This window comes from Carassius gibelio, chromosome A6, assembly GCF_023724105.1.
Source record: "Carassius gibelio isolate Cgi1373 ecotype wild population from Czech Republic chromosome A6, carGib1.2-hapl.c, whole genome shotgun sequence".
In the NCBI taxonomy this organism is placed as follows: Eukaryota; Metazoa; Chordata; class Actinopteri; order Cypriniformes; family Cyprinidae; genus Carassius; species Carassius gibelio.
In genome coordinates this window covers 4,623,163-4,730,622 of record NC_068376.1, presented here as the reverse complement: position 1 = coordinate 4,730,622, position 107,460 = coordinate 4,623,163, and the positions used below count along the sequence as shown (strand labels likewise).

The 107,460-nt window shown below is 43.9% G+C and overlaps 6 protein-coding genes across 14 annotated transcripts; 2 read left to right on the top strand and 4 right to left on the bottom strand.

Annotated features, from left to right (window-relative positions):
* Positions 1-12,386: 12,386 nt before the first annotated feature.
* sowahcb (sosondowah ankyrin repeat domain family Cb) lies at positions 12,387-15,052 on the bottom strand. The gene has a single exon (XM_052599069.1). The coding sequence runs from the start codon at positions 14,883-14,885 to the stop codon at positions 13,314-13,316; it is 1,572 nt and encodes a 523-aa protein (XP_052455029.1). The 5' UTR covers positions 14,886-15,052; the 3' UTR covers positions 12,387-13,313.
* A 1,714-nt stretch (positions 15,053-16,766) lies between these two features.
* On the bottom strand, positions 16,767-44,901 carry LOC128015329 (methyl-CpG-binding domain protein 5). The gene is made up of 10 exons (XM_052599067.1): positions 44,613-44,901; positions 41,675-42,254; positions 40,759-40,861; positions 39,008-39,188; positions 36,009-37,952; positions 32,454-32,674; positions 31,287-32,357; positions 30,895-30,968; positions 19,803-19,878; positions 16,767-19,713 (listed from the first exon to the last, which is right to left on the bottom strand). Exons 2-10 carry the CDS (start codon positions 41,779-41,781, stop codon positions 19,654-19,656), a joined length of 3,837 nt encoding a protein of 1,278 aa, XP_052455027.1. The 5' UTR covers positions 41,782-42,254; positions 44,613-44,901; the 3' UTR covers positions 16,767-19,653.
* Positions 44,902-50,640: 5,739 nt separating this feature from the next.
* Positions 50,641-56,325, top strand: LOC128015130 (bMERB domain-containing protein 1-like). 2 transcript variants are annotated; one of them, XM_052598815.1, is made up of 6 exons: positions 50,641-50,848; positions 54,209-54,329; positions 54,449-54,522; positions 54,867-54,981; positions 55,064-55,125; positions 55,576-56,325. In XM_052598815.1, the coding sequence occupies exons 1-6, from the start codon at positions 50,761-50,763 to the stop codon at positions 55,686-55,688; spliced, it is 573 nt and encodes a 190-aa protein (XP_052454775.1). In that variant the 5' UTR covers positions 50,641-50,760; the 3' UTR covers positions 55,689-56,325. The 2 variants fall into 2 exon arrangements, with proteins under 2 accessions (XP_052454775.1, XP_052454776.1); XM_052598816.1 differs by having other exon boundaries at positions 50,717-50,848; positions 54,214-54,329.
* Positions 56,326-59,828: 3,503 nt separating this feature from the next.
* On the bottom strand, positions 59,829-73,070 carry LOC128015327 (meiosis regulator and mRNA stability factor 1). Of its 7 annotated transcripts, XM_052599061.1 has the most exons (25): positions 72,988-73,069; positions 72,026-72,478; positions 71,729-71,864; positions 71,439-71,644; positions 71,241-71,358; positions 70,526-70,698; positions 69,802-70,239; positions 69,424-69,524; positions 67,676-67,789; positions 67,405-67,591; positions 67,114-67,292; positions 66,967-67,047; positions 66,640-66,873; positions 66,394-66,513; positions 66,074-66,255; positions 65,681-65,901; positions 65,416-65,558; positions 65,204-65,337; positions 63,862-64,064; positions 63,559-63,786; positions 63,241-63,474; positions 62,947-63,171; positions 62,800-62,860; positions 61,901-61,978; positions 59,829-61,828 (listed from the first exon to the last, which is right to left on the bottom strand). In XM_052599061.1, exons 2-25 carry the CDS (start codon positions 72,467-72,469, stop codon positions 61,497-61,499), a joined length of 4,572 nt encoding a protein of 1,523 aa, XP_052455021.1. In that variant the 5' UTR covers positions 72,470-72,478; positions 72,988-73,069; the 3' UTR covers positions 59,829-61,496. The 7 variants fall into 7 exon arrangements, with proteins under 7 accessions (XP_052455021.1, XP_052455018.1, XP_052455022.1 ...); XM_052599058.1 differs by having other exon boundaries at positions 71,439-71,864; positions 72,988-73,070; XM_052599062.1 differs by having other exon boundaries at positions 71,439-71,864; positions 72,341-72,478; positions 72,988-73,070.
* Positions 73,071-73,258: 188 nt separating this feature from the next.
* LOC128015328 (zinc finger protein 239) lies at positions 73,259-80,516 on the bottom strand. The gene is made up of 3 exons (XM_052599066.1): positions 80,354-80,516; positions 80,017-80,185; positions 73,259-75,141 (listed from the first exon to the last, which is right to left on the bottom strand). The coding sequence occupies exons 1-3, from the start codon at positions 80,399-80,401 to the stop codon at positions 74,264-74,266; spliced, it is 1,095 nt and encodes a 364-aa protein (XP_052455026.1). The 5' UTR covers positions 80,402-80,516; the 3' UTR covers positions 73,259-74,263.
* Positions 80,517-82,513: 1,997 nt separating this feature from the next.
* On the top strand, positions 82,514-106,986 carry LOC128015324 (transcription activator BRG1). 2 transcript variants are annotated; one of them, XM_052599053.1, is made up of 34 exons: positions 82,514-82,630; positions 83,419-83,651; positions 83,725-83,842; positions 84,055-84,438; positions 84,898-84,996; positions 85,096-85,363; positions 85,791-85,917; positions 86,026-86,199; positions 86,688-86,861; positions 87,133-87,354; positions 87,504-87,634; positions 87,718-87,772; positions 87,858-87,976; positions 91,158-91,305; positions 91,388-91,551; positions 91,629-91,695; positions 92,536-92,646; positions 92,727-92,969; positions 95,746-95,859; positions 95,933-96,040; positions 96,229-96,315; positions 96,405-96,451; positions 96,528-96,694; positions 96,993-97,156; positions 97,232-97,459; positions 98,660-98,701; positions 99,048-99,125; positions 99,221-99,439; positions 99,507-99,763; positions 100,134-100,239; positions 100,332-100,433; positions 105,143-105,269; positions 105,433-105,569; positions 105,678-106,986. In XM_052599053.1, the coding sequence occupies exons 2-34, from the start codon at positions 83,433-83,435 to the stop codon at positions 105,714-105,716; spliced, it is 4,845 nt and encodes a 1,614-aa protein (XP_052455013.1). In that variant the 5' UTR covers positions 82,514-82,630; positions 83,419-83,432; the 3' UTR covers positions 105,717-106,986. The 2 variants fall into 2 exon arrangements, with proteins under 2 accessions (XP_052455013.1, XP_052455014.1); XM_052599054.1 differs by lacking the exon at positions 98,660-98,701.
* The last annotated feature ends 474 nt before the right edge of the window (positions 106,987-107,460 follow it).

Below are 107,460 nucleotides of genomic sequence, written 5' to 3'. Positions count from 1 at the left end.
TACTTTTCCAAATCTAACCCTAACCCTAACCCTAATCTAACCCTAACCCTAACCCTAACTCTAAGAAATCCTAACTCTAACTCTAGAGGTTAGGGTTAGGGTTAGGGTTAGGGTTAGAGTTAGGGTAAGGGTTAGGGTTAGAGTTAGGGTAAGGGTTAGGGTTATGTTAGGTTAGGGTTAGGGTTAGGGTTAGGGTTAGGTTTTAGTTAAGCTTACCATATAGTCTTCAATAGTAATTGTATTAAAGATTAGTTGAGTAATATTAACATTATTACGCTAACATAAGCCATCTAAAATTACCAACGGAACATTAAGGCAACAAGGATCAGAAAACCGGGTTTAAACTATTAAAAATACACTTATATCCCCAGAAATGTAATTGGACTTGGAATCCGTATTTTGAATTAGCTATCAAGAATGCTGATTTCAAACATTAAATATAGCTGTTTATTAGTGAACAATTCATGAGAAACTATATAATCTTGTCTTACATATTTGGAGAAGCACAAGATGATTTTAATCTTTAAAATAACTTAATTTACCATCATGTGAAACTTCTAGGAGGGAGGTTTGGTAGAAGTGTGATGCCCCACATTTTTCTTTCCTGCTACCTCAAATCATCTAGATTAAGGGAAATGTTCAAGACAACCTCTTCAGTAGTGTACCTACGAATCATAGAGTCTTTCGGCAATAAAAACTGTACACCCTCATGCTGAGGCCAGCTCTCTTGGATGATCAACCCCAAGCGTGTGTCTTGTAAACAATTGCTAATCGAGCTTGACCAGATCCACAATTGCATGGTTGCGCTCTGCGTTGAGTTTTAATATTAATTTGAGTTTTCAACTTACACCAGTCATTAGTAAAGAGGTTGATTAGATTCTATTGATAGGAATTTACCTGCTCTTATCATCTGATCGTGGTTGTATTTCTCTATGAGAGCTATCGTATTGCTTGGTGGGAAAGTAAACAATCCTACAGAAAAGCATTAAAAACTGCAAGATTCAATTACTTTTCTTCTCTTTTAGAAAAATACAAACATAACCCCAGGTATTTATTCAATAGAGTGGCTACATTAACGAAAAATAAAGCCTCAACAAGTGTTGGCATTTCCCAAAACCACAGCAGTAATGACTTTATGAACTACTTTACCTCTAAAATCGATACTATCAGAGATAAAATTGTAACCATTCAGCCGTCAGCTACAGTATCGCATCAGAGAGTGCACTATAGACCCCTGAGGAACAGCTCCACTCATTCTCTACTATAGGAGAGGAAGAATTGTATAAACTTGTTAAATAATCTAAACCAACAACAAGTATGTTAGACCCTATACCATCTAATCTCCAAAAAGACGTGCTTCCAGAAGTCATAGATCCTCTTCTGACTATTATTAATTCCTCATTGTCATTGGGATATGTCCCCAAAACCTTCAAACTGGCTGTTATTAAGCCTCTAATCAAAAAAACCCACAACTCTTCCCCAAAGAACTAGTTCATTGTAGACCGATCTCGAATCTCCCTTTTCTGTCCAAGATACTAGAACAGGTAGTATCCTCACAATTATATTCTGTCTTAGTTGAAAATGGTATCTGTGAGGATTTCCAGTCAGGATTTAGACCCTATCATAGTACTAAGACTGCTCTCCTTAGAGTTACAAATCACCTGCTCTTATCATCTGATTGTATCACAAGTGCAGTATGGAGTACCTCAAAGCTCAGTACTAGGGCCGCTACTCTTCACGCTTTATATGTTACCCTTGGGAGATATCATCAGGAAACATGAGGTTAGCTTTCACTGTTATGCTGATAATACTCAGCTCTACCCTAACAGAGGTGTTAACTATAGGACCTAAAAACTCTGCATGTAATAACCTAAAACACTGTCTAAGATTTGATGGCTGCTCTGTCAATTCTTCGTCATCAGTTAGGAACCTAGGTGTTCTATTTGATAGCAATCTTTCCTTAGAAAGCCACGTTTCTATCATTTGTAAAATTGCATTTTTCCATCTCAAAAATATATCTAAATTACAGCCTATGCGCTCAATGTCAACTTGAAGAAATGTTCATCCATGCATTTGTGACCTCAAGGATTTATTATTGTGCTGCTTCATTGGGCGGTTGTTGTGCACCCTTAGTTATCCAACTACAGCTAGTCCAAAATGCAGCTGCAAAAGTTCTTACTAGAAGCAGGAAGTATGACCATATTAGCCCGGTCCTGTCAACACTGCGCTTGCTCCCAAACATCATATAGATTTTAAAATATTGCTTATTACTTATTAGCCCTGAATGGTTTAGCACCTCAGTATTTGAATGAGCTCCTGTTACATTATAATTCTTCACGTTCGCTGCATTCTCAAAACTCAGGCAATTTGATAATACCTAGAATATCAAAATCAACTGCGGGGAGCAGGTCCTTTTCCTATTTGGCACCTAAACTCTGGAATAATCTACCTAACATTGTTCGGGAGGCAGACATGTAATACTCCTGTAAAGGATGATATTAAATGAATGGGCGTTCAAGCGATGTTTCTTCACCGATGCTTTATCATGAATAAACAATATCGCGAGAACTCCCGCACTCAGTGGCGCGCACCTTTTCATTCAACCAATCACACACATCCATCTCCAGCTGATAATATGCATATTAAATCGGAACGATAACTCTTATGAAAAATCCCGAAATAGTTATAACATGCATTTTGATTAACACAGCATTTATAATATGATAAAAAATTATAGAAATCAAAAGTGGCCTAATGGTTAGAGGGTTGGACTCCCAATCGAAGGGTTGTGAGTTCTAGTCTCTGGCCGGACGGAATTGTGGGTGTGGGTGTGGGTGGGGGTGGGGGGGGGGGGGGGTGCATGAACAGTTCTCTCTCCACCTTCAATACCACGACTTAGGTGCCCTTGAGCAAGGCATCGAACCCCCAACTGCTCCCCGGGCGCCGCAGCATAAATGGCTGCCCACTGCTCCGGGTGTGTGCTCACAGTGTGTGTGTTTGTGTTCACTGCTCTGTGTGTGTGCATTTCGGATGGGTTAAATGCAGAGCACAAATTCTGAGTATGGGTCACCATACTTGGCTGAATGTCACTTCACTCACTAACTCACTATATATAAATAGAAATCAAATAAAATAAATGGATATTGCTAATTTTGCATCATGCCACATGAAATATACACAAGAATAAACTGATAATAATTATAATTATGACAATTATTCAGAATACCGCAGATACACTCTTTCAGTTTAAATCTAGATTAAAGACCCATCTCTTTAACCTGGTTTACACATAACACACTAATATGCTTCGAATATCCAAATACGTTAAAGGATTTTTAGGCTGCATTAATTAGGTAAACCTGATCCAGGAACACTTCCCATAACACCGATGTATTTGCTACATCATTAGAAGAATGGCATCTACTCTAATATTAGTCTGTTTCTCCCTTATTCCGAGGTCACCGTAACCACCAGATTACACTTTAAATATTTTCAATATTTTAATATATGTTTGATTCTGTAAAGCTGCTTTGTCACAATGTGTATTGTTAAAAATGCTATCCAAATAAAGGTGACAAAAAAAAGTCAAAATAGTCACACTATCAGGATGCAACGGTTCTCTCGAAGCTCGTATTAAAGTGACAAAAATATTTTAAAAGTTAGAACAAAAGAACATAAGGATTAATATCAGTCTTATTTGCATCAACCCACCAATAAGCTTCAATACCACACATCCAAAAATGACTTGTTTAAAATTGCATTAAAGAAATCAAATGGCCACAAGTAATCTGTAAATGTTAATATTGATAAATAAGTTCACAACATCAGTGTTTGTTTTTCCCCATGTTTTATTAAGAGACATATTACAAATGTCTAGACGCCACGAGGGGGTCTTGAAGTTCATGCCAACTGGAGGCTGAGTCACCTGAAGATTGGACAGGCTGCCGAAGTCCTGAGAGAGAGAAACAGCATTAGCGAGGAGAGAACGAACAACTGACAAGTTAGAGCCGCTCAGTGTTTAAGCCTATAAAAACAGTACTCAAAAGAACTGCTCACACTGCTGGCCAAAAAAACAAGTCAGTGCAGTCCAGTGTTTGCTTAAAGTTCAGTTTATATAAATAGGTGTCCAGCCCTGTTTCTGGAGATTTAGCTTCCTCAACCTTGTTGAAACACAGGATCATCAGGAGTGCTTCATAATTACAGACAGCAGTGTTTGATCAGGGCTGCAGCTGAACTCTGCAGGACACGTGTCCAAATGCCTAGGCAGCAGACTTCTGAGGCAATGACTTTGCAGGCAGCATTTCTGCATAAAGGCACCTCATGAAACTGATTTTGTAGAATCTTCTGCGGCAGCGTAACGGTTTCATGATTTACAACAAAATAGCCAACGAGCTTTGGTGAAAACTAAATTAATATTTAATTACCATAATACTGATTTCTCACAAGAAGTTACATTAAAAGTGCAAAAACTTAGAAATATACAGGTGCATCTCAAATAAAGAATGTTATGGAAAAGTTCAGAAATTCAACTCAAGTTGTGAAACTTGTTTTATATTCATTGCACACTAGTGTTGGACGATATGGTCATTTTTAAAATCGTCATATAGTCAGCCCATGAGATCGATGATACATGATATTAGCATGCATGGGTGGAGCAAGAGAGAGAGAGTCTCTTTGTTGTTGTCATAGCATAACTATTTGGTGTTTTAAACCGCAAAGGTGTGCAAGAGAGAGCCTATGGAATCACCAATAACCTAAAAAAAAACTTTCAAATAGGGATACAACGATAACATTTTTTCAGAACTGATCCCGAAAATTCTGAGGATCTGCAGATATCGATCCGATCCCGGCAGTTTTTTTTTTTTTATTCAATATAGAATTTCTATACTTCTGTGATGACCTGATCATCAGTCGTGTTAAATCACAATCTACTACATATACACAACTTGGTTGGTAATTCATCAGAAAAAGATACTCTAGATTCTACAAAAATCACAGAAGCACAATAATTTTATAAAATTTATTGAAATATTTTATTTACAAAAAAAAGTGAATAAGTCTCAAATCTGGTAAAATGTTACACATTAGCTTAATATATCATAAATGTCTCTTATTGAAATATGTAATAGAAAACCCATGAAAAATGTATGTAAAATAAAACAGCTTTATACATATTTTCGTCTATAGGGGCCGCCTTTATTCTGGTGACGTAAAATGGTTGCACTCGATGAGCTACTGCCGCTATCTGTTTTTACCTCAACACAAGTCAGAATAGACAACTGGGAAAATAAAATACTGATATGATGACTACAGCTACTGAAAGAGCTTACAGGTGGTGATGGATATAAATACAGGCTTAAACTAGGGCTGAACGATTAATCGCATGTGATTGTCATGCGTGTCTTGCTGTTTGAACGCAGTTTCAGTATCTGAGGTCCACTAGGGCTGAAGTGGAGAGAAAAAAGTTGATATTTGGAGTAAAATTGAATTGATGCATCAGTCATACAGTGCTCCGGACTGCATGCCTCATGACGAGCTCGATGCACCACCACAGAAATAAGAGTGAGATGCATTCTAACATCAAATTCTAGGTACTGATGCTTGCCTACAAGACGACCACTGGCACGGCACCAACTTACCTAAACTCACTGGTTAAATCCTATGTGCCCTCCAGAAGTTTGCGCTCTGCAAGTGAACGACGTCTTGTGGTGCCATCCCAAAGAAATTCAAAATCACTTTCACGGACCTTTTCCTGGACTGTGCCCAGCTGGTGGAATGACCTCCTAATCTCAATTCGTACAGCTGAGTCTTTACTCATTTTCAAGAAACATCTAAAGACTCATCTTTTTCGCCTGCACTTAACCTACTAACACCAGTACTTTTCCTTTTATTGTCTTTTTCTTTTAATAATAAAAAAAAAAAAAAAATTATATATATACCTGGCTATGCGTTCTATACTAGACTAACTGAGACTTGTCATGGCACTTGTATTCTGTTGTTGTTAGCTTGTACACCTGACTGCTTCTATTGTTCTCATTTGTAAGTCGCTTTGGATAAAAGCGTCTGCTAAATGATTAAATGTAAATGTAAATGTAACATAACTGTGGCATTAACCCTCAAGTTGTTCCAAACCTGTATGAGTTTCTTTCTTCTACCGATCACAAAGAAGATCTTTTGAAGAATGTTAGTAACTGAATAGTTGATGGTAGCCATTGACTTTATAGCTGAATCAAATTTCTTTCATAACTGCTTAATTTTGTGACATTAACACTGTTTTTATTTGAAAAACAAGGAAACAAACTGAGCTAAATAATGAAACTATTGTCTTTTGTGGAGCTTTTCTACAGCTGAAATCGAAATTGTCTCATAATTGATTAACTATAAAATTTTATATAATTTTTATTTTCATATTTCCCACTCTGAATCTGCTGTGAAACAATGTACATTGTATAAAGTGCAATGTAATAATTTTTTTTTTTTTAATGTAGTTCGTCGTCAGAAATGTGATATGACACTGAATGCAATATGATTAATGACCATAAGTGGAGATCAGCCTTATTCAAACGTCAAATAAATGTTTGTGTCAAACTTGTGGGATAAACTATCAGCTGCTTTTTGATTTTGACTTAAAAGTTCAACAGGCGTAAGTGAATTATGAAAGATTCATCAGGGTGTATCTGCACATTTTTCTTACTCCGGAATACCAGGCTGTGTGGCTTCTTAACATAGGTGTATAAGGTATTACACAAACAAAGAAACTGTGTTGTGTAAAACAGGAAAATCTGCTGGATTACTGTCTGTGTCCTGGTTATGGAGTACATGGCGTGCCTGTACTAATCATCATTCTTTTCTGGTCTGACAAGGTAAAGCTATCATTCTGCGGCCATTAACTAACCTATCACTTGGCATTCTGCAATGGAACATTTCTAAAATTCAGAGCTCTGGATTAGAAAGTCTTAAATTATGATCAGTAAAATCATCTCATCAATATATTATAACCTAGAAAACTTCCTCAAATGTTTTGTCTAATATTTACAGTGGTGTCAAAAGTATTGGCATTCATTACTCAAGTAGAAGTATAGATACTAGGGTTTAAAAAGACTTTTGTAGAAATTGAAGTATCAACTCAAGCTTTTTACTCAAGTAAAAGTGTAAAAGTACTGGCTTAAAAAACTACTTAAAGTATAAAAGTAAAAATAATGTAAGGGGAAAAAAATGCCATTAAGAACAAAAGCTTAGGCTGCGCCACAGGGGCATATTGTGCACTACCCCACCTCCTCAAAAAAACATTTTTCTAAAAGCCATAATGACTATAATGTTATATTAAAATGTTCATGTTGAAAAATTTGGGATGCACTAGGCTACCTGTTTCAGCCGCATATATGCCCATTGAAAATGAATGCACTTTAGTACAATGCAAATACATTAAAGAACTAGAGATATGATGACTAGTTGCCAATAAGTATTGTTATGGTGCAAAAAGTCAAACTTCAGAGGCATGTCACCAATAACCTTTAATGAAATGTAAATGTACATCCAAGCTTAGCTGCAGGAATCTGCGAGGGCAATGGACAAGAGCATAGGTGTACCCAGAGCAGGCTTAGTAACAATTACCCTTGTATGGTTTTATATTTACAATAAACATTATAGTGCTGTCAAAATGAATGATTAATCCAAGTGATTAATCAAAAACTAAAAATGAAAAATAACTCATAATCCTGATACCTTCTTGATTGATAGCTTCCTGTATTCGCTACATACGTCTGCTATGTCCAGTATTCGAGGGGTAATGAGTTACGAAGTTGGTATAGCCTACTTACCACAACATTGTCAATCGCGTCATCAATCGCAAACAAATAATTTATTAAAACTTCTCACTACCGAACTACCTACAGTAGCTTAATTTGTGGAGGAGGAAGAGAAAGCACCCATTTGGTAAATGAGACAGTGAGAAATAATAACTTTTAAGTAGGGTCCAGTGCTATTTTGATACTTTTAAAACGATACCGGTGCCTGAACCGATTTTTAAAAAAAAAGTCTGTTTGTGTTTAAGTGCACATGCGCTGCTCCGCCGTGGTCTGCGGTTTGAAGAGCACTGAAAGACGGAGAGGAGACCAGTCTGGCGCTGGTTTCATGTGAAATTTAAGGGGACTGACTCTGAGGCGATCGGATACCGGTTCCATACCCAATCCTACTTTTAAGAAATATATTTTTTGATAAACGAACCCAAAACTGGCTATGTCCTTGCTGGAGTGTGATGTGATTTGTGTCATGAGCAGGTGCGATGGATCACGTACAAACCAATAGGGTGTCGGAATGGTAAATGTTTATACTTCCCATCCAACCACAATCAAATTCACTCCATCCGGATGGCACGATTTATCTGGATAGGTTATTTTTTTATTTTTTTTTAGGGTTAGGGTTAGGGTTAAAATGATTACAAGCCGGAATGAAAACAAGCCGGACTGAAATAGCAGTAACAAAACTATTTTTAAAAAGTGAAAGTGAAAAATGACAGTGGGGGCAAATTATTTTGAGAGAGGGATGAGGATGAGGATGGCGAACGATAGGCCAGTGTTAAAGGCTACGCAGTTAAGTTTTCATTTTAACAGTTGTAAGATTGTACTTTTTTGTTACAGAATAGTACCAAAACCTTACAGTTGTAAGTTTATTAGTAGTATGCAAAATAATTTACGTTGCAGTAAGAGATTGCACTTTGCAAATCCTGTAAAACAGCATTTGTATATTTGTGTGTATATTTTATTTGTATTCATTTTTACAGAAGTTGTTGAATATTCCTTTTGTAAAGCTAGAGAACTTGTTTGACTCAATGTTTTGTAAGTTTGAGCCATGTGTTAATTAAGGTCTGAAATAAAACAGAATGAGAACTTAAATATTATGTGATTCAGTATGCTTGCTTTATCATAGGAAGTCATAAGAAATTACTCTTTACAGTAAGGTAGTGAGAACAGGGTGTTGGGGGGGGGGTCACCTTTTTTCTCTTTTTCATCAAACCGCAGTTTTTGAAAGTTCCCGCAATTTCATCGCATAAGATTGCAAAAATATCACGCATATTCCATCGCATTTTTTAAGAAAACCCGCCGCAAAATCAAGGATTTTTGCCCGCAACAATCACAAAAATTATCCGCGTTTTTCTGGAGGGACTGATTTAATAAGGAAACACCATCCTGTGTGTTGCTCAGAGATGCTAAACAGCACTGTGATCTTTGTTTGGAACTATTTTTGTTGGCAAAAATTTTCTAAAAAGTAACCCACTTTATACTAACATTATAAAATCAATTTAGAATGCCTTGAATTTTGATAATTCTGAATGTGTTTTAACAGACTAATTCACATACTTGCACTCTCTTGGTGTTTTTGTGATATACTCAGTAATGTCACATCACACATCGTTAAAACAACACTTACTGGACCTTAATATCTTCCTGACGATGAGGAATGGAATGAGGCTATATATAGAATTCATGGATCTTCTATTTGTGCTAGACATAGCCTTTTTCAGTTTAAAGTGGCACATTGACTTCATAAACATTCAGACTTTCTAAAGCCAAACTGGCAAAGATGTATCTCTCCGTTGACACACATGTACAAGATGTAAGCAATCCCCTACATTAGCCCATGTGTTTTGGCTATGTCTTTGTCTGTCTGTTTTTGGTCATATCAATTTATTTTATTTTTTTCTTACTCTGCAATATCTTTCCTTTAACTGCCATTTTTGGTCTTGTATGTGAAAATAATAGGCCCAGATGTGGGCCAGATCTGGGCCAACACTATATTGCTGTCTGGGAATGTTAATTTTTCATATTATTACCTTGTATATTACTATGATCGCAATTATTCATTTTGTAACATGCTTTAATGTAGACACAAACTACACCAGTAAAGTACATTAAACTGAATTGAAAATCAGACTTAAAATCCACACATGCAACTGTGCAATAAAAAACGTATTACATTGGTTTTTCTATTTATATTTGTAAAGAACAAATCAACCAATAAAAAGTGAGTGTATAAAGTATACAGTATATAAGAGAAATGTAACAGATAGACACATGTAACTTAATCATAATAATTTATTACAGATGTTACAAAGAGCAGTACCACAATAGTCCAAATGATGATGCATTGCAGTTGCAGTCCACTCTGGCAGAATATAATAGTAGTGTGAGGAGCTGGGCATAATTTAAGTTGTTAATCACTGAAATTACTTTCCCGATCCACTCCCTCAAGGCGCGCGTTTCTCATTCAAAACATGCATCACCGGAAACACGACATGTCGCAATCTCTGACGAAACCAACGAGAGACAATGAGCATTTGAAACCGCTGCCGTAAAACTTGTTGTAAAACTTCTTAAAGGCACATTTTTAAATAGTTACTATAGCTACAGAGGAAGGAGATACATATCGCCAATGAATGCGGTTTGAATTTGGATCTGTTCCTCACACCAAGCATCACACAGATACAGGATTTAAATAAAAATAAAATACTTTCATGATCATTTTATTTACCCATAGTAAACCAAATAAATATTAATAAATAAACATGATAACGATTAAATACTCTCTCTCTTTATTTTCATGCGAGGATTCTAGGATTATTTGCACCAAGAATAATAATATAAAATTTAGTAAAATCATAATTAAGTAGTTTAATGTACTTGACTGATTTGCTTAATTTTGAAATGATGATGTATCATTCTGTTTTGACTTGCCATTTAAAAGACATTTAACAATACTACACTTCATTAAAATGTATGTGTTTAATGATCATTTAACAATTATCATGCAATATTGTATTTATCTTGTTTATCATGGGTCACATAATGCTGCCAGATCTTAGCCTGAGCTAATATCACTGGACTGATCTGGGCCACACTCCTCCCACCAACTATCGGCCCTCATGTTGTTTGCCGGATCCCCGCCGTGTGGTCATAGCCACACATGGTCCAGCTCTGGCTGAAAGAGTATGCCATTGCCGACAAGAGGCCAGCAAGTCCACCTTGAGGCCACATGTGGGCCAAGTCCATTTGCTATGTGGGATGCACTTAGATCGTTAAAATTGGGCCCTTAATTAAAAAAGTTCCGGGTCTAAGTTCATGTCTGTATACATGTTATAAATCTGCAGACACAAAAACTATTACTGTATTATCACAGACGCTAGAATGATGCTATATGTAAATTTTTTTCTCGAAATGAGTAGAAAATGAAATCATCTGCATTTGTGCGAGCACTTGTTTGTATATGCGCAAAATTGTTGTTTTAGGAGTTCATCGCCAGACCACTAATTCGTCAAACCTGCTTTCTTGCCATCTGTGTTCTTGCAACTTTATTTAGTAGTAACAAATGTGCTTCGGGGACATATTTCGGAGTAAAATTTATTACTTTAATTTAATTAGTAAATGAATGAAATAAAAAACAAAGTTTAAAGAAGTATATTGAAAGGGACAATTTGAAAAACAGCATTTTGTGTTTCTAATATAAGAAGCATGTATGAATTGTGTTATGTGTTAATCTGTAATTTATCTGTAATTTGCTCTGTATCTTATGTCTGTATGTATTGTAACTGGATATAGTGAATGCTTGTGTTGAAAAGGCCCTTCTCAGACACTGTAGTGATCAGGTGGGCTACATCAGCTTAATTAGATGGCAGGAGGACATGAATGGGAGACGTTGATTGTGTGAGCCTAAAGTTACATTATTTTAATGTGGATTTTTTTTGCATTGCATCAATTTGAAATGAATTTCACAGACATCTGAGGATGATGAAAGGATTATCACATTCAAATTGCATTCCTTGGTGAGCGTAGCGATGTATGTTGATTATTATTAAAGAAATACATGTATGAAGAAATGTTTGCAATGTAATGTACCGATTGTGATGCTAATTTATGCAATTTAAAATGTGTAGGAGTCTACGTTTAAATAATTAATTTTTCTCATTTGTGTATGTCAGTATAGTTTTCACGTGCTGTGAGTCGCTTAAAGGTGTACAGAATAAAAACGCTGCTTGAACACATTACGTTGTCATGTCTTTTTGAACCTCACACATCAGTTGAAACGCTCGAATACTTAAGTACTGTAACAAAGTATCAGGCCTATTACTTACACCACTGCTTTTGATGACTGAATTATTCTTATGCAAAGAACTTTGAATTACCATTGTGAATAAAATGTGGTATATAAAAAGCCCCGCCTGGCCATGAGTTTAAATAAATCAACAATTAAAACTTAAGAGAAAGAACGTGTCCTATATATATGAATAACCCTTCGTAGCAGCTTTTCATTTGTGGGAGTTCTGAAATATACAGTAATTATAGTACAATATAACACAATATCTCAAAAAAGATCATGAAAAACTTGAATCGTCATGTTATGAACCCTTTAATTGAACATTATACAAACAATTAAACAGTAAATAAATAAACATTTTCCACAAGCCTTGAATATCATATCTTAAAATGGTTGTGAATGCAGTACATCCAGTATTAAAGTTTCCCTCATTATATTTAAATGAATTTGGCAAAGGTGTCACTAATCATAGTATTATTCTGTGAAATAAAGTCTGCAACTGCTGACAGTAGTGAAGATTTACATATATCACAAATAAATATGGGGAAAGCTCCAGATAACCCATATACAAGATAAAAAGATATGGAAAGGATATGTGGGAATATAAGTTTGGTCTCGCTCTCCTCTGGTCGACGTGTGTCTGCGGGTGTGCTTTTCAGAGAGAAATGCTCATTTAAGGAGTTCCACCATCGTCTACGTTATTAGATCCACGATCGGAAAAAAAAACAGTCGAAACTTGTATCAACCCGGAAGTAAGATTTTCAGCACAGAAATTCTGTAATCCGTCCAAATTATTATTATTTTTTACTTTGGCCATGCTTAGCATGAGAATCCATCTCTTGAACACTGTGAACAACTCTGAATACACAAACACCTTTTTACTCCCCTTTAACAAAATAAAACCAGTAATTTACAAGTGACAGGACGAAAATTAACTGTTTCTTCTAAGCTAAAGTTACAGTCATTATTATTCAGGATCCATAAAACATTACAGTCTCTCTTAAAAGAAAGGTTTTATATATTGTATGTTGTGTTCTGTTATTACCTGCTCAACACCTAAAGGAAGAGAAATAATATCATATCATCATGAATGTTTGGAAGGCTACTTTAAAATTAAATGTCACAATACATATTGTGCAAAGCAAGAGAAAAAAAGCCCTCAGTGATCAACAGCAGCAAATGTACAAATGTAGCTGTATATACTGTATAATTGGTGTATTTCTTCATCCAAAGAGGTTCGATTTGGGTCTTAATAAGTTTGGAGACTCTTCTGTTGTATCTTTCTCAAATCTATCAAAGAGTGACGTGCTGTGAACTATCTGCGACCTCATGCGTATTTTATTAAGATTGGGTTTCATTTTAGAAAAGGAAGATTTCCTGCGGAGAGACTTCTGTTTAGTCAAGCCGCTGCCGTCCTCTTCGCTGCTGTTATGGTTTTGAGTTTTCAGAGGTCTGAAGTTGGACTGAATGACTCTTGACAATCTCCAGCGACTCGCGTCTCCAACATCCATGCTGTCTGCGTCACACTCCACGCACGCGCCCACGATGTCCAGAATGTTTTGCCCAATATCACTCTTCAGATACTGACACGCCTTTCTCCCGTTAAAATCTCGCGCCTCCACATCGGCGTCAAACGCTCCGACTAACAGTTTGACGACCTCCAGATGATCGTGCATCGCAGCTAAATGCAGAGGCGTGTAACCCGCGCTGGAACGCGCGTTGATGTTCACAGTGACGTGATGTTCTTTGGCAAAGTTGACGAGCATTACCATCAGTTCGTGTTTCCCGAGCTTTGCAGCCCAGTGCAGGCATGTGAATCCTGTCACAAAGTCTTTCCTGGTCAGGAGGCTGGGCTCTCTGTCCAGCAGCCGGTGGAGACTCTCCCAGTGTCCGTCAGACGCGCACATCATCCACTCGTGCTCCAGCGGCTCGAGCGTCACTGTGGCGGACTCATAGTCGCTGTCGCCCCGCGGAAAGTCTTTACATCTGCCCGAGAGATAAACACTGCGACGAACCTGAGGTGAACTGCTGGTCAAAGCCTCGACCAAATGTTTGCGGCTGTTTTTCGGAGTGTCGTTGATGGAGTCCGGCGGATCTTCTTCGGTCAGTTTATTGCTCTGCCGAATTCTCACACGCTGAGGTCTGTTTTCTTTTCCAGCCTCATCCTGTGATTCGTCTTTTGATTCATCAGTGTGTGTTTCATTTCTCTGTAAACATGTCCCGTCGGAGTCTCGCACTGATATCTCGGGTCTCGGACCTTTCTCTGCCGCCTGTGGTTGACTTATTTTCACACTTAAAGCAGGTTTGTCCTCCGCCGTGCCGCTGCTCGAGTTCCCCATGAGTTCAGAATCTGTGCTGCTGTTCACACCCTGTGGAAACTTGACTGAAATATCCGGCTCAGATTGTGCTCCTCCCGCATTACCAGTTGCGCAACCTGAGCCAGGTAACATCCCCAATTCTTTTCCTCCACTTTTGCTTTCAGAGGCCTGTAAGGACACGTGCCTTCTTTCTCCACGGGATTTGCGACCATCAGCTGGACTATTTCTGTCACTCTCGATTGAACCCGTTGATTTCCTAAATTTATTCTTAAGGCAAACGTATTTCTCGCCATTTTCCTCTTTAAAGTAAGCTACGCTGTCTACATAGCGTTTAAACGCTTCCTTTGCCACTGGATTTAATGCAGGATCTTTAGGCAATGTCGCACCAAAATGATCCGTTAAATCCACGGTTTTCACGCGTCCTCCTCTCTCCTTTATGAAATATAAAACCGCTTCTTGGTTGCATTCGGTCGCCATCGGATGTATTCGTTAAGCTTACTAAATAGCCTACTATCTGTAAATCAATAATCACCGAATAGGTAACAGAAATCTTCCCAGTTAATAGCGATGTAAACAGACAATGCTGCGGCTGTCGTTTCTCCACCGTTAATCAGCTCGATGCGCCTCCATCCCCCGCCCGTGTCTCTCCGGGAGCCGCAGTGCTCGGCTTGACCTGCAGGTGGAGCTCTGCGCGTGTCTGCTCAAGAGTGAAACCAACAGATTTAACAATGGAACCCTACACAACACCGTGTCCGGATGTTTAATGTCCAAAGTCCAGAAAGAAGCTTTAACGAGCACTGAGGTGACACGTTCCGTTACAGTGATTCAAGTAAAAGATCATATCTGTTTTCCGAGTGATAATAGTTGTTTCGAGTCAGTTTGGTAAATATTTACTGACTCCGTTATTTAACAGTTCTTCTTAAAAACTAAGTTAAATAATAATCTTTTAAACAATGGTTATGTGCAAACGGGCAAGCATTTATAGTTGCAAGAACACTCAAAGATGATCCTTGTAGTTTGTGCATGATGATATGATAAAGTGAGATCTGAGCAAATATGCTGGCCAACCTCTGGAATGAACATCTGCAGTCATTCCAAGTGACTGATGAAAAGCTACAGAACAGTCTTTCTCAGACCTTTTTCTGAACTTGGATTTTTTTCTCACAGATCAATCTGGATGACAAACCATTATTTTCAACAGTAGGCAAGCCACACAAAACTCTCTGCTGTCAGTCATTGAGACTCCTGCATCCTCAATAAACAAGCTACAGGTAGTCCAAAAGAGAGTTCTTACCAGGTGAAGAAAATGATCGTATCACCCAAGTATTATCATCTTACTTTTGGCTACTTGTGTTCTATATTGATAATAAATAACCATTCTACATAAACCCCTGAATGGTCTGGTTTCATTGCATTTAAAAGTACAGCATTTCAGTCAAACCCTCTACATGATGTCGGTCAATGAATGCTTCAAATCATATGTCAATAAGTCTATTGTTTTTTTCCAATTTGTCTGCAGCATATGGATCCACTAATTACCTTCCAAGGGAGGAAAAAATATATAAACCGATGGATTGCGGCAGACAGAAGAGAATTACATTTACAGTCACACTTCACTGCTGCTGATTGAAAACAAAAATTTCCTAGGGTCATTTTAGCACGAAATATAATGTTACAAAGAGAGATTACATTAATATAATTATTATTTTTAAATTAAAAGGTTGCTAGATTTATGAAATTATGGCAGAAATGCATCATCTTACCATTAATGAATAAAGAAGCAGTTTCTGCTTTAGCACTTCTCTTATTAATGATTCATGAACATGTTTGTGATCAAGTACAAATGCCTACAGGATCTCAGCTAAATGTAAGTTTTTCATAGATTCTGAAACATGAATTTGTATTGATCTCAGTCTATCTTTTTCCTACATCTTATGAGAGATTGCAGTAATTATAGAAGAAACTTCAGGCCATAATAAACTTTTGAGAGGACTGGAAATTTTGAGGGAAAATGACCTGAAAATTGACTTGCTTCTAGTAGCTTGTTTTATTGGTCACCTCTGCTTAGCGGTGATAAAGCACAGCTTTGCATGAAGGCAACCTAAAATTCAAAGGAATTTATATAAAGTGAAAAAATGGCAGTTCACTCATTTCCAATATTGAAACAAATAATTCATGAATACATTTGTCAATTGAATGAAAACTAAAAGTTAACCCAAAAAAAAAAACACTGCTGAAACTAAATTAAACCGAAATCTACAGTAAATATGGAAATAGTTTGAGCAAAGCAAACATACTTTAATTTCTGATGATCCATCTTTTAAAGCTAGAGTAAAAACACCAGTTTAATGACCAAGATTTAGTGACCAGGTTTTAATTGAAACATTGGTGCAACATCATTTCAATGTCACATCACAGCATGACCTGTAATGTTCACAATATTTACAAAACTGCTGTTTAGGACATCTTTAAAAAAAAATCTAATTAAACAATAAGAAATTATGGACTTTAACAAACTAACCCTAACAGCCACATCAAAGCTATCAGAAACAAACATAATCAAGTGCACAACATACTTTACAAAGTCGACTGCTGTAAAGTACATACTGGTGAGAAAATATATACTCAGATATGTATTGAAAAAAAATATTGACATCAGAATGGTTTGTAATACCAGTCAGATACCAATCATAAAATAGCAAGCAAAGAGAATAAAATAAAAATGTCCACACACACACACACAAAGAGAGAGAGAGGAAATGAAAGAAAAGGACTCAAGAATTTAAATGGAAAATGTTTTGGGCAACACTGACCACATGAACACAAAATGTTTTTGACCTTGAACAGTAAGAGTTTGAACACAGAGCGCAGCACTGCACTGACAACAGAGTCGACTTCACCAGCAGAGACACGAGTCGATCGAATCTGTTCAGGCTTGAACCATTTCTCCTCTGAAACACCATTACAATGATATTTGTGCCGATATAGTTCTCAGTTCCACTGAATGGAAATATTGCACTTAATTATGTAGTGAGATTTCTGTAAAGATCAACAAGGAGAAAAAACTGCCAATATCTGGTATTTAATCTGCCCTGTTTTAGAGTTTCAAACGGATGCAAACTGATGAGTGTGTGTTTCACACAGCAATGTGCTGCGAATCCAACACATACTTCTAGAGTTTACAGACAAAAATAATTCAATCAGCTGTTCATATTAAGTTAGTGTTACTGGCAGATATCCATAAGACACTGTTTACTCCACTGATTCTGAGCTCAATCCTGACCTCTGACCTGTTCCAACTCCCAGTCTACGACCCCTAAACCACTCGGTGATAAAGCCATGTTCTAACCCTTCTGATGGTATATTCACGAAAGTAGAACAGACACCAAGACAAAAACAAACTCCTCTCACCTAAGTGGCGTTTCCCATGAACTCCTTTTAGAACATGAGTCTTAATGGTAGCAGGACTTTCCCGGAGTCTGTATGAGATTCAACAAACCTACAGTTCATCTGTGTCTTTCCATAATGCAGAATCAAACACACCACCACATTACTACACCAAGATTGGGTCACGTTGAGATACACTCAGTGACGTCTCAGTTTATGTGTTCCTGTTCTCGGCCTGATTCCGACCCCTGACGTAAGGATGATGCAGCACCAAAGACTGACAGCATTTTTCCATGCCACATTACTGAGATAAAGTGATCCTGACCGTCTTCATGTAGAGTAAATCTAACTTTAGTACATTACCGATAAGACTGGAGGCTTTCATCATTATGTGGACAAGGAAATTATATTTTTCCAAAAGTACTGTTGATTTCTTGATGAATGAAACTTTAACAGAGAAAATACTAAGTGTATTATGAAGGCAAAGGAACACTGTGTTAACTGAATAATACTGAAATGTGTGTGTGTGTGTGAGAGAACATAAGTATAAGGCTTTAGTGAGTATCTGCACAGGGCCGTATTATTGCCAAGTTTACTGAACATGTCAAATAAACAGGGAGTCCATACATCATTTATAACACCCATTATAAGGCCCCTAGTTTTCCTTTTTGTTGGCCATTACAGTATGAACGACTCCAATGCAGCCTCACTAACCAGTGCTGTCTAACTCAAATACAACAAATCCACAAAGGAAAGACCAACACAACCATATAAAGTCAACAAAAAATAAAAGAAACGCAGCAAAATGTCACGGGACAATTATAAACATATTCGTGTATTAGTGTTTAGTGCTGGAAGACCTAAACTCACTCACTCACTCACTCACTCTCACTCTCTCACTCACTCACTCACTCACTCTCTCTCTCTCTCTCTCTCTCTCTCTCTCTCTCTCTCTCTCTCTCTCTCTCTCTCTCTCTCTCTCTCTCTCTCTCTCTCTCTCTCTCTCTCTCTCTCTCTCTCTCTCTCTCTCTCTCTCTCTCTCTCTCTCTCTCTCTCTCTCTCTCTCTCTCTCTCTCTCTCTCTCTCTCTCTCTCTCTCTCTCTCTATATATATATATATATATATATATATATATATATATATATATATATATATATATATATATATATATATATATATATATATATATATAGAAGCCCACAAGCTCGAGTCACACCCATCTACCTCATTTAGCTGGTGAAGTCCACTCCGAGACAGACAGACAGACAGACAGACAGACAGACAGACAGACACACACACACACACACACACACACACACACACACACACACACACACACACACACACACACACACACACACACACACACACACACACTCAAAATACAACTCAAACTGAAGCTCAGAAGAGTCTCAGATTGACTCTTATTCATTGTAATGTCGCTGGGCCTTATGGACCGATGAGACATTTCTGTTTTGTGTTTTGTACAGCTGAAGATAAAGTGTGCATTGAGTTGGCTTGTACATGTCATTATCCTACAGTATTTACACTTCTTCCCATGTTTTTACCATGACATTTCTGTATTGTATATATACACATTGAAAACATATCAGAAATATTTGGACTGTCTGTGTTCTTAAATGCAGTAATTATTTTTACTTTTTTTTTTTTGCATTTTTATATTTTTCCTTGTACGCTAGAAAAAAATAGTTCTTCAGCAAGTTGTTTTTGCTGCCTTTACTAATTGGCTGATCCAGCACCTGTCAGTCATTGGATGAGGGCGGAGCCACAATGAGCCTTCTGCTAGAGTGTAGCACCACGATCAAAGAGAGAGAGACATTGATGCCTGATGCTGCTGTTATCTGGAGATCTTCCTCCTCTTGGGTTTGGGCAGTTTGACTTGATGATCCTGGTGAACCTGCAGATGGACAGACAACAGCTTCACTGTATCATCCCTTCATCCAGTCAGAGCCAGTGTTATGAGATGTTTGTGTATGTGAAACTCACAGTTCCAGACATCTTGTCCAACTCACTCATGGCCTCATGAATCGCAGCTTCTAGATGATGATTCAGTTTTCCCGCCCTGAGAGAGAGAGGCACGAGATGCATTAATAGTATACCTTTAAAAACAATTCAAAGTCTCATAAAAATGGTTGCAGGAATCTAATTTTTCATGGTATCTTCTTCAGATTTGAAGTAGAAACTCATGAGACATGTGACATTCAACCCATTACTTTTTTTAAATTGCACCTCCATTCTCCCCAATCAGCTCGCTCTAACCAACTGCGTAGACACCCACCATTTAAAAAAAAAAAGTGGGAGAGTGGGATCATGGCATCTACAGGTTCAGATCAACAGTTAGGCAAATTAGAACTTAAGAAAAACGTTATGTACCGTAAGCTTCGGAACGACAGACAATGATCCAAAAAGGTAATTTGCAAGAGCTGCGTCACAATGCAAGAATTAATGTTCAAGAGCTCCCTTATCGGTTCTGATTTTGGTACTGGAGAATAAAAGATACATTCTTAGTACATGAATGTTATCTTACACATTTTATCTCTCCATTTATAATGCATGTTCGCTATTCCCAATTCAGAAGACCGCACACAGCCTTCGTCTCTGAATGCTTGTCATACTCGCTCCTATCTTACCCACACGGAGCGAATCCTGTACCACCGTTCACACTCGCCACATTCACACAGCCGGTTTCGTAAAGCTCTGTTATATTCTCGTGCGGCCTTGCACCGCAAAGCTTCTCAAGCGCATCTGGCAGTATGGATGAGGTTTGACACACGCGCCAACCTGCGTCAACTCGTGCCTGGCTCCGCGTTTAAAACTAATGTAAATTCAGTCTAGCTGCTTGCTAATATCACTTGAATGAAATGAAACATTCAGCACATTTTCCACTTGTTCTTAAAATCTCGAATACAATGTAACATACACTCATCTAAAGAATTATTAGGAACACCATACTAATACTGTGTTTGACCCCCTTTCGTCTTCAGAACTGCCTTAATTCTACGTGGCATTGATTCAACAAGGTGCTGAAAGCATTCTTTAGAAATGTTGGCCCATATTGATAGGATCGCATCTTGCACTTGATGGAGATTTGTGGGATGCACATCCAGGGCACGAAGCTCCTGTTCCACCACATCCCAAAGATGCTCTATTGGGTTGAGATCTGGTGACTGTGGAGGGCATTTTATTTCAGTGAACTCATTGTCATGTTCAAGAAACCAATTTAAAATGATTCAAGCTTTGTGACATGGTGCATTATCCTGCTTGAAGTAGCCATCAGAGGATGGGTACACGGTGATCATAAAGCGATGGACATGGTCAGAAACAATGCTCAGGTAGGCCGTGGCATTTAAACGATGCCCAAATGGCACTAAGGGACCTAAAGTGTGCGAAGAAAACATCCCCCACACCATTACACCACCACCACCACCACCAGCCTGCACAGTGGTAACAAGTCATGATGGGTCCATGTTCTCATTCTGTTTACGCCAAATTCTGACTCTACCATCTGAATGTCTCAACAGAAATCGAGTCTCATCAGACCTGGAAACATTTTTCAAATCTTCAACTGTCCAATTTTGGTGAGCTCGTGCAAATTGTAGCCTCTTTTTCCTATTTGTAGTGGAGATGAGTGGTACCTGGTGGGGTCTTCTGCTGTTGTAGCCCATCCGCCTCAAGGTTGTGCGTGTTGTGGCTTCACAAATGCTTTGCTGCATACCTCAGTTGTAACGAGTGGTTATTTCAAAGTTGCTCTTCTATCAGCTTGAATCAGTCGGCCCATTCTCCTCTGACCTCTAGCATCAACAAGGCATTTTCACCCACAGGACTGCCACATACTGGATGTTTTTCCCTTTTCACACCATTCTTTGTAAATCCTAGAAATGGTTGTATGTGAAAATCCCAGTAACTGAGCAGATTGTGAAATACTCAACCATGCCACACTCAAAATTGCTTAAATGACCTTTCTTTCCCATTCTGACATTCAGTTTGGAGTTCAGGAGATTGTCTTGACCAGGACCACACCCATAAATGCATTGAGGAAACTGCCATGTGATTGGTTGATTATATAATTGCCTTAATGAGAAATTGAACAGGTGTTCCTAATAATCATTTAGGTGAGTGTATGTAATACTTTAATAATAGACTAAAGAAATAGTCCTTATTTTTAAAAAAAATTATAATCAAATAATTCAGTAATTAAGTTAATTCTGTAAAAGAAGTTACATATTTATAATCTTGCCGGCTGAAAAAAAAAATTAACATGGAAACTGAACATTATTGACAATACTGAGCTGAAGCTTGACTTTGCAAATTTAAATTAAAATCACAAATCAAATCGCAATATGTCAAAAAAAAAAAAATCTGAATTAGATATTTTCCCCAAATCGCACAGGCCTAATGCAAGCCCGTCTGACAACAGATTCATTCTTGAACTCCCTTACTTCATATTGAGACACTTTGGTAGCACTCACTATGAGGTTTGGGCATTTTAGGCCTCCTTAAGACACTGGGTACAGAAGAAGTTGTTACATTGTGGATCCCACATGGCACAAATTCTCACCAAACTACCTCCAGAGTTGCGGTCATCCTTCAGAAGACACATGAGTTATCAACTAGGTATAGTGTACACAGTTCTTGACTTTGCTAAATTGCTAAGGTTTATTTACACCGTCTGCCATTACTACATTTACCTGAACCAGCGTATGTCCTTCCAGGCTCTTTCTAAAGACCAAGTGACTGACTGGATAAAGATGAACAATAGATGTTGGAAGTGTGGATGTTCCCATTGAAGTATAAAGTGCACTTTAAAGAAGCTGTTTGTGCACTTGCAAAACCTCCATCAGGAAGGCACCTGCCTTGTCTGCTCTACCAGCACTCCACTGTATATGGATTGGCCTGAAGTGTCCAGTCAAGACCTTCTCAAGGTCATTACAGTGATCATGTAACACAACGGTAAGAGCTTAGATACATATGCCATTCTAGATTACAGTTCTGAGTGCACAATCATTCTGTAATCTGCAGCTCAAAGACTAGGTCTCCCAGGACAGTCACAAAGCTCCATGGTACAGCAGTTTCTTTCAAGATCTCAACCTTATAAAAGCTATCTTATTGAGAGAGATTTTACAGCGTAACCCTTGAGCCTGGCAGAACATTTATATCCTGTTGCTGCCCTTCAAAAGAAATTCAGCCACTTGGGAGGTTTACCACTTCTTCCCATTCATAAAGCCAGCCCATTGCTGTGGATCAGAGAAGACCATCCTAACATAATAACCCCCAGAGAACCAGTCCACCAGGGACCCTGCAGCCACACGTGGGTTGGACTCTACAAGGTCAAGTATGAGTCCCTGAAGATAAACTGAAACTAGAGGTCAAGTTCAACTTGCCTTGATCATGTCCAGGTCTAAAGTAGATCTTAAATGGTGACATATCATCCCTCGATGGCAGTTATGTGCAGCCCTGAATGGAGCTCAGCTAGCCAAACTTCTTGAGACTGAGCTTTCTCTGGCAATCAGCAGAGTAGTCCTGTGAACAGATTCCACGACAGTACTCTCCTGGATAAAATCTGAATCATACAGATTCAAAGTATTTGTTAGTTGACGGACTAACAGCACTGGCAGGACACAAATTACAAAGCTGTATCTGAGGCAGGAATAAGATTACATTGAAGAAGGGACTCAAGATCCACTAGGGCAGGAAAAGTGCCCGAAAAAGCTTACCAAGGGACCCCGCAAGGCACCCTAACATGTCTGATGAAGGGCTTGGACCTGAAACGTTACACGTGGTGAGCAATCATTAAAATTGCTAAGGAGCATTTTCTGGTGTGCGGACTCATTGTTTACCTTTGCAACTACTTGTTTGCCCAGCACCCAGTTTTAAGGTTTAGGATGTGCGTGCTGTACCTTTAAGTTCTAGGATACTCACCACAGCCCACAGGGTATCAGCACCCCAGACAAGGCTTTGTCAGACACAGCTCCACCAATGGACATGTGCCTAGATCCCATACAGTCACAGCAAGCATTAGAGAAGAAAATGGATGGACGAAAGCCTCAAATTCTTGTGGGGAAGTGGGGAACCATTGACACAGACCTCGTCCATCTCCTAGAAGGTCTAAAAGGGAGTGTCAAAAGAAAATTGGAGAAGATAGGAGAGATCATCTACAGCTACGGCACAGAGAGATTTGGAGTGAAACGCAAGGACTACAGTACTCCGAAGCAACCTTCAGCCCATCTTAAGTCCAGGAGACAGCAAAAGATTGAGCGACTTGTGAAAGAGAGAAGATGCCTAAGAAGACAGTGGAAGAAGGCAACAGAAGCGGAAAGGGAAGGAATATAGGTGTTACAGGGTGATAGCAAGCAGCGCCTTGCAACACTGCGAAAAGCTGAATGCTTGAGAAAACAACATAAGAAAACTTTGGCTGAACATAAGAAAAAGCAAACAGCAACTGCCTTCTATAGAGATCCCTACAAGTTCACCAAAGACCTCTTTGCCAAGGAGAAAACTGGGACTCTCAAAGTGCCTGTAAGGGAACTGGAGGAGCACCTGAGAAAGACCTACTCCGACAATCAGAGGAAGGTGCCAGCCACCATCCCCGATGACATGCCATGAAGATAGGCATAATGGCAGGCTGCACGTTCTCCCCACTGGCCTTCACCATGGCAATGGAGTTAATAATTTGGGCATCTCGATGGGTGGTTGGAGGGAAACGCCTGAAGAGCGGGCTGCGGCTTCCTCCAATCAGGGCGTATATGGATGACATGACGACCATAACAATGACTAACGCATGCACCAAATGCCTGCTGTACATCTCCAAGAAAACATCAGATGTGCACGAATGAAGATCAAACCCAGCAAATCCCGCAGTATCTCCATTGTGAAGGGTCAGATCATAAATGAGATTTACCACATCAATGACGAGCTGATACCAACTATCCTGGAGAAGCCAATCAAAAGCCTTGGTTGGTGGTACAACACAGATCTCAAAGACACTGAACAGGTGGAACAACTGAAGCAGGATACTACCCAGATGCCTCAGCAGTATAGGCCTGTATGGCAAGGAAGCCCTTTCTCTGCCAATCTCAAGCCTGGTGGAGGAGTACAAATGCTCTAAAGCAAGGCTCGAAATGACCCTCACAGAATCCCGGGATCCCTTTGTCAGAAGGGCTGCTCCCGCATTAGCCACAGGAAGGAAGTGGAGGCCAGGGGTAGCAGGGGCACTAGCAAAATCTGCTCTGAGACACTGGGACATAGTGGGCCAAGTCCAACAAGGCAGAGGGGGCCTAGGGTTGGGAGCAACAACACCCACATGGCAGAAAGCCATTCCAGCTGAACGGCAGCACCTGGTGGTTGATGAGGTGCGTCATCAGGAGGAAGCGGACAGGTGTTGGTTGTGCCACCAACCAACCTACCTCTCTGGTTTGGAGAGGATCCAACCTGCCTCGAGTGTCCTGCCCCAGCAACCCTGAAACACATCCTGGTGGGCTGCAAAACCAGCCTTATGAAAGGCAGATACACCTGGCGCCACAACCAAGTGATGAAGTGCCTGGATGCTACCCTAGAGAGTAAGAGGGTAACTGTTAACGCCTTGCACCTGGAAGCTCACACTACTTTTCAGCAACCAACAACCTTCATCAGGGAAGGGGAGAAACGGTTGACCAATCGTTCGCTGCCAGACGAACACAGCCCGGGACTGGGAAATGCGGGTAGACTTAAGTCAGAGTCTCACCTTCCCATCCGAAATTGCAGCGACCAACCCGAAAGAAGCAGTCACTTACTTTGGCTGAAGATCCCCCCAATCCAACCTTTGGTCTGTATTAAATTTATCTATATGTTAAAATGAAAATAAAAAAGGCAAATTTATATAATATTTCGTTTCATTGTAATGGCTGAATATACACATATCCCTGAATAAGTACAGTTCTGCAGCTGTTTATGAAAAAATGAAATTATGTTTAAATGAAAAGAAAGGAGGCAGTGGTATTTGATATCCTATTTCGTTTTATTGTAAATATACAGAGGTAAATTGCAGTAGCCATGGTCAGCTAACTGAAGTTATCAAGTATGCTGCTTTTTGCAGAATTACCGGATTTGCGTCGTCGCGGACATCACACTCCCGAGTAGAATGAGCAAAGTTTGAACTACCGATGGTGCACGTCCAAAATCAGCGTACTTTGTATTGATAAACGCGCACAGACCTACGTCACCAGTCTATTTGCCTAATCTTCCCAGTACTTTAGACCGCGGTGGAAATGCAGAAAGCAACAGGTCTGGGGAGAAAAAAAGTTCCTGGTACAAATGTTCCTGGTAATTTCGGTGGAAATGCGCATTACATAATAAGACTGATTGACTGCAATGGTTTGAGCTAAAAATCTCAGTTTGTGTTCTACTGAAGAAACAAAGTCACCTCAATCTTAAATATCCTGGGGTTAAACAAATTAACATCACAATTTAATTTTTGGGTGAATTATACCTTTAATAACTACGGATGTAACAATATTGACGATATCGCGGTGGTAAACGTGTCTCGATATCGTCGTCGTTGGGTTACAATATTAAAAGGACAGGTGTCGGTCAAAAAGCAAGAGGAATAAACACAGTCCCGTGGAACAAATCATTGTTAACGACATAGACAATGATCCTTTGCGCTGTGTCATCACAACAACTGTTGTTAACCCAATAGGATTGCACGCTGTCCACACAAGCTCACAGCAAGCCAGCATAAATGACAGCTATACTTGTAAGGATGAAAACAACAAAACCGGAGTTGAGATTGTGCCAGCCCCTGCAGCTTTTAAATCAGATGTCTGGAAACATTTTGGTTTCGCCGTGTCAAAAAATGCAAAAGGAGAGAAGGTGGTGGACGGATAATGGACTATGTGCAAGCACTGGCACAGTAAACTGCGATACAACACAGGAAACACAAGCAACATGCGAAGTCATCTGACGACCCATCATCCCGAAAAGTTTGCAGATTCTCTCACAAAGAAAGTCCTGTCCGGTCAAAAAACCCTGAAGGAGGCATTTTCAACAACTATACCACACAACAGCGCAAGGGCTCAAGAAATCACGAGGTACATCGTGGAATACATAGCGTGTGATTTACGTCCCTTTTCTGCAGTAGATTGCAAAGGATTTAAAAGGTTAGTGGCCAAGCTTGAGCCGAAGTATCAAATGCCGTCGCGGGCTCATTTTAGTCAAACTGTGTTCCCTGCTCTTTACCGTGAGACAAAAGAACGTGTCATGTTGAACAGTCTGAGTGCATTGCTATTACCACTGATGGGTGGACTTCCAGAGCGACTCACAGTTACATCACTATTACCGCACATGTTTTGACGAGTGAATGGGAAATGCAGAGTTACGTTTTACAAACTAGACAGCTTAGTGAATCACACACTGGCGTAAACATAGCCGAAGTCCTTAAATCTGCAGTCAAAGAGTGGGGGCTGGACAAGATTGGAACAAGGAACGCTGTTGTTACAGACAACGCAAGCAACATGGGAGTAGCAGTAAATGAAGCCGAACTGTCCCCTCACATACGGTGCTTTGAGCACACACTAAACCTGGCCTCCCAAGCAGGTTTAAAAGGTCAACGCAGTGAGCCGCCTCCTAGGTAGAGTCAGACGTGTAGCACGTTTTTTTCACCGCAGTTCTACAGCCGTGCTGACCACCAAACAAAAACTACTCAATCTCCCTGTACATAAACACATTATTGATGTAGTGACAAGATGGAATAGCTCTCTGGACATGGTGGAGCGCTACCTTGAACAGCAACAAGCTGTTGCTGCAGCCCTACTGAGTGATGAACTGAGACACAAGTCACGTGAAATTGACACTTTGGACACATCTGACATTGCAAATGCAGAGGATCTTGTGAAGATTCTTTTACCAATAAAAAAGGCCTCAAATGTTCTCTGTGATGAGTTGCAACCAACAATATCTCCTTTCACCACTAAAACAAATGATTCAAGACAGCATGGCCACAGATAATCACGACTCAAATGGCATTGCTCAGATGAAGGTAGCCATTCTGAAGGATCTTACTGACAGATACCAAGGAGAGGATGAAAAGTTCATGCAGGAGAGCAGTGCTTTGGATCCACGCTTTCGGACCTTGCAACATCTAGGCAGTGGAGAGAGAGAGGATGTCTTTGAAAGAATAAAGTTCAAAGCATCACAGATGCAACAACAGGTAAAAAATTTTAACGCTGTGCCATAGAGAAAATGGAGAGAACTACAATAAAATGTAACAAAATGCTTATATGATGTCTTTTTATCATTTATGAACCAGGACCAAGATGTGCTGCCCAGGAGCCCACATCGAGCAGATCTGGACGACAGCAACGCGAGCTTTGTGCCTCCTCTTAAGAAGCATGCTCTTGAGGACCTCCTTGGCTCTTCGTTTAGCAGTATTCAAGTCACAGGTGGAATACAGGAAGAAATTGACTCTTACTGCAAAGAAGCATTAGTTTCTCTGTCTGCTTGCCCTCTTAAGTGGTGGAGAGACAATGCAGGGCGGTATCCTATTCTGTCTTCATTAGCAAAGACCTACCTGTGTATACCCACTACCTCGGTGCCCAGTGAAAGAGTATTTTCAACAGCAGGGGATATTGTAAATGCCCAGAGGTCTCTTCTTCTCCCTTGCAATGTAGATATTTTGATCTTTCTGATGAAAAACGTGAACATAAGCTAAATGATAGGTCAGTGTTTTTTTTAAAGGCTTTTGACTGACTATTTTATTTAAGTTTAAGTTATGTTCCTAAATACCAGTTTTAAAAGGCTGCTTTTATTTGCCTTGCACATTTAAACTGACTTAACTTGATCTTTGTTTGCACTTAAAAGGAATTCCCTATTGTTTACAATTGTTCTAGTTGCTTCTTAACTTGAACATTGCCCAGAAGAATCAGTTATGCAACCAAATATTACTATACAGAATATTGATGTTCCTGACTACAACTAGCACTTTAAATGCACTATGTGATCAGCGTTTTATGTTGTCATGGATCCATAAATACAACAATAAATTGCCTGTTGACTGGCAAAAGCAGAATAAATGTCAGTATTACAAACAAACTGTGAGCTTTTCCACAATATCGCAATAAATATCGTACCGTGAGGTCAATATCGAAATTGTATCGTACTGTGAGATTTTGATATTGTTAGATCCCAAGAACGCAGTAAAATATAATGACCTTTCACTTAATTCTACTTGAGCTTCATTGTTCACCTAGAGGCTCTACATAGTATGATATAATTTCGGTACAGGTTAAAGGGATACTCCAAAATTTTGTCCATCACTTATGCCCATATAATTCCAAACTTGAAAGATTTTGTCAGAATAGTCCATATACCTTTAGTAGTTTAACTGTAGTGCCATTTTGGAGAATATCTGCTGAACGCAAGCAGCTTACGCTCTCCTGTGTCAGCCGCGGTTAAACCACTGATGGCAGATGGACTATTCTGACGATATATTTTCTACTTATCTGAACCTTGACAGTGTATTTTACTCTATTGGACCGTCACAAGCCTCCTGATTTTCATTCAAAAAAGTTGTGTTCCAAAGACAAACAAAGCTTTTACAAGTTTAGAATGACATGGGGGTAGGTGATTAATGACAAAATTTTCATTTTGGGTTAGAGTATCCCTTTAAATACTTGAAGATTACTTCTTACTGATTACGATGAGTTATTGTTATTACGGCCTAATCATTCTATTTTAATGGATCAAAGTATTTTAAAGAGACAAATAGTATTGTAGCAATGAAGAAAAAAAGAGAAAAAAGGTGCTAAATGCAACAAATATCAAAATAAGTAAATATCAATATAAAATAATATTAGATTTTCCTTTCAATATTTGATCAATTTATCATTATTCCTGACATAACATTTTTTCAAAATCATACATTAGAGAACTTTGAGTTAAATTAATTTCCCTGCTCAAATAACCTTGTCACTGAAACATGCATTTTCTATAAGGCTGGTTTGAAACTATATGTATTGTGAAAAGCACTTAAATGTGAACTTAAAACTGTTATCCTGTCACTTGAAATTGGGCGGAAGGTCACTTTGAGGTATAAATGAACAAATACAGAGTACTGATACTATTATCCAGTTTTCTGTGTTTGCTGATGGTAGAATCAAAAAGTCTGGGAGCATCTTAAAGATGAGCTTGTGTGAGTCTAGCGGGACACAGAAGCTTGAACAGGATGGTTGTGTGATGGTCTTATCGTGGAAACATCAACTTACTACTTTACTTTAGGGATGGTCTCAATAAAAAATGTTGAGCTTCGAAGCTTCGGTAGTAATCAACACTGAATATTCCAGCTTCGGAGGGAGCGGCTGAGAATATTCTTCTCTCTAATAAAAGGCAGGAATCTCTGTTTGTCTGTCTCTGTTAGCATTTTTATTATGTCGAGAACCGTCCATGCAATCGACTTCACGCGTGGCGGGTGTGTTGACGTGGACCCAGAGGAGTGCAGTGTCACATTTTGATGCAATATGGACAAGCGACACGTTCAGAATTATTTTAACACCAAAAATAAACTATAGGCATACTACTTGCAGAACTCAATGTGCTGTTGTGGTAGACCAGTTTCATTTCACATATTTGGCACACTGCCTTTGTCTTGTGCTGAGAATTCCAGGCTGAGAATGATTTGTATTCGTGCCGCAACGTACCAGGCTCACAGGAAATACAACTGTAACCGTACCTGACATTCCTTACAACTGTGTGGCCCTATGGTAAAAAGGGCTATATTCAAGCATGAATGAAGACCGTTATTTGTATCTCAAGACTGAAAATCTAATGCCAACCCACCGACCATTGAATATTCTGACCCAGCCCTACTTTACTTTCCCTCAAACAGCATGTACAAACTCAGACACACAATGAAACATTCTCACTTGTAGATGTTTTTTTTTTCTAGAGTGTTGCACCTTTTTTCAGTTGAGATTAATTTTATATCTTAACACCAGGTAACACCTCCTGTTCAGCTTGTTTGAGCATCCCCTTTTAACCTTATGTTCACTTGTAGATGTTTCTTTACACTTTTAGGCTTTTAGGATCCCTGTGTTACAGAGAAACTTACTTCCTGTTTTTTTTGCTGGTTCTGTCCAGCACCTGAAGGTCTTGTGTTAGTGTTTTCAGCTTCTCTGGTTCCACCTAAAGAGAGTTCAAACAGCAGATCTGTTACCACAACAGCAGAACCCAGGAAACCTATTATCTGATCTATATACTACTGCAGTTGAACATTTTAAATAGGACTTGAATATTTGATCTAAAAGCCCTCTTAATCTAGACAAACAGAGACAAAACCACTGAGACAAATCTCACTGAAATGTTTGGGCTGCTGCACTAACCACTGCTCTACGGCAAAAATGACGTATGAAGTTTCTGTAACATTTTCACGTTGTATAATAATTTACTTTTGGGTAAGGCACCTTCAATGGCATTTAGACAGGACAAGGCAGCGTCTCTTACCTTGGCCTGTTCTGACAGCTGCATGTTGGCATTGCGCCCATGCTCTTCTCCCATCAGTTTGTTCGGCCAGGGCGGGAAGCCTTTGATCGGCCAGACCAGCTCGCCCACATTGAAGGCCCTGGGCCTGTAGTGTAGCAGCTCGGCCGAAGGAGAGTCGGGGTGCCGCAGCTCCTCCTCGCTGCTGAGACTCTTGGTGTCCGAGGGGCTGGGCACACAGTGTCCGTTAAAGTGCCCGTTGAAGTGAGTGTAGTCTTTGAGCAGTGGCCCTTCCAAGCTGGTGGAGGAGCCGGGTGACTGGTCGTCTCCGGTCAGTGGCTCTCCGTATCCTCCGCGATGCAGCGCTCCATTGAGAGGAGCACAGCGCTCCATCGGCTCCAGTCGATCTCTCACACGGTGGTTAAACCGCAGGCTAGCGCTGTCATCTGTCCGAGCGTCGGAGGGCTCGCGGGTCTCCTGCAGACACTCCATGACTCCGGTCTTCCTCTCTCTTCTGCTGCTGCATGGACTGCTGTGCACCTGGGTGGAGCACTCCAGAAACTCCTCACCTCTCCAGTGAGCGTGGTTGGGCTCGTCCCACTGCGGGCGGGGTGTGGTGGCGCTAGGTGAGCGGAAATACTCGTGTGTGTCTGCACCATCAGGCGTGTTCTTGCCATGCTCTGAGCTTCTGCGCGTGTGGTTGGGCAGCTGCATTCGGCCACGCTGAGGCTGCGACGGCAGCTCCGTCCCCTCCGAGCCACGCGGCGCGTGTATGACCGCATTAACGGCGTGAGGTAGGCTGAGCGGCTGGCCGATGGAGGCGGTGAAGGCACTCATGGCACTGAGCGCGGGGACGGGGCTCGCCTGCGTACTGCCGCTCACGCCGGTGGTGATGGTCACATGCATGCCTTTACCGGCAGCGTCCACCACCGCTCTGTAGATTGCATCAACAGACTCCACTGAACTGTGGCCTCCAGACGCTCCCGCCATAGAAACGTTCCCCTGACCCTGCAGCTTCTGTGGAGCCTCTCGGTACAGGCCTGCGTCTCCAGAATGAGAACTCATAGCAGGCTGGCCACCGTCAGACATGCAGCCCTGAACACACAGCAAAAACCACACAAACAAAGTATGTCACTTACAGCAGGCTAGCTACAGTCAAAGAAAGGACTTTTATTGGACTGAGTGAGTCACCTGATAATCCTGGTATAGGCAAGGCAAGCTGTTGGAGTTGGGAACATTACTGTCTGTAAAAGGAGCCGTTGCGAAGGAATGCCCCTGACCCGGATAAGCGGAGACCCCCTGCAGTGCCGGGCGCAGCTGCTGCTGATGGTGGTACATGTGCCCCGCGGCCGGCATCATGCTGCCCATCTGAGGAGTGTTAGCCATGCTGCAGCTCAGAGACGCCGCCTCGCCTGATAGCAACACAGAAGCGTCACCAGTCACATCTCCAAATGTGGAAAAGAATGCAAGCAGGATGTTTAAAAAGTACAAACACAAGATGTAAAACAATATTATACGTTTAGCATAAGACTAGTCTGATTTGATTACTAATCTTGTAACTTTAAATGTCAAAATTACAATTGCAGATATTTCATTACATAATTACTTGAAGTCTCTTAAAATGTGTGAAATACTTCAATATCCCTCGAGATTCACTGTCCTTCAGGTGAGCTCCAACCCTGATCAAGATAATCACCAGGAAGGCACAGGTGAGAGATCAGGCTGGACTCCAGAGCGGGAACAAGTAGCTTTAGTTTATAAAAGCCAGGATGTTTATTGTGAGCGTGTGTAGTTTGCGGAGCTACAGATCAGTGTGTAACATCCTCCGCTGGATGATAAACAGTGTGTGGTGGCACAATGACTGCTAACACATGATGTGCGTTCAGTGTGTAATCGAGCTTAAACCTCACACTGAATTCACACACATCCACTGAAGTGAAACACATGTGCGCCAGCAGCCGTGTCGTGTTGTATATTGAATGCTGTGTGTCACAGAACAACGGCCGCCACTGCGTGTGTGTGTGTGTGTGTGTGATCTACTGCTGCCAGCGGCTGCCATGGAGACAGCAGTGAGATGACTGGTAGTGCTTTCCGAGGTATGATTCTCACACACACACACACACACACACACACAGATGACTGAACAGGTCAGGAAAGATGGGTGTGCACAGGGTATAAGACAGGTTTTTAACCATGTGAGTGCAAGTCCTCTGGTCAAGAACATGGAAACCGGCCCGAAGCAGAACATGTTCAATAGGACACAACCTCTTTTTTCCTTTTTTAACCTCCTTTTCTTACAGTCTAACATATTACTGAATTTGGATTTTAAGTGTGATTATGACAAGTATTACTATTATGACACATTATGGTGAGCTGACAGCAGGCAATCTTTTCTCCAATGTAATTAACTTTGATAGATTGACTTAATGACCGAGGTTTGAACACTGGCTTCAAGTGACTCTCATTAACCACTTTCCACCGAAATCACCGGGAACAACTGAACCAGAAACACAACCCCACAAACAGTATTGCCTCTTTTATTTTCATTTTAGTATATTAACAAGAATTATTGTAAAGTACTACCTAAATAAATTTAATTAGAGCTCTCACTTGAGCCTGGTTCAGATCCGTGTTCCTGCGGTGGAAACACAACGAGTACCAGCCCAAAGAACCTAGTTTCTGGGTAATGTTCAGAGGTGGCTATAATGATCAAAAGATGCTGCACACATCAGCAGAACCCGCTTACAGGAACAGGTGATGATACGACTCGTCACTTCAGATCAGATCAGAAAATCCCTCTTATTGTTTAAGCAAATTAAAAGAAATCATGGAAAAGGCAGTTTTTTCCCAGAGGATTAAACCATTTTTACCCCTGATTAAGCGCATTATAAGAACTGACTTGATGGCGTTACGAATCTAGCTGCTAATTGAACTGCCCCCCCATAATGCAGAGTTCACTCCTAAACTCTTCAGATCGCCGTTGTTTTCACACGCCGTGACTCTCTGGGGAAGCATTCAGTTGCTGCGGTGTTCACGATGTACGATGGACAGCACGACTTCACAAGAAGAAGAATCGCTGACCGCTCTGTCTGCTCCACAGACAACACGTGATGAGGAAATAACGCGAGAGGGAGATGCAGGGAACAGGGATTAGTGTTCTTATGCTGATGTTGTGGCTGGTCAAGCAAATGATTATGCTTGTTTCTATATGATTCAATTCTTCATATATCTATTAAAATCCTTATATTCTGGTCTATAACTCCTCCCAACTTCTCTCTGCCCTGTATCTTGGTCTCTCATTGGCTCTAGGTCATCGCCGATGTACAAATCATTATGCAACATATCAATAGGATTTCGATACAATAAAGATTCATATTTTTGATTGTCTTGTGTTTCACATTTCAGGTAACTGGGATTAATCTCAGACTGGTTTAGTTTGCCAGGTCTTCTTAGGTCAATGGAAACCCTACTTAAAGAGGTTGTTCCACATTATTAAGCAATTCACAGTTCTCATGAAATATGGTGAGGAAGAAAGATCTTGAAGATGAAAAGTATGAAACAATGCAATGTCTTGCAAAAGGCATCAACACACAATATTTAGCAAAAATCACATAGAGATTATTGAACCGTTAAAAGAGTGACTTAGAGCACATAAGATCTTGGTCAGATGAAGATTTATTAAGGAAAGTTTCTATCAAACAGCTGCTGAGGAACAGACAGGTGTTTAAAGCTCCTGGAGTCTCAAGATCTTCTCCATGCTCTCCGTGTTTCAGTCGCTGCTAAGAGAAACCTGCACAGTGACCGTAGAAACACATGAAGACTTGTTTTTAAATAGGGTTATTCACTTAAGAAAGGCTTCAGGATAAATGGATTTCTGATTGAATGAATGGCCGTCCTATTCCAGCGAGACTGCAACATCAGCGAGGAGGCGCTGGGTGATGATTTGGGTTGGAGTATTGGGTAGTGAGAGTCATTTTAGGGTGTCAAAATGACTTCTGCAAGATATGTGGAGTTCATAACTGACCATTTTCTGCTGTGGATTTTCATGCAGGATAACACACTATCCCATGAAAGATCTTTCTTCCTCACCATATTTCATGAGAACTGTGACTTGCTTGATAATGTGGAACAACCTCTTTAAGTAGGGTTTCCATTGACCTAAGAAGACCTGGCAAACTATTGACCAAACCAGTCTGAGATTGATCCCAGTTACCTGAAATGGATGTGAAAAACAACACAAACAAAAATATGAATCTTTATTGTACTGAAATCCTATTGATGTTGCATAATGATTTAGAACACGGTGTAGTTTTTAGTAGAAATCATTGCACACAGCGTCTCTGTGAATCTCCAACAGCTCCAGATATTTAGCATACCAAATATTTTGTGGGCGTTGGCGACGTGTTGGTGATTTCCTCAGATTGAGTCTTTGATAATGACGCACCGGTTTTCCCCGATTTCGGCCATTGTCTATGAAAATCCGACAATCCAAATTTGGTTGCAAAACCTGTCAGTGAGTGGAAAATTGGGCTAAAATTGTGCAGTGTGAACTAGGCATACGCTTAATAAAACCTAAAATCATGCAAGCTGGGGAATCACCTTACAAGTAATTATTTTCTGTATAATCATATTTATATTTGAAATAAGGGTGCCATGATGCCAACATTAGAGTGGTAGTGAAATTCTCAATACCAATTTGGTTTAACGATCATCAACACAGACTCAAGCACTGGATATTCTCCTCACCTCGATCGGTCAGGGGCTGTGAGCAGCCAGCATCAGTGCCACTGGGCAGCATACAGCTGACGTTCGGCTGGACTCGCTGCTGAAAGTGACCGCTGGCGTGTCCCAGCACATGGTTTCTGACAGGTACCGGTCCACTTTGGTTCACGGGTCCACAGTTTCCCATCGCTGTGGCCTGCATCTGGTTCATCATGCCCGGATACTGGCCCTGGGCTGCGTGTGCCGCTGACTCGGCTCCGGGGACGAGCATGACCTCCGTCTGACCGTGCAGCCGCTGCTGGACCTGTGCGCCGGACACACCTGGGTTTCTGCCTCGGCTCATGTGGGAGCTGTGGTTGCTCAGAGACTGGAGTAACTGGGCCATTGACGTGTTGGAGGACAGTCGCGAGGTTTTTCTCATATGCTCTGCGGAAGGACAGGGCGTCCTCATGCTGGACATGTTGAAGAAGCTGTTCTCGTGGTTGGCAGCGTTTGGAGGAAGCTTGCGCTTGCGGAGAGGGTCACGCTGCTGCGCCATGAGCTTGTCTCGAAGCGCCGCCCGTCCGCTCTGGCCCTCGCCGCTGGGCATGATCATGGAAGGGTTGGGTGGTAACATGGTATTTAGAGTACTGTGGCCTTCGACAGCCCTGCTAGCATCAGACGCCGCCGCGCTCGCCACACCTCCCACACAAGCACCGCCGCCTCCCCCGAGCTTGTTTTGATTTGCTAGCTGTGCTTTGGCGGCCGCAGAGAGGAGACTGCTGGCAGGGAAAGAGGCAGCATTGTGTTGGTTAAGGATCTGGTTCAGTGGCATTCCCAAAAGGCCCGGGTGCTCTTTCTGCGGGGCGGGTGGATACATGGGGTTGTGCTGACCGCTCATCCCGGCCAGCAGCTGGCTGGGTATTTCTTTGTACTGGTGAAGACTGTCCGGCTTGCCAGATGGGCTGGAAGGTAAAGCGGGTCGGGGCGAGCTCATGGAGGACCTGGGCGAGCGCGGCGGGATCTTCATACTGCTGCAGGGGGGAACGGCGAAGCTGCCCTGCTCCGAGGAGGTGGAGGAGGAACGGGAGCGCTGCGGAGATGCCTCCATGCGGCCCAAGGCCGGCCCAGACATGTGCACGGGCGAGGTGACGGGCGACGGGGAGATGGAGGCGGTGTGTGGAGTCCTCTGCATGTGACCCACCGGCCCCGGCTTCACTGTGGGCAGAGGCAGATTGCTCGGGAGCGGGACGATGGCGGGGGGGATGTTTACATTCATCATTGGTACCTGAGAGTGGGCATTAGGGTGGAAAGTGGAGGGGTTGGGTTTACTGGGGATTGGATCCAGGATGCCAAGAGGGTCCTTCTCGGAGCACAGCGGTTTGTTCTGCAGGGCACAGGGAGGGGGCAGCGGGGGGCCGGGAGCAGACGGGGCCTTGTGATGAAACACAGTCCTGCTCGAGTCCATGCTGGCCGGGTAGTTGCACAGGGGCTTCTTCATGATCGGGCTCTTGTTGGAGACTGGGGGGGACAGAGGCATGTTAATCCTTCCAGCCATGACACAGGACGACTGGGAGGCGGGAGAGCCGTGGATCATGGCTCCAGGAGAAGACAGAGGGATGCGGCTGCTGCTGTGCATGGCCCCAGGACTGCCGGTCCCCTGGAAGCCGCAGGGGGTGTTGCGCACAAACCCTTCAGGACTGCCGAGAGCATCTGTTCGTGGGGACAGAGATCCGTCCCCGAAGGCTTGCGAGGGAGGGCTCAGCAGGGCCACATGCCCGCTACGGTCACCGCTGGCCAGTCTCTGCCGGGAATACACAGGGAAAACCTCCTGCTTCTGCATGCCACACGGATCCGGAGAGAAGCGCCGCTGCCCCGCCGCCATCATCGCCTTGAACGGGTTCTTACATTCTGGCTGACCCTCGTGGGTTTTATTCCTTATTGCTCGCGGCTGTGCGGCAGGGGTCACGGAGGTCACGGAGGTCACACCTACAGGAAGAGAGAGTCGCTGTCAGTGATTTCAGGAGCAGAAACTGATGCGATTGCTCAGGGTTTCCTCGCGAGGGCATACGAGCCGCTAGGGGGTTTGAGTCATATTCTGGATTCAGTTTTTTTTTTTTCAGTTTTAATTTTTCTGTACTCCTTTTTAATCGTTAAATAAAAATTGTATTAATCTAGAAGCATTTCTAATTTATTAAAATCATGAAAAATACAATTTCAAATCAATTTATTAAAAGTTTAACAAACATGTTTTATTGTTATCCAATTCTGTCTTTAGGCATACGTAATTTATTCAAACTTATTCTTAAAATAGCCTTATGAAATGTTTTGTGTTGTGTATTTAAAATAATATATAACGTTGATTTAATTTATCTTTACATTACTGAAAATTACGCAAACTTAATTTCTTGGCAAACAAAGGGGATTTACAATTAAGATTAAAACATGGAGGAAATGTTGTGTGATTATACCCTTAAAAAAGTAATGCTTCATTCTAGTAGTGGTAGTATGTGCAATCTACTGAACAACAGTAATATATTTTTGGTACAAATGTACAGTTCTGTGTATGTGATATGATGCTAGTTTTACTCAAATCAAACGGTCTAAAGCTCATGAAGTGAGTCTCAGAGCAGTTCTGGAGATGTTGTTCACGTGTTAATGTCCTCATTTAGTGAGAAGACAGACGCTGAGATCACTGCGAGCGTCACACGCTTCATATGTGTGTAGTAAGTGAAACCGTTCCGTTGCCATTCACACACACAGGATTCCTATTTAAATCAACTTTTGTGGTTTAATATTTACAGATACTAGTCCATAGAAATCATAGGGCCCTAGTAATGTTATTTGCCATAAAAGGTGATATTGTGAAATTCATTATATTTATCAAAATGCTAACATTAGTTAATTTACAACAAAGAACCCCCTGCTGCAATGCACAGTCGAATAAATCAATTATTGAGAAAATATATATATATATATGCATAAAAATATAAAAGATTAATCACTCTTCCAAAAATGTTCATATTAATGTGCTAAAAGCTCACTGGTGCCTCCGCCGGGGCTGGTGAGCGTCAGAGACGGAGGAGACAGCTCCATGCTCTTGTGTAGCGTGGCCACCGCGATCAGCTTCCTCTTGTGGATGCAGAGCTTGGTCACATCCTCATCGGCCTTCACATCCTCCGCAGTCCTCTGCTTCACCACCGCACCACGGTCAAAACTGAACACCTGAGACAAAAGACATCACACCAAGACTTCAGTTAGTTTTATTTATATGATGTGACATTTAGGCAGCGGTGGATAATGTGATTTGGGGGCCCTAAGCAAATTTCAGGTATGGGGCCCCAACACAATAACTAATGTTTAACCAAGAGCAGTCCCTCTATAATCTCTACAAGCTGTGATTCACTTCAGTTCATCGCGATCTCACGACGCTGTGATAATCAGTGAAGCTGTCTGCACTGCACAGCCAACCTCTTATATACATCGTATCTACACGTTATTATTATGATAGGATTCGCAAGCTCGCAGGACTCAACACCAATACACACTGAAGCATTGGCCAGATATGTTTGGCCAGTATCCTATTGGTTGAGTCCGCCCCTGCATTTACAGTGAGTAGATCTCAAAGTCAATGATACCACACTGAAGTTACGCTCCCATCCAAACAGCCCCTAACCCTATACAATAAAATGGTAAATGGTAAATGGACTGCATTTATATAGCGCTTTCAACAGACCACATGGCCATCCAAAGCGCTTTACAATTTGCCTCACATTCACCCATCCACTCACTCATTCACACACCGACGGCGGTGTCTGCCATACAAGGCGCCATCCAGCTCGTCGGGAGCAGCTGGGGTTAGGTGTCTTGCTCAAGGACACCTCGACACTTGGTCAGGTGGAGCCGGGGATCGAACCACCAACCTTCCGGTTTGTAGACAACCTACATGAACCACTGAGCCACTGCCTTATGTTCATTTAATAAACATAAATGAGTAATATGCTGACAGAGGCTCATTTAACCTATAAATAGACCAACGCACCAATAAAAACGAGTCTTTTTTAACAAATAAAATTAAGATAAATTCTTAATTAAGATGGGTATTTGGCAATAACGAAATTAAGATAAAGTCTCCGCCAGATTTGCTTCACACTAGCAGATGATATTTAATAAAAGAATAATGCCAACATTAGCGTATATACCCTGTCCACATTATGCATTTAAGACTCAATGAATATTTAGTTATCATTTGAAAAACCTTTCCTCACAGAGATTGGGCTAGGTCTACATGTTTTTCTGGAGGAATATGATTGAATCCACTGTAGATGTCTTTAGCGTGTTCCTGCGCTCACTGATGATGTCATTATTCACTCATTATTCTCATTATAAACACGGTCAAAACTTTTCCACACCTCAGACTTTGCTTTAGTTGCATAATCGCCAGAGGCAAGCCTCCGTTACACCTACTCAGCATACATTCGCATCTTTCTCGCGCTAACGAAACACATCACATGATCGGAGCGCAAGCCCGAACCCGACCCGAGCCCGCCTAACATGATATAAATTAAGCCCGAACCCGACCAAAGCCATCAGGTCCCATCGGGTTCGGGCAAAGATCTTCAGCTCTACCTCATGTTGTGTTCGAGAAGCTGCAAAACACACAGGCGCAAGTGGAAGGTGCAAAATACAAGTGACATTCGTTTTTATGTAAATAATGGGCGATATATGTATATAGATAGATTATTGCGGCAGGTCTGTGTCTGTGATATGGACAGGCTGAAGTCTGAGCACTGACCTTGTGGAGGATGAGTGGACACTCCAGACCACATTTACAGGTTCCATCGGTCAGCAGATACGACTTCACCTGCTCCAGGCAGGACAGCACTGATCCACTCGGACTACAAACACACACAATCACAATTACAGTAAAGACAGAAATCTACAAACATAATGTTAGACCCTTCCTACAAATAAATGCTGTGTATGGAGAACTAGGTGAAATGATAAGCTGCACACCGGGACACTTCTGAGGAGCGAGCTGGATTTGGGCTGGTGATTATCAGGATCAGAACCAACACACTGAACATCTGATGCTGATCTGGGATCTTCCTATTTTTTGCAGCGATGCACATGCAGAACTGTCCTCAAAACGTGTCTCAGCGTTTGTGTCAACCTCATAAATGATGCAGCAAACAGCTAAACATTCACTGTCACATCGAAGAAAATCTATTTTAAATACAAATACTGTATTTTCCGGATTATAAGTCGCACTTTTTTTTCATAGTTTGGTTGGTCCTGCGACTTATAGTCAGGTGCGACTTATTTATCAAAATTCATTTGACATGAACCGAGAGAAATGAAGCAAGAGTTCACATTACCGTCTGCAGCCGCTAGAGGGCGCTCTGTGCTGCTCAGTGTCCTGTAGTCAACACTGAAGACATAGAGCGCCCTCTAACGGCCGGAGACGGTCATGTTTTCTCTTGGTTCTTGGTTCTAAATAAATGCGACTTATAGTCCAGTGCGACTTATATGTTTTTTCCTCATCCTGACGTATTTTTGGACTGATGCGACATACTCAGGTGCGACTTATAGTCCGAAAAATACAGTAATGCAAAATAGTGATTCACAGCTGTTAAGAAAATGAAACGGACAGTTCATCTGGGCAGGTGTTAATCTGGACCCTGGCGTGTCCAGACAGAGGAGGTCCATACCTGATATACAGCACCCCCGAGGCCTCCACCCTGCGCTGCCAGCCGATGGGCACCTGGACCAGCTGACCTCTGCCCTCTACACCCGCCCTCTCCTGTCCTCCATTCATCTTTCTGGATCAGTGCAAAGCTGCTCGTGAGGGATCACACACTGCTCTCTATCCCGACACAAAGTCTCATTCTGACGCTCAGAAGAGGGAAGACGGAGCACAATGTTCCTGAACGCGAGGTGGATCTGCGGCCGGACCGCAGCGAGACGCTCACAGCGCTGCCCAGAGAAAGAGCCTCATTACTTTGTCACTCGATGCAGACAGGAACTCCGCTGCTAGTGTCTGAGCAATCAAAGCCATGAGAAAAGAGTCTGAAAGTGCTCCTGATCTGGACATAAAAGCTCCTCAAATGACTAAACACTTGAAAACAGTTGCAGCTCCCAGCAGGCAGTGGGACCCGCAGGTCAGGGTCGGGTCAGGGTCGGGTCAGGGGTCAGGCGTGGCGTCTCTACAGCAGACAGCGCACCTCACGATCTTCAGACATGCTGCTCATCATGGACCGTTTAGCTGCAGCTCTCGCAAATTCATGGTTCCTAAAGAGAGAAAGAACAGGTTATAATCTGACCACTTCTAGAAATATGTGAGACCTCAACACTCAGAGTCCAGAGCTTTCTTCCACAAACGCCTCAGTCATCAGTCTCCGGATCCTTTACAGTCGCTCTGACGCAAACATGTAAACCTTCATTAGACAAAAACTACAATGTGTAGCTGCTCAACACATAAGGCAATAAACACTGACTGTAAACAACTGTAAAATAGAAGATTTCCCCCAAATGCTGCTTTAAGTCAAACACTAATCACACCATCGAGACTTCAGAATGAAACGGTCAGGAACAAAGTGTCTGTTGGTCAAATGTTTGGATAAAAAAAACAACAATAAACGTTTAATCCTAACATCTATTGAAAAAATTGCAAATCAAACTAGCATGCAGAATTAATTTAGCAGACACGCTAATAATCAATCGGTCATCAAATAATTTGCAGTTCTGCATCTCTCACACTCAGGAGACAATCTGCGTCCAGTAAAGACACGAGGGGCTCTGAAGAACTACACACACACACACACGCACACACACACACACACACGCACACCATTTTTTTCAAAATCAGAAATATTTGTCATTTCCTGCAGAGATGCAAATCACCTGACCATTAATGATTTCTCATTCAATTAATTGTAAATTAAAAAGATAGACACTACAATAAACTTCACAGTCTCTGTTATTTACTTCATTAAGTATTTTATCATATTGTTATGATGTACTTTATACAGTGAATGACTCAACCAAAGAAGAATCATCAAACGCTCTGTAGTTGATCACAGTACAGTGACCTGAATATATATATATACACACACATATATGCACTAAACAACATACATGTGAGCCCTGATTGCTCAGCACTGATCCGTCTATGAGAGATGAAACCAGAGCATGCAGATGATGCTCAGCCGACCTTTATAATGTGAACAGCACGGGTTCATAACACATTCTAGATTTCAGCACGATTTCAAGAAAGGTCTAACTGAAGTCATGGATGAATTTCAGCTCATCTTATAAACAGTGATTTTAATCAGAGCTCCTCTATTCTGAAGCACAAACATCAGGAACTGAGACGTTGGGAATTCTGGTCTGACTTAGGAGTGTGTATGAGATCTGACTTCACTCCAGAGCATCAGCACTGCAGTGTGAACAGGTGTGAGTCCAGATCAAACAATCCTCACAGCTGGACTGACAGAGACGAGGCCGGACTACAAAAACCAGCAAAGACTGAGATCCCTGTGTCACAGTGCTGCTGACTCACTACAGGACTGAGCGAGCCACACACACACACACACACACACACACACACACTCTCTCTCTCTCTCCCTCCATCTCACACACACACACACTCTCTCACACACACTAACATCACTCATGAAGTGTACTGCACTCTCATGTATGATGTTGTATGGTCTGCTGTCATTTCACTTGACTTCGGGAAGTCATGGCCTAGTGGTTAAAGAATTCGACTCCTAACCCTAGTTTTGTGGGTTCGAGTCCCGGGCCGGTAATCCCACTACTGCGGTGCCCTTGATCAAGACACTGAACCCCTGACTGCTCCCCGACGCCGCAGCATAGATGATGCCCACTGCTCCGGGTGTGTGTGTGTGTGTGTGTGTGTGTGTGTGTGTGTTCACTGCTGTGTGTGTGTGCACTTTGGATGGGTTAAATGCAGAGCATAAATTCTGAGTATGGGTTAGCGTACTTGGCTGTATGTCATGTCACTTTAAAATAGTTGCAGTGGTTTGTGAGCTGATGTTGTGTGTGTGTGTGTGTGTGTGTGTGTGTGAGAGAAAGAGAGAGAGACACACTCCAGGTGCTGCCCACCTGTCATTAACATCATTAACATGAAAGGATGAATATAACCCTTCATAAGATCATTCCCATCATGCCTGTCACATTCACCCGCTGACTGCTAATTATGGATCCTGTCTTAAGCTGCTAACCGATTTACAAACCGACTGTTCAATAATGCTAGTTTCGGATCTGATCAGACAGATTCACTCCAGAAGATGACTAATCTAACTAGTTACAAACAATAAGTGCCAGATAAATTTGCTGCTCACACTCGTGTGTATGATGACAAACAACAGCTCTATCACGTTCACAATCACTCATTTCTGCACTTCATGACGCCAACACAGACCCCGAGCAGATGAAGCGAGGCTCGGCTCTGGATGAAGCTCCGGGCTCATTATGGCTGCGGGTGAATCCCAGCGCGCGCGCGCGCACGCACACACACACACACACACACACACACACACACACAGCTAACTGCTAACCTACACGACACACGCGCAACTAAAATACACTCGCGCACACAGAAGCTCACGCGCCGCACGCACGTACCTGCTCGCGCGGGCCGGAAACTCTCCTGCAGCGGATTTACACTCAAATGTGTCTCCGCGGCCGAAGCGCAGCAGCAGCGGCTCAATCTACCTCATAACACCCGCCACAAGCCGCATTTCTGTCGGCTGCAAGCTCCCGGGAGGACAATAACGGAGGGCGCGTCCGCTCGGGTTTGTTTCGCAGCGACTCCGGACGTTTAAAAATCAAAACAAAACGGCCAAAAGCATCAACACATCCGCTGCTCTTCTGCGCTCGAGATGGAAAGATGGAGCTCCGCTGTGCGCATGCGCCCCTCACAGCGACCACAATGCACCGGGGCATGACGGACGAGCTCGGCCGTGCAGCCTACAGAGGGTTCATACTGTACCAAACGTTGCACAATAAGGCAGAAGTGGGGTTTATTTGAAAACATCGCTGAATATAAAGAAGTGTCCTATTCCATGCAGGATCAGATATGTACAAAAATGGTAAAATGCAAATAAATGAATAGCTATTAAAAGTACTCTAGTGACTGCAGGAATAAGAACACAATGATCATTGATCAAGTTCTGAATGAGCTTATATAGTCATTTGATTGTACACAGCTTTCTACTTATATATTTCTTGAAACATAGAAACATCAGGGCGACAAATGTAATATAGCAGTAGAACGTTTGAGATAAAAAAAATACTGTCTGATATCATGTAAAAAAACTAGTGGTTCATGATAAAGTCCACCCTTTCTGCAATGCTAAGTGTGTTTTATTCATTCGGTTTTCTTTGTTAAAATTCTCGATCAGATGATGATGTGCAGAAGAAGAATGCTAGGACCCTTCCGTTCAGTGGGCATGGTGTTCGAGAGGATCATCTGTCAAACAGCCATTCACAACAGAACAGTGATCATATAAAAACATTGAGAATCTATCCATATTTCATTTGAACTGTTCACGGATCGTTAGACGCTTTCCATGGGTGACTACATGACACTGTATTGCTATCTGTTCGCAGGCAGAGATTTCGTTAGGGTTAGGCGACTGAAGAGAAGAGCTCAGGTGCGTCTGAAGAGAAGGGCTCAGGTGCGTCTGCGTCAGGAGCTCAGACTAAAGAGAAGAGCTCAGGTGTGTCTGAAGAGAAGGGCTCAGGTGTGACTGAAGAGAAGAGCTCAGAGAAGAGCTCTGGTGCAACTAAAGAGAAGAGCTCAGGTGCATCTGAAGACCTCAGGCAAGACTAAATGGAAGAGCTCAGGTGCGACTAAAGAGAAGCGCTCAGGTGCGTCTGAAGAGAAGAGCTCAGGTGCGACTAGAGAAGATCTTAGGTGCGTCTTAAGATAAGAGATCAGGTGCATCTGAGGAGAAGAGCTCAGGTGTGTCTGAAGAGAAGAGCTCAGGTGCGTCTGAAGAGAAGAGCTCAGGTGCGTCTGAAGAGAAGAGCTCAGGTGCGACTAGAAAAGGGCTTAGGTGCGTCTGAAGAGAAGGGCTCAGGTGTGACTGATGAGAAGACCTCAGGTGCATCTGAAGAGAAGAGCTCAGGTGCATCTGAAGAGAAGAGCTCAGATAAGAGCTCAGGTGCATCTGAAGAGAAGAGCTCAGGTGCGTCTGAAGAGAAGAGCTCAGGTCCAACTAAAGAGAAGAGCTTAGGTGCATCTGAAGAGAAGAGCTCAGAGAAGAGCTTAGGTGCGTCTGAAGAGAAGAACTCAGGTGCGACTTAAGAGAAGAGCTCAGGTGCGTCTGAAGAGAAGAGCTCAGGTGCGACTAAAGAGAAGATCGCAGTTGTATCTGAAGAGCTCAGGTGCAACTGAAGAGAAGAGCTCAGGTGAGTCTGAAGAGAAGAGCTCAGGTGCGTCTGAAGAGAAGAGCTCAGGTGCGTCTGAAGAGAAGTGCTCAGGTCCGACTAAAGAGAAGAGCTTAGGTGCATCTGAAGAGAAGAGCTCAGAGAAGAGCTTAGGTGCGTCTGAAGAGAAGAGCTCAGGTGCATCTGAAGAGAAGAGCTCAGATAAGAGCTCAGGTGCATCTGAAGAGAAGAGCTCAGGTGCGTCTGAAGAGAAGTGCTCAGGTCCGACTAAAGAGAAGAGCTTAGGTGCATCTGAAGAGAAGAGCTCAGAGAAGAGCTTAGGTGCGTCTGAAGAGAAGAACTCAGGTGCGACTGAAGAGAAGAGCTCAGGGGCGACTAAAGAGCTCAGGTGTGTCTGAAGAGAAGAGCTCAGAGAAGAGCTCAGGTGCGACCAATGCTGCGTGAACTCAACCAATAAGAATGTTTAGCGCCCAAGTCCTGCCCCCGAAAGTTCCGGAACTTTGAAAAAGTACTACCTCAGTAGCAGGGCATTTTTTTTACCCGGAACTTTTAGTTCCTGGTTCCTGCGGTGGAAACACACTAAGTTCCTAGTTCCTGGGTAAAGTTCCTGTGGTGGAAACACGGCATTAGTGTGTGTGTGTGTGTGTGTGTGTATGTAATTGTGTTTGAGTGAGAGAGCTCAGGTGTGTTGTGGCACAGGTGTGAGCTTCTGCAGGACTGGGTGTGTGTTAGTGAGTGAGTTAGTGTTAGTGAGAGAGAGAGAGAGAGAGTGTGTGTGTGTGTGTGTGTCTGAGTGAGTGAGTTTGTGTATGTAAATCCGTTTGAGTGAGTGAGTGAGTGAGTGAGTGTGTGTGTGAGAGAGCTCAGTTGTGTCGTGTGTCCTTGTGCAGATGTGAGCTTCTGCAGGATTGGGTGTCTGTGTGTGTGTGTGTGTGTGTGTGAGAGAGAGAGAGAGTGTTAGTGAGAGTGTATGTGTGTGTGTCTGAGTGAGTGAAAGAGAGCTCGCAGGTGTCGTGACGCAGGTGTGAGCTTCTGCAGGACTGGAGGGAGAGGTGAGTCTCTCATGTTTTCACACTGAACGAAGGCTACATCCAGATCTCAGCATCAGAACTGTCTCTCAATCCTGTCACACTGGAAAACCTCTGACTCAGATTCATGAGGCAGCTGACGGTCACATCCATCAGATTTCAGTTTGTTTGTTTGTGCCCATGTTCATGCAGATAAATCACAGTCACTTCTAACTTTTAATTCCATCATCCCTCAACATCTGGTAGACAAACTGAAACCTCTGGGCTTCAGCACCCCCTTGCGGAACTGGTTGCTTGATTTCCTCACTGACAGACCTCAGTCAGTACGGGTTGGACAGAATACCTCCAGCGTCATCACCCTCAGTACAGGCTCCCCTCAGGGTTGTGTCCTGAGTCCTTTGTTGTTCACCCTGATGACACATGATTGCTTCCCTAGGCATGTCACAAATCACATCGTGAAATTTGCGGATGACACAACAGTGGTAGGCCTCATCAGGGATGACAAGGACCTGGCTTACAGAGAAGAGGTGGAGCAGTTGGCGGGCTGGTGCAGAGATAACAGCCTGATCCTGAATGTCGACAAGACCAAAGAACTCATTGTCGACTTCAGGAAGAACCAGCCCAGCCATGCTCCACTACTCATCAACAACATAACCGTGGAGGTGGTTAGCAGTACAAAGTTTCTGGGGGTGCTTATCACAAACGATTTTACCTGGTCTGTAAACACTGCATCACTGGTGAAGAGGGCACAGCAGCGGATGTACTTCCTCCGGAGGATGAGAAGAGCCCATCTGCCCCCACTTACCCTCACCATATTTTACAGAAGCACCATAGAGAGCATCTTGACCAGCTGTATCTCAGTGTGGTGTGGAGGCTGTAGTGCCTCTGACTGGAAGGATATGAGAAGAGTGGTGAGGACAGCAGAGAGAATCATCGGCACTTCTCTTCCCTCCATTCAGGACATTGCAGAGAACCGCTGTGCATCTCGGGCCAGAAAAATCTGTAGCGACTCCTCTCACCCCCATTATGGTCTGTTTATTCTGCTGGCCTCCGGAAAGAGGTTCCGCAGCATGCGGTGTAGGACCACCAGGTTCTATAACAGTTTTTTTCCCCAAGCCATCAGACTGTTGAACACTTAGAACACTTTGTTGCATTGACATTTACACTGTACTGAAACTGTGGCCTATGCAAACGAAATTTCGTTCTGTACACACTTGTTGTATACTGAATGACAATAAAAGTCTGTCAATTTTCTTCTCTGTCAATCTTCTCAATCTCTTACACACTCATTGCACTCATTCCACACTCATGTGATGTGACAATGTGACGTGACATACAGCCAAGAATGGTGACCCATACTCAGAATTCGTTCTTTGCATTTAACCCATTCAAAGTGCACACACACACACACACACACATTTATACTGCGGCGCCCGGGGAGTAGTCAGGGGTTCAGTGTCTTGCTCAAGGGCACCTCAGTCGTGGGATTGCCGGCCCAAGACTCGAACCCACAACCGTAGGGTTAGGAGTCAACCTCTCTAACCCTAGGCCACGACTTCCCTCATAGTCAGATGTGATCCTAACCCTAAGCATTCATGACAAACAGCTCCTGAACTTTTTTTTTGGCACACTACAGCAATTAAAGCTGCGGTAGGGAACTTTTGACGCTCTAGAATCACAAAGGTACTGGGTTACTCCGCCGCGGTACCCCCCAAGCAATCTAAAATAGTCTGAATATAAACACTTATTATAGGTGCACCCTAGTGATTCAGGACAAGCCAAAAACACAGTTTGGAAAATGGATTAATGGTGTACTCACTTATTATATACACTTTTCTACATTTTGAACACAAACAAAGTTACGGACCGCAGCTCTGATTGGTTGATTTATTACCGGGAGTGGTCTGTAACTGCAAATGGCAATAGGACACTGGGAGGAGCCAGAGGAGCTTGATTTATACACAGATTATCTGTCTCATATTCTACTGTCAGGACATAAGGACAGGTTTAATATGTAAAAAATATTTTTTCAAAAAGGTTCCCTACTACACCTTTAAATAAATGAATTTATTTAAATTGTATTTAACAGGTTGGTGCTCTTATATGTTAACAGAATAAAGCTATGTAAAAATACATTGCTAGCATGGATTTCTGTCATTTTCCCAACTTTGTCAATCAAGCAACAACCATAAACTTTCTCAGGTTTTTTTTTTTTTATTATTATTTTTTGACTGCCCACTGCTCCGGGTGTGTGTGTGAGAGTGTGTGTGTGTGTGTGTGTGTGTGTGTGTGTGTGCGCGTGCTCTTGTTTTTGTGTCATATCAGGACACAACTCTGTATAATGACATGGGTATGACACAGGTATTACAAGGAGAGGGTGACTTATGAGGACATAACCCATGTCCCCATTTTTCAAAACGCTTAGAAGTCGTGGAAGTCGTGGCCTAATGGTTAGAGGGTAGGACTCCCAATTGAAGGGTTGTGGGTTCTAGTCTCGGGCCGGCAGGAATTGTGGGTGGGGGGAGTGCATGAACCGCTCTCTCTCCACCTTCAATACCACGACTTAGGTGTCCTTGAGCAAGGCATCGAACCCCCAACTGCTCCCCGGGCGCCGCAGCATAAATGATGAACACTGCTCCGGGTGTGTGCTCACAGTGTGTGTGTGTGTGTGTGTGTGTGTGTGTGTGTGTGTGTGTGTGTGTGTGTGTGTGTTCACTGCTCTGTGTGTGTGCAGTTCGGATGGGTTAAATGCAGAGCACGAATTCTGAGTATGGGTCACTATACTTGTCTGAATGTCACTTCACTTTCACCTTCACTTATAAATCATGCAGAATGAGTTTTCTTTTTTTTTTTTTTGAGAAAGTAAAAATGCACAAAGTTTCCTGTGAGGGTTAGGGTTAGGTGTAGGGTTGGTGAAGGCCAATAGAATATACAGTTTGTACAGTATAAATACCATTACGCCTATGGGATGTCCCCACTTTTCACAAAAACAAAAATCGCAGAATCGCAGGCTTACTGTGTGTGTGTGTGTGTGTGTTCACTGCTCCCGGTGTGTGTGCACTTCGGATGGGTTAAATGCAGAGTACGAATTCTGAGTATGGGTCCCCATACTTGGCTGTATGGTACGTCAGTTTTTTCACTATAAAATCCCGATTAATTATCAGTTTCTAGTATCGGTCCGTTATCCTTTGTGCGCATGCGCTCTGCATCCCTCATCACTGTGACGTCACGGAGCTTCATTCTGTCAAGATGTCGTTCGGTTTTGCGGATGATATCAGATCAGCGTGATTACAGCGACGAGACAGCTACAAAATCAACCAAACCAGAAATCTGTGACATCAACATTTACTATGGAGCTAAAGAAAGCCATTTCTGAAAGCGAAGCCACGGTGAAAACATACGGCGCGCTGCAGGAGACACACCGGAGCAAAGACAAAGGTGACACACTACAGATGTTCATGTTATCAGATATCATAGAAGTCTTATTATCAGATATGATTGTAGTATTATTATCAGACGCGACACGGATCGTGTTTTTGAAGGTCATCGATGTATTTATTTAAGTGACCCTTTCATTTTAAAACGTGCATGTGTTTCTTCAGCTTTTTTCACACGTTCTCTGCTTTATTTAATCATTACACTCATAATGTCCAGCTGTGGACAGAACATGATTTATGTATTGTATTGTCATTTTTATGATGCAACATATGCCATCTTCATTACATTCATCAAGGGTGTTTAATAGCAAACTGTGGTGGAAATGTCTCACATTATATCCCAAGCGCTTCAGTAACATATTGTCTTGGTAAAACGTATACTAATAACTTTAAATAAAAAAAAACTTTTTGTGGAATTAATGGCATTTATAGTGGTATTAAATAAAGATTTCTAAGAGAGAAAATCATTTCACAATAAATCATCTATTTTCAGCTCAAAGTTTAGTTCCAACCCTGATCAAAGATCTTTAAAGTGTCCAAGATAGTTTAACCCCTTTACTGTCAAACATCGCCGACGGCCCCAGTTTATTATTGTTTCACTTTCACAGCACGTTAAACATCACTGTCTTACTTGATCTGGACAAACTGTGCATCAACTGAAAGTTTAAAGACTCTAGCTTTGTTGCAGTGACAGATATTTAGTGATTTATGTCAGAAGTGCAAAATAATAAATCCGTATTATGCCACATTTTGAATAGAAATTCACCACTCATTCATATTCAGTCACGTCAGCAGCGGTTTATTTGTGTTCACATATACTCACTGAACAGCGTCAATAAGGATTTATAGACCAAAGATGCATATCTACGGAGATATATGGATATATTTACTGATGTTTACTTCATATTTCTTCACACAGAATCATCATTTCTATTCATTTCCACTGATTTACACGATCTGATCTGATGATAAATAGCCTCTCCCAGCCATAGACAGTAAAAGAAATGGACACAGCGACCTCATTGCAACTCAATTTAGACAAGTGAAGCCCATTTTTAGCGTTTTTTAGCACTTGCAGACTCAAACTAAGCTCGATGACGTCAGCAACCTGTCTGACAGATGTAAATCTTCTAGTAGCTGTGCGTGCAAACTGCCATCGTTAATCTTGCAGAGACGGCGAGCTCGAGCGGGGAGTTCTTTGTCGTGAGTGAGCAGGAGTAAGTATTCTGATTAATTATTTTGTATAGTATTTTAAAATGTAACGCCAATAAGCCATATTAAGTTAATTGCCTGCGAGCTTCTCCTCCTGTCTGTACGGTAATGCGACAGAGAGCCGTGGTTGTGACGCAATCGTTAGCCTATTTTTACAAAAACTGTTTGTACGGGGCCATAATGTAACATAGAAGGTAATGGAGCCCTTTATACATTGTCGTGTATCTTTAGAAATAAATAATGGACAAACGGAGTCTTTAAATTCTTCAGATGTAAAGTTATTCTCTGTCAAAGTGACGCCAAAATGAATGGGAGTCAATGAGTATGCTAACGCAAGTGAAGTTCTGCTACAAGATGGCGGCACCCACCCGACTTCAACTTCCGGTCGACTTCCTTGCCGCCTGCTCCCAGCGATCTGTGTGTGTTTGCTTCAGTGTACTTGAGCTGTGACCCAGACAGACTTGGACGTTCGACTTGTCAATCTAGCAGTCACAAAGCCGGACAGCGTCAGATCGTGTCACATGGTTCGAGAATACTTCCTGGTTCATATCTGCTCACAACAAAACTGAAACACCTCTGTACACACGAAATATCCGAATAATAAACCCGCGATTACGATAGGAAAGCTTGGTATGAGATTTTCTTGAGATCTGGGGCATTTTATAAAATAAGATAAAAAATGTACATCGGAAATGCTAACTTTTGCAGCGATGAAAAAGGCTACAAATAGCATATTTTAACAATAGTAAATGACCAAATTTCACCCGTGATCGCAAAAGGATGTTATTACAAACACTCGATCGGGGTTCAGAGTGAGTTTTGAGTAAAAGTGTACTAATATTTTAATAAATTGTCTGATGTAGCTTGATGCTAATGTTAGCTCTAATGCTAATAATAGCAGGTGCATTTCTTCTTCATAATGCATTTCTGTCACAATAATTCACGTAAGGTCGTAAGAAAATGTTTTGTTGTATTTTTATAGTAAGACTTTTGATAAATAAGGGCTAAATGCAAACAGAGACTGAAGTGAGATCGCTGCTTTGGAAACATTGAAATTCCACAAAAAAAGGCTGATAAAGGTGGAATAAAAACAAAAGAATAATGATAAAGAATGATGCGGAAAATGTGTAATACCTGGCGGAGGTGTGAAAGACTCGTTTGGTGAGAACAATAGAATCATGAATCAGGGAGTTTTCAAAGCCAACACACACACAGAGCACATGAGTGTTTACATGTGAGATCTCACAGAGATGACGAGTGCCATAAATCAGATTTTATACAGGCTTTCATTTTTGCCTCTCTTTTCGTTTCCTTTTTTAACCCAAATATTTTATTTCCACTCACCTCTAACTTGACACCACTGATATTTTCATGCCCACAGTAACAATATTATTTCTACAGCCTCAAGTCTTCTTATGACATACTCTTTTACCAAATTAAATATTTAAATATTTTTCCACCGTAATATTATTCTCTTTTTTTATCATAACATTTGTATGTGGATGCACACATCTGAGACTCACAAAGAAGAGCGCACAAAGAAAAAGACGGATGTATTACTGAATATTTGAATGTAATATGAATGACTGAATGAAAATGATCCCAAAATAAAGGAAATGACTGACTGCTTAGAATTCATAATCAGTCATTCCTAATGTTAACGGCCTCTGACCTCTTCAAGGTCATAACGGATCAGAGAAGAATATATTGTGTCATAAAGAGCTTTATAATAGCCACAAAAAGATGAATTAATTACTAAATATCTCCACCTGTGTTATCCTGAGCAGAACTGCAATAAACATCACCAAACACTGATTCACACACACTCAGACTCGATAAAGAAACGTGATACAGCAGTGACATACAACACACACCTTACAGTGAACGAACCCTGAGAAAACTGCTACAAACTCAATCACGCACACATACACACACACACACTCACTCAAACACACACACACTCACTCAAACACACACGCACACACACACACACACACACACACACACACACACTCAAACACACACACACACACACACTCATTCAAACACACACACGCACACACACACACTCACTCAAACACACACACACACTCACTCAAACACACACACGCACACACACACACTCACTCGTCGTCTGTTTGTGCCCAAGGCCAGATGGACGTGTCCATGGCTGAAAGCTCCAGGTCTGCAGTCGAGCTCGAGGCAGAGATGGTTCGGATCCAGCGTCTGCGTGAGGTTCTGGTGAGACGCGAGTCCGAGCTGCGCTTCATGTGAGCAGCGGCTGCATTTACTGCATGTATTCAGAATAAAACGCTCAAATTCTCCTCTAAATTCACAGTTCTGGAATGATGGACTCTGAGCAACTGGTTTTCTCTCATGTTTTTCTCAGGATGGACGATATTCATCTCTGCAAAGACATTATGAAGCTGAAGCAGGAGCTGAGGGAGATAGTGGCAGTGCCAGGTGACACACACACGCACGCACACAGACACGCACACACACACACGTGAATGCAGGTTTGCCATCATGTAACAAGCAGACAAATTCAACTAAAGTGAAGGTGAAACGTTGTGCTTTCCCTCAGTTTATTCAAATGTTTAGGTTTATTTTATTTTTTTTTGCATTGGGGCACATGTGAAAAGCATATATTAATTTGCAATAGAAATAGTTCAGTGAAAGCCCAACCCATGCAACTGAGAGGTGAGTGAGCGGAGAGCGGCCGAAGGATGGAGTGACACATGACCGCAGACACTGCTGAGCTACATCTTAGATTGAAAATCATGTGTGTGTTTTCATCTAACGCACAGATGCAGAGAAGACTAAGAAACATCATCACAGAGAAGAGAAATTAATCCAGGAGATTCATCAGCTGGTGCAGAGGAGAGATTTCCTGGTGGATGATGCTGAGGTCGAGCGTCTGAGGTCAGAGAATAAAGTTTATTAGTGACATTAGTCATCAAATGTACGTTTTTGTGAGATTTTTCTGGTTTTCTCTGTCTAACAGGGAGCAGGAAGAAGATAAAGAGATGGCCGAGTTCCTCCGACAGAAGCTCAGTGTTACACAGAGTAAGTGTTTTCACAGCCGTCTCTCAGATGCGTGTTTCTTTTTACACTGAAGGAGAGATTTGGGATGTTTCTGACACGAAAGTGACATGCATGAAGTACACACAGTAAACACTGAAGAAAGTGATGAAACTAAATGTATATTTGAGCTCAGAACAGAAAAATACTCCCATTTCACTGCTGGTTATATATGCTATATATCATTTTGTATGTGACGAATAAAAATCTTGAATCTTGAAAAAAAGTCCAAGTGACTGTAACTCTTTAGTCTCTCTCTGTTCATACTGGCCCTTTCTGATTGGTTTCCTGATGACTGGGCTTTTCTTTTCTTTCCTTTGGAGAGGTCAGTGGCAAACAGGTTAAAATTGAAATGATTTTATGTTACAATGCAGTTGCGGTATGAAGCACATGACTTGCGTGGTGTTCTCTGATTGGCTGTGTTTCTCTCCGCAGGAGATTTGAAGCCCAGAAGGACTGAACCTCCAGCCAACAAACCCTCCATCAGCAGCAGCAGCGCGGCGCTCGTGAAGGACTGCTGCGGAGCCACTCAGTGCCTCATCATGTGAACACCATCACCCACATCCAACAGAACTAATCAGATTACCACAATTTGATGAATATAAGTTTGGGAGCCGAGCATTAAAAAGACGTTGAGCCCCTCTGTGACTCAGGAGGAGCACGAAACATCCACCCGAAACACAAAACCCTGCTCAGAGAAGCATTTGTTTATTCTTCACTGTAGCGATACGAGTCACGAAGAATCACATCAAACAGAAACTTAGTTAAGAAATGTGAAATAACACTGTTGTGAGTTTCCGGTGTATGTTAGAGGCTCATCAGAAGGGTTACACACACTTCAGGATCCCCTGTAAAAATCAATCACTCAGTAATCATGACTGAATTCATATTTCATGGACAGTTCACCAAATATTCCTCTTTAAGGTCTGAAAGTGATTCTGACATTTGGGGGTTTTGTTACTCTTTTTCTATAAAAAGGAACATGTTCGTGAACACAGAAGTGGATGTTCGTGATAAATGTGCATAAACATGCTCACTATGTTTGGAGTTACTGCATTTCTTTGCCTTTTGAAATGTAGTGGTATTTAAACGGCCTGATGATCAGACATAATCAGACATAAACTGAATCTGAATGAAGCAGGACATCAGCTCGTGAATATTCTGTAAATAAAGTATCTTCCTGCAGTCTGTTTCTGCTTTATTCAGTGTTTAGAAAGCTGCGGCTCTGATATTCACAGCATTCAGATGCTTCTTATTTATACATATTTGATTTTCTGTATCTTTGCTTTTATACACACAATGTCATCAGCTCTTCAAACTAAACGTATGAAAACATGCACGGCAAGCAGATCCATCCATTTGTTTGAATGTATAACTTTACTTGGAAACACTTTACAATAAGGTTCCATTTGTTAACATTTTTAACTACATTAGTTCATATGAACTAACAGTGAAAAAAAAAATCTTAAGCATTTATTGATCTTAGTTCATGTTAAATTCAACGTTTACTAATACATTATTAAAATCAAAAGTTGCATCTGTTCAAATTCATTTCCGGTCCGGGTGTTAGGAGCACAGATCTCTCCGAACGAGCTGACGATCTCAATCAACAGGCTCGGTGTCGTCTCTGTAGAAAGGCTGTTCTTATGGTGCAGTCAATATGACAGCGCACGCCAAGCATCCACTTTAAGAATTGAAATAAATAGATTTACAACATTAAATGGGGGGTGAAATGCTATTTCATGAATACTGAGTTTTTTTACACTGTTAAAGAGTTGGATTCCCATGCTAAACATGGACAAAGTTTCAAAAATTAAGTTGTACGTTTGAAGGAGTATTTTTGTTCCAAAAAAACTCTTCCGGTTTGTCACAAGTTTGGGAAAGTTTTTTTCGAGTATGGCTCTGTGTGACGTTAGATGGAGCGGAATTTCCTTATATGGGTCCTGAGGCACTTCTGCCGGAAGAGCGCGCTCCCGTATAGCAGAGCACTGAGAGCACAACAGACTTCACTGATCAGAGCGAGAGCGTCGACAAATGTCACAAAAGGAGTGTGTTTTTGGTTGCCAGGGCAAGACAACCCTGCACAGATTACCAAAAGAGAAACAGCATTAAGGGACCAGTGGATGGAGTTTATTTTTACAGAGCATCAGCGGAGTTGTGCAAGTGTTTGTGTTTGTTCCCTGCATTTCGGATTGCACATCGTTTATTTCTTAAGGATAATGCAATCCCAACGGAAAAGGGTCACGATCGTGTGTTGGAACCGCAGGCGGTGAGTAAAACTGCTTCAAATATCTCTGTGTTGTTAACTTAGCTATCAGCACATAAGCACATCAAGTAAACAACATGCGATGTTGTCATCAAACTGCACTTTCCACATGTACAGTTAAAAAAAAACAAAAAAAAAAGACTACATAAAGTGGAACTTAGTCATTTTCCAAAACCGCTAAGCAAATATATACAGTTTCAGTACATACCACATAGAGACACCTTCGCTGATGCTGCTCTTGTTAAATTTCAGCCTCTGGATCTGTGTCACAGCTTCCACACGCTCTCAACGCAAAATCCTACTGGCGCTCGTGATTCTTTAGCTCCGCCCACACGTCACGCCTCTAGGCGCTCGTGTTTTTCCGGGAAAAATCGGTACAGACTATCTTTCTCTTATAAATATAATAAAAATAAAGACTTTTTGGAGTTATGAAGGATGCAGTACTACTCTATAGGTACTCAAGATTAACAGGATATTGAGTGAAAACCAGCATTTCACCCCCCCTTTAAGAAAACGGGGGAAAGAACCGTTTCTGTCAGACGTGTCTGATTCGTGAACCGAGGAGCTGATGATACTGCGCATGTGTGATTCAGCGTGAAGCAGACCGACACACAGAGCGTCTGAACTGAACTGATTCTGTGCTAGTGTTATGAGCGCGGGTAAACCGAAGGCTTGAATCAAGGGCAATCATCGCCAATGACGTCATTACGTCGAGAGCAAAAGAACCGGTGAACCATTTTCTTCAACCGGTTTATTGAATCGAACTGTCAGAAAGAACTACTGTTGATCCGAAAACAGATGCAACCGGTTCTTGACTCGTGAACGAGTCATTATCTGGCTCAGCTCGGTGTTCATCTTCAGTCCTCTCTTCACAGCAGTTCAGTCAGTCACTGTTTGAGTAAATTAATTACTCCGGGATATTGGTTTATTTGAACTCAGAGGGAGTGTCAGTCACATTAAACAAGTTAACAGCTTAAGTCATTTGTGGATTAATGCGTATTAGAGACGCGAACTGTTTAAAACGATTGAGTTCGATTTGGTGAACTGGTTCAAAAAGATCCGGTTACATCGAATGATTCGTTCCTGAGCCGGATATCACAAACTGCTTTGTTTTGAACTCTCTCACACAGACACGGAAGAGAAGACAATGCTGAATAAAGTCGTAGTTTTTGCTATTTTTGGACCAAAATGTATTTTCGATTCTTCAGAATATTCTAACTGACCCTCTGATGTCACATGGACTACTCTGATGATGTTTTTCTTACCTTTCTGGACATGGACAGTAGACCGTACACACAGCTTCAATGGAGGGACTGAGAGCTCTCGGACTAAATCTAAAATATCTTAAACTGTGTTCTGAAGATAAACGGAGGTCTCACGGGTTTGGAGTGAGTCATTTATGACGATTTTGCTATTTGGGTGAACTAACCCTTTAATGATACGCTAAGTAATAAACCAAAACTGCCAGTAGGTGGTGGTAAATCTCTAAATGATTAAGTCATTGAGTCATTTATTCATTCCTTTGATTTGTTCAAAAATCGTTCGTTTGACTCATTCAGGAGTGAAGTAAAGGGTTCTCTATGAATGGTTCATTGAATCATTAGGCTTGTTCGACTTGAAGCAGATCATCATTATCAGACCGATCGTGTGAGACAAAGAACCAAAAGAGCTTCGAGAGCAGACGACTCCTTGTGCTTCTGAATCACACTCACAGTACTTTGATGTCACACACCGGTCGGTCTGATGGTGATGATGTCACACACCCGTCGGTCTAATTGTCATTAACATAACAATATCAGTTAATTTCCAAGTCTTTCTGTTAGTGAAACAAAAACTAAAGTCACATTATGTTTGTGATTGGGTGTTCGGTTTAGAAACAGTTCACTCAATCTTAGTTTCAAATTAAAAATAGATCAACTGTCAGATTCATGCATATCCCATGAGTTGCTACTTCATACATCATCAATACAAAACTGTGCTGAACTTTGACAAAAGGTGATTTTATAATGTCTGAATATAAATCTAAAAGCAAAACGCATCAAAAGGTCTGTATAATGGAGTGGAAACTCATGAGTGCTCAGCCATCTACTGCTTCTAGAGGGAATATCCTGACCGTTTCATTCTAGAGGTTTCCAACAGGTGTCAGAATTCTTAATCATTGCATATTGGCCCTAAATTAAAAATGAAAAAACCTTCTTTATAGTGAATTTTACATAAAATATTCCCATTTTTTATTAGTACAAAAATACCAAAAATTAAAAAAAATAATTCAAGCAGCAGCCAACACTGACCTTGCACCGCTGCGTGTCGTTTGAGAGGAACGTTCTTCCCAAACAGCTCGAACTAGACCATTAACAGCTGAGAAAACCATCAGAAAACCAGTGATACAGGCAGAGGCAAACAACTGAAACAGGACACCAAATGATGCTTGTGATATTTATTATACATGACAGAAATTTGGTCATTACATAGAAATAAAAAAAAAAAAAAAAAAAACTTTCTAACAGGACTTTCTGGTGGAGACTAAAATCATACAAGACCTCCAGTGTCTTGAGGCTGAACGTCCACGTTATTTCACATGAAGCTCATTAAGTTCAGTGAATGTCACAATCTGAGAGGCTTCTTGGTTCATTGTGGTTGTCTGACAGACGTGAGAGTGAACACACACACACACACACGACGAACAGAGACGCTAAAGATGAGACACATGTACAACATGTCAGATTTCTGCTGGCCAATAAATGCTCTGTCTAAATCAAATATATCCATAAACAACATGAGGCCAAAGTTATGCAAACATGCATAAAATCACTGAGATATGTACTTCAGCTCAAGAGTTTCCGCTGGTAGCATTTTTAAAGGTTTCCAAAAACATTGACCAAAGAGAGCCACCCTTAAAAGAAACAAATGAATGCGTTCGACAGCCGTGGTACGGCACAGGTGAGCGTTCAGACACAGGACTCTGAGCTCCTCGTGTTGCTACGAGCCAAAAACGACCCTAAACAGAGCACATGCACACAATCCACCCACTGTGACCCAAAGCCGTTAGCAGAAGCGGAGTCCTGCGCCGGCGTCTCAAAGCTGATACAAACCATTGTAAAAGCCATCGAAGAGCCACCGTGGAGAGCAAACCGCAACCGAACACACGAACTCAAGGTTCAAGTAAACAACCTTGGCATTTCCAGAGGAACAGTTACACTGAATTAGCATCATTTTGCCAAAATACATAAAAGAAGAAATGCAGTAAAAGCCTGCAGCTACTCAAAGGACTGCTTAGAAACAAGGGTTTATGCACCATGTGCATAGAACTAGCAAAGCAACTTCCGGACCACAAAAAAAACATCCGTAAAACAAACTGCCTCGGTCTGCAGAATATTAGGGTGTTTCTCTTCGGCCTGATGAACTTCTTCACGCAGACGCCAGCGAAACGGTGAGACGATTGTGAATCTCCTTCGAGATGAGCTGAGACGATCTTAAACTAAACACTTCCGTAAGAGTTTCAATAAACACAGACTTCATTCACAGTATGAACTTAAGCAATTTGAGACGGGCGGCTTTGACTAATCTATCAGTTAAAAGGGAGGAAGGCCCTTTGATAACAGGCTCTGGCTCTGAAAGAGACTTAACACAAAAGCATCTGTGAGTGTTTGAGATCTCGGATCGAAAAGAATAAAGTGAATTCCAGAAAACTCATTCTTCCATTTCATCAGAGGAAGCCCATGTGCTTCAAACAACACAAATAACATCTCAAACAAAGGCACGACAGCACATCTCAGCAGGAGGAAAGATTCACCGTAATGAAGGTTTGGAGAATTCACAGCAGCTCAGAGTGATGTCCAGCAATCAGCTGCGGTCCGCACGATTCAGGCCTCGACCGAACGACTGCAGTAAAGAAAAGAACATCCCGCGTGGAGGAACAGTGGCTTGGCTTGAGAGAAACACCAAACGAACATGAGGTCTGCTGCAGTCCAGACAAATCAAACTTTGAACACTGAACAGTCATGATATTCACCACGCAGAACATGTGCTAGCCTCACAGAATAACACGTCACGCTGCACAAATATTCCTCCTCACGTGACGTGCTCCGCTTCAGACAGACAGGGCGGATGTGAAGGAGAAATTAGCTGCTAGTTTAACCTTGTTGCGTGCCGTTCGCCGGCCAGGGCTGTCTGTAACGCAGGTTTTCCTGCTCACTCCATGACCAGCAGCTGAAGTCATGAGAGGACCGTTGGCCGACTGAGGCTGCTGATCGTGAACCGGCTCTGGTTCAGACGGAGCGTGCGGATGAGGCTCGAAGCGGATCAGATCCCCGGGCTGCAGCTGCACCGGGTCGGGCCGAAGCTGAGGAGACGGGAGACAGGAGGGAACCGGAGCACACAGCAGATCCACAGGAGAACCCAGACACAGCAGCTCCATCTCACCTGCAGGACACACACAGATTCATTAGCTCCAGCGGATGACCGGTGCACAGGCTAACGATCGGCAGTCTTTACCGCTGGCGGGGCTTTCGGCTGACCGGGGCTCTTCATCAGGACACGGCTCGTCTGCAGTGACCGCAGGACTGGCACGAGCTACACACACACACACACACACGAAGAGAGAGTGAGTACACTGGTCCATGGCACTTAGTTCTCAGCTTCGTAGGGTTTTTGGGAATGGAACGGTAGATATGCAGGGATCACAAGGATGGTGTACTGGTTGGTTATATCTGACCGATTGTGGTGGCCAGTCTGAGCAAAAATGCCAGGGACCTTTTTTTGTCCCAGTCCAGCCCTGGGGGTAACCCTTTTTTTTTTTTTTAATGGTTGGGCATTTTTATATTTAACTTCTTCTGGACTGATGCAACACCCGCTGAGTGCCATCAACCAACTTGAAAGATCAAAGAGAATTTAATTAATATAACTCCAACTGGATTCATCTGAAACAACACCCAAGATGCCGGGGGTGGGGGGGTAATTTATGGGCTAATTTTCAAACCCTGAGAACATTCACTGGATTCGGCTCAGGTCATCATCAGATCATGCAGGACAAGTTATTTCTTTTGCTTAGAACATCAGGGTCAGACGTGATCGTGTTTTGATCACCTGACACCTTGAATTATACTGAATGCACTCTTTATACCATCCAAGAGCATTCATCACATCTTCAGACAAAAATGATTAAATGTCTCCTTTTATGCTCCAAAGAAGAAAGTCGTACAGGTTTGGAAGCATGTGTTAGTGCAAGTAAATGACACAAATAATGATAATCTACAAAAAGAAGAAATTGAGGCTTGAAGCTCTTTCACAAAGCCATTCAGTCATCACTGACTTGTACTTTCCTTTTTATATGAACAGGCACTTCACAGGAGTGACAGAAAAATGGAAGGAAAATAAATAAAGGATTCTGCTACCTCTCATGTCGTTCTTCAGGACGATGATCTTTTTGTGACCGTGACCTTTAATCCAGACCACCTGTTCAAAACACAGAATGCATTCATCGAGAGGCATTCATGTGAGTGCGCTGAATCAAAAGAAAGCTAGTGCGAGTGTTCGGGCACCTGCGGTATAGCAGCCAGCAGATCCTCCAGCGTCTTATAGCCGTACGTCTGCGGCTGAAACTCTTGGCCGGTGTATTTGCTGAAGGCACCGCAGAACTCCGACAGGAAGATCTGGTTATAATGATACGTGTGAAGCAGCGCACGGATGCTGCGGGCAAACTGGTAGAGTTTGGTCAGCCTCACACGCTCCTCTGCGTCACCGTCATCATGCTCGCCTTCAGAGAGCTGCAGAAGAAGAGAGAAACGGTCAGCGTCAGGACAGAGCGAGCGCTGGACGCGTGCCGCGGCTCTCACCTGCAGCAGGTACGGCAGACTCTTCAGCAGCTCGTTCAGAGAGATGAAGCCGTACTCGCAAGAGTTGAGCGGTGCTCCATAGCTGAGCTCGTACTGCTTCCTCAGCTCCTCCACTCCGAGATGATCATGATCCTCAGGAAGTGACATCATCAGGGCCAGCAGCTGAGACGTCAAGGCACGCAGGGACTTCCTGTTAATCAGCTGCACCTCTTTCCCTTCGGGAGTGTCCACCACCTCGAGAGAGAGAGAGAGAGAGAGAGATATGCCAAAGATCATCTAAGGAGGCTTCTCAGTGCAATGAAATGAGATGACGTTCACCTTCACCACGTGGCAGAGCTTGTTGAGCAGGGCGGGCAGCGTGGCGGCGTCGTAGTCCTGCAGGCGGAGGCTGTAGCCAAACGTCTTGCTGTATTCACTCAGCAGCTGACTGACAGGAAGTGACGAGTCTCTCTGGGCCCGAAGCAGCTTCACCAGCTGAGCCACTAAAGCTTTGACGCGCTCCACCTCCGTCAGCGCCAGCAGCCGCTCCTCTCCACACTCCAGCACCTGACACACAAACACAGCGTGTCACAGACTCCTGCCGAGTGCTCGAGTACCTTCACATCTGCACCGTGTACAGACCAGAAGAATGTCTGGAATGGCCTCAAACAGCTCCATGAGTTTGGTGAAGCCGTAGTAGGAGAGCTTGCACTGGCGTCCGAAGTGGTGGTGATACGTGGGGATGAATTTGCTGAAGGGCATCCGGAAGTGCGGCTGATGTCTCAGAAGATCTACCACCTCCTTGCCAAACTGCCGTGTGCGCTCCAGCTCCTCCACCGTCCGCTCTGAGGGAGACAGACCCATTCAGCGGCTACACCATGGCCTAACCACTCACGACCACAACATTACTGTACGAGTGTGTATAAGTGTATGAGTGTGTGCACGTGTGTGATAGTGCACGGGTGTGCGTGTAAGTGTGCGGGTGTGCACGTGTGTGAGTATGAGAGTGTGCGTGTGAGTGTACGGGTGTGCACGGTAGTGTGTGTTAGTGTGCGGGTGTGCACGTGTGTGAGTATGAGAGTGTGCGTGTGAGTGTGTTAGTGAGCTAGTGTACAGGTGTGCCCGTGTGCGCGCTAGTGTGTGTTAGTGTGCGGGTGTGCACGTGTGAGTATGAGAGTGCGCGTGTGAGTGTACGGGTGTGCACGGTAGTGTGTGTTAGTGTGCGGGTGTGCACGTGTGTGAGTTTGAGAGTGTGCGTGTGAGTGTGTTAGTGAGCTAGTGTACAGGTGTGCACGTGTGCGCGCTAGTGTGTGTTAGTGAGCTAGTGTACAGGTGTGCACGTGTGCGCGCTAGTGTGTGTTAGTGTGCGGGTGTGCACGTGTGTGAGTATGAGAGTGTGCGTGTGAGTGTGTTAGTGAGCTAGTGTACAGGTGTGCACGTGTGCGCGCTAGTGTGTGTTAGTGAGCTAGTGTACAGGTGTGCACGTGTGCGCGCTAGTGTGTGTTAGTGTGCGGGTGTGCACGTGTGTGAGTATGAGAGTGTGCGTGTGAGTGTGTTAGTGAGCTAGTGTACAGGTGTGCACGTGTGCGCGCTAGTGTGTGTTAGTGAGCTAGTGTACAGGTGTGCACGTGTGCGCGCTAGTGTGTGTTAGTGTGCGGGTGTGCACGTGTGTGAGTATGAGAGTGTGCGTGTGAGTGTGTTAGTGAGCTAGTGTACAGGTGTGCACGTGTGCGCGCTAGTGTGTGTTAGTGAGCTAGTGTACAGGTGTGCACGTGTGCGCGCTAGTGTGTGTTAGTGTGCGGGTGTGCACGTGTGAGTATGAGAGTGCGCGTGTGAGTGTACGGGTGTGTACAACGGTGACAGAGAGAAACGGTTCTGACTGTCTGCACTTTTTGTCATATAAGACCCTAACATTGGGTGTGAATGGATGAACTGTTCGTGTTACATGAATGCGTGACGCAGCGTATTCGCAGCAGTGCTTCACCTCTCTTAGGAACAGAGATGAGCGTGTCAGCATTCTGCTGAGAGACCGTGATCGTTGTGTCTGGAATCTCAGCCAGCAGGTCCATCAGATCACACATCCCATAATCCACCACCTGCCAGTTCCTGGAGAAACACCTGACACAAACAGATCAGGACGAAGCAGTTAGCCTCATGCTTCAGCAGCACAGAGAGATGCTGTACAGAGATCCTCACCAGTGATACGCCTGCGTGAAGTCCCTGATCACCACCTGTTTACTGGCCTGAAACTTCAGCAGCTTCAGCAGGTCTTGAGTGAAGCGTTTGATTTGAGCACGATGGGTCAATGTCAACAAACGCTTGGAGCCTAAACCCAGGATCTGCACACACACACACACACACACACACACACACACACACACATATTTTAAACTGGCTGAGGAATGTAAGAGAATGTCAAACAGATGTTAGCGTGTGTGTGTGCTTGTGTTCACATTCAGACCTGCAGCACGTGAGGAACGGCCTCCAGCAGCTCCAGCAGTTTGGAGTACCCGTAGTCGGACACACGGCACTGCTTGGCAAAATGGTGGTGATACGCTGGAATGAACTTTGTGATGGGCACCAGACAGGACGGCTGGTTCTTCATCAGATCCACCATCTCTCGGCTGAACTGGATCAGCTGTGGGTTCCCGACCGGACTCTTACTGCGCTGCAGCCACGGATCTGACAAACACACAGAAACAAACTCACACACACGTGGAATGGGACATTATATAGACTTCCATTGTTTTCAAATACAGAGTTATACACTTTTAACCTCAACCCATTCCTACCCCCTGCTCACTTCTGAGTACAGATTTGTCCCCAAAATATGGTTAAGTAGGTACACACACACCTGCGTTTGGTGGCGGGGGTTTGTTGTGAATCCACTTGATGATCTTGAAGCCGTTCTGGGCCGTTACGATAGTGACTCCAGGGATGCAGGTGATGAGGTGCTCTAACGGGACGCTTCCCTCCAGCTTCCCCTCCTCTGCTACGGGTAAAGGACTGAACTCTGCTGCATAGCACTCTGGGAAACTGTACAGAGAAAGAACAGTCACGTGTGCTAAAGAGATTAAAAATACCAATGAAATAAAGTAGGTTTAGAAAAGAATCAGCCCCTTTGAAATAATCACACGTTGTTGCTTTGTGTGTGTGTGTGTGTGTGTGTGTTACCTGAGCAGCGGCACCGTTCCCTCGTGACTCTGCAGTAAACTGTGGACATGAGCAGCCAGAACTTTTAGAGACACCAGCACAAACGGGATCACGTAAGAATCCGGATCAAAATCAGATTCACTGAAACCAGAAGAGAAACATCATAAGTTCAGAACTTCCTCTCCAGCCCAAAAAGAGCTTTTACTGAAACTAAACCGCAAACATGAAAATCTGCAACTTGACGAATACACGTGTGCCCAGATTCACCTGAAGTCCTGCTGAGTGCAGTGTTGTCTGCAGACGGGCTCGTGGTACTCCAGCTCCTCGAACAGAACTGGACTGGCGGTGCTGGAGCTGTTGTGAGAGTGTGCGGATCCTAGCGGGCTCTGACGGGCCTGAGTGCTGGACAGCAGACACACCAGCCGCCCGCCGCCCTGCTCACGCACACACACCACCTCCGGCAGCCGGTACAGATCACTGACCACCAGCTTACGACCGAACCTGCAGCACACACACACACACACACACACACACACAGATCAGGAGTCGAGTCAAACACACGAGAGCACACGCATGTCTGAGCACGTCACTCACTTCCTCTCGTACGTCTCTGTGAACTTGTAGAGAGGCAGGCAGTTGGCCGGAGCGTCCTGCAGGATGTTGATGATCTCTGAGCTGAGGAACAAACACAGTCAAGATCTAGGACAGGAAAAGAGAACAGAAGCAGAGCCTGTGGGATACCTGAGGCAGGTGAGAGATTTGTTACTGGCTCCGGTGACGAGAGACACATGAATCCTCTTGCTACCGATTTTATAGCGATGCAGCAGACTGACGGCGCCGATGGCCTGCTGGAGCGAACTCATGTGAACCCGTGCCTTCAGCTGATAGTCAGTGTGAGGACTCAGATCCACACTCTTCACCTGAGAGAGAGAGAGAGAGAGAGAGAGAGAGAGAGAGAGAGAGAGAGAGAGAGAGAGAGATGAACGAAACTCCTAATGCACTCAGGTTTTGAATTTGTGAAATGCAACTCACTCTGCCATGTTTAGCAAACACGTCTCGTAGTATTTGCTGCAGGTCCTTGCGTGACATCCTGTAGTCCAGATTAGTGACCTGAACGTCCACTCCATCAGAGAAGGGCTCGGCCAGGCCATCGGTGCAGATGCTGGGGGACGGAGCGGTCAGCGGAGACGATCGGTTCGACAGGCACGGGGACGCGCTCCTGAAGAGAGCAGAGAACAACCAACACGTGACAAGAATGCAAGAGAGATTTATAAAGTGTTTAAAGATCATGTGATTTACTAACCGTGATGACCATGAGCTCTGAGAGAGCATCATGGGACTGAAGTTCCGCTGCAAACTTAGTTTACTGAATGCTGAAGGAGTGCTGACCTGAAACATCTGGCCAGGAGAGTCCCGCCTTCACACACACACACACAAGCATCCAATTACAATCACTTCACAATCTCAGAGCTCATTTAATAATAATAATAATTATAATAATAATGCTGTCAAAGTTATATTTTAATTATATATTTATTTTTGTTTAAATGCAGTATTGGACCTGGTCCCAAACACACTCTCTAGTAATGACCGGGAGAATGGTCGAGGGTTATGATCAGGCAAGAGGTGGGACCGTGTAAATATTGGAGCAGGTTTCCAGAGGAGGGGAAAATTAAGGAGTGGAAGGAGGTTTTGATCGGCCAGTTAGGAAGATTTAGCTTTGTTTCACACAACTAATCTGTGTTGGCTTCTGCTTGAAGATGCAGCGGCCGCAGGAATGACAGACTCCACCCGCGTCGCTGCCAGGGTTTGTACATGTGGGGTGGAGTTATCAAAATAGGGGCGAGGCCTTGTTGGGGAAGGGGTGTGTTTGTTTTGCTGCATTAACTATTTTTCCAAAATCTGATCTCTGTGTGTGTGTGTGTGTGTGTGTGTGTGTGCGCGTGAGAGAGCAAGCGTGTGTGTACAGGTGCTTTTCAATGAAATGGAATGTTATGGAAAAATTTAATTTACTTCAATAATTCAACTCAAATTGTGAAACTCATGTATTAAAAAAATAAAATTGTGCGCATCTTTCTTCCACACTTTTTCCTTCCACTCAACTTTCTGTTAACATGCTTGGATACAGCACTCTGAACACTTGTGAACAGCCAGCTTCTTTGGTAATGTTTGTGACTCCTTGTGAAGAGTGTCAATGATTGTCTTCTGATCATCCGTCAGATCAGCAGTCTTCCTCATGATTGTGGAGCCTAGTGAACCAAACTGAGACCATTGTAAAGACTCACGAAACCTTTGCAGGTGTTTTGAGTTGAATGGCATGTCACCATATTCTAATTTGTTGAGATTTGTTCCGATTTGTGAATTGGTGGGTTTTTGTTAAATGTGAGCCAAAATTAAATCACAATTAAAAGAACCAAAGACTTAAACTACTTCAGTCTGTGTGCACTGAAATTATTTAATACACGAGTTTCACAATTTGAGTTTATTAAAATAAAACTACTCACAACATTCTAACTTATTGAGAAGCACCTGTATGTGTGAGTGTACGTGTGTGAGAGAGAGAAGAGTGTGTGTGTGTGTCCGTTGGGGAATTAACCCTGAATGCACACCAACTCACGGAGACTTGTGTAACTGTGGGGACCTAAATTGAGGTCCCCATAGGTACAAAAGCTTATAAATCATCCAAAATGGATTTATTTATTTGAGATTGTTAAAAAAAAAAAAAAGGTAGGAAGTTTTCTGTGAGGAGTAGGTTTAGGTGTAGAGGGATGGAAAATACACAAATGTGCTCTGCCTAAGAATCCCAGCGGTACGGTGGTCACTCGAAGGGGCACAGATTGAACTAAAGAATGTTTAAACCGAACAGTAGAGCGTTTTTCAGTGTGTTTGGCTGAATGCATTTTATGATGAAATTGAACAGAAATGAAAATGTTAAGTTAGCAATGCTTGGAACTGTGTGAGGCGCGATCACTTGGATTTTAGCCTTATAAAACTGTGGAGACAACTTTGTCGCTTTGATTTGTGGTCATATGCATGTGTGTGTTGGGTTACCTGCGGCTGCGCTGCGGCGGCTCTGCCGGTTTAACGGCTGCACACAGGACCGGGAGACTCTGGGGAGAGGCAGTCGCAGGACGGGTCACAGCACTCACAGCCTGCAGCAAACACACACACATCGCTGACTTACACACGAACACACGGCCGATTCCCAATGAGGCGAGAGACAGGAATGTGACGGGGAGGACAGATGAAGACAGAGGAAGATGAGTCTCAGCAGCGGCACACGCCACAGGTCAGACAGCAGCGGGACGGCGGCAGGACGAGCAGCGCAAGCAGGGCAAGCGGCAGCACAATGAGAAGGGCATGAGAAGAGGAAGCGTGCGATTGGAGGATGATGGGGAGGAGGCGGGCAGAGGCGGGTACACAGCTGACCTGGGGGAGGGGTTTCATCACAGGGCTGCATGAGGAGGCGTGGCCTGCTCTCCTGGGACTATACGGGCGCTCGGGGGCGTGGCTTCCGCCCTGGCATGAGCGAGATGCCCGCCGCAGGCGACGGGGCGAGTGCGGCTTCTCCACGGGCAGGAAGACCGAAGAGGAGGAGGCGGCAGGAGGCCGGCGCTCCTCTTCCTCCTCCGGGCCGTCGGGAGAGAAGGACAGCACGATTCGGTGGCCCAGGACGTCTTCGTTCTCCATGCGCTTGCGGGCGCGCTCGGCTGCATCAGTGCTGGCGAACCGGAGCACGGCGCAGCTGCCCGACACACCCAACACCTTCCCTCCACAGTTATTGGAGAGCCGCTGCAGCCGGTTGGCCACTGCTTTGGTGTCGCGGTGCGTGGGGAGGCGGTGCACAAACAGAAGGCTGAAACTGGGCTGAGGAGCACACACACAAACAGCACTCTGGGAGATCTGAGATGGTGCTGGAGTTCAGCGTCTAGCCCGCCGCTGACAGCTTTAACTCTCTACCAACCCCAATAAAATCTCAGAGCATGGAGTCAGACAGTGAACGACTTTACGATCACATGATTACAGCAGCAGCATCCAAACACTGCGCTGCATTCAAACAGAAACACCAGCCGGCCGGTCTCTGCATTCATCAAACCAGTGTTCACCTGTAGGAAACGCAGTCAGGAACAGAGAGTGAGGTGTGGCGGCTGACCTGAGATTTGACGATCATCCCGGGAGGAAGGTCTGAGACGAACTCCTCGAAAGCGGCGCGCAGGTGTGCATGCTGCAGCAGGGCAGACGAGGCCTGGCTCTTGTGGACCAGAATCACCTGGAACCCGTGTCGATGCCGCAGGTCACTCAGCTCACTGGCGAAGTTCACGTCCGCTGTGTGGAGGACAGAGAGCGCTGACGTTAGAACGACTGGATTCGGTTTCGTGTTTTACATGAGGCCAGCTTACAGTGTTTGTAACTAGGCTGTGTTTGAATCAGTCTTAAATGTTGTCTCTAACCCTTATTAGATTGAAGGGTCACTGCTGCTGGTGTGTCTAGTCTACCTGAAACCAGTTCATCACTGTGTGTTTGCGGTCAGTTCAGTCTAGTTTTGACAGGAGCAGCTAAAGCTTTACACTTTTCCACATTTGGAAATCCTGCTTCCTCCTAATGTCCTCAGGTTACTCAGGAGATCATGTTTCTGATCACAGGTGAAGGAGGACGCTCATGACGCTCATCTGTGTGACGCCAGAAGTTCAGAACGAGAACCTTCTTTTTAATAAAGGTTTAGTTTTGCTGGAGGAAGTAAAGCGGATTTATTTGACTCATTATAATCAAGCACTTTCATCCAAAGAGATAAACAACAATCTGATTCGTCATCATGTAATCCCATCAAATATAAGAACCCCAGTTTTTTCACGTTTGCAGACACGTACATGAGACAACGATGACTGTGGCGGGAGCGGCGTGGGTCTCTGCGAATCGCCGGAGGCTCTGACGCAGTTTGTCATCTGCTGCATTCTTGGCGGTGGCATTAATGTGTGCGACGGTCACCTGAGCGAGAACAGAGAAGCCGTGAAGAAACGCTCTCCTGAAGAGGAACAGCAGTCACAGCACAGTGAACACTAATGCACCTGGCAGTTGTTGAGCTCCTGGATGACGGCCTTGTTCTCCTTGTTGATGTCACACACACAGATGAACTCGGCCTCGCGGTGTCCCTGGAAGAAGCGCTCTCGGAGTCTCTGCACTACGGTCGCCGCCGAGCGTCCGCTGGGAACCGCACAGTTCTCGATGTCCCAGAACACCCCGATGGGTGGCAGTGTTTCGGTCTCCAGAGGACCTGCGACACAGAGAGACACACTCCAAACACACACCACAGGCACAACCTCAAGAGTCAAAACGTGTGTTTTGTGTGTGTACGGACCGTATTTCTGTGTGGTTTTGCCGAAATGGACCCCCAGCAGACCGTCAGACGATGCGCCCGTCACACCACAGCCGTTGCACACAGGGACAGGTGGAGGGATGTTCGGCCAGACCTTCTCCGAGTCAACATGTAAACTCTGAAAGCAGAAGAGACTGATGTTAGATTTCAGCGCAGAATCCACCCGACAGCCCTACAGTGAGTTTTACCACATTTCTGCCTCGCCCTCAGTCAGTCGAGGCTGTGCTTTACTGAGGAACAAAGGATGTGCTCCCAAAAACAGTAGTGCGATACACCAACCTTTCTCCAGCAGTCCTGCAAACAGTGAACGCCCTTCACACACTGCGGTGCGCGGCCCACACTCAGGTGCAGAGAGCAGAGGTGAGAGGGTGAGGACGGGTCACCGTGAGAGAGAGAGGGCGCTCTGTGGCACAGACAGACGCCCGGCGGGGCACAGGTGTGCTGCTGCCTCAGACCCCCACAGCAGGGCGCTCCCACAGACCCGGCGTGAGGAAGGGTGTTTGTCTGAGAGAGACACAGAGGAAAGCCTCCACCCGCTTCACCACAACCCTGCTGCAGGTGGATGCTGGCCTCACAGCGGGAACACACGCTTACACTGAGGCGGCCCGGCCCAAGACACGGCGGAGAACCGGTGCTGTGGAGGCGAGGAAGAGGAAGAAGAGGAGGAGGAGGAGGAGGAGGAGGGACGTCCTTCAGCTCCAGGACCGGATCACGGACCTCCATGGAGTCGCTCTAGAGAAACACACACACACAGAGGCCTTGAGAACACACAAATGTGCTCGTAGATCACTTTCGCGCTGCATCGCATTTCTGACGAGATTCAACACAAACACAGCAGCAGGTTTAAATCTTCAGGAGCGTCTCAGCAGGTGAGAGAACACCTGAGCATCGCACCTGTCTGCCATCAGCACCGCACTGACCTCAGATCAGCGACAAACACACGAGAAAAACACCAGCAAAGCCATCCGACAGACGACACGGGCCGCCAATCAGTCGAATCAAAGCTAATGAGCCTCACATGACACTCTAAAGAACGGATTGCTTTACGCGCTGCTGTTTGCTCCAGATTTTCTGTCAGTGTTTGTTTTTGTTCGCGCGACTGCCGTGTTCCGCGCGCTGCCCGTCCGTCACCGTTTACGGGTTCGTGGAAACACCATCAGACACATGAAATAATCCTTTGTGACGAAAATCGGACAATGTATTGCTTTAAATAAGGACATTTTGAATTAAACAAAGCTCACCTTCTCGCGCCTGCCGCTGTGTCTCCAGAGTCTCCCTGGTTACCAGACTTCCGACTGATCGGTGCCGTAAACCAACGCTGATGTCGTAAAATGAGCATTGTTTACACCAGAGCGGAAGCGGTTTGCAGCGCTTTTTTCTATTGTGTAGAAATATTGGCTATGTATCTAAAAGGCTACATTCTCACATTTTTAAATGAGGCGAGTAATTTACTGAGACAATGTGTGGCGTGTCGTTCAAAACTCAACGAAAACTGAAACGACCCTGAATCACTCGATTTCACATCATCGTTTATTAATGATCTAATATAATAATAATAGTGGAAATGTTACAGAAGGACAATAAACTGCATGTTCATGTGCGCGGCTGTAATCAGAGCTCAAGTGTTTATTATCCTGACACACATATGAAGAAAACATTAATTCACACTAAGAACACAATTATAGTTCGATCCTCTAATTTACTATAAAAAGCCTTTCTGGTGACATTAAAGCCTTGAAAACTAAACACAAACTAAAGATGGCTAAATACGTAAATATATAAAGTAAAAATAGAAGACCATTCAAAACCATGATACGTGTAAAGAGCTAATTTTAAAAAGACTATAAAGTAAATCTAATGTGATTTATGAGCCGAGTTGACTATATTTATCATCTGCTGCTCAAAAACAGCTGCTGATTTACAGCACATCTATACTTTATAACTGCTTCTTTATAACAGTAGAAACAAATAAAGTGGTGCAGTTAAAAAGTAACGTTATTTGGTGTTTCACATACATTATTTACACAGCAGCTAGTAAACACAGAGCCACCATCGAGACACACAGGAAGAGGATCCGGAGACGCTTCTGTGGCATCAAATCATGTTAACAATAAAACAATTCAGGTTTATATATATTTTTTAAACATAGTTTGAGAAGGACTCCTTAAATACAGGGAATGTGAGAACACACAGTAATACTAACTGTAATACAATTTACAGTTCTAATGAGTCACTGGACTATATATTTCTCAACAACATACAGAGTGTGATGAACGAAGCCCATGAGCATCAGTCAGAGGATGAACAGCTGGAGCAGGCTTCATTACGATGACCAACAGATGCACACTCACAGCGACACACAGCATGTGCTGCTCTCACACGAGATGAAGAGCAGAGTCAGTGATCAGCAGTGCTCTACAGTCTTACAGGGTCAGTGAGGTCAAGCGTCTGCCGCTCACATGTGCTCATACAGGAACACGTAGTCTCGAGCGAAGGCCAAACGTCAGCGAGGTCTGCTCACGCTCGCTCGCCGCTGTGGATCCTCTGGTGCCGCTTCAGTTCTCCCGAGCGGAAGAAGTTCTTGCCGCACTGCGTGCAGTGGAAGGGCCGCTCGCCCGTGTGGATGCTCTGGTGGCCCTTGAGCCGCTCCAGCCGCGAGAAGCTCTTGTCGCACTGGTTGCAGTGGTAGGGCTTCTCTCCGGTGTGGATCCGCCGGTGCTCCTTCAGGTGTCCCGACTCGGAGAAGCTCTTCCCGCACTGGAAGCACTGGTAGGGCCGCTCGCCCGTGTGTGTTCTGTGGTGCCGCTTCAGGTCGCCCGATCTGAAGAAGCTCTTCTCACAGAGCGTGCAGCGGTGGGGCCGTTCTCCGGTGTGGATGCGCTGGTGGCCCCGCAGGTGCCCGGAGTCGGAGAAGGTCTTGTCGCACTGCAGGCACTTGTAGGGCCGCTCTCCGCTGTGGATCCTCAGGTGGCGCTTCAGGTCTCCGGAGCGGTAGAAGCTCTTGGCACACTGCGGACACTGGTAGGGCCGCTCGCCCGTGTGCATCCTCTCGTGCTGCTTGAGGTGGCCCGAGTCGGAGAAGTTCTTGCCGCACTGCAGGCAGTGGTAAGGCCGCTCGCCCGTGTGGATGCGCTCGTGTCTCTTCAGGTCCCCGGAGGTGGGGAAGTTCTTGCCACACTGGAAGCAGGGGAAGGGCCTCTCTCCGCTGTGGATCCGCTGGTGCCGCTTGATGTCGTTGATCCGGAAGTATTTGCCGCAGTCCTGGCAGTGGTACGGCCGGTCCGCAGAGGGACGACTGGGGGTCTTGGCCGGATCGGAGAGAGACAGGCTTTTAGGGTTGGATGTGCCGCAGCAAGCCGTGAGACACTCTCCGGTCTGCTGCTGCAGGTGCTGAGCTGCGGAGAGAAACACAATTAACCGCAGTCCGCTCCAGGTGAACACATGCATGTTAGAAACACATGAAAGACATTTCAGTGTCAAGATATCATATTCATTCCAGTCTTAACCAGCATCAGTGATGATAAAATGTAGCTGAATAAATTCACTGGTGGACAATAATGGGTGACAGACAGATTATTAGCACATTTTATAGATCTAATTAAAGGGACTTTCATCTCATTGTTCTGATCCACAGAACAAAGTCAGTAAATCTGACAGAATGATGATGTTTGTCCGAATGTCCCTCTAAGTGACCGCACACCATCAATTATCAATCAATCAATCAATCACCTTTATTTATATAGTGCTTTAAACAAAATACATTGCGCCAAAGCACTGAACAACATTCATTTGGAAAACAGTGTCTCAATAATGCAAAATGATAGTTAAAGGCAGTTCATCATTGAATTCAGTTATGTAATCTCTGTTCAGTTGAAATAGTGTCTGTTTTAATTTGCAATCAAGTCAATGATATCGCTGTAGATGAAGTGACCCCAACTAAGCAAGCCAGAGGCGACAGCGGCAAGGAACCGAAACTCCATCGGTGACAGAATGGAGAAAAAAACCTTGGGAGAAACCAGGCTCAGTTGGGGTCAGTTCTCCTCTGACCAGACGAAACCAGTAGTTCAATTCCAGGCTGCAGCAAAGTCAGATTGTGCAGAAGAATCATCTGTTTCCTGTGGTCTTGTCCTGGTGCTCCTCTGAGACAAGGTCTTTACAGGGGATCTGTATCTGGGGCTCTAGTTGTCCTGGTCTCCGCTGTCTTTCAGGGATGTAGAGGTCCTTTCTAGGTGCTGATCCACCATCTGGTCTGGATACGTACTGGATCCGGGTGACTGCAGTGACCCTCTGATCTGGAGGTTACGGTGACCTCGGAACAAGAGAGAAACAGACAAATATTAGCGTAGATGCCATTCTTCTAATGATGTAGCAAGTACATCGGGTGTTATGTGAAGTGTTCCCGGTTCCGGTTTACCTAATTAATGCAGCCTAAAAATCCTTTAACGGATTTGGATATTAAAAGCATATTAGTATGTTATGTGTATGCCAGGTTAAAGAGATGGGTCTTTAATCTAGATTTAAACTGCAAGAGTGTGTCTGCCTCCCGAACAATGTTAGGTAGGTTATTCCAGAGTTTAGGCGCCAAATAGGAAAAGGATCTGCCGCCCGCAGTTGATTTTGATATTCTAGGTATTATCAAATTGCCTGAGTTTTGAGAACGTAGCGGACGTAGAGGAGTATAATGTAAAAGGAGCTCATTCAAATACTGAGGTGCTCAACCATTCAGAGCTTTATAAGTAATAAGCAATATTTTAAAATCTATACGATGTTTGATAGGGAGGCAGTGCAGTGTGGACAGGACCGGGCTAATATGGTCATACTTCCTGGTTCTAGTAAGAACTCTTGCTGCTGCATTTTGGACTAGCTGTAGTTTGTTTACTAAGCGTGCAGAACAACCACCCAATAAAGCATTACAATAATCTAACCTTGAAGTCATAAATGCATGGATTAACATTTCTGCATTTGACATTGAGAGCATAGGCCGTAATTTAGATATATTTTTGAGATGGAAAAATGCAGTTTTACAAATGCTAGAAACGTGGCTTTCTAAGGAAAGATTGCGATCAAGTAGCACACCTAGGTTCCTAACTGATGACGAAGAATTGACAGAGCAACCATCAAGTCTTAGACAGTGTTCTAGGTTATTACAAGCAGAGTTTTTAGGTCCTATAATTAACACCTCTGTTTTTTCTGAATTTAGCAGTAAGAAATTACTCGTCATCCAGTTTTTTATATCGACTATGCATTCCATTAGTTTTTCAAATTGGTGTATTTCACCGCACCGCGAAGAAATAATAGAGCTGAGTATCATCAGCATAACAGTGAAAGCTAACACCATGTTTCCTGATGATATCTCCCAAGGGTAACATATAAAGCGTGAAGAGTAGCGGCCCTAGAACTGAGCCTTGAGGTACTCCATACTGCACTTGTGATCGATATGATACATCTTCATTCACTGCTACGAACTGATGACGGTAATATAAGTACGATTTAAACCATGCTAATGCACTTCCACTGATGCCAACAAAGTGTTCAAGTCTATGCAAAAGAATGTTGTGGTCAATTGTGTCAAACGCAGCACTAAGATCCAATAAAACTAATAGAGAGATACACCCACGATCAGATGATAAGAGCAGATCATTTGTAACTCTAAGGAGAGCAGTTTCAGTACTATGATACGGTCTAAATCCTGACTGGAAATTATGACTTTAAAACACCCAATGACAAAACTTTCTAATCCATATTTTAAATTAACCCATATAAAACTGAAAGAGTGTTAGTTCTTGCATTTATAAATAAAATACTTTAAGACCTACTCAGGGTTAATGCCACAACTGCAAGCAGAAAAACAGCTTACAAGTTATGAGATTGAAAATGATTGTGTCATAAACACAAGACAAGTGGGAAAAAAATAAAGAATAACGAGCCGTGTATCTGTGTGTGTGTATATATGTTTATGTATCTGTGTGTGTGTGTGTGTGTGTGATTTAGAGCTGCATGATTAATAGTTAAAAGATCGTAATCTTGATTTAAACACCCACACAACCTCATCTCTAAATAACAATGAGTCTTTTAATAATAACTTTTAAATGGTGTAAATTAATATTTTGTCACAGCTTCTAGTAAAGTAAACACTATTTGGTTTAGTTCGTAATCGGGATGTCTATTGGACACACACAAAAAAAATCAAAATTTTCTCAGAATTGTGCAGCTCTAGTGTGTGTATGTGTGTGTGTGACCCCAAAGAACTAGTTAATTATAGACCAATCTCGAATCTCCCTTCTCTGTCCAAGATACTAGAAAAGGTGGTATCCTCACAATTATATTCCTTCTTAGAGAAAAATGGTATATGTGAGGATTTCCAGTCAGGATTTAGACCGTATCATAGTACTGAGACTGCTCTCCTTAGAGTTACAAATGATCTGCTCTTATCATCTGATCGTGGGTGTATCTCTCTATTAGTTTTATTGGATCTTAGTGCTGCGTTTGACACAATTGACCATAGCATTCTTTTGCATAGACTTGAACACTTTGTTGTTATCAGTGGAAGTGCATTAGCATTGTTTAAATCGTACTTATATTACCGTCATCAGTTCGTAGCAGTGAATGAAGATGTATCATATCGATCACAAGTGTAGTATGGAGTACCTCAAGGCTCAGTACTAGGGCCGCTACTCTTCACGCTTTATATGTTACCCTTGGGAGATATCATCAGGAAACATGGTGTTAGCTTTCACTGTTATGCTGATGATACTCAGCTCTATTATTTCTTCGCGGTGCGGTGAAATACACCAATTTGAAAAACTAATGGAATGCATAGTCGATATAAAAAACTGGATGACGAGTAATTTCTTACTGCTAAATTCAGAAAAAACAGAGGTGTTAATTATAGGACCTAAAAACTCTGCTTGTAATAACCTAGAACACTGTCTAAGACTTGATGGTTGCTCTGTCAATTCTCCGTCATCTGTTAGGAACCTAGATGTGCTACTTGATCGCAATCTTTCCTTAGAAAGCCACGTTTCTAGCATTTGTAAAACTGCATTTTTCCATCTCAAAAATATATCTAAATTACGGCCTATGCTCTCAATGTCAAATGCAGAAATGTTAATCCATGCATTTATGACTTCAAGGTTAGATTATTGTAATGCTTTATTGGGTGGTTGTTCTGCACGCTTGGTAAACAAACTACAGCTAGTCCAAAATGCAGCAGCAAGAGTTCTTACTAGAACCAGGAAGTATGACCATATTAGCCCGGTCCTGTCCACACTGCACTGGCTCCCTATCAAACATCGTATAGATTTTAAAATATTGCTTATTACTTATAAAGCCCTGAATGGTTGAGCACCTCAGTATTTGAATGAGCTCCTTTTACATTATACTCCTCTACGTCCGCTACGTTCTCAAAACTCAGGCAATTTGATAATACCTAGAATATCAAAATCAACTGCGGGTGGCAGATCCTTTTCCTATTTGGCTCCTAAACTCTGGAATAACCTACCTAACATTGTTCGGGAGGCAGACACACTCTTGCAGTTTAAATCTAGATTAAAGACCCATCTCTTTAACCTGGCATACACATAACATACTAATATGCTTTTAATATCCAAATCTGTTAAAGGATTTTTAGGCTGCATTAATTAGGTAAACCAGAACCGGAAACACTTCACATAACACCCGATGCACTTGCTACATCATTAGAAGAATGGCATCTACGCTGATATTAGTCTGTTTCTCTCTTGTTCCGAGGTCACCGTAACCTCCAGATCAGAGGGTCACTGCAGTCACCCGGATCCAGTACGTATCCAGACCAGATGGTGGATCAGTACCTAGAAAGGACCTCTATTGCCCTGAAAGACAGCGGAGACCAGGACAACTAGAGCCCAGATACAGATCCCCTGTAAAGACCTTGTCTCAGAGGAGCACCAGGACAAGACCACAGGAAACAGATGATTCTTCTTCTTCTGACTTTGCTGCAGTCTGGAATTGAACTACTGGTTTCGTCTGGTCAGAGGAGAACTGACCCCAACTGAGCCTGGTTTCTCCCAAGGTTTTTTTCTCCATTCTGTCACCGATGGAGTTTCGGTTCCTTGCCGCTGTCGCCTCTGGCTTGCTTAGTTGGGGTCACTTCATCTACAGCGATATCATTGACTTGATTGCAAATAAATGCACCGAAAGGTGACTTGACTTAAGAGAGTGTGTGTGTTTGTGTGTGTGAGAGAGAGAGAGTCTGTATGGATGTGTGTGTGTGTGTGTGTCTAGACACTCACCGAAATGAAAGAAGTCCTCCACACTCTCGTCTTCCTCTTTGACTCGGACCCCCTGCGGACGCCTGTAGCGCTCAAACGGGTCTGAGGGCAGAAACTTCGCGCTAGAGGAGAGAGACTGGGGCAGTTTAGTGTTTGTCGACAGAGCCTGGGGCAGTTTGTTCCCGAAGTCCTAAAACAGAGTGAATAACATCACACACACACACACATCGCGGCCGCGTCAACCGGGACCGACAGGAACATATTCCACAAACACACGCTCCAGATTAAACTCATTCTGACAGCCCCTTCATCACCTTTAATCGAACAGAGTGAAACATTATAACCGCAGAACACGTACCAGATCCATCCTACTCGTCCATTTGTGTAAATTATCAACGAAATTCATCGATGAGCAGGAGAAAGAGCAGACATTTGATATTCACCGGAACTCGCTCCTGTTTTCACGAGCACAATAAACAACAGCGCCACCTGCTGTAGAGGAGGACACACACACACACACACACACACACACACACACACACACACACACACACACACACACACAAACTCTCTCCCTCTCTCTCAGACATACACTCTCTCTCACACACTCTCTCTCTCTCACACACTCTCTCGCTCTCTCTCTCTCTCTCACACACACTCTCTCTCTCTCTCTCTCTCTCTCTCTCTCACACACTCACAAAGTTTTTAGATGTAGTTCAGTATAGGTTTGTATATAAAACAGTCAAATCAGAATGTTTTCCTTATGATTTTCACTGATTTCATGTCTTTGTTGATAAGAGTTCACTTCTTCAACTCTGTCACACATCAGTTCATCCCTGTCCTGAATCACACAGTAATCCTACGTCTGAGTCTCACAATCATCTAATTCTACCAGAACATGACAAACTTTCATCACTGTGTTGGGCAGTAACTAGTTATTGTAATAATATTACTTTTGCAGTGATAAGTAGTGTAACTAATAAGATATCAGCATTAGCACAGTATCCATAAAACAGCTCATTACTTAGTTACGTTACTTTTGATGTCTCAACATCCAATAATTCCTGGACTTATTTTCATAATTTTCACATGAAGTCAGCAGTGCATCAGGAAAACTTGGCACATGGAAAAGCTTACATTCAGGGGATGGGAATATTGTCAGGAGTAAAGCTGATCTGATCTCAGATGTGTAAGTTGTGGCATTACATGGCTTGCCCACATCCCTGTGATCCACATAGAAATTATATACTATAATTAAAAATCTTATGAACATGATTTTTTTTTAAATAAAATCATGAATTATAATTATATTTGGGTAACGGAGAAATGATAGCTGCAATTAGCTTTTACTTAAAAGTCACTATCAATCCATGAGTGTTTGTTAAAAGTTCTGACACAAACCAGTGATGAGCAGAAATATATTATAACATTTTAGAACAATTCAACAATTAAAACTTCTGTGGGACTGTCACAGTGTGTGGTAACCTCAGATGTCCTCGTTCCCCACGATCCCTGTCTAATCACTGCACTCAGTCAATTCCCCATTAGCACTGTCATTTCCCTGTGTATTTACACCTGTCTGTTTAGTATGTGTCACGCAGTCCTTGTAGTTTTCACGACTATTCTAGTCTTGTTCTTGCCCGTGTGTTTAGTGTCTGTTCATGTTTGATTTGTTACTTTGGTTTTGACCCCTGTCTGGACTGATTACGATTTGGATTACCCCAATAAAAGCATACCTGCATTTGGATCTCTCTCTCCCTGTGTTTTCTGGATCGCCATCGTGACAGGGGCGTGAAGGAAAAGTAATTTAACTATTCACTGTTGCCAGAAAGTAATAAGGAAAATAATAATATTACTTTTGAAAGGAGTAACTAGTAACGAGTAAAATACAGTGTATAAAACATCTGGAGTAACGAGCCCAACACTGTAACTCTAACATTCATGACACAATGACCCTGAACCGAAGAAGTTCAAGATATATATAATGTCCTTCAGTATCACTTGCTTGTTTTGTTACGGAGCGTTTGTCATTTTCTGTGTGTTTCAGTTCTGTTCAGTGTTCTGGGTATGGGTCACAATACTGGGCTTTATCATGTCTCTTTTGTTCTGCCATAGATTTACAATAGATCAGCTGGATAAAAACAACACAAGCTGGACAGTTTTAACCTGCAGTTTCCCATCAGCACCACCGTACACAGCTTGGATGATGTATATCTGTCTCTCTGAACATGATTAAGAGCATGAAGTCAGAAATACTGATGCATTTAAATTACACACAGTATACAAAGTATCTGTATATTTCTCTACAGAATGATTATGTCAAGGTTTTTGATATTCATTTAGTTGGTAGACATGTGTTTATTCTGGTCAGAAATTAACATCAGCTGTTACAGCTATACCATACATAATTAAAGAAAAACATCAAAAGACAAAATATTATTTATATAATATGAAACATATCTTTTCATAATTTAGAAATGTAATCTCTTTCGCTTTCACTCGATCTCTATGTCCGCAGCGGCGCTCCGTACATGAGCATCGACCGAATGAACGGAGCGGATGTCGGCGGCGCTGCTCGGTAATTAACCGCACCGTCATCAGCTCGAGCGCGTCCGCCTCTCTCGTTATATCGAGGGTAAGTCTAATGAAATACGCAAGGAATTATTATCCTATCGATCTGTGTAGTGTGAACACGAGCACAGCACAGCAGTCTGTCTGTCCGCCTCGCGCGTCATGATGTCCGTCGCGCTGCAGCGATGCGATGCGAGATCAAAGGCGGCGGATGACGCGCGGAGGACCACTGCAGCGGCGCGAGCGGGGCGACATTTTATTCTCCTGTCAGATGTTCATGCATGCCTTATTTTCCCATAACGAGCCGCTGTTAGATGTTTCCAGAGGCAGGGATGAGTTGATCTGCAGAATCATATTTCATCATTATCAGCATCATCATGCATCACAGAAGACCTGGACCACACAGAGACATTAGAAATGGTGGTTCTGAATCTGAGGCCCGGAAAAGTCATGGAAACCTAACACAATCTCAAAATGGGCAGTTTTCTTGAGTAAAATAGTTATCATATATTTTCATATATATATATATATATATATATATATATGAAAATATATGATAACTATTTTATATATTTTTCATATATATATATAAAATAAAATTTAAAATGATATGAAAAAATAAAATAAATTAATTAACAGGTGAAAGATGCAGGACCTGCTGTTAAGGTGATGTTATGTGAATGCGTCTGTAATTCACTTCTTCAGCTGGATCATGTTGTGAAGCATCACAACTTAGAAAACAAGAAACAAGAAATTTAGATTCAAAACAGTTTTGGACGCCATATAAATAATGTACATAAATTAAAAAGATTTTAATGGGCACAGATGTTCTTTCCCGAACCTTGAATGCAGGCTGAGTCTGTGGCATGTCCACCCCGGAGCCCTCGTTAGGAGGCACACCCTGTCCGGGGCCCTCGCCTGGTCCAGGTCCGTCTCCAGGGGCCGTGCTGGGGTCCGGACTGTCCCCTGGATCCTCACACAGCATGATGGGCCCCAGTCCTGGACCAGCCACTTCCACAGGACTCTCCTTTCCTCCGCAAGCGTCTGTGGGATACAGCCAGGAGAGTCTGCACCAGATGCACAAGGTGGAGGTCTGACCCAACCCTAAACCCAGTAGATGAGCTCATATCTCTATTAATGTCTGTATTTGTCCTACAGCCAGTGGAGGAGAACCTTCCAGAAGACGCTCGCTTCAGTCAGATGAAGGTGGTTCCGATGAGGGCCGGTCACAGTGGGATGACCCGTCCAGGGAGCCCGATGGACCAGCACTCGCAAGGTAACACTTCACAGCCTTCACCATCAGCAGACAAAGGGAGACTCTGACTGATGTCAGTTTTCGGGTCCCTAGTTGCATTTTAATTTGTGCATTCAGTTAATGCTTTACTGTGCTGCATGAGACTCAGCATTTGAGAAGCGCTTCGGTCTGTTCCGTCACCGACAGGATGATGATTTACTGTTTGACTGAAGTGTTGTTTCTGTCTCCTGCAGGATACCCGTCTCCGCTGGGCTCTTCAGAGCACGTGTCCAGTCCTGTGTCCGCCAGCGGGCCTCCGTCAGGTCCTCTCCTGTCCACCTCTGGCTCCAGCTCTGCCTCGCTGGACGGTGTGGACGGCCAGACCCTCTCGCAGCAGAACCGTCCGGGAAGCCAAAGTGTGGCCCCGGGCTCCAGCGGCTCCTCCGCTCCGACACCCTTCAACCAGAGCCAGCTGCACCAGCTGCGAGCGCAGATCATGGCCTATAAGATGCTGGCGCGCGGGCAGCCGCTCCCAGAACACCTGCAGATGGCGGTGCAGGGCAAGCGTCCCATGCCAGGGATGCCCCAGGGTCCGTCTCCAGCCGGAGGAGCGAGCGCCGGCTTCAGCCGAGGACATGGTGAGCAGACACCCGACACACTTCATCTATCACACCTGTATCTGAGCGCTTCATGCTTGTGCTGATAGTTTAAATCAATTACTGATGATGGGATTTCATTCTCTGATGACAAGGTACGTATTGTAATGTTTAATTGGTTATGGAGTGCAGGGTTGGGCAAAATTCAGAATTTAGTTGTTTGGTTTCATTTGAATTGAATTAAATTGGTCACACAGGATGTTAAACTGTAGTGACAGGAAGATGAACTGACTGAAAGTTCAAAAGAATTTCAACGCAGTCAAACAACCAGTCCTTAAATTCACAGTTGGGTTCTGTGCGTATCTCGCTCCTAGTTCAGACTGAAGTGTATTCCTGGCTTCTCTTCTGAATGATGCTCAGCACTGATGGAGTGGAGGTGCGGCGCTGCGCTCGTCTGTGGTGACTTTAGTAAAGGGTTAGTTTGTTTCGGTTGCTCCACAGGGTTAGTGGGACCCAACATGCCTCCTCCTGGACCTTCTGGAGTCCCAGCTGGTGTTCAGGGCCAGAACCACAACGGGCCCCCGAAACCATGGCCTGAAGGTGAGAGCGCATCCGTGCAGCCTGTGCTGGCTGTACTTCTTCCGGTAACGTTCTTCTGAATGGTGAAGCAGTCTGTGATGATGTGTGTCTGTGTGGCAGGTCCTCTGGTCAATGCAGCGACTCCCTCGAACGCTCCTCAGAAGCTGATGCCGCCGCAGCCCACTGGACGTCCCTCTCCCGCGCCACCGTCTGTGCCGCCCGCTGCGTCTCCGGTCATGCCACCACAGACCCAGTCTCCAGGACACCTGGCCCATCCGTCTCAACCCACCACCATGGTGCCGCTGCACCAGAAGCAGAACCGCATCACACCGGTTCAGAAGCCCTGCGGTCTGGATCCGGTGGAGATCCTGCAGGAGAGAGAGTACCGGTGAGTCACAGAACCGCAGGCAGTGATGGACGTGAGAAAACCAATGATCTCCTCAGGACACAGCTTCTGCTGTTTGTCAAACCAGCCTCCTCTCAACCAAAAGAAGTTAGGCTTGTAGAGGTTTGTTTTCTAGTGAATCTGCACTGAAGTGATTTTCTCCATGGTCTGTTCTGAGTACTAGGACTTGGATTCCTAATCACTATGAAATAGTTGAAATGTACAGTTTAACCGTAAAGACTCATTCATGATTGCTGGTAATAGTTCAAGAATCAGCCGGTTCCCTGAGCCTGAAGTTCAGTGGCTTTAAAAAAAAATCCTCCAACAAACACGTTTTTCAGGCACAGATGGTCTCGTTGGTGTTGTTTGATGTGTCACTCTGATGTTCAGTGAGTGGTTCCAGGACGTCTGATGCCTTGTCTCTCTGCAGACTGGAAGCTCGTATCACTCACCGTATTCAGGAGCTGGAGAATCTTCCAGGGTCTCTGGCTGGAGATCTGCGCACCAAAGCCACGATTGAGCTCAAAGCACTCCGACTGCTCAACTTCCAGAGACAGGTGATGAACCCGGACTGATGCTGTGATCCACATCAGTCCACCTCCTCAGTGCATCTGTTGAACGTCCTCTGCTATAGCGCTCTGATGTTCATCTGTCTGTCTTCACAGCTGCGTCAGGAGGTGGTGGTTTGCATGAGACGCGACACGGCCTTAGAAACCTCCCTGGACTCAAAGGGCTACAAGCGCAACAAGAGACAGTCCTTACGTGAGGCGCGAATCACAGAGAAACTAGAGAAACAGCAGAAGATCGAACAGGAACGCAAACGCAGGCAGAAACACCAGGCAAGCAGCTCTAGCACATTCACAGCGGATCTCTGATTCCTCCAAACGTCTGAGAGCACACTGGAATCTGGGATTCAAAATCTCATTTAAACCTACAAATAAGAAGATCATTTTATGATTTTAAAGGAAAAGTTATGATGTAAAAAAAACACAATATTTTGAAAAAGGGGCTCTATTTGTTTCTAAGCGATCAAACAGAAGATCAGAGATCATGTTGTTCTTCCAGTGAAGCTGAAGATGCTCTGTGGATCATCTCAGGTCCCGCTGAAGAACACGATGATCAGGTTTAGTTGGTGACCGATTCTCACTCTTCCTTCTGCAGTTCAGCTGCTCACTCCTATTGTGATGCTGATCATATGATTAGTATGAAATATTTGTCTATTTATTAATTACAGGAGAATGGAAAATAAACATTTCCACAAGTGTTCTCAGACGTTTGGAGCACACTTCGGTCACTCTGATAATTCCCATGATTCATTGCTCTGCAGGAATATCTCAACAGCATCCTGCAGCACGCCAAAGACTTCAAGGAGTACCATCGGTCCATCACCGCAAAGATACAGAAACTGACCAAAGCTGTGGCCACATACCACGCCAACACTGAGCGCGAGCAGAAGAAAGAGAACGAGCGCATCGAGAAAGAGCGAATGAGACGCCTGATGGTACACACACACACACACACTCACACAAACAATTACACACACACACCCACCCTCACACTTGCACTCCCTCACGCACAAACACTCACACACACACACACACACACTCACAAACATTATCACACAGAAACACTACCATGCACAAACACTCACACACACACACACACACACACTCACGCTCACACTTGCACACACACACACACACACTCACACTCACACACTTACCTGAGGTCAGGTGTGTAGCTGGTGTGTGTTGTGTGTGTTTGTGCTGCAGGCTGAGGATGAGGAGGGTTACAGGAAGCTGATTGACCAGAAGAAGGACAAGCGTCTGGCGTATCTGCTGCAGCAGACGGATGAGTACGTGGCTAATCTGACGGAGCTGGTCCGCGCTCATAAAGCTGTGCAGGCCCTGAAAGAGAAGAAGAAGAAGAAGAGGAAGAAGAAGAAGCTGGAGAACGCAGAGGGCCAGTCGGGGGCCCTGGGACCCGATGGAGAGGTGGGTGCAGCGTCACAATATCCAATATTTCAGGAAAGTTGTGGAAGTCTGCTGCACTGATCTATATGAGGCTCTGATGAGGATGAGGATGAGGATGAGGATGATGAGGATGAGGATGATGATGATGATGAGGATGATGATGTTTGCAGCCTCTGGATGAGACGAGTCAGATGAGTGATCTTCCAGTGAAGGTGATCCACGTGGACAGTGGGAAGATTCTGACTGGAGTGGACGCTCCTAAAGCTGGACAGCTGGACACGTGGCTGGAGATGAACCCTGGGTAAGAGGACAGTTGATCATCTGTGCTGCTAATGATTCAATCATCTCCACTCTCTCTCTCTCTCTCTCTCTCTCTTTCTTCAGTTACGAGGTCGCTCCGCGGTCAGACAGCGAGGATTCTGGGTCGGAGGAGGATGAGGTTCCTACAGCTGCTTTCTGACCATACCAGATTAAACTGAGAGAACAAGATTCATTAAATACCTTCTATGATTGTTTCCTGACAGGAAGAGGATGAGGAAGCTCCTCAGCTGATGCAGTCACAAACTCCTGCAGAAGAGAAGAAGAAGATTCCTGACCCGGACAGTGAGGACGTCTCTGAAGTGGACGCCCGTCACATTATAGAGTAGGACAAACTCACACACACCTGACGCACATCTGCTGCAGCTGGAGCCTCACTGCAATCATCAGCATTTACAGGCTCTTCATACACTCTCAGCACTGCAGTCTGAACCTATGTGTGTGTCTCTGTCTCTGATGTGTGTGTCTCATGTCTCTGATGTGTGTGTGTGTGTCTCGTGTCTCTGATGTGTGTGTGTGTGTGTGTTTGTCACATGTCTCTGATGTGTGTGTGTCTCTCATGTCTCTGATGTGTGTGTGTGTGTGTCTCATGTCTCTGATGTGTGTGTGTGTGTGTGTGTGTCTCGTGTCTCTGATGTGTGTGTGTGTGTGTGTCTCGTGTCTCTGATGTGTGTGTGTGTGTGTGTCTCATGTCTCTGATGTGTGTGTGTGTGTGTGTCTCGTGTCTCTGATGTGTGTGTGTGTGTGTGTCTCATGTCTCTGACGTGTGTTTGTGTGCCTGTGTCTCTCATGTCTCTGATGTGTGTGTGTGTGTGTGTGTGTCTCATGTCTCTGATGTGTGTGTGTGTGTGTGTGTGTCTCATGTCTCTGATGTGTGTGTGCGTGTGTGTCTCATGTCTCTGATGTGTGTGTGTGTGTGTGTCTCATGTCTCTGATGTGTGTGCGTTTGTGTCTCATGTCTCTGATGTGTGTGTGTGTGTGTGTCTCATGTCTCTGATGTGTGTGTGTGTGTGTCATGTCTCTGATGTGTGTGTGCGTGTGTCTCATGTCTCTGATGTGTGTGTGTGTGTGTGTGTGTCTCATGTCTCTGATGTGTGTGTGTGTGTCTCATGTCTCTGATGTGTGTGTGCCTCATGTCTCTGATGTGTGTGTGTGTCATGTCTCTGATGTGTGTGTCTCATGTCTCTGACATGTTTTTGTGCCTGTGTCTCTCATGTCTCTGACATGTTTTTGTGCCTGTGTCTCTCATGTCTTTGATGTGTGTGTGTGTGTGTGTGTGTCTCATGTTCCTATTGTGTGTTTGTGTGTGTGTGTTTCATGTCTCTGTTGTGTGTTTGTGTGTGTGCATGTGTGTCTTATGTCTCTGATGTGTTTGTGAGTGTATCTCATGTCTCTGATGTGTGTGTGTGTGTCTCATGTCTCTGATGTGTGTGTGTGTGTCTCATGTTTCTGATGTGTGTTTGTGTGTGTGTGCGTGTCTCATGTCTCTGATGTGTGTGTGTGTGTGTCTCATGTCTCTGATGTGTGTGTGTGTGTGTGTGTGTGTCTCATGTCTCTGATGTGTGTGTGCGTGTGTGTCTCATGTCTCTGATGTGTGTGTGTGTGTCATGTCTCTGATGTGTGTGTGTGTGTGTGTGTATCATGTCTCTGATGTGTGTGTGTGTGTCTCATGTCTCTGACATGTGTTTTTGTGCCTCTGTCTCTCATGTCTTTGTGTGTGTGTGTGTGTGTGTGTGTGTGTCTCATGTTCCTATTGTGTGTTTGTGTGTGTGTGTCTCATGTCTCTGTTGTGTGTTTGTGTGTGTGCATGTGTGTCTTATGTCTCCTTTTGTGTTTGTGAGTGTATCTCATGTCTCTGATGTGTGTGTGTGTGTCTCATGTCTCTGATGTGTGTGTGCGTGTCTCATGTCTCTGATGTGTGTGTGTGTCTCATGTCTCTGATGTGTGTGCGTGTGTGTCTCATGTCTCTGATGTGTGTGCGCGTGTGTCTCATGTCTCTGATGTGTATGTGTGTGTCTCATGTCTCTGATGTGTGTGTGTGTGTGTCTCATGTCTCTGATGTGTGTGTGTGTGTGTCTCATGTCTCTGATGTGTGTGTGTGTGTCTCATGTCTCTGATGTGTGTGTGTGTCTCATGTCTCTGATGTGTGTGTGCGTGTGTGTCTCGTGTCTCTGATGTGTGTGTGTGTCTCATGTCTCTGATGTGTGTGTGTGTGTGTGTGTCTCGTGTCTCTGACGTGTGTTTGTGTGCCTGTGTCTCTCATGTCTCTGACGTGTGTGTCTCATGTTTCTGATGTGTGTTTGTGTGTGTGTGTCTCATGTCTCTGATGTGTGTGTGTGTGTGTCTCATGTCTCTGATGTGTGTGTGTGTCTCATGTCTCTGATGTGTGCGTGTGTGTCTCATGTCTCTGATGTGTGTGTGTGTGTGTGTGTCTCATGTCTCTGATGTGTGCGTGTGTGTCTCATGTCTCTGATGTGTGCGTGTGTGTCTCATGTCTCTGATGTGTGTGTGTGTGTGTGTGTCTCATGTCTCTGATGTGTGCGTGTGTGTGTCTCATGTCTCTTATGTGTGTGTGCGTGTGTCTCATGTCTCTGATGTGTGCGTGTGTGTCTCATGTCTCTGATGTGTGTGTGTGTGTGTGTGTCTCATGTCTCTGATGTGTGCGTGTGTGTGTCTCATGTCTCTGATGTGTGTGTGCGTGTGTCTCATGTCTCTGATGTGTGTGTCTCATGTCTCTGATGTGTGTGTGTGTGTCTCATGTCTATGATGTGTGTGTGTGTGTCTCATGTTTCTGATGTGTGTTTGTGTGTGTGTGCGTGTCTCATGTCTCTGATGTGTGTGTGTGTGTGTCTCATGTCTCTTATGTGTGTGTGCGTGTGTCTCATGTCTCTGATGTGTGCGTGTGTGTCTCATGTCTCTGATGTGTGTGTGTGTGTGTGTGTGTGTGTGTGTCTCATGTCTCTGATGTGTGTGTGTGTGTCTCATGTTTCTGATGTGTTTGTGTGTGTGTCTCATGTCTCTGATGTGTGTGTGTGTGTGTGTGTGTGTCTCATGTCTCTGATGTGTGTGTGTGTGTGTGTGTCTCATGTCTCTGATGTGTGTGTGTGTGTGTCTCATGTCTCTGATGTGTGTGTGTCTCATGTCTCTGATGTGTGTGTGTGTGTCTCATGTCTCTGATGTGTGTGTGTGTGTGTCTCATGTCTCTGATGTGTGTGTGTGTGTGTGTGTGTCTCATGTTTCCGATGTGTGTGTGTGTGTCTCATGTCTCTGATGTGTGTGTGTGTGTCTCATGTCTCTGATGTGTGTGTGTGTGTGTGTGTGTCTCATGTTTCTGATGTGTGTGTGTCTCATGTCTCTGATGTGTGTGTGTGTGTGTGTCTCATGTCTCTGATGTGTGTGTGTGTCTCATGTCTCTGATGTGTGTGTGTGTGTGTGTGTCTCATGTCTCTGATGTGTGCGTGTCTCATGTCTCTGATGTGTGTGTGTGTGTGTGTGTGTCTTTGCAGGCATGCTAAACAGGATGTGGATGATGAGTACGGCAGCGCAGTGTTTGCTCGTGGGTTACAGTCTTATTACGCCGTGGCTCATGCGGTCACTGAGCGGGTGGACAAACAGTCGTCTTTGCTAATCAACGGTCAACTCAAGCAATACCAGGTAATTCGGCGTTCTTACCAGACATTTAACGACTGGTATACACAAGACACGCTGAATGTATGCTGTGATTGTTTCTCCACAGATCAAGGGTCTGGAGTGGCTGGTGTCTCTCTATAACAACAATCTGAACGGGATCCTGGCGGATGAGATGGGTTTGGGCAAAACCATCCAAACCATCGCGCTCATCACGTACCTGATGGAGAACAAGCGTCTGAACGGACCCTACCTCATCATCGTGCCGCTCTCGTCAGTCCCTCAGCCTGTTTTTATATCAGCTTTCATTCTTCACTGTGTGTTTGATGAACACTGTGATTCTCTGACAGGACTCTGTCCAACTGGGTCTATGAGTTTGATAAGTGGGCGCCGTCTGTCGTCAAAGTCTCCTACAAGGTGAGACACACAGAGACGTGATCTGATGTACTGTAGTGGAGTAAACATGAATCTGTGTTGGCGAGTGACTAAACTGGCTGTATTTAACTTCTGCTTGAGCCCATGTGATAATACAGCTTATGCCAAGTCATATTTATTTCTATAGCACTTTATACAATACAGATTTCATGTAAATAAACATGAAAATAACAGTGTTAATGTTGTATAATTCATTGTTCATGAAATGAGCTCAGCTGTAAAGTAGCTCTACTTAAGTTTATATTGTGCCTGTGTTGTGCGAATCTTACGTGACACTCATGATGATGCTCCTCATATTTGAGTCACTTTGTTTTAAGGAAGTAAATATTCAATTTCACAGTTACTTTAAGCCGTTTTAGTGTAGTCAGTAGTAGTGGTTAACCGATATTGTTTTTTTGACAGCCAATATCTTGGAAAGCAGGGGGTTGATAGCTGATATAAAGGCTATTATAATTTTGTAAAAAAAAATGTTATTAATATTTAAGAAATTCTAAATGATTCGACAATGGATTAAAAAATAAATGTGTAAAATAAACAAAGTATTTTTCACAAATAAATATTTAATAAAAATATAATTAAAAAGTAAGCACTCATTATTCTGGGAAGCTTGTGTCCATAAAGCGTAGCTAATTTGAAACCACAAGTTTAAAGTTTAAACATTCAATTCACACGGACCGGCCGTCACGCAGAAAAACTCATCAGCCAATGCCGATATTTGAAAAATGCAAAATATCGGCGATATATCGGTTGACCACTAGAGTTGATCTCGTAGCTTCCCACGAACCCAAGCGCTGGTTTGATCATGTGATGGTGTGTGTTCAGGGATCTCCTGCTGCTAGAAGAGCCTTCGTCCCACAGCTGCGCAGCGGCAAGTTCAACGTGCTGATCACCACGTACGAATACATCATCAAAGACAAGCATGTGCTGGCCAAGGTAACGTGTTCCTCTGTGTGGTCACCTTTGACCTGTGACCTCGTCCAGACGCACTGATGAGATCCTGTCACCTGACACAGATTCGCTGGAAGTACATGATCGTGGACGAAGGCCATCGCATGAAGAACCATCACTGTAAGCTGACGCAGGTGCTGAACACACATTACCTGGCGCCGCGGCGCGTGCTGCTGACCGGGACACCGCTGCAGAACAAGCTGCCCGAGCTCTGGGCGCTGCTCAACTTCCTGCTGCCCACCATCTTCAAGAGCTGCAGCACGTTTGAGCAGTGGTTCAACGCACCCTTCGCCATGACCGGAGAGAAGGTCCGTCTGACGACACATCTCTGACACGGAGCCGTTATCACACACAGACACAAACGATTATAAACAAGGATGCTAATCATGCTTGTGTTAGTGTGTTAGCATCTTTCTTCTTATAAGGATGAATCAGACTTTCAGAAATGTGCATTATAACATGATTATTTGTCTAAAAAAAAAATGAACAGAGAAAAGCTGAAGGTAGTCATCGCTCAGGAATTGACCGTTAAGGCCTCTTCACTCCAGGAACTGTAATGATAATTATTTTGACCGACACTAGGTTTATTTTAAGCGTGCTGTTGTTTTGTCGTCTACTGCTTTAAATGCCCAAGCTCTTTAATTCTGATTGGTTGGTTATCATGGTTATCGTTTAGTGTGGAATAATTAGGGTCATTATTAAAACGTATAGTTATATAAATGATGTAGTTATCATCCTTGAAGATGTAACCTGATATTTACTTTACTTTCACATGTTTTGCAGGCGATCTTATCCAAAACAATTTTCATTGCATTCAGTCAGATTATACATTTTTATCAATTCATGCATTTCCTGCCAATCACGAAAGTGTCAGTTTGAAAGGCTTCATAGGAAAGCCAATTTATTCATTTTCAAGCATATACAGATTACCTCGAGCAGTATAAAGAAGCTCTCAAGACTGCCTGATCCACTTACTACTCACACCTCATACACTCTGGTTCCTCCAACCACAAGGCTCTTTTCTCAACTGTAAATAAACTTCTCAAACCCAGTGATACTACCACCAACTCTTTCACAACTGAAAAATGCAACGCTTTTCTTTAATTTTTTCAGACCAAAATTGACACCATTTATAACAACCTTTCCTCTTCCTCTGTCAATACTGTCTGTACTCCCATCCTATCACTTGCTCCTGCCCTTCACTTTTCTGTCCCTGTCTCAGTTCTCACCTGTGTCGGCAGGGGAGCTGTCCAAAATCATAACTGGCATGAAAACATCTACTTGTGTCCTGGACCCCATCCCATCATATCTTGTCAAGAACTGTCTACCAGCTATTTCCTCACTCATTACTGGAATCATTAACTCCTCTCTCAGCACTGGCTCAATTCCCCCTTCACTCAAACTGGCTGCTGTTACTCCCATTCTTAAAAAACCTGGACTAAACCCCGACATCATGTCAAACTTTCGGCCCATCTCCAATCTCCCTTTTCTGTCAAAGATACTGGAACGCACTGTTGCCAAACAACTCAAAACCCACCTCTGCTCAAATGACCGGTTTGAACCTTTTCAATCTGGCTTTCGTTCGCAACACAGCACTGAAACAGCCCTCCTTAAAGTCACCAATGACATCCTCCTCTCTGCTGATGCTGGTTATCTCACTATTCTCATCCTCCTGGATCTCACAGCAGCTTTTGACACTATAAACCACTCCATTCTTCTTTCCCGCCTCGAATCTTCCCTCAACATCACTGGCACCGCCCTTTCCTGGCTCAAATCGTATCTCACCGACAGACAACAGTTCATTCACATTAACAACTGTACCTCCTCCACTGCTCTGCTGTCCCAAGGTGTCCCCCAGGGTTCGGTGCTTGGCCCTCTCCTTTTCATATTATATCTGCTTCCCCTTGGCAACATCATTCGCCACCATGGTCTAAACTTTCACTGTTACGCCGATGATGTTCAGCTTTAAATCTGTACTAAATCCATTACCTCCTTTACCCACTCCACTATTTCCAACTGCCTCATTGACATTAAATCCTGGATGCACACTAATTTCCTTCAACTTAACTGTGAAAAAACAGACATGATCATCATCGGTCCCAAATCCATCACCAAGGCCACTCACAGTTTCTCTCTCACTATCGACAACTCCACCCTGTTTCCATCCCTTCACAGTCGCAACCTCTGAGTCATCTTTGACAATAACTTCTCCTTTGATCCGCACATAAAACAAATCACCAGAACTGCCTTTTTTCATTTAAAAAACATTGTCCTTCACTCTCGTTCTCAGCTGCTGAAACCCTCATCCACGCCTTCATCACCTCCAGAATCGACTACTGTAACAGCATCCTGTATGGCACAACATTGAAAAGCTTAAACAAACTTCAATACATTCAGAACTCTGCTGCTCGTCTACTCACCCACACTTGCACCCGCGACCACATCACTCCAGTCCTTAAGAACCTTCATTGGCTCCCGGTGCCACAACGAATTCAATTCAAAATCCTTCTCCTCACTCATAAAGCCCTCTATAACCAGGCTCCTTCCTACCTCACTGACCTGCTCCACCGCCACAACCCATCTCGTTGCCTCCGTTCTTCTAATGCAAACTTCTCGACTCTACCTCCCAGGACCAAGCACCGAACCTGAGGGGACAGAGCCTTCTCTGCTGCTGCCCCAACCCTCTGGAACTCTCTACCCCAAAAAATCCGTGACTGCACTGACTTGCCAAAATTCAAAATCTTGACAAAAACTAATCTTTTTAAAATTACTTTTAATGTTTAATTTTATCGTGTGTTTTATTTTCTATTCTGTTACTTCTGCTTTACAATTTTTCTATGTTGCTACATTTGTTTTACAATTTTCTGTAAAGTGTCTTTGAGTACTTAGAAAAGCGCTTACAAATGAAATGTATTATTATTATTATAATCGAACCCATGATCCTGGTGTTGCGAGCGCAGCCCTTTACAGGCAACCATTCAAAGCAAAGTAGTGAAATGAATTAAAATGTACCCCTATGTTCACTTCATTGTGATGAAATAAATGAACTAGGATGGAATGAGACGTGACTGCTGTGTCTCTCAGGTGGATCTGAATGAGGAGGAGACCATCCTGATCATCCGTCGTCTGCACAAGGTGCTCCGCCCCTTCCTGTTACGCCGGCTGAAGAAGGAAGTGGAAGCGCAGCTGCCTGAGAAGGTGAGCTGGACTGCGGTCAGTGTCTGTGTCATGGCCTCGGATAGATTTATGCCCACGTTCTGTCCATGTGCAGGTGGAGTACGTGATCAAGTGTGACATGTCTGCGCTGCAGAGGGTCCTGTACAGACACATGCAGGCCAAAGGAGTGCTGCTGACCGACGGCTCCGAGAAGGACAAGAAGGTGTGTGTGTGTGTGTGTGTGTGTGTGTGTGTGTGGAGATCATGAGAACAGTCTGGTGAGTCACAGACGTCCCAGCAGCTCTTTACCCTTGTGAAGATTCAGACTGTGTAAATGTGTGTGTGTGTGTGTGTGTGTGTGTGTGTTTCAGGGTAAGTTTGTGTGTGTGATTATGTGTGTGTGTGTTTCAGGGTAAAGGCGGCACTAAGACTCTGATGAACACCATCATGCAGCTGAGGAAGATCTGTAATCATCCGTACATGTTCCAGCAGATCGAGGTGTGTTAGTGTTTCTGTCGTGGTGTTTATCATCTGCTGAAAGTCCTTCGTTTCTTGTGTCGCTGAATCTGACACCTTCTGCTTTTCAGGAGTCGTTTTCTGAGCATCTGGGTTTCTCAGGAGGAATCGTTCAGGGGTGAGCAGTAGAAATGCTGTAGAATTATCTGTGACACACATTAGACATAAACCTTTGCTTCATGTCTGACCTGCAGGCCTGATTTATACCGCGCCTCGGGGAAGTTTGAGGTGCTGGATCGTATTTTGCCTAAATTACGAGCGTCCAATCACAAAGTACTGCTCTTCTGCCAAATGACGTCTCTGATGACCATAATGGAGGATTATTTCGCTTACCGCAGCTTTAAATACCTGCGTCTGGACGGTGAGCTTGTGTTTCTCTGTCTGTAGTTTGTGAAGTATAGCATGATTATGATTATTATTGTTCTTGATGATCTCGTCCCTCAGATCAGGAGATCAGGAGATCAGGAGATCAGAATAGTTAGTGAGGAGCTGGGATTCCAGAAGAACTGTCCTCAAATAGAGAGATAGTTTACAGCCGAGGTGACGAGACAAGAGCCCGACTCTATCGACGCCATCACAGCAGATCCACTTTCTTCAGAAGCGACAGAAGACTAGTGATAGAAATGGTCTTTGGCTCAGTGTGTGTTTGTGTGTTTTAGGCACCACTAAAGCAGAGGATCGTGGGATGTTGCTGAAGACCTTCAATGATCCGGCCTCTCAGTACTTTATATTCCTGCTGAGCACCAGAGCCGGAGGACTGGGCCTGAACCTGCAGAGCGCAGACACCGTCATCATATTTGACAGCGACTGGAACCCTCATCAGGTACCCATCATCATCATCATCATCATCAGCTGGACGATGTTTGTCCTGCGTGGTTCTGATGCTCTCGGTCTGCAGGACCTCCAGGCGCAGGATCGAGCGCACCGCATCGGTCAGCAGAACGAGGTGAGGGTTCTGCGGCTCTGTACCGTCAACAGCGTCGAGGAGAAGATCCTGGCGGCCGCTAAATACAAGCTGAACGTGGACCAGAAGGTGATCCAGGCCGGCATGTTCGACCAGAAGTCGTCCAGTCACGAGCGCCGAGCGTTTCTGCAGGCCATTCTGGAGCACGAGGAGCAGGACGAGGTCAGGAGTCTCTTTGGGCTCTACGTTGACCACATTTACGTGAATGAGAATATTCCAATATTACATACATTCATAATTTGCTCTTGTTTTATTAACAAAGGCATCATGAATGAGGCTGGTGCCGTATGATATTATCCAGAATAATTATCCAGAATATCAGCTGTAGCACAGTATTTTTCACATCCATCCAAACGTGTTTCTAAAAGCTTTAAGACATCGGTCAAGCACACATTCTGGAGGAGATTCGTCTCACATGAGGAGAAGTGAGAATTAATCACTATTCTCATGCGTTTAAGGGTTTGTGACGCTGGATTTGTGCATACATTTAATAACTAGTGCTGCACAATATACCGGAACTGAAAAGATTTCGTAAATCCCCTACTTTTTTTTTTTTTAATGGTGCGATTCCTGATTTCACTAATACTTTAAGAACAACAGCGGTTTAATAAGAGCTTTATTTCCTGAGTGATCTATATATCGCTGCTTAAACTTAGAGAGTTTAGGAGCGAGGAAGAAACCTGCATGAATGAGAAAATAAAGCGCGGGACGAGCTTGATGTTAAGAAGAGTTAAGCGCAATAAACCTTGAAAAACAACTGGCGTGTCCGAAAGTCCAGCATGCAAACGCAGATTCAGATCTCTTTAAGTGGTCAAACACACACAATCATCTTGGTTTATGACTGAAATAAACATAAACGGCTGAGAAAGAAAACACGTGTGTATCAATAAATTGGGTGCGTGGAGCTCTTAAAGTGACAGTACTCTAATATTCCTGTCTGTCTCTACAATGATAATCAAGAAAAATAGAAAATCACTCGCTAATCTTGACTAACTTTACTAGCTTTAATAAGGACACATGTATGAATGTTTGATTGATACAGTGAAGACTATGCAGTGCTTTACTTTTACATTTTGATGACTTCAGTTTCTCCATCATCTCTTTCTTGAAAGCCCTTTCCCTAAAAACACTGTCTTTGTTTTATTGTATTTGTCCTTTTGTTTGTTACTTGCACAATGTTATTCTTAATAACAAAAATGACTATATCATGATATAAATTGTTATTGTGAGATCAAATGACTGCTAGTGTTGAATAATATTTGGGTCATATTTCCCGCCGCTAGCTCCTGCTGTAAGCTAACACAGATCTCCACCGAGGCTGTGTGCTGACACTGGCATGTGATCTTGTTTGTTTTTTTTAAGGGGGACGAAATGCTCAAAAAGCAGGACAGGAACACTGGTCAAGTGAGAGATTTCTTTCTTTTCTTTTTGTAATTTTTGTCATGGTATGGGTTCAGTACTAGTATCGAGATATTTGAGTCCGGTATCGTATTGAAGTCAAAATGTTTATATATCGTGACAAGCACTAATAATAACTTAGTTTTATAGCGTTAAGGTGATCTGATAATAATAAGAGCATCTCCAGTATTTAGCGAGAGAATGTTATTAGCATGTAAATACTGTAGGATTATCCTGCTAACTGTGAAGAATCAAGACCTTATTTTCTGTGTTCATGTAAACGTGGTCATGAATCACTTCTGTGCTTCTAATCCTCTTCTGATGGCTTGCTGTTTGTCTGTTTCTCCGTCAGGAAGAGGACGAGGTGCCGGACGATGAGACCGTGAATCAGATGATCGCCAGGAGTGAAGACGAGTTTGACCAGTTCATGGTCTCCTTTCACTTTCTCTTGCTTGTGTTTTCTGTAACACATTCAGATCAGCACTTGATCCAGATCAACTCAAATATCTCTTTGCTTCTGCGCAGCGAATGGATCTGGATCGCCGCCGCGAGGAAGCACGCAATCCGAAGCGAAAGCCTCGTCTGATGGAGGAGGACGAGCTGCCCACGTGGATCATGAAAGACGACGCCGAGGTGGAAAGACTCACCTGTGAGGAAGAGGAGGAGAAGATGTTCGGCCGCGGCTCGCGTCAGAGGAAGGAGGTGGATTACAGCGATTCACTCACAGAGAAACAGTGGCTGAAGGTCAGAGACGCTTCATTCTCTCACCCATCATCCTCTGCTGGATCCTGATCCATCCCTCTGTTCTCAGGCGATCGAGGACGGGACCCTGGAGGAGATCGAGGAGGAGGTGCGGCATAAGAAAACCACTCGGAAGAGGAGGCGTGATCGGGATCCGGACGCCATCCCGTCCACTTCAGGTGCTCGTGGGGGACGAGAGAGAGACGACGACAGTAAAAGACAGAAGAAACGAGGTCGTCCCCCGTCTGAGAAGCTTTCGCCCAACCCTCCGTCGCTCACCAAGAAGATGAAGAAGATCGTGGACGCTGTGATTAAATATAAGGAGAAGTGAGTGTCCAAATGTGGTTGAGAACAGTAGAAGCCAGTTCTGGGATGTGATAAAGTTCTGTGGGTTCTTCAGATGTTCTTGGTGAACAGGTTTGTGTGTCCCTCTCAGGGTCCATGATGTTCAGATGTTTAGGACGCTAGGAGCTGAACGGGGATGTGGTTCATGATAGTGAGTGTTAGTTAGAGCTGGAGATGCTGCAGGTTTATTAGAGACGGTGTTTTCTCAGGGACTGGTCAGAGTCAGCGGTCAAGGTCTGGAGGATGGGTCAGAGGTCAAACAGGCATCAAGTGTATGAATTATTCCTCACTGATCCTCCGTGACTGATGTGTGTGTGTGTGTGTGTGTGTCTGGTGCTGTTCTGAATGTTAGTAACGGCCGTCAGCTAAGTGAGGTGTTCATCCAGCTGCCGTCACGCAAGGAACTGCCCGAGTACTACGAGCTGATCCGCAAACCTGTGGACTTCAGGAAGATCAAGGTGAGTGTGTCCAGGAAGTAGCACTAGATCCGTGAACACAGTCAGCATCTGTGAGCTCAGGTTTCAGTCCTCTGTCTTCTGTGTGTGAGCAGGAGCGCATCAGGAGCCATCGATACCGCAGCCTCAGCGACCTGGAGAGAGACGTGATGCTGCTGTGCCAGAACGCTCAGACCTTCAACCTGGAGGGATCACTGGTTAGACACACACTCACACACACACACACACACACACGCTCAGACCTTCAACCTGGAGGGATCACTGGTTAGACACACACACATTCACACACACACACACACTCACACACACACACACACACACACTCAGACCTTCAACCTGGAGGGATCACTGGTTAGACACACACTCACACACACACACACACACACACACACACACGCTCAGACCTTCAACCTGGAGGGATCACTGGTTAGACACACACTCTCACACACACACACACACACACACACACACGCTCAGACCTTCAACCTGGAGGGATCACTGGTTAGACACACACTCACACACACACACACACACACACACGCTCAGACCTTCAACCTGGAGGGATCACTGGTTAGACACACACACACTCACACACACACACACACACACACACACGCTCAGACCTTCAACCTGGAGGGATCACTGGTTAGACACACACTCTCACACACACACACACACACACACACACACACACGCTCAGACCTTCAACCTGGAGGGATCACTGGTTAGACACACACTCACACACACACACACACACACACACGCTCAGACCTTCAACCTGGAGGGATCACTGGTTAGACACACACACACTCACACACACACACACACACACACACGCTCAGACCTTCAACCTGGAGGGATCACTGGTTAGACACACACACACTCACACACACACACACACACACACACACGCACACACGCTCAGACCTTCAACCTGGAGGGATCACTGGTTAGACACACACTCACACACACACACACACACACACGCACACACACACGCTCAGACCTTCAACCTGGAGGGATCACTGGTTAGACACACACACACACACACACACACACACACTAGGGCTGTCAAAATGGCTGAAAAATTAAATTTGAATTTGCAAATAAATATTATTATATTATATATGAATTATATTCAAATTTAAAATGCATAATTTCAGTAAGGGGGAAGAAAAGCTTTTGGCTTCTCTTCTGAGGCCACAAGAGGGCGCATTGGGCAAAATATTACAAATGCATGTTTATTCAAAGCATAAGAAAATATGACTGTGAAAAATTATTTTTTAAATGAAATGAAGTGTGATGGGAAAAACCCCCCATAAAGTCTCAAGATATGTTTTTGAAAAAAACTGAACCCACCTTAATTTTACATGGCTTTCTAAACATGGGGCTCTGTTGTGCGAGACGCGAGTGCAAGGGTGATAGAAGATATCGCTCTCTAGAAAATGCGTGAAACGCAGACTTCGTCGCTTTCGGAGCTGGTGAGGAAGATGACTCCATGCCACTCTCTGCGTCAGAGAAGGATTGGGCAAATCAGTCAGACCGCCCCGACCACGAGGGCCCTGCAGTCCTCCAGGAGGAGCTCGTCAGGATCCTCGGCAAGGCCATCACGGAGCTGGACCTCACCTGGAACGCACCTGATGAGCCTGTGAAAAGTAAACTGGAGTTGTGGTTCCTCCAGTCGAGCCACGGTCAGGCCGCATTGAGGAGAAGAACCCCATTCTTCCCAGACGTACATGAGCACGTGGTGAAGTCGTGGGCTGCACCCCAACCACCGTGCACCCACTCTGCCACACAGGCCATATTCGAGGAGACCGTTGCTGCGCACGTGTGTCCGTCTTCCTCAGCATCTGGTTCGGACCGCAGCCTGCTCTCCAAGCCGTGCAGGTTCACAGCCCACCAGGCGGACAAAGCCTATGCTGCTGCAGGGGATTCTCCAGATTCTCCAGTTGTTCCAGGCGAAGCTACTTCAATCCATCAATGGTGGCGTGGTTGATGCTGATGTCATCAGGGATCTGCGCACGGCAACTGATCTCGTGCTGATGGCTACCAAGCGCTCCGCTCAAACCATCGGCCGTTCCATGGGGTTCATGGTCATCCTTTACAGGCACCTATGGCTTACCCTAGCTGACCTGAAGGACGCGGACCACAGAACGATTTTAAACATTCCAGTCACTCCTTCCGGCCTCTTTGGTGACACCGTGGATTCGGTCACAGAGCGTTTCTCCGAGACGTGATGCCTCGTCTCTCACTCCAGTCTTCATCATTCAATTCTGAGACCGGAAGTTCTCAGTCTGCTTGAGAAAGGAGCGATAGAGCGTGTCCCTCCGAGCGAGCAGAAAAGCGTTTTTTACAGCCGCTACTTTGTGATGCCAAAGAAGGATGGAGGACTGAGACCCATCAACCGAGCACTTCACAAACGCGCATTCAGAATGACAACACTGAAACAGACCTTGACACAAATACAGCCTGGGGACTGGTTTGCCTCAGTGGATCTAAATTATGCGTACTTCCATATTCAAATAGCAACGCACCACAGGCGTTTCCTCGGGTTTGTTTTCGAAGGCACGGCTTATCAGTATTCAGTGCTTCCATTTGGCCTGGCCCTGGCCCCGGCTGCCCGCACATTTTCAAAGTGTGTGGACGCAGCGCTTTCTCCCCTCAGATCGAGCAGAATGCGTATCTTGAATTATTTGGAAGATTGTCTGATTTTAGCCCACTCAAGAGATGTGCTAATCAGTGACGTGGAAACACTGCTCCGCCATCTGGATACCCTTGGACTGCGTGTGAATATACAGAAGAGCATGTTTTTACCGAGTCAAACTATAACATATCTGGGAGTATGTTTGGACTCGATGGCGATGCGAGCCCATCTTTCTCAGGAGCGCATTCTCTCTCTATTCAAACAAGCAGTCTCCTGTTGTGGGTGGACCGACACTTTCTCTGCATAAGAGCGGCGCACATTCCCGGTATCCTGAAGCGAGGAGCAGACATGCTTTCGAGGAACGGGATTCCTCAAGGAGAGTGGGGGCTTCACCCAGGGTCAGTTCAAATGATTTTGGACCGATTTGGGAGGGTGGAAGTGGATTTGTTTGCCACAAGCAAGAACACGCACTGTCAGACGTTCTTCACGCTATCTCACTCCTCGCTACTGGGAGATGCTCTGACATCGCGCTGGCCGGAAGCCAGGCTTTACACGTGTCCTCCGGTGAAGATTCTGTCTATGGTTTTGTGCAAAATCAGGGAGGAGAGAGTGTCAGTTATACTTGTGGCCCTGAACTGGCCAAATCGGCCCTGGTTCGTGGACCTGAGAGAGTTAGTGAGGGCTCCCCCATGGCAAATCCCCCTCAAGAAGGACCTGCTGTCTCAAGCAAATGGCACAACATGGCACCCCAGCTCCGAGCTGTGGAACCTTCTTGTGTGGCCACTGCGGGGACCATAAAGGAGCAGGACGCTCTGCACTCACAGGTGCTGAACACACTTACGGAGGCTCGCGCACCATCTACAGGACGCCTCTATGCTCTGAAGTGGGGAGTTTTCACAAAATGGTGCAATGACATTCATATTGACCCGGGGACCTGTTCTGTGTCAGATGTTTTATGCTTTCTACAGCAGAGAATGGACTGCTGGAGTTTGCTGTCCATGCTGAAGGTGTATGTGGCCGCTTTTGCTGCTTTTCATTCTTTGGTTGACGGGCAATCGCTTGGCAAGCATGCTCTGGTAATCAGTTTTCTCAGGGGAGTGAGGAGATTGTGTCCTTCATGGCCCTCCTCGTGCCGCCATGGGATTTAGCTCTAGTTTTGAGGGCCCTATCTCTACCGCTGTTCAAACCCTTAGCCTCGACTGAAGACTGCCTTCTTGCTCTTCTTCCTCTCGCCTCGGCAAAGCGCATTGGAGACCTACATGCGTTTTCGGTGAACGATGTTTCGGGCCTGGCGACTGTAATTTCACTCTCCGGCCGAGACTATCATAACCTCGGTTCCCTGAGAGACGGGAACGAGACATTACGTAAGCCGCCATGGTCGCTGTTTGATCAGCTGTGCTAGTGTTCAGTCGTGATTCTGACGTAATATTCGCACCCATGCAATTTATACTGCCTGCGAACCTGTCAGTATTTGCATGCGTCAATTGGCCAGCTGCCCCCAGCTGGTGTTAGCAAATAAGATTTCAGAGAAGGTAGGGTCCCGCCTCTCAGGGAACCGAGGTTACGATAGTAACCGGAGACGTTCTGTGTGAATGGCTTGGTTTCAGTTTTGAAGTAAACAAGATCTTCTCCACATTCTCTATTTCTGCAATATTTTGAGTGAACATCGCAGCAGCTCTGCATCTAGTTGCTTCAACTGTATGTTAACAAACAAATTATAATGCAATGACACTATTTTCATTGCATCTCGTGCGCCACTGATAAAGGCCAAAGTATAATTTGACCTACTGTATTATGTAATTTTAGTCGTCACCGCGCATCCGTCCACGTGGTCTCAAAAAGTGCCTGCATGCGGACGGTGCGTGTACAACAGCACATGCACGAGGTGAATGATGACAGAAGTGGTACTGCGTGTCCAGCTCATCCGTCTTCTGAAAGCTGTGCGGACGAAGCTGTGTGTGACGGAACAGAAACGTGGAATGTGAGGTATACTCGGGGCGGGCCTTAAAGCTGCCTCCTTAAAGGACACCTAAAATTCTAATGCAACGTAGATCAAATTTTTTGACAGCCCTAGCACACACACACACACACACACACACAGACACTCACTCTCTCTCTCAGACCCTCAACCTGGAGCGATCACTGGTTAGGCACACTCACACACACACTCATATACACACACACTCACTCACACCACACAACCACTCACTTATGCATACACACACACACATAGATGTATTTACTCTCTCGTGTGTGTGTCAGATCTATGAGGACTCTATCGTGCTGCAGTCAGTGTTCACCAGCCTGCGTCAGAAGATCGAGAGAGAGGAGGAGAGTGACGGAGAGGAGAGTGAGGAAGATGAAGAGGATGAAGGCTCTGATTCAGAGAGTCAGTCTAACTCATTCAAAGTTATTTAAGGCAGCCAAATTAATGCATATGCATAATGAAAATGTGGAACTAGCTGCTAGCTGGATGCCCACCTGCAGAGAGGAACTACTGACCACGTGTCTCTATAACGTGTGTGTGTGTGTGTGTGTGTGTGTGTGTGCAGCTCGATCTATGAAGGTGAAGATTAAACTTAGCCGTAAGGACAGAAGTGCAGAGCGCGGCAGAGGACGCAGGAGAACCGCAAGAACGCGAGCCAAACCTGTAGTTAGTGATGACGACACAGACGAGGATCAGGAGGAGGTGACACACACACACACACACACACACACACACACACACACAGAAATCGCACATGCACAAGAAACACTGTCTGATCGTGTGTTAAGTCACGTGTGTGTGTTTGTTCAGGATCGGTCCAACAGCGTCAGTGAGGAAGAGCAGGGATGAAGATCCACAGCAAACCATTAAAGATACAAACACACACCTCACTGTAGAAGAACACCATCATCTGTTCATCAGCAGCAGAATAAGCGTTCGCTCACACGTTCATCATCAGCTTGTGAAGACCGAGGAGATCTGAGGATGTGCCCGAGATGCTCTTCAGACATCATCATGTTTCTGTTTAATATTAGTCGTTGCTGTTTTAGAAGAGCAATATTTGTGATCGTCTGTAAAATGATCTCGTATAACCCCAGTAAGCTGTCAGTTAATTGCACTAGTGTGTCATTAGGAGAACATTAGCATGTACAGTAGATGTAATGGATTAGAAGCAGCTGTTCTACGCTCATGTGCTTGTTGTTTTGTTCTTCAGGCTGTCTGTGTGCTACAAGACCAGATTTAAGGCTTACACGCGCTTGAGGAAAGGGTTCGGAGGGTTTTTGCAGTCATAAGCTCTCTCTGTGCTCTGAATAACTGGAAGCAGAGGTTCACAACACTGCACGGATGCGTTCACACTTGACATGAACATGCGAGCTCGCGACAGACAGGGCGAGGTTTAAACTTCAAACTGATCACACTGCGTCCTCGACTTCCTCTGAACCGGGACACGATAACATCCCGATCACAAGCGCGTTTACACTCGTCTTTTCGATGTGTGTGTGTGGACAACATCCGGGTACTGGCCGCATGTTAATGCCAAGTGTACACGCAGCCTTTTTCTGACACCCGGTTCAGGTGTTGGACTCTCTACTGATGATCTGATGATCTGAACCAGGTGTGTTTGATTCAGGAGACTGCGGGAGCAGAGCTCTCTCTCGGTACCGGATTTATGAAGCGGATCCCGGTCTGATCTCGTCGTTTGTCCCGGAATCGTGTCGCTGCTCGTTTAATGCTGAACTCTGTTTCTGTCGCTCGTATTTGCTGGAAATCGCCAGCTTTGATTGAAAATGGATGATGTCTGTTGATTTGTAACTGCTGATCGCTTTAGGGTGGAATGGTCCTGTGTTCTCGGCTGCATCTCTGATCAAACACACCTGAGCTATCTGTCAGGGTCATCAGGGTCACTACAGGTGAGCTTGACCACAGCTGAAGTCCGGTATTAGACACATCAGCTGCTGCTCATCGTGTGCTTCTGCTGTTTGACTGCTGATCTGCTCTTACTGTAGTAGATTAATCATATTATTCCTGAACTTCTCTCTCTTTTGTATGGCATGAGCTCTTACTGTAGTGAATGTATGTTTGTGCGTGTAGATGAAACACAATAAACATCACAACCTCATGTCTGTGTTTGTAGTTTTCCATTGTGTTTATAACTGATACACAGAATGAAACGCTCACCTGATGTGGGTGATGTGGTCTTCTGGTTCTCGGGTGGTTTAAAGATTATTCCTTAATGTGCTTCTTGTAATGCTGGAACAGAGAACAAACCCTCCACAAACTGCTGTATTACTAAACTCTGAAGCACTGTGTTTAGAACTAAATCGTGACCTTACAGGAGCAGTGTGTGTATTGACACAGTAACCACTAGATGGCGTTAACGCTCACAAACGAGATTTCGAGGAAAAGTGACAACGTTTGTAGTGTTTACATCTGAATGTGATGATCATGTGAGATTAATATCATTGCTGCTCATGCCTCTAACATTCTGAAGAGAAGAGTTTGTGTGTATCTCCACATATAAACACAGAAAGACGGACAGACTCTTGTCCATAAAGTAGCTCCAAACACCGTGTGATTTCACCATAAACTGATT

Excerpts from the sequence above, each read along its gene's own strand:
- LOC128015130 (XM_052598815.1), top strand. The coding sequence starts at position 50,761 with ATGGAGCTAAAGAAAGCCATTTCTGAAAGCGAAGCCACGGTGAAAACA. Across the intron at positions 54,330-54,448 it reads GAGTCCGAGCTGCGCTTCAT|GATGGACGATATTCATCTCT; the intron begins GTGAGCAGCGGC and ends TGTTTTTCTCAG. Across the intron at positions 54,523-54,866 it reads GGAGATAGTGGCAGTGCCAG|ATGCAGAGAAGACTAAGAAA; the intron begins GTGACACACACA and ends TCTAACGCACAG.
- LOC128015327 (XM_052599058.1), bottom strand. The coding sequence starts at position 72,469 with ATGGAGGTCCGTGATCCGGTCCTGGAGCTGAAGGACGTCCCTCCTCCT. Across the intron at positions 66,874-66,966 it reads ACAGAGACGTACGAGAGGAA|GTTCGGTCGTAAGCTGGTGG; the intron begins GTGAGTGACGTG and ends TGTGTGCTGCAG. Across the intron at positions 64,065-65,203 it reads CATCTCTGTTCCTAAGAGAG|AGCGGACGGTGGAGGAGCTG; the intron begins GTGAAGCACTGC and ends TGTCTCCCTCAG.
- LOC128015329 (XM_052599067.1), bottom strand. The coding sequence starts at position 41,781 with ATGAATGGAGGACAGGAGAGGGCGGGTGTAGAGGGCAGAGGTCAGCTG. Across the intron at positions 32,675-36,008 it reads ACAGCCCCTGACCGATCGAG|GCGAGGCGGCGTCTCTGAGC; the intron begins GTGAGGAGAATA and ends TGTTGCTATCAG. Across the intron at positions 32,358-32,453 it reads GCCTATACCAGGATTATCAG|GGCTGCATGTCTGACGGTGG; the intron begins GTGACTCACTCA and ends CTGTGTGTTCAG.
- sowahcb (XM_052599069.1), bottom strand. The coding sequence starts at position 14,885 with ATGGCGACCGAATGCAACCAAGAAGCGGTTTTATATTTCATAAAGGAG.
- LOC128015328 (XM_052599066.1), bottom strand. The coding sequence starts at position 80,401 with ATGAATTTCGTTGATAATTTACACAAATGGACGAGTAGGATGGATCTG. Across the intron at positions 80,186-80,353 it reads GGACGAGTAGGATGGATCTG|GACTTCGGGAACAAACTGCC; the intron begins GTACGTGTTCTG and ends ACTCTGTTTTAG. Across the intron at positions 75,142-80,016 it reads GGAGGACTTCTTTCATTTCG|CTCAGCACCTGCAGCAGCAG; the intron begins GTGAGTGTCTAG and ends TTCTCTCCGCAG.
- LOC128015324 (XM_052599053.1), top strand. The coding sequence starts at position 83,433 with ATGTCCACCCCGGAGCCCTCGTTAGGAGGCACACCCTGTCCGGGGCCC. Across the intron at positions 86,862-87,132 it reads AGCGAATGAGACGCCTGATG|GCTGAGGATGAGGAGGGTTA; the intron begins GTACACACACAC and ends TTTGTGCTGCAG. Across the intron at positions 99,764-100,133 it reads GTGATTAAATATAAGGAGAA|TAACGGCCGTCAGCTAAGTG; the intron begins GTGAGTGTCCAA and ends TCTGAATGTTAG.